The sequence below is a fragment of the Marmota marmota genome, unplaced genomic scaffold, assembly GCF_001458135.2.
Source record: "Marmota marmota marmota unplaced genomic scaffold, marMar, whole genome shotgun sequence".
Classification (NCBI taxonomy): domain Eukaryota; kingdom Metazoa; phylum Chordata; class Mammalia; order Rodentia; family Sciuridae; genus Marmota; species Marmota marmota.
Window position 1 is genome coordinate 5221539 of NW_026000068.1, and position 144179 is coordinate 5365717.

Consider the following 144179-nt stretch of genomic DNA (forward strand, 5'->3'; position numbering starts at 1 on the left):
TTGTTAAATTTCTCTCCTTTAAAATATCTAAGTCGGGAGAGGATCCATCTCAATAAAAATGTTAACACACCCTGAATCTCACTCAGATAACTACAGTTGTGTTTTTCATAATTATCGGTTTTTTTTCAGTTTTAAGTGGACACAATTTCTTTATTTCATTTTTATGTGTTATTGAGGATCCAACCCAGTGCCTCATGCATGCTAGGTGAGCACTCTACTGCTGAGCCACAACCCTAGCCCATAATTATAGTTTTAATAAATAAAAAATACTCAAAATCAGGAATCACATAATGTAGAAGTTGAAATACACAGGCAATTTCTCTTCCTAGGAGATCTTCTTCCCTCTACTTATTTTATTTAATCTATGATTGACACATAGTAATTATACAAATCCATGGGGTATAATGTAGTGTCTTGATATATGTGTCCACTGGGTAATGAGCAAACAAGGGCAATAACATATCCTAATTTAACTTACTACAGCCTTCTCGATACCAATAATGAAAGCAGTGATCCTGCTCTTTGGTACTTCCTTTTCTTCTATAGTTTTTGGTTTTTTCCTATAGCACCTGCAAAGCTTTCTCTTTTTTTTTTCTAATGCAGAATATTTGAATCTCTGCATTCATCATCATACATGACCTCTCTTCTATTGATGGATTCTTAAGTTCTTTTTCTTGCTATTATAAACAATGCTGCAAGGGACATCTTTAGACATAAATGCCTTTACAACGTACTTGTTTATTTATTTTTTTGTGGTGCTAGGGATCCAACCCAGGATGTCACACATAATAGGCAAGTACTCCCTTTGAGCTTTATCCCCTGCCCCCTTTCAGCATTTCTAAGGGTTATTTTAAAAAATAACACAAATGATCAAGAAGTATATGAAAAGATATTAAGCATCTCTAGCAATTAGGGAAATGCAAATCAAGACTACACTAAGATTTTATTGCACTGCAGTCAGAATGGCAATTAACAAGAACATAATTAACAATGAATGCTGGCAAGGATGTGGGGAGAAAGGTCCACTTGTACGTTGTTGGTGGGACTGCAAATTAGTACAACCATTCTGGAAAGCAGTGTGGAGATTCATCAAAAGTCTAGTGATGGACCCACCATATGACCCAGCTATTCCACCCCTTGATATTTATCCAAAAGTACTAAAATCATCATACTATAGTGATACAGCCACCACAATATTTATAGCAGCACAATTCATAGTAGCAAAATTATGGACCCAACCGAAATGCTCATCAATAGATGAATGGATTAAGAAAATGTGGGATATATACACATATATATTTGTATGTGTGTGTGTGTGTGTGTATGCAATAGAGTTTTACTCAGCCATAAAGAAGAATAAAATCACTATTTGATTTTATTTGCCAGTAAATTAATGGAAATGTAGAAAATCCTGGTAAATGAAATAAGGCAGACCCAGAAAATCATATGTTCTCTCATATGTTGAAGCTCGAGTAAGATAAGGGAAAGAAGGGAGTGGGGGAGGGATCGGATATGGATATAGGCAGATCAGGTAGATATAGGTATAGGGAGATAGGTAGATGTAGCAGAATGAGGAGGAGGGGGGAAGGGAACGGGGATGAAAAATAGAATGAATTTAATAAAATCATGTCATATTCATACATAAGGACACCAAAAGGAATTTCAGTTTTACATGTGTGTAGAAGAAAGGAAGCTTAATAAAGTCGAGGAGGGAGAATCAGGGGACGTGGGAGAGGAGGAAAGAGGGGCTTGAAATAAAATTCCTTGTATGTATGATTTTGTCAAAATTAGCCCAGTTACTATGTATATTATGATGCTCTAATAAAATAAATCATGAATAAATAAATAAATAGCCCTCTGGAAGGAGGTTTCTAGGGCAAAACTTACTTATATTTAATATTTTGATTGCTGTTTTCAAATTGACCTCTAGGAGTGTACAACTGCAGAGTCCCGTGAGCCCAGGATGATGGTGCCCGTTTACACACACACACACACACACACACACACACACACTATTACTTTTGGTTTGCATTTCTTTGGTTTTGAATGAAGTTAAGCAGTTCAAGGTTTGTGGTTATCAGCATTTACCACAATTGACCACCAGTGCTCTCTGGTCTTTCCTGCTGGCTGTGTCATATGTGCCTCATTGATTGGCATGACCTTTCCAAACTTTTAAATTGTCAAACCTATTAAAAGTGTATTAAAAGAATTCCCAGCTCCTCTTTATATATGGTATGTGAAATATCAGATCCCAGGAAAGGATAGCGAATGATTGGCAAGCAATTTTCTATACATTGTTAATAGAGAAGTTTTACATTCTTATAATGTCAAATGTTTTAGGAGAATTTGTGGATTTCATGTGCTATTTTTAAAAGACTTTTATTCTGATATTAAAAATGATTCATTACTTTTTAAAGAATTTTTGTGATGTCAATTTTTTTAAGCAGTTCTTTTTTAAATCTGGAATGTACTTTGAAGGAATGAAGAGAGCTTGTTTTCCCATTACTTAAACAGAAAATTCATTATTCTAGCACCACTTATTAGATAATTCCATATTTCACATAGATCTGAAAAGACTCCTTTATTGTAAACTAAATTCTCATGTATTCTGCGCCAATTTTCTGCTTGATTTATTTTTAATAATTCATTTTTTCTACAGTATAAATTATTTTTAATTAGCTTAAAGAAGGGCTTCTGTCTGTGGGAGGGCATCTATGGTTGAGTATAAATAGAATGGGACTGTGAGGGTAAGTTGGTGGGGTGAAGAGAATGTGGCTAAAATGGCAGAAAATTAAAAAAAAAATAAAATGCAAGCTTTGTAAATTTAGACTTCTAAGGGATTCAAAAGAAAGATGTATTTGTACATATTCTTCCCCTAGGGAAGTGCTGTGCTCTAAAGCATGCACACATGGGTACCTGGGCACATGCGTGCGTGTACACGTGCACACATGCACACACACACACACACATACACATATACTCACATTACGCTTTTACTTTAGAGAAAGAGAATCAGGTACAGTAACAAGGAAAACTTGAAGTTGTAGCCCACATATTTAGGAATTACTTGGGAACTTGCTCTCCATGAAAGTTACAGCTTTCTATAATATCAAGTTGAGAAATAAGGTCAAGTTCAGGCTGTTTCCTGTGTCCCACTAGAGAACGAGCTTTGGTGGCAGGGAGCTAAAAGAGGGAAAAGCTGAATCCTGCTTCACACCCCTCTTCCTCTTTGAAATGGAAGCCTGTGTCTTCCAGCTGTCTTTGCAGCCTGGTCCCATCATGGGATGAGCATGGTGTGACAGAGACCCCTGCAGACCTGGCCATGTGGCCATTGTACAACTCTCCATGCACCCTTTTCCCTTTTGGTGACAATCCTGGTCAGCTCATGTTGGTGATGGTGGCGTCAGAAGAAGGAAGGACCAGGGAAGGTTAGTGCATTCCTGAAAGGAAGCCCGCCAGTGCCTTTGGACTATGCATGTGAGAGAAATAGACGTGCACTGTTCAAATCCAAGATCTGAGGACTTTGTTTTAGTATCCAGCATCAATCACCCTGATAAGCCAACAGTGCTCTTGAGAAAGTTACACTTTTAAAATAGATATTTCAGCACAAGAAATATCCTCAAAATACATGTGGAGAATATAATATCTGAATGCTATAAAACTACCCATTGTCCTACATCATGGTTCAGGCTGCTACCGTTGCAGAGGTGCAGGGGGAAACTACGATTCAGTGCCCACAGTGTCAGAGATGAAGATTTGGACCAGAGATCAAAGACAATGTGTGGCTCAGCATCTCTGTAGGCTAGAGACACTAATTATTTTAAATCAAAATACACCTTTACCCTTCCTTCCATCTCTTCCTTCCTCATCTTCTCTAGGATACCACATAAAACTAATACTCACTTTCAGACATATGTATTCTTTCCACTCATTCTTGAACTTTCCTATGAACAATAATCTTTTCTTCCCAGCATTTAAGTGCATGTATATGTGTGTGTGTGTGCATGTGCGTGTGTGTGTGTGCATGTGTGTACGTGTGTGTGTGTGCATGCGTGTGTGAAGGATATAGGAGTGGTGCTGAGAGGTGTAAGGACTGTGCAGTGAATGGGAGGAGACTTCAGTTGTAAGCAGGCAAGCGTGGCTGTGTACCAGGTGGACAGCACTGACCTGAGAGGGGAGTGCTCACTGAATGTGCCTTCCAGGAAAGAGAGAGGAGCAGAGGGAAGGACTGCAGACCAAATGCCAGTGGCCCAGGGGAATCCGAGCCATGGAATCATGGAATTTGCAGTGTTAATGAATGAAACAGAAAGCTGGTAAGAAAAAAAATAACCTAGCTGGCCATGTTCTAGGGATACTTTAGAGGCAAATTCATTGTCCACTGGCCAGCGTGTAGTAGATGGAAGTCCATATGGACCTTGAGAGGTGGAAGACTCCCTCTCTACCAGAGCCTTCTGTAATTCCAATAAAAAAAAAGAATTGGCCACCTTTAAGAGTGGACACCTTCTATGGTGCAATGTTTGTGCCTCTCAAAAATGCATTTGTTGAGAGCTGATCCCCAATGCCTTGGTGTTAGGAGATGGGGCCTTTGCATTTCTCTAATTGTTAGACATGTTGAACACTTTTTCATATTTTTGTTGACCATTCATATTTCTTCTTCTGTGAAGTGCCTGTTCAGTTCCTTTGCCCATTTATTCAGTGGGTTATTTGTGGTTTTGGTGTTAATCTTTCCGAGTTCTTTTTATATCCTGGAGATTAATGCTCTATCTGAGGTGCAGGTGTCAAAGATTTTCTCCCATTCTATAGGCGCTCTCTTCATGCTCTTGATTGTTCCCTTTGCTGTGAAGAAACTTTGAGTGGGGTTTGTCTATTATCAATAAAAGTTTTATTTTGATTTAATATTGTATGATACTTTAAGTTCAAAAAAGAATAACCCAGATCAAACAGAAAGGAATAAATTAGTTATCACTAGAAAAGAAGTTGGCAGTCAACTCTCGATGTCCTAGATCCTCCTCTGCTCTGCTTTGAGTCTTGGGAGGGGCAGGAGGACGATGATGGGGCTCCAGTGGCGACGACAATGTTTCTGAAGTCTCATGGGCAGGCTGCTTTCCTTTGCTCACCATCTTTAACCGTCAGCTTTGACTACTGCCTTCGCTGTCTATCAGCGGTGACACAGAAATGCAGGTACAGAATGTCTGGCACTAGGCTGTGTTTCATAAGGTGGCATCCTCAAAAGTCATCATTTTTATCACAAGACTTGGAACACATCCCCTTCACAAAAAGCCCTAGGACACAGAATAATAAAAAATCTCTAATTAAAATATGTACAACAACAGTCGTTTCAACTGCTCAGGGAACAGAGAAGTGTCTCTTTATTGTGCACTGTGACAATATTGATCTGTTAGCTGAGACCACACTTGGAGAATGTGGGGCTCTTGGGGTCATTTTATCCCAAGAAAATGAGGTAAATTCAGACTTTAATTAGGTGTGTGAAGTTTGTAAATGATGCAGTGGGATCGTATTGTCTAAACATATGGAAATGTTTTGAGAGAACATCATTTTAAATTCTCAGGACTTGAAGTTCAAGGAACTGTAAAAGGAGTTATTTTGGTAACTTCAATGTGGGTCCTCTCATTTGAAATTCAGAGATATTTTAACCACAAAGGATTCTTAATAGGATCTCCACAGTGCAAATGGAGAGAAGGGGATGGTGAACCAGGGGCAGGGGAGAGGAGCTCTCCTGGCTTCCCCCCCGGCAGAGGATGGCAGAGCAGAGCTTGTTATTTTGAAGTTCCTTCTGGAGAGACTCCCAGGCTGGGAATTACTTAATTGCCCTGTTGTTCTGTGGTCAATGGGGTTGCAATAACTCGCTGTGCTCATCACCAGGTGTAGATATTAATTTTGTTACTGTAAAGTTTATTGTACAAACTTAAGCTATTATTGAAGATCTTGTTAAAATGTAGTTGCTGACGAAAAGGTTGGGGCAGGGCTTGAGATCCTGCATCCCGAACAAGTTCTTAGGTGATGTGACATGATTAGATAGCAGACACAAGTTTAGTCACTGAAGTTTAGTTGAGGAAGGTACCTAAGCCTTTAGTGGCTCCTGGAAATTCTGTCAATGACAGAGAAGTGCAGGGAAGAAGTGATACTTCTGCATTAAAAGCATATGGCCACTTATTAAACAGTCAAAGTGCTGCCTGCACTAGTGGTCACTGGGTCTGGCAACAGAGTGGACACATTCTCCACTATTCTTCTATTGCTCCTCATGGATCCCTGTGGAGCACGTCTATAGTGGGATTACCTTTCAAAGACCCTTGGCTGACCTTTCTACATAATCTGAGTGGAGGATTTAGGCAGTCCAGAGCAGCAGGTAAAGTTAAAAGCTGCACCTGAGACTAGAAAGACCATTACAAATTGATGGGTGTCAAACTCAGGACCACATGTCAGGCTACCATCGGGATGGCCTTCTGAGGGTTGGGGAGCCAAAGTGCATGCCTTGTGAAAGTATTGGTTTCAGTTGAGATATGGAATAATCCTGGTGCAGAATGAGGGTTCAGTGAGGCAGCACTTAACTTGGGAGAGACACACACCATTCTACAGAATCAGGGCTCATTTGTTGCTGCCTTCCAAGGCATGGAGAACCTTAGTGGGCTTTAAGAAGAGGTGGTAAGAGGGCTGGGGATATAGCTCAGTTGGTAGAGTGCTTGTCTTGCATGCACAAGGCCCTGGGTTCAATCCTCAGCACCACGCACACAAAAAGAAGAGGTGGTAAGAACTGGTGGTGAACCCACTCCCTCTTCCCAGAAGAATTAAGCCCCCAAATAACCCAGGATTGACTGAGTTCAGGTTTTCCTAGGCATCACAGAGTGGCCACTCAAGTGGCAGAAGTAGCTTGGTCATAGATGTTGGGGTCTCCCTCTGCAAAATCTTGTGCAGTGGTGTGCACATACGACCAAAGCCCCATGAAAGCCAGTAGCCACAGGAGGACACCGTGGCATGATGAGGAAGAGAAGCTGAGAAACCCCTGCCGTCCTGCTGCTGAGCTCCCGTGGAGCACACTAGTGAGCTGGGCGGGGGGGAGTCTTGGGAGGGAACACTCCTCGCAATCAATCAACGCTGCAGCTCTCCAGTTGTCATGATTTAGGTGGCATCAAAAATCACTGTGAGCTGGGCTCTCTGGAGAGAATAATGAATAAATGGGACTAAGACTTTGCCTGCATATTTGAAGTGAAGCGGCTTTACCTTAGGAAAACTTTTCAGGGATGAAAAGGGAGTCGCTTCTCCTAGGGGGTCAGCTTTAAGGGGGAGAAAAGAGCTAATATTTTGAGACCTAAGAAAGTCCTGCTGGGCATGGTAGTGCATTCTGTTATCCCAGAGACTGGGGAGGCTGAGGCAGGAGGATTCCAAGTTCAAGATCAGCCTCAGCAACTTAATAAGGCCCTCAGCAACTTAATGAGACTCTGTCCCAAAACAAAAGTAAAAAGGCTGGGTATATAGCTCAGTGATTGAATACTCCTGGGTTAAAAAGAAAAAGTCCTGAAACCCTTGCCTGTATCAAGGAGGCAAATACAGACAAGAGTGTCCACCCTTCCAGAGATGTCCCCCGTCTGCTCCAACAGGGTGAACAGAAGAAAAGAACTGGAAGGGACTTGCCCAGAGATGTCCTTGAGTGAGATCCTGTTTGCAAAGTGGCCAGGATTGCACTGTTGGCGAGGAATCTCAGGGGGAAAGGTGAGGGGTTGCTCTATGACTTGCACAGTATCAGAGGTACTCCCCAGGCTTTCTAGGGGACCCTAGAATTCTGAGTCTATCAGGCCTCTTCTGCATTAGCAGGATAAGAAATCTGAGCTGAGTGAACTTGTCCATTCTACATTCTTATTCTCTGCAAGCTGCTGCATTCAGCTGCAGAGTCCCGGGATCTGATGTCCTACATTGTACCCTCTTCACACTTGGAGACCCATCCTGTCCCCAGTCCTCCAGAGCTCCACTCTGTGCCCCGCTACCTCACCCTCACAAATCTTCAACATCCTCTTTCCACTGGTTGTCTCCCCTTGGTATTTAAATCTATTTATGGTCCAAATACCATTTTGAAGTGTGTCTGTTTCCAGAGTCTCCTGGAGGTGACAGGCCCCTTCCCCAGCAGAGCTCCTGAGAAGAGCAGTTTGAATCCACATGGCCATCACCTCTGCCCATGCTCTGTCCCACGCCCGCTTCCTGCTGACTCAGCCCTGCCCTTCATTGGCATTTCAGTCTTCAAGGTCACTGTAGCTTTCCTATAGTCGGATTCAGGGGCCTGTGGCCCCCATCCTTCCCAGTCCTCCAGCCAATCGCTTGTCCTTGACCCCTGGATGGCAGGCTGTCCTTCTGCTGGTTTTAGTCAGTGTTCTTGCTGTGTGACCAAAAGGCTTGATAAGAACAATTAAGGGGGGTTTATTTTGGGGCCTCAGGATTTCAAAGATCTCAGTCCATAAAAGGCCTACTCCGTTCCTTGGGACCTCAAGGAGACACAGCACGTCATGGCAGAAGGGTGTGGCAGAGGAACCGTCACATCAGGAAGCTGAGAAAGGAGCTCCACTCTTCAGAGGCAAAACATATACCCCCAATTTACACCCTCAAGGACCCACCTCCTCATCCACACCCTGCCTACCTGTGGTCACTACCAGTTAATCCTTTTCAGTGGGTCCACACACTGACCAAGCTGAGGCTCTCATAACCTGATCATTTCACCCCTGAGGTTTCTTGCATTGTCTCACACATGAGCTTTTGGGGACGCCTCACTTCCAAACCACAGCCCTGTTGGGCTCCTTCCCACCTCCTGAGAGTGTCTCTTTCATTCTGTTCACTGAGAGGCTTCTTATCTTCCTGGCCTCACGCACTCCCATTTCCAAGGACCACTCGTCCCTTTGTATCTCATCCATCTGTATCTTTATCGTGATTCCTCTCCTAAATTCCTGAGCTCATGTTCAGCCCTCGATTCTTCTTTCCTAGCCACACTCCTGATGATCTTTCATTACCAACCTGCCCAACATCAGCAGGATCGTCTTCATCCTTAACCCTACCCAGGGTGGGTCTGCTTCTCTTCTAGTATTCCTGGAGGGTTCCTGGCAAACTGTGCCTGGATTTCTCGCCCACCCTCCAAGCAAGAGCCAGATCCAATGGCATCTGTCTCTGTATTCCTCTGGCAAACTGTATGTTCCTTTATCAAGACAGATATCAATGTATGAAATCTGCCATTGGTTGTCTGAAGTTTGCTGTTGACGGTGAATCTGCTCCGTCTTGATCATACCTGGCTCCTCATTGTCTGCTTCAGCACCTGGAATATAGTGGACACTGAGGAAATTAAGAAAAAAAATCAGTTAATGCTCTTTTTGTTGTTTTCTATCAACTATCTCCAAAGAAAACAGCTAAATAAAAATGAAGACAGTAGGATCTTCAGGGGCATGGCCAGATATGAAACTCCATCAACATGGCATCCGGAAGACTGCTCAGCTTTCTGTCATGCTGAGCTGTGAATCAGGCCTTGCAGCAAATAGGTTCCTCATTAAAAGGTGTTGCTTACCTAACAGAGCCGCTCCTCTTAGAGCTGCTGAGCCATGCTAACAGGCTCCCCAAGGATAAGAAGACAGGCCCTGAACATTACAGGTTTGTGGCCGATGACTAATCAGAGTAATTGCTCTTGGCTCTTTTATGAAACTGTGGTCAACAACTACTCAAAGTGGTGGTCTTGCACTGACACTGTTGTAAAGGTGGACAGATATAACTCCTGTGTGGAGGGCTCTTTTTGAGGAGGCATTGGGTCTGGAGTGTGGCTTTAGGCACTGTGGTGGGGGTAGGGGAGGACCAAAGTGCTGGGAATAGAATTTGAACTCAAGAAGCTTCATTGCAACAGGGACTTCAGGAGTGTTAACACACATACAGACACTACTATGCACCTCTGGCAACTACCATGAGGTGCTCACACAGTGTTATGGCCACTCAGGGCAGGAGAGATGACACAGAATGGCCACCCATAGCAAGAAAAATGTTTTGTGGTTCTTGGAGTGGGGCTGATTCCCACAGGTACCACACTGGGAGGGAGGGAGTGGCATCACAGGGATAGGTAGCAAATTCACCGCAGAGCAAAGTGGAATGTCAAGATTGGAGAAGGAGTGCACCGTGCAGGGTGCAGTCAATGGGAATGAGCGACCTCCTTGTAGCCCAGAGTCAGATCCAGGAAGAAAGTTTTTTGAAAACTCATGTTTTATCTTAAAACATCTACTGTAAGATGCATCTGTCTTTATTTAAAAATAAAAAAAAAATATGTTTTCTATTACTTATCATTGAAAAATGTAGGAATACCAGGAAGAGGTCTGAAGTGCATCCAATGGTGCTGAGGATGGCCCTGACACATTGTCTCACCCACAGGGAGCGTGTTCCCCAATGTGAGAACCACAGAAGTATAGACTCTCTTAAAAATCATCTCTAATACATGTCATGGGCTACAGACTACACATTTACATAAATATATTAGCTCATTTGAACCTCAAAGCAAACATTAGGTAGCACTTTTGTTATTCTTATTTTTTAAAAAATGTTATATAGTGAACACTGAGGAAATTCAAAAAAAATCAGTTAATGCTCTTTTGTTGAGAAAGAACTTGCCTGAGATCATGCATCTGGAAGAAAGAGACTGGAACCCAAGCCTGGGTGGTAGAGCTCCAGGGACTAAGCTCTATTCGCTAACCAGAATGCCTCTAGTGAAATTATAGAGAACTTCAAGATTTATTTTGGAAACTAAAATGAGCCATATAGTTACATTAGTGCATATTTAATGAATCTAAATTTGTCCCTGGTATGCAAAAAATATTTTGCCTAAACTGTTTGCATATATTTGAGTGTGCATGTACTTAAATTACAGACTTAAATGATTTAACTTCATTGGTAATTATAAATCTCACCACAGATCTGTGATAGTAATTTCAAAGGTAAATTCCATCTTAATACCATAAATCTGGGCAAGCAGCTGGCATAAATGCAGGGAGTGCACAATGTAATCTGTTTCCCAAGTGCCCAAAGTCATGGCCTGGGATATTGTCTCCTGAAGCTCTGACCCTTTGTCCTATGCCTACTAGAAGTGATGCCTTCTCAGGTCACAGTCCCTGAGAGGAGACAAGGCATGCTCCAACTCTGACTTACCAGGGGAGGATATCAGGAGATGGAACATGGTCTTTATAGTCCAGTCTCTTTTAAACAAGGTATTTTGAGTCCCCTCAAATATTTTTAGATGTAGAGTCAGAGCAAGAAGCTGCTGATAGTTCATGGCAGCCCACCAGCCCACCATGGTTTCTGTCCAGAGAAAGAGACTTCAGATTTCAGGTTCTCAATCCTTGAGTCTCTCCCATGATACTAACCAGGTCACTCTGCTGGAAAAGAACTTGGACAACGAATAGCTCTAGCTCCTACATGTTGCCAACAAGCAGGAAGTATGTATGTGAAGATAGAACACGATTTAAGGATGGGGTCAGCCTGATTCATTTTGTTTAAATATTTCATCATGTGAATGTTACAAGACATGCCATCATGTTTGCCTACGAACACACTGGAACTGCTGTGTTGGTTCTGAGTCCTGTAGGCATTGAAGGTAAGATTCCATTGTTCCTTCATTCCACAGTGGTGCCTTAGTACTGCCTTGGTTGGGAGCTGTTCTAGGTGCTGAAATATGGGAGGCCAATAAGTGGACCTAGCAGAGCTTTAACTATAGTTCAGGGTGATGAACGCTACATATTCATAGTTATAGAATTAAAAATAAATATGAGATGTTACCCAGTTGATAAAGACATGAAGCACATATCCAAGAGGAGATGACAGACTTCAGGGCCACCTGTGGCTATTTGAGTGATGTCAACAGGAAAAGCTCTGCAGAAGTGAGATGAGAGGTGAGGTCTACAGGATAAGCCAATGTGAGGAGGGGGCAAGAATCCCAAACAGAGGTTGCAGCACATCCGAAGGTGCTGGGGTGGAAAGCACCAGGCTTATTTGACTAGCAGAAAGGACCAGGGGGCATCCATGGGAAGAAGGTAAAAGGGGAGGTTTGACAGGCTGCAGAGACCCAGGTTCAGTGCAATGTCAAGGACTTGGCTCATGGATATTCTTCTCAGACCTCCACTGATGACTTTGAAAATATCATTGGATCCATGTTATTTTTTGTTATTATTTTCAAATGTTTGAAGGCCATTTTCTAAACCATGTTGCTGAAATAATTTCTCAAAATGGGGAAAACTCCTTGATAACTTTCCTGTTTGATTTTTACCTGTAATTGTCTGTATATTGCCTGATTATGGCAAGGCTCCGTTTTTTACTATTTTTACAGCTACATTTGTTTTCTTTCTTTCTTGAAAATTAAGAATTATTGCCTTCAAATAAGTGGCAAAGGATTATTAATTTCACTCCAGTCAGTGTCACAAATTTGAGACGAGTGACGAGAACAATCCAATTCCCCTTAATTGAGACTGAAGAGGAGTAAAGTACAATTCAATATTAATTATCACCTTGAGAAGATGGGGGAGCTCAAATGCTGTGGAAATGGAGAGGATGGCCCCTGGAGTATCCACGACCAGCCCTGAGTTCTGCGCTCTTGAGAGAGGCTCCTCTTGGGAGGCAAACTGGGACGGCAGAGTAACAGACTTGGACCTTGGAGTGGCTAGGATGCTGACAGCCTCCCATGTTTCCACTAGTTGTTGTCTCTCACTGTCTCGTCACCTAGCATTTCCTAGATGTAGGACTCAGAGGGCCCTCAAGGTATCATGCAGAGTTTGCAGGAGGAGCCATGCTTTGAACTACCTCCTGCACGCACAGGCTCCTACAGACCAGACCAAACCAGGATGGAGCTACTTGGCTGAGTGCCACATAATCAAACTGAACTGCCAAGGACCCTAATTTCTGCAGATAGGACATTCACAGCAACCTATCAGAAGGGGTCCATTGTATCTGAGCTGGTATAGTAAGGATTTTTTCCCCTGTTCTAACCTGAGAAGTATTGAAATGAGCAGTATGTATTCTGTTTCCTGTTTCTGCTTTATTCAGCTGCTCATCAAACTTATACCCTTTCTATTTTACAGAATGAGGTGTGGGCCTGATTCTAGAATTTCAAATAAAAGCCAAATATACTTTTAAACTAAATTTGTTTTTTTAAACTAATTTTTAGTTTTTTAAACTAATTTTATTTTATTTTTTTCCTTTGGACAAAGGCAAAGGTATTCTTCATCACTGGCTTGGGCTTTCAACTGGAGAGCTAGTTTGGATTACCTGTTGTCTTTGAAGTCTCCATTTTATCCTCCCAAATTCAATATTATAGAAGAACATGTACCCATGCCCTCTCCACTTGGCCTTTTTTTGTCTTTCCTCAGGGAGATTTGAAGCTGGAAAGGGGCCATTGGCATCTCCCTACCTGGACTCTGGGAAGCACAGTGACTTGCTCTTCTTTGCTGGCACAGACAGAACCAGATCCCATGGGATTCCTGGGAGCTGTCAGTCCTCCATGTCATCTTCAAGGCACGGCCTAGAGTGCAAGGAAGACCAGAGTGGGGCTGGTGGGGTTAATTTCAGAGGAAGCAGCAGGGATTCCATATTTATTTAGACCCTACAGTGTGTCAGAGAGTGTACAGAACACATTGCATAGGTGATTTCCCTTCAGGATCACAAGCATCCATGGAATGAAACTGCTTCCATGATAGTTTTAGAGACAAGGATGTTGAGCAACCATCCAAGGTCTTACCTGAGCCTCTCAACTCTGGAACTCACAAGGAACTCACTCTGTTCTTCCTTCCTCTGGTCTCTGGTAATGGTAAAATCCAAAATGTTTAGAGAATTTTGAAATATATAGAAAAGCAAAATGCTCTTTTAATATGAAATCCACAAACCTAAGAACCTTGGGTATATAGTAGGTGTTATATGATTAAAAAAAAAAACTTTGGTTTGAGTGTATTTTAGTGTTTTTCATGCTTCTCAAAAACAAATGATTGACAGAGTAAAAGGGCTTGCTTTATTTGTTTATTATAAGAATATTTCACATGAGATTTACCATCTTAGCAATTTTTCTTTGCATTTTTTCAATTGTGCATTGAGCAGTTTTTTGAAGTGTACAATGAACATAAACTACAGGTATAATGTTACCCAGCAGACTATGAGAACTTACTCAACTTGTATAACTGAAACTTCAAACCCCTGTCAAAGCAGCTCCCTATTTCTCCCTTCTCCCACTCCTGGAAACCACAGTTCAACCCTCTGTTTCTGTGAGTTTGACTATTTTGGATACCACAGGACAGTAGAATCATATAGTATCTGTCCTGTGCCTGGCTTATCTCACTTAATCTAATGTCTTCCCAGGTAATCCATGCTGTTGAACTTCCTTCTTTTTAGGGCTAATATTCCATTGTATGTATGAACCAAAGTTTCTCTATCTATTTATCTATTAATAAACACTGAGGATGTTTCCAGTCTTGACTATTGTGAATAGTGCTACAATGAACATGGGGTGCATATATCTTTTTTATATTCTGATTTCAACTCTTTAGTATATACACCTGGAAGGGAGATTGCTGTACTCTATGCTAATTATGTTTTTAATTTTTACAGAAACCTCCATACCTATTTTCCATAATAACGTCACAATTTTACATCATTACTAGTAGTGTATGAGGATTTCAATTTCCCCATATTCTCACTGATAATTATGTATTTATTTGTTTTTAGTAAAACCCATCCTAAGAGGTGTGAGGTGATATATTACTGTGGTAGTGCTTGCATTTCTTTGGTGAGTGGTGATTTTGATGCACTTTCATACACCTGTTTGGCCAATTGTATGTCTTTGGAGAAATATTCATTCAAATTCTTTTTTGTTGAGTGTTTTGCTTCCATTATTGCTGTGTAGTTGTAGATGTACTTTATATATTTTGTATTTTAATACCTTATCAGACATATGGTTCACAAATATTTTCCCCAATCTGCAGGCTACCTGTATAATATCATTTTCTATAGAGAAGATTTTTAGTTTGATGTAGTCCCACTTGGTTAATTTTGCTTTTATTGTTTGTGCTTTTATTATCATGTAAAAAAAATCATTACACAGACCAATGTCTTGAAGATTTCACCCTGTATTTTCTACTAGGAATCCTGAAAGTTGTAGGTCTTACATTTAAATCCTTAATCTATTTTGAACTGGTTTTGGTCCACGATGTCAGATGATTTGCATCTCACGTCTAGTTTCCCAGGCCATGTGTTGAGTAGGTTGTCCTCTCCCTGCTGCATATTCTTGGCACCTTTGCTGGGGATCAATTGTCCCTGCATGTGTGGGTTTATTTCTGGGCGTCCTGATCTCTTCCATGGGTCTGTATTTCCTTTGTTAATTTGAAACTTTTAATACTAGTAACCACCAAGTGCACCTGTGTTACAAAATGGGAGTTTTTATGACTATAAAAACATGCCAATTGTAAAGAACATTATAAAGAATAAAATAAAAATGCCAACAAATGCACAACGTGAATGTCACCAGTGTTGTTGGCTGCTGTTAGGAGCACGTCATTCCGCCCACCATAAAGTGTCAGGAACAGCAATCACCAATTCTGCGCTTCACTCTGCCCCAACAAGGGTGGGAAGAGGGCATTATCATCCCCACTGCATGGACAGAGAAATAGGGCTCACCCACTCAGCCACCTCAGTGACCTCAGAGCATTAGAGAAAATGTTCCCTTGATCAGTCTTCAATTTTTCTTGCTTCTCATTTTTACAGTTGCTCATACTTTTTCGATTTAAGAAAAGACAATTGCTATAAGAAAAAAAAACTTGTTTTCTCTCATTATTAAGAAAATGGGGGAAGATGTAATGAATCACAAATAGTTGTATATTTAAAATTTTTATTATTTACAAGGATTTGAAGGCTTTTATTTTTGCAAATTTACCCTGCCTATCAAGTGCCAATCACATTGTGAAATTCCAAGTGAAGTGCTGATGGCATTGCTTTGTGTTTCTCCATTGTTTCTGTTATGAACATTATTATTGTTAATGCTCTCACTGTGAATAATGTCTTTTTTGGCAACATGATTAGAAAAATAATCTGGTTGGTGGCCCGGCATGCCTTATGTTAAAATATTCCTAAATTTATATGTAACAAATTTCCAGTAAGAGAAATTAGGATGCTAGAGAAAATGTTACACATATCCACTTGATATGTCCATGGAGGATTTTCCTTTAATGACTTTCTGTATTCCTATGGATCTGAGTAAACAGCTTTTCATCAGGAAGTGAAATTGAAGAATATGTGCTATAATAAATCCAGTGTATATGAAGAGTGTAATTTAGATTTGGAGAACATCAACACATTTATATCAAGCTTCATGTGACAAGGAAGTCTGAAAGGCAAATCAATCAATTCATAGGAATGAACATTTTAACATCTATTTGATGCATCTAAGAAACCTCTATAAGGTAGAAGAATTCCCAATAAATAACATCCTGACTATGATTTAATTACTAACAATACAATGATGTAGGACTCAACTCAGCCATCTCTTACAAAGAATTCTTGCAGTGCACAAAATTTGTAAAGAAAAGAATGGTTTGCTGTCACAATGTCAGGTGGTGTATGTGCACCCTCCAGAAGACAAGACACAGTACTTTTCTCTTTAGAGCTCCCAGAGGCCCTTTTTGTGGAAACACGTCCTTGGAAGGAAGGGCTATATAGAAGCATTCATTTGTTTTCCATTTTTTTATTTTTGTGATTTCTTCAAGAAATGAACAGTTACTAAGGCTCCCTTTTCCAATTTAATATTTTCTTGTTGATAAAGACAATGTTATCTATAGTTTTTTTTTTAAATTCAGAGCCACTACATATATTTCTGCTATTTTAAGAAACCAGTGTAACATTTGATATCATCTTAATTCAGAAGGAAATTCATAAACATTGTTAATCAACAGCCTAAATGGTTAAAATCTTTCTCATATCTGTATCTATATCCATATATATGCAGGGCCGGGGACCAAGCCCAGAGTGTCAGGAATGCTGGGAAAGTACTTTGTCATTGAACTGAATCCTCAGGTTTTAGCTCATGCTTTTCAATGCAAACCTATTTGAATAGCTTCTTTTTTTTCCCAAATGTTACAGGTATTTATTTTTTTATTAAATTAATTTTTATAATGACAGGTGCCAGGCTGCACGATCATGGGAAAAGGAATTCCAGCGCTTTCATAAGACAGCGTGATTTGTGATAGGGAAATGCATTTGCCACTTGGCCAATCACTCGGGACTCCTATAACTAAAAGGCAGACACTCCAAGGTGCCAACAGATGGTCCTCCAGGAGTCCAAATAGGAGTGTCTCTTTGATGCATAATGATTCCCTTGTCAAGCCGACATGAAGGAGTTCAACTAGCCTGTAGTTTTCTAGAAGTTGAGACCCCCACAGCCCTTGGTTGGGAGGAGCCAGGTGGGCAGAGCAGAGCTGGCTGTGGCTGGGTTGTGCTGAAGTGCCCGCTCCCTGCCAGTTACACTTTCGCCCTCCTCCTCATCAGCATCACCCAGTTTTGCTTGATTGCCTCCACGCAGTGTCTGCCAGTTTTTCTACTCTCCTTGGTTCCAGGAGCACCACCAGCCTCAGGTCCTATGACGAGAGAGGAAATGGGGATGGAAGGGAGCCTTCCAAGAAGGAGAGCCTGCGGCTGAGGCTGTCTCTTCTCCCCAGGTTTTGTGCCTTGAGCATGGCAGCGCTGGGAACAGGAGTTCAGCCGTGAAGGCATCCTGCTCTGTGGGTGTCCCTGACCTGGGAGCCCCTGACCTAACAGTAGCAGTGATTCCATCCCACTCCTCCCTAGATGAGAACAGGTATGGCCTGACTTGGCTAAATGTGTGTGTGAACCTGTGCACGTGCGTGTGCGTGAGCCTGATATGTGCATGTGTGTGAGCACACGCCGTGCCCCCGGCTGAGGATGTGCAGGAGGAGCAGCGGTACAGTCATGGGAGTATTCCGCCCCACGCCTCTTTCTCTTGTCTTCAACAACATTTCTTACTGTTGAGAAAAGGGAAAACAAACGGGATAGGAACACACTCTGGAAGTCTGCCGTGGTTGAGGGAGCCCAGTGGGAAAAAGGAGAACCCCAGTGTCCTCGGGGTGGGGGTTTACGTCACCTGCCAGGTAAGGGTAGCCATGCCTACAACACGGAAACCTCGCACTGGGCCTGCAGAGCTCAGTGGGATGCCTGATGTAAAGTTCTGTCACCCCAGGATATTAACTTCTTCACTCTTTTCCAAGGAATTTTGGAGTGTGAGTCCCAGAAGACAGGAGCCAGGCTGATGGCTGTTCCTCTCCTCCCAGATTGGAAAAGGCAGCACTCACGAGCAATGGAAACTCAGGGGAGCCCTGTGCTCCCCATGAGGACCTCAGAGCGCATCTGTGCAGGCATCTGCCAGGCATAGGGTTTCCACAGTGAGGTGGCTTGGTGTCCATGCCTCCCTTCAGCCAGCCCCATAGGAAAATGGCCCCAAGGAAGAAAAAACTCAGTAGGAATCACCTCTCCTCCCAGCTACTTCCTCAAGGACAGTGAGAGGATAAGTATTGAATATCTTTCACCAGAACAAAAAGAAAGTGGATGTGAATCATGTTCCTGAATTGCACTTGAGCATTTCATGGCTGGGAGTCTTAGTTGGCCACAGAATACTTTTCATCTGCCTTTTCCTGGGAATGTCTTCATGAAAAATGGAAAAACATGGACAGTTGCCTTAAAACATTGCAGGTAAGAAATCCTGTGTATGTTTTAATTTCCCAGCTTATGACACTGTGAGATAAGGAACCTCTACTCTGCCAGCTCTATTTTGAATTCAAGCCAGCAAAGCCGCCTGCGTTAGATGGACAAGCCCAGCAGGGATGGAGAATTGAAAAATTCCCTGAAAAATAGAGGCTGTGACCTAATTGTGCAGAATTACATCTTAGAGATTTAAAAGATATATTTCCAACTCTTTCCAAAAAACATCTACCTATGTCCTCATAAATCCTATCTATAACCCATGGATATTAAAATCAAGTTAATTGCTTTTCACATAAAATCTTGCTATTTTATTGTAGCTAGGCACAGAATAGTGAGGGAAGGAAAAGAAAATTGGATGACTGAGAATTTTTCTGAAAAGCTAAATGTGCCAAACTTGGTTTTCTATTTCGGCTCTATTAAGGGACGGGCATTGAGTTTGTCTTTCCTGTAAGTTAAAGGATGCAGCCCTGTGGGACTTCTGATCAACACCCAGCCAGTGTTTAGTCACCCCTCCACTTGCTCCCCACCCCCATGATCTCCCCACATCTCTCTGGAGTATTTCTGGGTGTTGCCACGCCAACCCCACCCAGCTCCCTGGAGCCAACAACATTTTGCCTCTCACTGTTCCCCGCTTTCCCTCCCAGAACACAGTGGCCTTGTTTTCAGTTCTACCAAGGCTGGTGTTGAGTGCTAAAATGCTTGCTCATTGCCTGACTAAGCTAGATATTAATTGGAACAGCATCTTTATCACTGATCACATTTCTGTGCACAAATTATACCAAATAATACAAATGCATGTGTGTGCGTGCATGCTTGGGTAGGTGTGTGCGTGTGTGAGTGTGTGGTGCTGGGGACAAACCCTGCATCTTGAGCTTGCTAGGCAGATTCTCAACCACATGCATTTTTATAAGAGCTGCTAACGTTGATACTGCAAAGGCAAATGTGGACTTCTGATGACCCTTGGATCATATGTATACACATAGTGCCTACTTGTGGAGGGGATAGCTAAGTAAGGCACAAACCTTACGGCGCCAATAAAGAGATGTGACCTGCCACTGGAGCTGTGAGAAATATCATGAAACTACGGCACATGAACTTGCTCTGCCAGAGCTGTTCTCAGAGGAGAGGGACCTGGGGATACCACGGGACGTGCTGGAGTGACATCTTCTGATGGTTCTGCCATGGGCAGCCTGCGGTTGGCAGGGGCTGCGAAGAAGTTAGAAGGCAGGTTCAGCCCTGCCCCAACATTCCCTTTCTCTTTTTCTCCACATGGTGCTTGGCTCCAAGTCAACATTCACAAAACGTTTTCCCAGCTTCATTGAACTGAAGTTGACAATTAAGATTTGTACACACACAAGCTGTGCATCATGATGTCTGATATGTGATGCTCTGTGAGAGAGGGCTATCACACCGCCATCCCCGCACGTTCTATTTTTTCTTTTCTTTTCTTTTTTTTTTTTTTTTTTGGAGAGAACATGGGAGATCAACTGTTTCAGCAAATTTCTCACATACAATAGAGTATTAACAACTATGGTCACTATGCTAGATGTCACATTGTTGGAAGATTTTCATCCCAAATGATGGAGCCCTCCTACCCTTTGACTAGCTCTCCTGTCACCCTCCCCAGTCTCTGGCAGCCACCATTCTGCTCTCTGCTTCAGGGAATTGGACTTGTAGATTCCACAGGCAAGTGACACCAAGCTGTGTCTGGCTTTCTAAGTCTGGCTTATTTCACATAATAACGCCCTGAAAGTTTACCCTTGTTGTGGCAAATGGCAGAACTTTCTTGTTTATTATGGCTAAATAATATTACATTGAATATATATGTGTGTGTGTGTGTGTGTGTGTGTGTACACACACACATATATATGCAAATATTTGTTTATTGGCTAATGTCAACATGACTTGGGGAAGCATCTTGTCTATGCCATGTGTATATGTGTATAGATGCATATACACAACATAAACACACCCCATGTTTTCCCTTATCCACTCATACACCAAGGGACACTTAGGTTGTTCCATGTCCTGGCCATTGTGAACAGTGCTGCAGCAAACATAGGGTGTAGATAGTTCTTCAACAGATACACTTAACTTCCTTGGATGTGCTGGTAGAAGTGGGATTGTTCAACCATATGATAACTCCATTTTTAATTCTTAAAGAAACTCTGCACTGTTTTCCATAATGACTGATGAATTTGCTCTCCCACCAAGAGTGTCAAGGATTTCCTTTCTTTACATTTTGCTGACACAACTTTCCTCCTTTTGATAGCAACCATCCCAACAAGTATGAGGTGGCATTTAGTTGTGGCTTTGATTTGGATCTCCTTATTTAATAATGTGGGATCTTTTCATATTTCTGTTGCCATTTCCACAATTCTTTGGAGAAAATTCTTTTTAGGTCCTTAACCCACTTTAGATCAAGTTTTTAAATATGTTTTGTTGTGACTGTTTGTTTGTTGGGTCGATTGCCTTTGGGTTGGGTTCTTTATGTATTCTGAATACTGATCCCTTATCAGGTAGCTGGTTTGCAAACACTTGCTGCTGTTCCACATTCTGCTTTTTCACTCTGGGAGTGTCACTGGTTGGGTGGGAGCTCTTGAGCTTGATGGAATCTCACTTGACTGTTTTTGCTTTTGCTGCCTGGGCTTTTGGATCAGATAAAAAAAAAAAAAAAAAAAAAAACCTTTTTCCAAGGGGCTATTTCTCCTGTGTTTTATGGTGTCATTCACAGCATTTTTGTTTGTCTTTAGGACTGTTAATTGGAAGGGGTCCAACTCATCCTGTTGCTAGGAGGCTTAGGTCTCAGCTGGGCCCTGTCAAGATGAGGGAGAAAAATGAGATGATGTGGAGTTTTACATCAGACTTGCTCTAAACCACTAGCATCATCTCATGACTGTGGTTGGGGGGGAATATTATTTGTAATTTATTAACTAGAAATTAAAATGATTACTTTTATTCCTTCTAATAAATTACCTTAATTCTTCACCTCTTGCAAAGTAGGTTGTGTTATATAGCAAAATCCCACATTCCAAATAACAAATCTGATATTTCTTTCTTCCTGTCTTCTGCTTCTCTCTTCTTTTTTTTGTCCATCAGCTTTGAAATTTCAAATTGAAATACTGCTCACCCCTACAAAGAGTTAGGCCATTTAGAAACAATAATTTAGGGGTAAATAGAGAGTATTGGGTTTTTGATTTCCAAGCTTTGAATTTGAGGCAGCCATTTATATGTCAAGTATACCAGATATTTTCACCCTGTAGTTAATAATATAATTGACATATATATATTTATATGCTTATCCCTGGCTGTTGTCTTCTGCCCCTTTTCCATCTTGAATCAATACTGCACTACGTGACTTTTCCTTGTCCCCTGTTCTGTGACAGACAAACTCTGTGATCTGCATGGGTAAATGAACATTGTCTTATAGGTTACTTCATATTCAGCATGTGGACAGGTCCTGTGTATCACGTCTACTCAGGGTTTGATGAATGAATGGAGGGGTTACTCTTTCTACCCCTTCATGTTCAGTTCTGCATCTATGAATAACTTTGCACAGACTTACATCTCAATAAATGATCACAAAGCCAACACCCACTGAATGACCTCCCAGTGATGAATCAGAATCTTACCAGCACCCAGACACCACGTGGACTGTCTTTCTCAGAGTGAATTAGAGGTTGAGTATTCCTTACACAAATGTTTGGAACCAGAAGGGTTTTGAAGTTTGGATTCTTTCCAAATTTTGGAATATTAGCCTGCACATAGTGGGGATGGTACCAAAATTTAAAAACAAAATCCATTTATATGTCAAGTATACCAGGAGATCATTCAGTTTAAATAATTTTGTGCATGAAATAATTTGAGTACATTGAGCCATCAAAGGGCATTGTTTGTGGTATGTTTTCATTTCTCTAAAAGCTTCAGATTATAGAACATTTTGGATTTCAGACTTGGGATTGGGATGAGCAGCAGCTTACTCATTTATTCCAGCACCGTTTACTGAAGGCCTCTCCTTCCTGTAATGCACGGTCTTTAACCTTGGTCCAATATCACTGTCCACGTGCACGTGGTCATTCCCTCGACTCCATTCTGTTCCATTTAGCCATCGATCTTTGTACAAAGTCGAAATTACATTTCTAATTGTGACTTTTAGTTGTCAACTAGTAAAAACAGGTCCTCCTGAATTGTGCGCTGGTTTTCTTCGAGAGCGTCTTTGGTATTCTTGGTCCTATGCTTTCTCATTAAAATTTACAAACCAGTTTCCTGGCTGATTAACACATGCACAAATCACATTGTTACCTTTACTGGGGTTGTGCTGAGCCTACAGATCCCCTTAGAAGAATTTTACTTTTTTCATAATCAACAAATAGGAATATTTTTTCATATTATTATATTCTATAATTTCTTTAAATAATGTTTTATAGCTTTCCGCAAAGAAGTCATATATACATTTTATTAGGTTGATTCTTAGGCATTAGATATTTTCACCCTATACTTAATAATATAATTAAGATATATATTTATATCTATATCCATATCATGTTTGGGTTCTGTTTCTTGCTAATATAGAAAAAGAATTATAAAGTCTAAACTGACCTATAATAAATAATGAGCTCTAATTGCTAATTTACAACTTCCTCCAAAGAAAGGTTTAGGTCTAGATGGCTTCATTGGTGAATTCAATGAAACATAAACATTATAATTAAATTTTCAGAATATATTCCAAAATATGTAGAAGTAACATCTACTGCCTTATTCTAAAATCAATGGTATCACCTTGACACTGAGACCAGAAAAAATCTTCATGAAAGAAGACCACAAACCAGTACCTCAAAGAAAAGACAGATGTGAAAATCCTGAGCACAGTACTATCAGATTGAATCCAGCAACACACAAAATGGACTACACACCATGACCAGTTGGAATTGATCCCAGGAATACAAAGTTAGGTTAGTATCTGAAAATCAATTAATATAATACATCGTATTAATGGAATCAATAAAAAGCATATGGTTATCTCAATAGGCACAAGAAAATATTTGTTTTTAAATTATAATACCCCTCCAAGATAAAATCACTAGGAATAAAAGAAAACTTCCTAAATATGCAAAAAAACATTATAAAAACACAAAACAAAACAATATCCATAGATAGCAAAATACTTAATAGTGGAGAACTGAAAACTTGCCCTGTGTTCAGGAACAAGACAAGAATGTGGGGTTCCAACACCTCTCTTCAACATTGTGGTGGAAATTCAAGCCCGAGCAATTAAATGAGAGAGAAGGAGGGAAGGAAGGAAGGAATGAGGGAGGGAAGAAAAGGAGGGATAGAGAGAAAGGAGAGAAGAGGGAGGGAAGGAAGGAAGAAGGAAGGGACACAGACTTAAAGCTGTTCGTAGATTACATGATCTTGTGAATAGAAAATCTCGAGGACTCCACCAACTGCTCTACAACTAGTGAGAACGTGCTGCGAGGTCACAGAGTATAAGGTACTCCATTTATGTATGCGGTGTCAAAACGCATTCTACCGTCATGAATAACTAATTAGAGCATATAAAAAATCAACTACATTTTTAATTACTAAAGATGAAGAATTAAAAATGAAATCAAGAAAATGATCCTCTTTACAATAATATAAAGAATGACAAAATACTTAAAGTTTAACAAAGGAAGTACCGGGCTTATACTCTGAAGACTACGTAACATTGTTGAAAGAAATTAAAGAAGTCCTATATGTACAAAAGCCATCCCAAATTTATGGATCACAATGTCCAGAACGGGCAAATCCATAGACACCTGAAATGAATGGTGGCTGCTGAGGCTGGGGTGCTGGGGACTGCTCGTGGCTAGGGGCTTGTATGGAGGGTGAGGAAGACATTCTGCCGCTGATCTTGGTGATGGTCCCAACATTGCGAATGCACCTCAGACCCCCATGGGCTTGCACATCCCGGTGGTGGAGTCTCTGGAATGTATATTCAATCTTGACCAATCTTCTGTCTGAAATCAACCAGCAGAACACAGGCTCTGGGATGTCAAAAATAAAATCATTTGTCAACAGAAGTGTCATGCATATGCTCTAGAGGTGGCCACAGCAGAAGTCGTGGTCCACCGTAGTAAATAATCAGAGGCAGGCAGGTGCCATTTATGGACATATGCTTCACTGTGTTGTGAATATATTTTAATGCATTGATCTGGGATTTGGGACAGATGTAATGCATTATAATTTTCCCATTAAAAATAATTGGGAGTAGGCTCAGGATGAGCATTTTGCCCACAGCCTCTAGTGATCAGGTCTACAAGTTGCTGCTAAACAAGGGACACTTGTGAATCATCCTAATTCCTCCTTCTCTTACCTCCACACTGTCACTTGCAAACCTTCCACGTGTCTCCTGCAGACCCTCTGCTTTCTCACACCACCTCTCTGCCTTGAGCTGACAGGATTATTGGGATAGCTTCTTAGCCTCTCACCCCTCCTTGATCTTCAAATGCATTCCCAGTCTGTCCCATCATGGCCAACAGTGGGACTGTCACCTCATAGTGACTCAGGTGCTGGGACGGGTCCATCTTGCAATGTGCTTGACATGGTCATAGGAACAGGGAAGGGAGCACCCAGCCACCCCCACCCTGGCTCCTGAAGTTTCTGGCCCAGTATGAAGTGTCCCCTCCATGTGCCTGTCATTGGCTGACAGATGACCATAGCTGACCCCAACAGGGAGGGTCTATAATCACTCATAAACAGATGCTGCAATCCACTGTATTTTCTCTGTCCCCTGCAGTCACATGGCTGTTGAAATGGCACTTCCCTGAAAAGCAGTCCCCTCCTCTCACGGTGGGCTGGTTGCCCTACAAAGTCTTCTCCCATCTCACCCAGCTTTCCTCCGTTTACACCTGCTGCCCTGCAGTGCTGTGAGATCCCCGAGGAAGCTGGGTCTGCCTCATGCACTCCGAGGTCAAGTCCAAGTTCTGGCCCTCGGAAGGTTTTGTCAAAATGTCTTCGAGCAGATAATGAATGCGTGGTTGCAGGTTGCCAAAGGCAGCGTTGCTCATAACCAGTCAACTCCATAACTGGGAAATAGAGCACCACTGGGAGACAGAAACCACTGGCTTTGACTGGACGGATTCTGCTTCTGCGGTCACTGTAAGACAGAGCTGGATTTTGACCATACTGGTTGGTTGTGAGCATACACAGGTTGGTTGACTGAAAATCTGCGTTCACCGGTGTGGTTTGGATGTGGGTTGAGTTCGTCCCCAAGAGTCTGTATGATGGGAGCTGGGTCTCCAGTGACAGTGTTGAGAATGGGTACCCTTAGTGAGTGGAGGCTGGTGGGCGGTGGTTACTGGCCCCTCCCTGCTCTCTGGCCCGGTCTTCCACGTGCTCTGCCCCTCTCCATATGAACCAGCCTGTCCTGACATGGCTGTGCCGTCTGCCATGAGGGCATGCAGCCAGCGCTGTGCTGTTTGGACTTACAGCTGCTGAGCTGTGAGGAAATTAGACCTTTTCTCTTTATAAGTAGCAGCCTCAGGTATTTCATTATACGGATGAAAAAAATGGACTAAATTTACCTATGAAGTGGAAATCCTGTGTTAGCTTACAGGTTGTGGTGAGGATCAAGACTAAGGCACCCTAACATTCTAGAAGTTCATTTTTAAGAATAACAGCTAAAACCAGGTGTGTCCATGGCATTCCTTGACCATCAGTCTCCTCTTTCCCTTCCTTTATCTTTTCCTGTATCTCTCTTTTCATCTCTGACACCTTCTTCCCATGGTCATTGCTGCCAGTCCTGAAGGCTAACTCTGAAACACTGAGTTGCCAATCACCCCTTAACTAGCTTCCCTCCATGAGCCCTGTGTCCACATCCCTGTCTTAAGCTGGTAAGTGGAAGTGGTTTTACCTAGAATCCACTTTTTTGGGGGTTCAGTTGCCACCATAAAATACTGGTGGGGATTCTAAAACCGAGGACACTTTCTTCTCTGTAAAACAATGAAAACATTTTGTGCTCTGGATGATAGACCTTCACATGAGAGTTTTGTTTCTTGTCACTATATCCTTTCATAGAGATGGCATTGGCTGAGTTCTGTCACCTGTCACATGATAGTTGACTACTATCTCACGTTAACAGTTACCTTGTATAATTTGAGTCTCAGTTAATTTCAGTTACTATCTACCTGCTGTTTTGTACATCCTTTAAACGTAAATGAAAATAACTGCCTGGTATGTTTATTTCTGTGAAGATTTAATAATATTTTATGAAAAGGTTTAGCATAAAGCATCCACATAGGATTGCTATAAATTATAATTTGTAATGCCAGAGATAGATTGGTTGGGTATAATTTATTAATGTGAGCCTCTATGTTCACTTGTTCAGGACATGACTAATTCCACCAACAGGTATCACTTTCATTTGAAGACGACTTGAGGAAAGATTCTTGGTAGTTGTGATAATACCATGGATATAAATCCATATATGGAAGAACAAAAATCAATGGAGCTGTTAAAAAAGATTATAAGTAATACCAAATAACATTAATTATGTATTAAGTATAATAGTTATTACACAAGCTAGATTTATTGACTCCCTACTATGTCCCTGGCACAGATCTAAATATACATATTAACTCATGCAACCCACACAACTACCAATGGCACATTTTTTTTCAGGTAGGAACCTGAGGCATAGAGAGTTTCAGTAACTTATCCTCCATCACATAATTATCAAAGCTTGATGGCTGGGACATTGTCTAAGCAGCCAGCCTCTGAAGTCTGTGATCTAGCCCAATGCTGCCCAACTATCCTTTCCATAAAGATGGGACTATTCTATGTCTATTTTTCTAGTAAGGTAACCACCAGCATCATGTGGTGGCTCTTGAGCATTTGAAATGTCACTAGTGCAACTGAGGCACTGTCCTTAATTTTGTCTAATTTGTATAAATTTTTAAGTTAAAATTTAAGTAGAAACACTTCATTAGCAGCTACCACATCCATGCAGCTGAACTCTCCTCTCACTCTTTTCCCCTAACAGTAAAATTACTACAAACTTCGATGATAAATTCAAGACACATAAAACTAAAAAAAGAAACTCAATTCCTTTAGGACTGCTCAGTTGATTTGTTTTGCATTTGTGCTTGGCACGGCATGCAACTGAGGACTTGTTTTTAAGAAATTCTACCTTTACTCAGAGATGAATTCAAGTCCATTTTGCTTTGAAAAATAAAATCCACACAAATACCAATGTAAATGCAGCATGAGTTGAGTACTCTTTCACTACATGGTCAAGAAAGAATTTAGAGTAAGACACGGCCTGGGCAGAGTTCAAGGCAGCTGTCAGACGACGGGGGGTTTTCATGGCATGTAGCAGATGGATCAACCTGAGCCGCACAAGAGCCAACAGGGGAAGGAGACCAGAGACCCAACAGAAGGTGGATGAAGCCACAAGCCAACAGGGATGGCAGACAAAAGGTACATCAGCCTCCAGGGGATGTCCTGTCCGCATGTCAACATACGACCCCCAACACCATCAGGAGCACTGACCTCCGTATTTAGGGCAGCATGGAAACCTGTGGTGGCCATGGCACTGGACACAGTGGAAGTCCATTTCTCTTCTGACTCTTAGGAATAGGCCTTGAAGTCTGTCCCTGGAGCCCTTGAGTGTGTCACAGGCGAGAGCCTGAACTTCCCTTCCCCTGGAAATGGGACTGTTGTAAATGGCACGTGGAATCTGTCCTTTATTTAACAAATGCTGCTGCCTGCTCAAGGCACTGGGCAGAGTATTGGAGGGGATTCCAAACAGAATCTGGGCTGGATCTAGCCAGGCTTGGACAAGGAGATTCAATGTGGGCAAACAGCATGAGCCACCTCGTAGGAAGAGCCAACTGCAAGCTGCTCAGAATCTGTGTTTCAGCCAACTCCCGATACACGAGGCTCCCAGTTTCCAAATGGTTTAATTATGTAGGAATAGGCATTCTTAGTGCTCATATTACCACCACAAATTGTGGTTAAAGTGATGTTTTTCCTAATTAAATCAAAATGCAGACTAAATTTTAAATATATTTTCAAACAGATTTTCTAGGTAAAATGAACTACATTTAGATGGAGAGGAGTTACCTCTCTTTTATTAATAAAAGATTAAGCTTATGGAATGGGAAAAATTCATATTTCCTTTATTTCTCATCAAGATGTGCCTATTGTCCTCGCAGATGGAAGACAACTATAAACTTATGGTCTGTGTGGGCTTGCTGCGCCTAAAAAGCTTTGTGTCCTTATTTATATCTTACCGTAAGAAAGACCTTGTCTGGGAAGGAGAAAAACAGCCCTAGGCTGTCACACTTAGTTGATACGATTATTAGCTAAAAGAGACTGGGTTTTCTTTCTGCTAAAACATAAATATGGGTCTGTTATTTCACACTTTCGGTATCTCATTGTCCCTGAACATTGTTTATGGTTTGTGGAAAAGTCAGGCATTTAGTTATCTTATGTCCCCAAGAGAAACTTGTCATTTCTCTGGACTCAAGGTCTAGCAGGGAGGAGGCAGGAAAAGCACAACAAGCTGTGTCTTGTCACACCTTCTCAAAGACAAATCTCTTTAGCCCTGGATGGAAAGTGATTTGTACACTGCGCAGTGGGTTTTCACACATTCGGGTTTTTGGGGGGAAGATTCTTTACACTTTTATACTTCATACTTTTATTAGTGGGGCTCTTTTTGACATAAACACACATCTGTGGAATTTACTTTGCTCTTTCGGTCCCCAGTGTTTCTTCTTTCCCTCCACTCCTCCCTTCCTACACTCTCCTGGTCTTCCTGCTATGCATTTACTGCATTTTTTTTTAGAAAATATACACAGGTTTAATTTTTTGCATTGCTCCCTGCCTTTCCCACTCCTGGAGGTCACCTGCTTCTCCTGCCCTCAGTGGCTTTCTTTCACTGAGCCGTAAACCATCACCACCACATCCCCCTTTGATCATGCCTGGGATGGATTCTCTGTGTTCAGTGATGATGTGATTGAATTGGTTTCATCTGGACCATCCGGGATGATCTCCCCACTTCAAGGTCTCCACCCGTGATCATATCTGCAAAGTCCCTTCCATGCAACATGACATACTCATGGGTCCCAGGGATCTGGGCTGTGCATGCTCTACTCTGCAGGTAACAGCTAGTCATCTACTACCTCACCTCAAATAGCACTTCTTTGAGCAGGTGACCATCACACCTAGGCCTCCTACTCTGACTGCTCTTGTCTTCTAGAATCTTCTTTCCGTCCAGAAACTCCCATTCTTTATTTCTACTCTTGCAGCTCCTCTAACCCAACTTTACATTTCCTCACTCGAGTCACTGTGTCTTCTGTTTGAGTCCTGAACCTGGATTTTATGCTTCCTCCTTCAGAAAGACCCACCTGATCAGCTTACAGTGGACACAGAGTGAGACAGGTAGACCAACAGGAAGCAAGGAAGATGAATGTGAACAGGTGGAAAAGTAAAGCAAGGGCTAGGTAAGTCCTGTACACAGAGCACTCTCTGAAGCGCTATTTAACCATCAGCATGAGCTCATAGATTCAGCTCTGATTTTCCTTGACACTAGAGCAAAGAGCAAAAACGATCATTCACAATAATGTCTTAAAACATTTTGGCAGCAAATTCTTTCTCCCCTTCAATGTTTTTTTTTTTTTTTCAAATAACCCAAACCATGAAAGAGATTAAAGCTGAAGTGCTCTCTGAAACCCGACCCCTCCTCTCTTGTTCTTTGAAAGTGCCAGGGGAGCTCACATCTTATGTCTCTGCATTTATCATCCCTTCTTTCCAGAGCACCCTTGTCCAGGCCTCCACACCACCTGCCCCTTGTGTTCCTTCAGGGATTGGCTCCTGTGTCACTTGTCACTCTACCTCCCTTGCAGAAAGTGGCTTCATCTACAACCTGCTCATTGGTAGATGCACTAGGTGTCCAGTGCAGCCACTCCCATTTGGTAGATTCACAGCCAGGGTCCACATGGAGTGCTAGTCCCTGTAAGTAGGCCAAGGTATAAATCAAGATAGCAAAGAATTGAATATGCACGTTCCACTACCCTTTCTGGGGAGGAATCTCATAGAAGGGAGAACAGTGGAGTAGAGGAAGTGGTGGAGGAGGGAGGAAGGACGAGAAAGGGGAGGAGCTAAATTGACGAACTGTGCTGTGTGAGTGTATGAATGCATCACATGAACCATGTTTTAATATGTAACCATAATTAAACAAACAAACAGAAGGAAACTAAGGATGAGAGGAAGGGGATCAATGGGAGAGAGGAGGGAAGGGGATGCGGAAGTACTGGGGATTGAAATGGAGCAAATTATCTTATAAGCTTTTGTGATGACGTCAAAGTGAACCCCACTATTTTGTGCGACTATAATTCATTAATGAAAACATTAAAATACACATTATCTTTAGTTGTAACAAAACTCTTATTTAAAGAAATTGTTTGAATTTGTTGATCGTCCCCACATTAGAGATGTTCCAACCCAGATAAGTTTTCCCAAAGTCTGGTTATCAAAGAGAGAAGGTAGGCTTGTAATTGGTATTTGTAAGTAACAGGAATAACGGTGAAGTCCTGGGACAAACTTGCAGCTAACTTCAATTTCAGGGAGACGCTGCTGCCTGAGGCCCAGGCTGAATGTGCATGGTCACATTTCTGAGTTCCCTGAATGGGGTATTCGGCCTTTGAAGAAGTCATTTGGCTGTGTCCTCCAGCACTGGTCACCGCTGTCAGCAAGACAGTCCTCCTGGGATCTTCTCTTTGACATTCTCTAGCTCTCTCCACCCAGAAGTTGGCCCAAAGGAAATGGATTTTTCTCATCATTAGAGGGACTGTCCTGCCTTGACATCTGCTGAATTGAAGATATACTTCATCTCCAAGGGAGAAAAAAGTTTCTGGCAAGTCTTTATATAAAAAGTTTCGATTTTTATATTGCCCGGGGCTTGTTAATCTTTCATAGTGTAAAATGCCACAACTTTCTTTCTCTATATGTATGTGTGTGCATCAATCTTTCCCTACTATCCACACCCTGAATTCCAATAGCAAAAGAAAAAAAAGTCCCATGTGCTTAAATGTTTCTCCTCTGGGAACTCCAAACCCTGGGAGGAAGGGGATGGCTCAGAACAGAGGTTCTCAGCCCTGGGAAAGAAGGTCAGGATGGGGAGGGGAAGAGCACAAGATTATAGCCTGACAACTCCTAGCAGTAGGCAGTTTCTAAATCTAAAAATAACTAACACATCTCCCCCAGGTAAGTATGTCATTTTAAACAAATGCAAGAAAGCTATTCCATTTGAGAGAAATGCAGGCTACGATAAAAGCAGTGGGAGATAGACGTTTAGAAATTCTTCCACTGTGGCAAAATTGGTGCCATTGTGGTGGGGTTGCTGAAGTCACGTGTCACCTTTAAAGTCACTTATGGTCACACGTTAAACTGGAAACAACTTTTTTCCTGCTTAACCATCTTTCAAATGATGACTTTCAATGAACTCCAAACCCATTTGTTATAAACAGTAAAAAGCCTACATATTCTGATCCCTGCAAGAACAATTGATTGACAACCCTAGGAAAGGATGTTTAATAAACTTTGGCATAACTGGCTGGTGGAATTGACAAATGACTATTCTACTTTAGAAAGTTCAGGCTTATTTTATGAAATATATAGTCTTACCAGGTGTCTTATTTCAATTAGACAGTCAAAAATCAACATAAACTGAAATGGGAAGTAAAATTTCATATCATTTAGTCACAAAGTTGAAAACCAAGTTTTCCTAACATTGCAAAGATATTTGGGAATATTTTAACAGATTTTTAAAATAAAAAATTTAACTCCTATACACTTTGACTCAGCACAAATACTTCAAGGGATCTATCCTAAAATAAAATTACATTAGTATCTATGTACTTATATTTGAGAGAATTAATTGCAACATTATTTAAAATAGAAAAAAATAAAGTCATAAAAATGATTAGGTATTCAACAAAAAGAGAGTAGGTAATTCGTTTTAGTAAATACATGCCTTAAATAATATAACTTTTTTAAATGACACAATTACAGATAAAGACATGCAAATGATTACAAGTGTATAAGAAAATGAAACAAACTATTAACCAAAAATATCAAGTTACATATCAGTATGAAGAGATTGAATTCTTGGTGCATTTGTGAGCATATGTGTATGAATGTTACAATCAAACTGTGAGCAAAGAGCAAAATATAAACAATAAAATGGATAAAGGCAAAGATAAAGTTAAAAACTTTAAAATCAATATGCTACCTTTGCTGGATATGGTAGCGCACGCCTGTAATTCCAGTGGCTTCGGAGGCTGAGGCAGAAGTATCGTGAGTTCGAAGCCAGCCTCAGCAACTTAGTGAGGTCCTAAGCAGCTCTGCAAGACCTTGTCTCTAATAAAATATCAAAAAGACTGGGGTTTAAACACAGACATGTTTAATATATAGAAATAGAATAAATGTGAAGAGGTGCACAGAGATAAAGACTCAAAGGTCTTTGCACTGTCTGGGAAGCTTTGATCAGCTTTAGAGTTTAATAAGTTGAGGACAATCCCTCAGGTCAGTGTATCAGTTAGCTACTGCTACATAACAAACAAGCCACACGCTGCGTGTCTTCAACAGCAGTCTTCTCTTGGCTGGGTATGGGTTTGGCTGACTGAGGCCAAGGTGCAGGGTCTTTGTATGCGAGGCAGCGGTTCCACAGGCTGCTTGTCTTCCTTGGTCCAGAAGACGGGTGACAGCTTGCTTGTCTCCTGAGGGCACGCAGAGATTTGCAAAGCCTTCTCAGGTCCAGGACTGCCTTGGGCACACCATCACCCCCTTCCACTCTTTTGGCTAAAACAGCTCACTTATCTGAACAGCCAAGGTCAAGACACAGGGAGTAAGTGTCAATGCTTGGCTGGAGGACTGGCAGAGCCAAAGGCAATGGCGAGAACACAGGAGGGGCTGTAGAACTAGACCCAACGGTCAGCCGGCCACAGGTGGCAAGAGTACACGACATCCAGCATTGGAAGGAAAACGGAAGGACAGACACAGTCACTAAGAAATTAATTCAGACTAGGAAGAGAGGAGGGGTGAGAGCAAGAAGCTCAATGTTTGCTGAGCAAATAGAAAGGTGCAGAGAAAAGGACGCACTTAATATCAGCTGCTCCAACATAGATCAATGGGCCAAATGTTCTAATGAAAGACAAAGGTAACGGGACTGAATAAAACAAACGTCACCTTCTACTGTTTATATGGAATGTGGAAAATACGAGAGAAACAGAATGATTAGCATTCGAGAGAGCAAAATATAGCTGATAAAGCTACACTAACATCTGGAAAGAGGATTTGAAGCAAAGTATTAGTGGAGATGTGTAGGGATGCCTTGTGACATCAGTGAGCTCATTGCCAGAAAAATTTAAAGCCCAGAATATTTATGCATCTAATACCATGACTTCAATGCAACGAGAAAATGTGGTCATGATTACATGAAGAAATGGACAAGCCAGTGTTCTCTGAAGCTATTTATCAGAGCTTTTCTTCAATCAGATCACTGATCATCAAAATTGTAAAACATTTAAATAGCATAGTCCACAAAAATGGCCTGATGGCCCAAAATCAAATGCTTTGCCCACCACATGTAGAGAGACATTTCTTTTTTCAGAATATGTCTAGATAGGGCAGAAGGGTTGAAGGGAAGGAAGGGGGCATGGGGTTAGAAATGATGGTGGAATGTGATGATCAATATTATTCAAAGCACATGTATGAAGACATGAATTGGTGTGAATATATTTTGTATACAACCAGAGATATGAAAAATTGTGCTCTATATGTGTAATAATAATTGTAATGCATTCTGCTGTCATATATAAATAAAAATATGTCAATAAATTTGAAACATCAAATGAAATGGATGATTTTCTAAAAAAATCACATTTTTTTCTAGAAAAAATTAGAGAAAACTGTGTAAGAAAAACCCACCCTTAAACAAAACTGAAGTCACAGACAGATTCATCACAGAACTATAACAAATGGTTAAGAAGAAATGACTTTACTCTTATACAAACTTTGTCACAGAATAGAAAAAAAGACAATTAATTTTGTGAAACCAGCATGATCTTAAAAAATAAAACATCCAAAAAGGCTATTAATCCTCAAAAGGAAAATTACAGATCAACTCACACACCACCCAAGATTCAATATTCATTTTATTTTCTTTGCTCCAGAGTTTGAACCCAAAGGCACTTAATCACTGAACCACTTCCCAGACAGTCTCAATTAAGTCTTCCTAAGTTGTTTAGGGCCTTATAAGTTGCTGAGACTGTCCTTGAACTTGAGATCCCCTGCCTCAGCCTCCTGAGCCGCTGGGGATTATAGGCATGTGCCACTGTTTCCAGCAATATTCATACTTTTTAAAAATTACTCATGAGTCATAGTGATATGAATAAAAATGTGGATTAACTTTAGATATTGGTAGGGAAATGTGCTAAAATCACTTGCATGAAAACAACAGACATGAGGTATGGTCCACACAAACCAAGAAAGAGAACGACAGAATGAAAAGAGAAAGGTAAAAAAGCAGAAGATTCTGGGAAAGAGAAAACGGTAAATAAGTTGGTGAAAACAGACCCAAAGATAACAGTAAAATTATAAAACAGGATCACAGTCTCCTTTCAGAAGAACTGAGATTGCAGACTGGATTAAAAAGCCAAATCCAAACTTAAAAAAAAAAAAAAATGATGGCCTAGCAAAGGATGCAGAGGTGGCCAGGGAACTGCAGTCCAATGCATGGCCAAAGTGGCTGGGTAATCTGCCAACAGAGAACTTCAACAGATAAGGCTCTGCTGGGCGTATAGAAGGTCACGGCAGCAATAAAATGATCCACAAGTTAAGAAAATATGGCAACTCTAAAAGCTCTGACGGTAGCCTGAGATTCTCTCTTAATTCCCAGCATCAGCCTCTTCTGAAGATGAAATCTAGGGCAGAGAGTTCTGAAGTGTGGAGAGACACTTTTGTTGTAAGTTCAGCACATGGACAAGTGAACTGTGAGACAGCCTGTCCTGGCCAAATGAGCCCCGTGGCTGGGCCCTGCGGGGGGCCCCTGCCCAGTACCTGGGTTCTGTCTTTGGCTAATGCATGGTGGGTATTACTTCAAGTTCTTTGGTCCATGCAACATTTTCTTTGATAGCTGTTTACAGCTCCATTGCAGGTCCAGGGGTACAGTGATGAGGAAATACAATTCCTTCCCTCATGGGCTTCCCTTCCCAAAGCAGGGTGGACAGCAACTAAAGTGCATAAGAAAATCTACAGTACGCTGATATTGGCTAAGTGTCAGGATGAAAACCAGGCAGGGAAGGGAAGGGTAGCTTCATAGGTCAGACGGGGCCAGAGAAGGTGGCCTCTGAATGGAGACCTACAGGAAGTAGGGAGTGAGAGTGACAGGTGGGAGGAGCCTCCTGCAGAGCCAAAGGCTTAGGTCCTGAGACTGAGGACACCCAGCCGTCCTAGGCCCCTAGAGGAGCCCAGCAGAGCGGTTGCACAGACAGTGGGCAGCAGTCAGTGATAAAAGGCTGGATCATGCAGGGACTGGTCTCTTTTGTCTGGGAGGGAAGGAGACCTCATAGGAGGTTTGAGAGAGGAAAGGCGTGCTCTGCCTCAGTCCAACAGGACTACACTGACTGCAGTGTGCAAAGGTGTCCATCAGGGTAGCCATGAAAATCAGCCTCTCAAGAGACTGTGGAAGCTTGGAACCTGTGGTCCCAAGGGAGGCAAGGAGAACTGACAGGCTCTGGGATATGTTTTCAATACAGAGCCAATGTGACTTGCTGGAAGATTCAAAAGTGGGTGTAGGAAAAGAAGAGGGCCCCATCTCTAGTCATTGGCTGCATCATCTGAAAAAGGACTGCCATTCTGTGGTCTGTGCGGTGGGACTTCTTGGGAGTGTTCTTGGCACACCACCAAGGCCAAGGGGAGCAGAATTCTGCAGGGGAACTGAGTGTGTTTTCAGCAGAGGCCCCAAAAGCAGATCTTGACAGGAGCTCAGGCACTGGGATTGTCGCAGCCCAGGAAGATGGTGGGATCTTTGTACCCTACCTCCGTGGGTTTGGCTACTAGAGGGTCTCTGGGTTAAGACAGCTCCCAAAGAGGGTCTCAGCAGAGGGTCAGCTGCCAGCACTCCCAGTAGCAGGCAGAGGGGGAGATGTGTGGTCAGTCCAGAAGGGGCCTGTGGACAGTCACCACAGCACCCACTACTCATGTGTTCCAGATTCCCACCCTCTATGAGGAGGGGTTGCTACCTGTTGAATGGGAAGGCTTCCAGGTGAGTTTGGTCTGGGAGTATTTTGGGGTGTTATCTCTCTTTCTCTTTCATGGAATTATTTGAGGAATACTGGCATTAATGAATTCTTCTTTAAAGGCCTGGTAGAACTCAGCTGAGAATCCATCTGGTCTCATCCTATTCCTTTCTCAGAAGCTCTTCATTATCGCTTCTATCTCATTGCTTGGAATTGGTCTGTTTAGGTTTTCTGTTTCCTCTTGGATCATCTTGGCTAAGTTATATGTGACTACAAATGGTCAATATTTTCTAGATCTTCTACTTTATTGAAATACAAGTTTTCAGGGATATCTGTTTGGTTCTTTGTCAGAATCTCTCTTTATTGAAATGATTTTTGCTTCCTGTATTTTCCTTCTTAGTTCATTTCTTATATTGTAGATCCTTGATCATTTTAACCATCAACTTTTTGAATTCTCTGCCATTTCCTCCACTTTGCTATCTGAGGATGCCGTTGTTGGGAGGTTGTAAATTTTTGAAGGCATTTTATTTACTTGCTTTCTGTTTTCTGTAATTTATGTTGAGACTTGCCACTCTGCTCTAATGGCTCTTTCTTCCACTGTGGACTGGAAGACTTGGTAGGCTGCCTTCGCTTCACTATGTGCTCTAAGCCAGGGCAAGATCTGTAAGAGGGTCCAGTCAGCACGTTCTTGAAGTTTTGATCAATCATTTGCACACCTTTATGGGGAGATATCACCCTGGTACCAAACCAGATAAAGGCACATCAAGGAAAGAGAACTTCAGACCAATGTCCCTGATGAACTTATATGCAAAAGTTCTTCATTAAATATTAGCAAACTTCATTCAGAAACTCATGAAGATAAAACAACCATGATCAGTTTGGCTTCATTCTAGGAATGCAATGTTGGTTCAACATACACAAATCAATACATGTAATTTATCACACAAACAGGATCAAAAACAAAAATCACATGATCATCTCAATAGATACAGAAAAATCCTTCAGTAAGATTCAGCATTCAATGATGTTAAAAACACTAGAAAAACTAAGGTTGAAAGGAGCATACCCTGAGCATCTAAAAGGTATGATATATGACAAACTCAAAGCCAATATCATACTGAATGAAGGAAAACTGAAAGCATTTTCTCAAAAATTAGAAGCAAGACAAGGATGTCCATTCTCACCACTCCTATTCAATACAGTTCTTGAGACTCAAGCTAGAGCAATCAGGCAAGAGAAGAAAATTAAATGGATACAGATAGGAAAGGAGAAAGACAATTTTTAAAATTTTGTACTTAACTTTTAAAATTTTCTATTAGCACATTTACTTTTTATAAGAAATCCATAGCATGTGTCCTGTTATGTCCCACAATAACCAACACAATACTGTGAACCCTAAGTCTATGTATATTTCATATTTAAGCATTTCTCATTTTTTAAATTTTCTACCGACACAAAAATGCCCTTAGAACATATAAAACTTAAAATATTCACTCTGGCATTATATTTTCTGATTTTTTTATCCCTATAATTTATATGAAACATAAATTTAAAAGTCTAATCACTTGCAATATGCTATCACCTCAAAACAAATAAATCTATTAGTTTCCTATGTCCATGTACATAAACTAAGCAGTATACATGTTCTGCTACTTGAACAACACTTGTTGAGTAATCTATCAAAAATATGATCTTAAATTTTAAATGTAAAACATGTTTTTAAATACAAGATAGACTTAATTTCATAATATCAATATATCATATTTGAAAGATAAAAAATAACAATATGGATATTTTCTAGCTTGAGAAAACATTTTGTACAAACTAGGTTTGATTAATAAAGATATTTTTGATACTTTAACCCACTTTTTAAATTTGTTCTTTTTAGTTATACATAACAGTAGAGTCAATTTTGACATATGTGTACAAGCATGGATTATATCTTATTCTAATTAGGATCCCAGTTTTGTGGAAGTACATGATGTGGAGATCCACTGTGGTGTATTCATGTATGTCCATAGGAAAGTTATATAAGATTCATTCCACTGTCTTAAGTAAGTCAAATTTGCTTAAGACATGACTCTATATTACCCCAAAATCTTCATGAGAAGACTTCTAGGTTGATAAATTAAACAAAGTAGCAGGATACAATATCAAAATACATAAATCAACAGCTCTGTTATGCTCCCATTATAAATTAACTGAGAAAGAAATCAGGAAAACAATTCTATTTACAATAACCTCAAAGCAACAACAACTACTTAGTAATAATCTTTCATTGTACAGATGGAAGACCTGTGCAATGAAAATAATGGAACACCGAGGAAAGAAATTGAAGAAGACGGTAGATAACGGGGAGAGTGTTCATATTGGGAAGGCAGATACAATGGTCAAACCACCAAAAGCAGTACACAGATTCAGTGTGATCTCCATGAAATACCAATGACATTTGTCACAAAACTAGAAAAAAAAATTTAAATTCATATGGAAGGATAAAAGACCCAGAATAGCTAAAGTAATTCCTAGCAAGAAGCACAACACAGGAGGCATCACAACACTGTTCAAATTATACCACAGAGCTGTGGTTCAAAAACAGACTGCTGTGGGCACATGGGCATAAAAACAGACACAAAGCCAGGCGCAGTGGCTCATGTCTGTAATCCCAGCAGCTTGGGAGGCTGAGGCAAGAGGATCAAGAGTTCAAAGCCAGCCTAAAGCAACTTAGCAAGGCATTGAGCAACTTAGTGAGACCCTGTCTCTAAATAAAATGCAAAAAAAAAAAAAAAAAATTAAAAATAAATAAAAATAAAAACAAAATAAAAATCCCCCAAACCCAGCCATGAGACCAATGGACTGGATTACAAAACACAGTGACAACCCACATGGACATAGTCATCTGATCCTTGATTAAGTTTCCAACAATATACATTGGAGAAAAGATAATATTTTTAGCAAATGGTGCTGGGAAAACTGGATATTTGTAGAAAGATGAAACTATATTTCTCTCACAATGCACAAAAGTTGACTCAAAATTGATCAAAGACCTAGGAATTAGAAACACTACAACTGTCAGAAGAAAACTTAGGCTTGAAACTCCAACATATTGGTGCAGAAACCCACTTTCTGAAGACTCTTAAAGCTCAAGAAATTAAAGCAAGAATCAATATGTGGGATGGCATCAAATTAATCAAATTAAAAATCTTCTGCACACCAAAGGAAATAATTAAAAGCATGAAGAGAGAGCCTAAAGAATTGGAATTTGTTCTGGGTGAATTTTCTTTCTCGTAAACGTTTTTGAAAATCTGTGTGTTTTATTATTGTTATATATTTTATTGGCAAATAGCATTTTACATATCTATAGTGTACAACATGACTTTTGCAATACCTATACATTATGTAATGGCTACATTAAACTAACATGTGCATGACCTCACACACTTGTTTTTGTGATAAGAACAGACTGTTCTAGAGATTTTCAATCATAAAATACATGTTATCAACTATATTCACCATGTTGCAAAGAACAGAAGATATGCATGCACACTGGAATACTCTTCAATCTTAAGCAGAAGGGAATCCTGTCATTTGTAAAACACAAAAGAGCTTAGAGGACCTTACAGCACATGACCTAAGCCAGGCACAGGGAGACAAATACTGCATGAGCTCACTCCTATGTGGAGTAGAGAAAGTTGAGCTCAGAAGCAGAGGGCAGGAGGTGGTTGCCAGGGGCTGGGGTGATCAGGAGGGTGGAAGGGACCAGGGAGTTATTGATCAAAGGGCATAAATTCAGTGGATATGATTAACCAGGTCATTGTCAACAGCTCCAAATGGGCCATGATTACATTTAGTGTCTAAAAAAGAAATAAATTGATCTAATTATTTTGATAAGTCTGACTTAAAAATGACAAAGGCTTATTTTTTTCTTAGACAGAATAATGATTGGGGACTGCCCTGCCAACTGGGAGCTCAAATTGTGCAGAGGAGTCAGGAGGTTGGTGTTCGGCCGGAGTCACCCATCCTCTGGGGGAAGATAGGGAACATTGTGGCTTATCTTCCTGTACTCAGATGAGTTGCTGGCAATTTTGTAGATGAAGAACCCAAACACTGTGCTGCCATAAGTCCTCCATTCCTGAAGGACTTCCCAGTGCCTGGCAATGTCTCATCCTGAGGGGTTTCTCTTTGTTTTGGGCTTTGGTTTCATCGATTCTCATTAGATCTCAGTTTTTACGCTTTGGAAAAATTCAAGTATTCTGTACTTTCAATTAGACTGTGGGGCTCAAATGCTTTCTGGAATTAATTTCTTAGTAATTTCCTCCTTGGGAGTTTCACTCACTATTTTTCCTATCAAGAGGTGTTCAAATTATTAAAAAAAAAATCCAAGACTCACAGGATTCTTTGCCATCTGGCAGAATTTTGAGGGATAGAAAAAATGTTCATCTTAAAACCCGTTTTTTGGTTAGTTTTTTATGATCCAAAGCAAACAAGAGGGCTGGTTTCAGTAAAAATCCTCTGTTCTTCACTCCAAGGGCTGTGGTAACACATGCCCGGTGGTCTGAGTGAAGTACTTAGATTTTCTGTCTCAGCAGAGTCTAATTTGAAATCGTTGCTCTCACATCTGCAGGGAATGATGAGCCAGTGAGCAAAGCATGACTCACATGAGGCCTTAAAGAAATTACAGGGAAGGAAACACGAAAATCCAAAACTCTCACGTTAACAGAGTGACTTTCCACGCCGTTATCAGATGAGATGTGTAGCTTTTCACCTTATGACAATGACTTCAAGCAAAGCTTTGTGCATGAAGCTTTCTGCTCATGGTGGCGCCCAAGGCAGCTTCAGGGGGGAGGATTCCACTCAGATGCATACACAGGTAAGTGGACCCCAGAAACTGGAGACACAAGGTGGGATGGAGAGCATAGAGCATGCTCCTGCCTGCAGAGACAGGTCGAGGGAGGCTAAACCATCCATGTTGCCAATTAATTGGCATTCTACAGAGAAGCAGAACCAAGAGGCTTTCATTCTCTTTCTGCTCCTTGGTCTACCATCTATTTATCATTTATCCATCCATCTATATTATCTACGTTTGTCTGACTCTATGCTATCTGTATATGTGTATGTATACACACATACAGTAGTTATGATACATCTAGCTGTATCATATAACATGATTCTATCTATCTTTATAGGGAGATTCCTTTTAAAGGATTGGTTCATGTGATTTTGGGGGTGCTAGCAGGTCTGAAATTCACACCCACGTTGGCAAGTCTGGGAATTCATCTAAGAGCGGATGCAATTTTGTATGTAGACTCCATGGGGTAGTGGGCTGGAAAGGGAAGACTGTCTCTGTTGCAGTCTTTAAGGCAAAGTATTTGATACTATGGGGAACCTCCTTCTTTACTCTTAAGGCTTTGACTGATTAGATGGGCTCACCCACATTTTGAAGGCATCTTCTTGACCTAAAGTCCACTGTTTAAATATTAATCATATCTAAGGAACATCTTCACTGAGAATACAGAGTGGTGTTTGAACAGATAGCTGGGAATGGTCTACCAAGTTGATACTTAAAATTAGTCTTCACACTTCTTAACTAATGACTCAAGTAAAAATATAGCATGTTGAGCTGATTTCATTGTTGTCCAACCAATTGTACTTAGAACAGAAGTTTTAGGACATGCTGAACCATGTGGCTTATAGGATAAGTGAAATTAATTCACTCTTTTGAGGACAGATTTTTTTTTCAGGGTTACGGATACTTATTTTGTCATTCCAAAAATCTGGGGGAAGCCAGAGTAGAGTCTATAGGAAGTACTGGAAAAGTGTTCCAAAGTCTGTCCTCAGGCTCCTGAGATGCATGGTACAGGTGTTCCGGGAGTCAGTCACCAGCCAAGGTGGACTGCTAGGAGAGGATGCAGTCCTTGCCTCCAGGGTGAGCTGTGGGCAGGGAGATGCAGCCAGGGCCCTCTGTGGCCTTGTGTCCTGTTGGATACAGTGAGGATGCTGCTCCCCACGGTCTCCAAAGCACTCCTCTTGGTGGAGGTTACTCACCCACCCAGACCCCCTTGAGCAGCTCAGAGCTCTCCAGAAATGACTACCCTGCATAGCGACCATCTCACCTTCATTTTGAGCTTTTACTATGAATCTCTAAGCTCTAGTTTCTTTGAAGACAAAAATGGAAGGAATAGTCGATATCATATTGCAGGGTTTCTGCTAAATTCAATGCAGTAAATACAGGCTGCGGGTTAAACTTATAATCAGCATAACTGGGCTGGGGATGCCCAGATAGTGGTAAGACATTGTTGTTAAGTGTGCTTGTGACTAACACCTGAGTCTGCAGCCTGAGTAAAAAGGACCCACCCTCACCAATTGTGAGCATCATCCAGTCTGTTGAGACCCAAATAGAACCCAGAGTTGGGTGAAGGGAAAGTTTCTGTCTTCCTGAGCTGAGACACCCATCTTTCTTGCCCTGGGCATCTGATCTCCTGCTCCTTGAGCCTCATGCCAGCTGTCTGTCCATGCTGCCTTAACCCTGCCACCTGGTTCTCAGGTCTCAGCCTCAGGCTGAATCATCCACCTGCCTTCCTGTGTCTCTAGTCTGCAGATGGCTGATCATGGGACCAGCCTCCATCAGCTCATGAAGCAGTCCCCATGATAAACCTCTGGAGGACTCGGATACAACCATTTATCTGACCTCCCACTACACAGAGGTGTGAGAGGAATGAAGAGGGGATGGAATTCCATTAATTAGAAATTACCTGGTGGTGGACTTTGAAACAGCTGGAGGCTTATAGGATAACTGTGGACCAGAGGAAAGAAAAACCCATGAGAGTGCACAGATGTCTTTGAGGATTCCATCCCATCCTGTTCCTGTTTCTCTATTTGGTTGGGTTTTCATAATTGTTTGTAGAAAACTGGCCATGTTGGAGCAGGATGGAAATGTGTCTAATTTAGAAAACTTGGACTTTTTCAAGGGTTTCACAATCAGTATGCATATGATGAAGTCATGCATCCATTCATTCTAGCATTTAAAACGATTATGATGGATACTATGTTCACTTATGTGAACAGAGTCTCAACAGGTGGGCCAACAGGAATGGACCCTGCCCTCCCTCCTAATTTAAGCTTAGTGTGGGGGATGTTGTGGTTTGGGTATGAGATAATGCAAGAACGTACAGAGGTGAAATGATTAGGTTATGAGAGGTATGACCTAATCGGGGTTTAATCCACAGATGCAGATTAACGGTATGGCAACTGGGCAGGTATGGTGTGGCTGTGGGAGGTGGTCACTGGGTGTGTGCCTTTGGGTTTATATTTTATCTCTGGTGAGCAAAGTGCTCTCTGATCCTGATGCCATGTCCTGCGCCACTTCTCTTTGCTGTGCCCTTCCACCATGATGCCCTTCACCTTGAGCCAGAGGTATGGAGCTGGCCGACCATGGACTAAACCTCTGAAACTCAGAGTTAAAATAAACTTTCCCCCCTCTACTTGTTCTGGTCAGGTCTTTTGTTCACAGGAGTGAAAAGCTGACTAACACGGGGGACTTACTGAACAATTCACACACACTCACACGCACACGCACGCACACACACACACATAAATTCACGATTATGAAAAGTGCTGTTTACAGAAAGCGTGAGGTGTTGGGAGAGATGGAGGGGCTGGTGCAGTCGGGGTGAGTCAGAAGCCTTTGCCAAGGATGTGACCTTTAAGCTCAGATGTGGTGAGGGAGTGAGAGGCCAAGGGTGTCCGGGGGTTAGAAGGAGCGGGCAGCAGTGCTGATGGGTGGTCAAGGTGAGACTTGACTCGACTTGAATTTTTTCAGAGAGTGCCTCAGCTGTTGTGTGAAGAAGAGAGGAAACTCTGAGAGGGGAGGACCTTCCAGACTGGAGGTCACTGCAGGGTCACAGCATGCAGTGACGACACCTGTCCCCAGGCTCAGGGAGGGGTCTCTGCTACCCCTCAACACCTGGATGGCGCCTGGGGCTCAGAGGTGCCTAGGCCCAGAGCTACTGTAGGAAGGCCTCACTGACTTTTCTCCTGACCTCTTATGCAGCCTTGGGGACACCTTGCAAACAGTTATGTCACTATTGACTCATGTTAAGTATTTGTTAATGTCCTAAAATTTTTTGTGGGGAGTAAAAAAGCAAATAATAATATGAAATAAAATGTCCAAATCTTGGCATGATGTGGAAGATTGATAAGATTGATTAAGGTTCTAAAACAAGAACCTGGGAGGAGTCAGGAACTGTTGACCCACAATGGAAGCTCCGAGCACTTGAACAGCTTTAATAGAGGGGAACTCAATGCCAGGTTCCATTAAATATTTTACATGCAGCTTCTTTTCTTTCTAAGGGAACTTTTAGCTTGATTTATGCTTAGTTGTTCTATGAAACTATAAATTTACTAATCTTCTTGCTAAATTGGCACTATGGCTACGAAAACAAAGTTCTTAAGAATTTTTATTGAGGCATATGCCTTATTTTAAACACTGATTTTAATGGGCTTTTAAAATAATGCTGATATATACTATTGTCAAATACGCTAATTTTATTCACTTCTAATTTTCTGAGGATGATTAATAATTCCATTGAATAAATGAGGAAATTAAGATTCAGGGAGTTAAAGCAACTTTCCCAAGGTCACACTAGTAATAAGTGGAAGGTCTTGGATTGAACTTGGTTTTGTGCATGGGAGCTTTGGGCAGCAGATGAGATGTGACCTGACTTACAGTTTTTACTTTTAATGCATAAATTTGGCAGCAGCCCCCTAGTGAAGACTAAGTACATGAACTGAAAGGATGAATCCCTGTCCCTACCCTCCCACCCCATAGAGACTTAGCCATCACATCAATGGTGAGCGATTTGCTATGTTGACCTCAGATTTCCTTTTAGAATATGGCTCTTGGTTTCACGAACAGTGCCCATTTTTAAATATTTGTGCTCTCTACTTGCTTTGTGTAAAGTATCCACGAGAGAAATACAAATGTGCATTTGGGCCATGTGAAGTGAATATTCTTTAATTATGAGCTGGTCTGTTGCATAACATTTGGAAATGGGTGTTCCAGATCACATAGTCTTGTTTATTTAAGTAAGCATTGCCCTCCAGGGTATAGTTACATTAAATTATTCAGAGAGGTAGGGACCTGAATCTTTGCTTGATTAAAAGCTCTCTGGAATCATCCATTGGATCAGAACTCATTTGAACGCAGTTAGAGACCCACAAAGCGAAAGGAATTTATAAAGCAAATGGGAGCTGTGTGGCTCAGGGACTGCTCCCCGCTGGCTCCTTCCTCATCTGGAACAAACACCCAGTCCTGGAATCTCAGACAGTCAAAGACACCAGGAGAAGATTAGGCGCCTCCCATCAGCCATGGTGTACATCCCTCCCCTTAGTAGCTGGTGCTTTAGGTTTCAATAACGAGGACTTGCAGTGGCATTTCCAAAGCATTGTGGTGTGGGTTCCCATTAGCGGCATGCTCAGAGCATGTGTACTTACGCTGGGAGCCTAACGATCCCCAAGCCAGCAAGAAAGTTTTCAAGAAGTTTCCTGGAAATAAACTGTGAATGGGTGTGAAATTGTGTTTCAATTCATCATTGTGTTTTTTATACTCCCAGTGAGCATGAATGATATTTTCTTTTATATGAAGGTTAGGAACTCCTTAGTCATCTAGCATAAGTGGGCAAAAAAGTACAGGTAATAGGGTTTTCAGAACAGCTGCCTCCTTCTTGTAAAGGTACCCCTCTTTTTACAGAAATCTTTATGAATCATGTTTCCTGACTTCTTGAACTGATTATTCTGTACTTCATAAAATTATTTTTGCTGTCACACCACTCTGAGCAAAAACTGCTGGGTTGTTCTATGTGTAGTATGGAAAATATTTGGCTGAATCTTTATTTGAACTTGGGACACACTCCAAAATGTGAATTTATTGCTACTTATTTTCTTGCAATTTTTAGTTTTCCAGAAAGTTTTCATAAAGACACTTGCAGTTGCATAATCCACTGGCCAGCTGTCCTGGTTGTCCTGTACAATTATATTACTAAATCACAAAACCAAGAGTTCTTCCTCTTCTCCTCCTCCTCCTCCTCTTTAATATACCAAAGGTGCTTGCCAATGGTTGACAGCTGAGAAGGAATGAGCATTGCTACGTTCATCGTGCTGCTTCTCTTCAGCCCTCAGGTTTCCTTCTCTCTCACATCCTGTGTGGTTGATGGGTTGTATCCCTCAGCAACAGGACAGTTTCTATAGGATGTATTTTCATTTATGCTTTACTAAAAACCATCATTATTAAGTGAAGACCATTTTATAGACATTATAGTCTACAGTTTCTTTTTCTTTAAATCTTTTCATGTGGTTTTCTTTCAACAGACTTTGAAGCTGAAACAACATGACAAACCTGCCTTTTAAAAGTGACAGCAAGTCAGAATTTTCAGAAAGAAACTTAACATAATTAACCCAAATCTCATTCATCCCTTTGTCAATGATTTCAATTCAATACTGGTCAGTTCTTACACGTGCTGCCTGATTTTTTACCCAGTAGGAGACAGAAGAAGACATAAGTGCCCCAGAGAGGATCCCTGCTTCTTGAGATCAATTCTGTTGTGATGTAACAATAGCAAGCTTCTCTTCTCAGGTAAATCTTGGTGCTGAGAAGCTTCTTCACTGCAGGTAAACGTGGTAAAACTGTAGGGGACTGTGAGCCCCATTCATCAATGCTTTAGAATGTTCTGATCCCCAAAATTCGATTGATGGAGTATTTGCTAATGAAAATACAGCCAACATGTTCTCAGTTTGCTTAAACCTATAGATATCACTTGCTTGGGGGAGATTTTATGAGTTTATTGATAATGCTCAGTCCTTGCATAGAGATAAGAGCACACAAAGCAAAATTGTTACTTCTGGTTTCATATTAGATAATTTTGCCTGTCCGAGGCTAATGTGTGTCTGAGCAGGTGGAAGGCAGGCGATGCCAGGCTGGTGTTAGGGAGGCCAGGCATGTTCAGCGAATCTTTGGACTCATAATACTGCCGTCTTCTGATGAGTTTCCAGATGTGACCCCTAGGCTGAGGAGCTTCTGACTTCCTGGGACAGCCATAACTGATCTCCACAAACTGGGCAGCCCAAGGCCATAGAAGTGCTTTCTTCCACGCTTCTGGACACCAGAAGTCTAAAACCAAGGTCTGAGCAGGCCATGGACCCTCCAGAGATTACAGGGAAGCCCGCTTCCTTTCCCCATCTAGCCCTGGGGGCTCCAGGGCTCCAGGGCAGGTGGCACCGCTCCCACCTCTGCCTGAGTTCTCCTCCGGGCCTCTTTTTCCTTCTTTTCTGTTTTTATAAGGATAATCATCACCTGATTCAGTGTCAACCTGGTTAATCCAGGATGATCTCATCTAAAGATCTTTAATGGAATTACATTTCCAAAACTCATTCCCAGTTAAGGTCACATGCAAAGCTCCTGGAGGCTCAGAAATGAATGTGAGCTTTTGGGTCCACCTGACCCCACAAGGGCAGATTCTGCTGAATGATGAATAAAAGTTCTGCCCCACAACAGAACATTGGTGCTGTTCTGTGAATTCAGAGGCTAGCCGGTGGCTGCACAGTGACCGTTCTTGCAGTCCACAGTGGGCAGTAGCTCACCCTCAGGGGATGCTCTGCTCCCCAGGCACGGCTGCTTTGTCCAGCTCTGTAAGAGCTGCCACACCACTTCCGTCATGCAGATGCAGTGGCAGGGCTCTGACCCGGTCAGTGCTTCCTGCAGTTCCGTTCATTCACACAAACCTGTGAGGGGCAGCATCGTCACCCTCACCTCCTGTTTCAGATGGGAAACCTCACTGAGGTCTCCTCTCGGTCTCAGCACCTACCTGTCTGCCGCTGCCCCTCTCCTCTGCCCCAGCCTGGCTGTCCCGACTCCTGTCTCCTGTCCCTGTCTATGTTTCCTCTGTCCTAGGAAGATGGCCTTCTTGTCTGGTTTGAGGTATCCCAAGGGCCTAGAACCCATCAGGCACCCAGGACACATTTGTGCTGATGTTTTAAGGTGTATAAGTAACCTAAATGGTTTTGTTTAGAAGGGGAAATCTGAAAATTTGATCTTAGTCCCCCAGAGCGAATCTGTGAGGGGGATTTGAGACACTGAGGTGGGTGTGGGTAGAGCCAGGAGAGGGGTCCAGCAATGGAGCTGGATTGGATTCTGCAGGTGTGTCGCAATGCCCACCATGGTCATGAGACAGTGGCCAGCTCATCCTGCTCAGGAGCAAAGAATTACATCGTAAAAGGATTGGTCTCCCCTCATTTCCTTTTCTCTAAGCTCTGAAGAACTTTGAATATTTCAGATTAGCCCATGCCATCTTTCTGAGAGAGGAAATACCTCAATTTCTGTGGAAATTGTTAGTGAAAATATACCCAAGAAATTCCAAGAGATGTGTACTGACTCAGTAGCCCAGGGCCAAGAATGCTGGTTCTGAAGCATGTGAGCATGGAATCCAGACACATATTCATGTTATCATGAGGGAGAACAGTGGTTCTGAGTAATAAGGCCTGATCAAAGATGAGCTATGGGTCTAGTTCTCCAAGCCCCCAGGGATGTTGCAGTACATTAAAAAGTAGTTACTGAATGCAGCAAAATGAGGGGAAAAACAACATATTTTTATTTAGGTAAATATTATTTTTCATATAGAAACACTGATACTAAAATGTAAGGAGACCCAAGCATTCGGTTAGAATATTTTAGAAATTTCTACATTTCTCTCCTCTTTGTTCCCTGGGTTCCTCAGGGCAGAACATTTCTGACTGGGAAAGGCCCATGTAAAATGGCAGTCTCATCAGTCTTTCCTGGTCTCTTATTGCAAAGTTCATTAGTTTAGGATATCAATAATCCTTCCACTGGTGCTGGCACCTGCCAGTGAAGGACCCAGCCCTGCTGAAAAGCCCTGCCTTTAGTCCTGAAGTTGTGGTCTGAATCTGCAAATCTGTGGGCAAACGGGAAGCACCAGGAACGTTTGCCGCTCACAGGGGGCTGTGGGACTGGGATGGGGGGGGCGTGAGTGTGGTACAGTAGTTGGGTTCCCACGGCAATCGAGGTCTTTCCTGGAGCCTGGCTGTGCATGTGTTCTGCCGGATCCCATGCTTGGGTCTATCAGGTCTCCAATGAGTCTCTTTTTTGCAGCAGAGACATTGTTACCCTTCCGAAACCCACCATCCTCTCACATGCTCCACGATGGCTCTGATGCTTTATGTGCAAAGACTCATTTAAATACTCCCAATAACCAAGGCCACTTAATATAAGAAGAACAGGTCTAGTGATTCGTGAGTCAAAATTGCTCCAAAGATATGCACAGTTTTCTGAATGAGGATTGTTTTCCCCCTTTGTGGCACACAGGCAGAGGGACCGTCAGCCTGTGGGTTTATGCCATCACGTACACATTCTGTGAGTCAGTCACCTCTGGAGAGACGCCTTCTGATGCTCTAATGATTGTTTACATTCAATGGGAAAAACTGACAGACAGAAATGTAAATGTTTCTTTCTAGGCAGGCCGTTTTCAGAAATAGAATTAGCAGTTTATCAGCTTGCCAATATCAATCTTTGGAATAAAAGATTCTGCTTCTCCATGGAGATATTTCAATGATTGAGCTAGAGGTGGTAGTAGGATCAGAATGATGAAGACCATCATGACACCTGCAGGCTCGAGGACCAGCTGGAAATAAAAGCCAGGAGGAGAATATCGATCTTCTATGTGAGGCTTGTCACTGAAGTGGGGTCACAGTCAGGTTGTCAGGCCTGGTCTCCTGCCAAGCGCCCTCCTTCTTTCTTAGTCTAATGAGGGAAAACATGTTGGTTACTGGCCCATGAGGTGATGGAGTCTTCTTAGACAAAAAGCAGGGGTGGGAAGATGGTGCATTAAGCCAAGACCTGGCATAGACCACAGTCTGTACAGTCTGGAAGGTTAAAATGTTGGCTCTTAGAAGTGGATGGAAGAAGTTTGCTGCAAATGTTTGTCCCTGTTTAACAGAGTGAGTGAGACACTGTGAACCAGAGCTCCTCTTAACATAGGACCCAGGATCAAAATAGAGAAACAAGCATTTGCCTCCTAAAACCTTCATTATTGAAACATGGAGACAACCCGAGTGTGGACTGAAGAAGTTTGAATGCAGAGGGTGCATCCCAGGCGGTCATTGGTTGTCACCTCTGGAAGGTGAGCTGGCTTCACTCACTGGAAGAAGCTCTGCAGCCAATCGAAGGCAGAGTCCCCTTCTGTCCATTCGATCAAGAGGGGGCTGCGTATCTGGTGAACAGGGAGGGAAACTGGGTCTTTTTATTTAGAGGGAAAACAGAAAGACTTCAATGTGGGGACGGGGTGGCCAAGGACTCCTCGTTGTTGCTCCCTGGGAGCAGTGGCGACTCGTCCACTTCTGAGGGAGGGCCACTTGCTTCAACATGCAGTAGTCTAGGATCCTGATTCTGCTGCTGAGGAGAGTCAGAAACTACCTTCAGAACACGGTGAACTTTACCTCCTAAGACTCCGTCCTTATTAATCTACTTATTTTGCTGGTAGGCTCCTCCACTCTCCGTGTTTTTCTGCTGTTATAGTCTTTATCCTGCTCCCACTTTCTACTTGGTTGACTTCTTCGTCTTCTTTAAACGTGGGGAGGACATGGTCTGGTTAGGTTTTCCTGTGAGCTGTGCTTCGTGAATCACTCGTGTGTTGGTTTTTTCACGAGAGGTTTTAGAACACTCTCTGGTCTGGGAGTGAGGATGGAGGTACAGGGCAGCTCTTAGTGGTGGACATAAGACAAAAGCCCAGTGCAGGGTGAGGATGCTGCAGGAGGGTCATGGGCACAGCCTTGGGGGTTGCGAAGGGCAGCTTCCTCAGCACAGGGAGGTTGGAAATGCTGCCCCGGGGCCACTTCGGTGGAACCACAGAGGAAAGAAACTGACCCCGCTGGGTGGCGTGTCTGGGAAGAGCCCTTCAGGCCCACAGCACAGGGCTGTCCTGGCCAGGTCAGCAAGGCAGGAGAGGGTGTGCCTCACTCAGGGGCATTGCTGAGCCAGGTCTGCCTTCCAGGGATGGAAACAGAGTGAGGAGGGGCCAGGAAAGACCCTGGGCAGCTGGAAGGCTGCACCACAGCACGGGAACAAGGGAGTCTCACTGATTTGGTAAAATCAATCAACTGGAAGATCAGCCAAAGTTCAGGTGGGTCGAGGTTAGAGGGGTTCTGAGGGGACCAATGAAGATGCTGGAGCAACTGGACAGAGATGGATTAGCGCTGAGATATGCGGGATGCCCCGGGCAGCAGAAAAGACATGGGTTGGAGAGGGAGAGCTGGTAGCCAGGAGAGAATTGGCAGAGGGGTGATGAGAGAGAAAGAGAGAATAGGCTGTGTCTCTAGAACCCCCAGGAAATGCCCAGTGTGAGGCTCTTCATGCCAAGATAATTCCTTGCAGGTGGCCATTCAGGACAAGGACACATTCTACTGGGTAGGAAGACTTGGGGTTAGTAAAGAGGCTCAAAGGGCTGGCCCAGAGGGCAGGTCCAGGTGCAGGCAGCAGTCTGGGCCTGGCGAGCTCTGTGGGTGGCAGAGGACGGCTCCTGAGACCAAGTGAGCAGGGGCAGGAAGCAGAGGCCTCAGCCTGAGAACTCGAGGGAGTGTTTCTGGGTCAGATGTCTTGAACAGGGCTGAAGAGGTTGAGGCTTTCACATACAAGGGCTTCCGGAGAACAGAGGTGTGTAGTGCACCTAACTGCAGACAGCTTCTGAGGACAGTCTGGACAGAGAATATGCCAGGGCTGTGAGGAGGCCGGGACCTCACGGAGAAGCTCAGCCAAGCAAGATCCCCAGAGAACAGTACGTGGGGCTGCAAATGTGCGCGGGTCATACTGAGTTACCTTGAACTAAATATAGTTTCAGAAATCATAATTTCAGTATCTAGTAAATGTATGTGCAGTTCTTTATATTATTATTTTTTTTCTTTCCTTGTCTTCCTCCTCCTCCTCCATCTTTTTCTTCTTCTTTTTTCGGTACAAGGGATTGAACCCAGGGCTACTTAAGCACTGAGCCTCATCTCAAGCCCTTTCTGTTTTATTTTGAGACAGGGTCTTGCTAAGTTGCTTAGGGTCTTGCTAAGCTGCTGAGGCTAACTTTGAACTTGTGCTCCTCCTGTCTCAGCCTCCTGAGCTGCTGGGATTACCTCCATGCCTGGCTTCTTTGTATTGCTCTACTGAAATAATCCCATTTTGTTAAAATGCATGTAGCACTTGACAAGCATGCACTCCTGCCCTGTGTCACACAAAGTCCTTGGAGGTTGGCTGAGGGCAGAGGCTGAACGGTTGAGTGCAGAGTAAGTGCTGGTTTTGGAGGCAGACAAACCTTGCTTAAACTTCTATGCCAGTGTCAACAGCTATGTGATCTCAGATTCATTACTTAATTTGAGACTCAGTTTCTTCCTACACTAAGTGGGGACAATGGTAATATTGTTAAGATACTGTGTGAAAAATAGCTTCTTTAGTATCTGATAGACAGCTGGTATTTGCTAGTGTCTGTACATTATCAATTTTCTGCAGCAAGAAATGAGGACATCCACAATATCTTTCTCTTCCTTGCTTTTCTATATTTGATAGACAGAAGGATCTCACTCATAGTGTAACTCCAGCTTCCCTCTGCATGCCATCATAGGATCTGGCCTGGGGGTTCACCAAATCACAATTTTCTTGTGAATTTTATTTTCAAGGACAGGGAATCCTGCTGTTATCAAATCCTAGATCTGGGTTTGATTGTTGTTAGGCCAGATATTCCACTGTGATCTTATAAAAATAATTTTTAAAATGTGTCTTAAATAATGACAAAGGATTAGTAGAAGATGATTATACCCACACTTCAGTGGGCAGTTTTAACTAACTCCAAATATTAAGGAATGTAGCTGCAAAGATGAATTTGTTTCTTATGGCTATTATAACAAATTGCCACAAATTTCATGGCTTAAAATAACTGAAAGTTGTTCTCTCACAGCTTTGGAAGTCAGAGGTCTGAAACTAGTATCACTGGGGGAAATCACACCCTTGGCAGACACGGCTCCCTCCAGGGGCTCCAGGGAGGCATCTGCTCCCTGTCCCGTCCAGCTCCTGGTGGCTACCAGCACTCCCTGGCTTGTAATCACATCATTCCAATCTCTGCCTCAAGGGCAACTTCGCTCTTCCTCTTCTCTGTGAGTGAACGTTCCATTGATCTCCCTATTATAAGAAAACACAAAGTTGCTTTGAGGACCAATTAAGAAATTCAGTTATTCTTCCTCTCCCAAGATCTCAACTTAACCACATCTGCAGTGTCCTTTACCACCATAGGTGGGATTTGCAGGGTCCAAGCATTAGGCTGTTCCTGTGTTTAGGAAGACCTTCCCAGCCCACCATGATGACCTCTGGTTGTGTCTCAAGAGACCTGCAGCCCTGCCCAAGCTTTTCTGCATGCTCAGACCCCTTCTCCCACTGACGAGGGTTCATGCTTTCTGACAATTTTCTGCATGCTCCCCTCCATTCTTTGGGTCAGAGATGCTCTCGCGTTTGCAGAGGACTTGTCACAGACCTCTCTCTGAAGTTCAGGCTTTCAGCAAAGCTTCCACGCCAGTTTCTCTTGCTCTGCCTGTTTTCTTTGTTACCTCATAACCCCATGATTGTTTCTTCCCTCTCTGAAGGCCCTTCGTCCATGTCCCTTCCCCTTTCTGGTGGCCTGGTGGACACGAGCTACAACTGAATTGGTGATGTACACATTGCAGTGTCTAGAATGTGACTCCCCAAAGAGCAAGTTTGGTTGGTCATTTTGTTGTTCTCACTTTTCATTTTTATTAGATTGAGGATATGAAAAATGTAGATCCATTAATGTAGCAATTTGAGGAAAAAAACAAGGAGTTCCATGTTGTCTCTTTGTTTCTGAGCTAAAATTATTGAATCTCTTATAGCCCCGAGCTAAGATTAACTTTCTGACAGCCTTCTGTTTAAGAAGAATTTTTCTTCCAGCATAGTAACCTCAGTTGAGTGTTAAATTTGTCCGTATGTATACATTTGTAAAACTATTGATACAATATTTCTGCTTAACATTCTTTCACCACATGGCAAGGCATGCTAAGCAGCTTGAAATCCGGGTTCTGTGCATTTTAACCATTTGCAAATGAAAGCATGAGATTTACACATAGAAACACAATTGGTTTTGTAAATGTATTTTGATATCTCAAGGAAAGCCTTTCCTCCTCGTTGAGGTCCAATCTCTCCTATTCTTGAGCCTAGGAGTAGTTCTGAGCCCCACTCTGCATTTCCTAACCTCAGGTTCACCCAATTTGCTGCCTACCTGTGCCTTTCCTGAGACTTGTCTTCCTTGACTCCTGCTGCTTCGAGGACCCCTCCTCCCACCTCCTTTGTTTCAGGTCAGAGCACGTCTGAGGAAGGGGCATCAGTGTATGCACCCCTATAGGTGGGCCTCCTACCTGGGCATCTCTGGAAAAGGGGCTGCTTTAATTTGCATTTCTGAAGTGGTTGTGGAACGTTCAACAGAGACTTTCAACAGGAGAAATCTGCACCTTCAAATGCTGTGTGTGAGTGTGGGTACTCCAAGTTAGACTGGCATTGTGGGCTCTGAAGGCTGATGGGCACAAGAGTGAAAATAGCCTCTGAACCTGATATGGCAGCCCACGCCTGTAATCCCAGCAGCTTGAGGGAGGTTGAAGCAAGAGGATCACAAGTTCAAAGTCAGCCTTAGCAATTTGGCAAGACCCTGAGCAACTTTGAGACCCTGTCTCAAAATAAGATATAAAAAAGGGCTGGGATGTGGCTCAGTGGTTATGTGGCCTTGGGTTTAATCCTCAGTACTAGAAACAAACAACAACAACAAAAAATTGCCTTTGAGATGGCTGGTCCTGCTGCTTCCAGAAGTGCACCTCCTCTCTGGGCATGCCAACTGCACCATGAGTGGGTTGTTGGGCTATATGGTGCCACACAGAAATAGTGCCAGCTCTTCACGAAGATGTTATTTCTGATTTATGTGCTGCACATAGTCCTTGGTAGTGAATTGCAGAGATTAGGTGTGGTTTCTGAAATTTACTCTATTCTTTCAAAAATGGAATTTGATCGTTAGATATCATTGAGTCCATAGTTTGGTTAATGTATTCTATATGGGTTTTCCATCCATCAGTAGTTATATTACATTTTCTGACTTTTTAGACAATGAAAGGAGTAAATAACCTTTTAAAAAAATAACATTTGGTTTTAAGCAGTGAAGATTTCTTAGATATTAACAAGAAGGAAGGAAAGAAAAAGAAAAAAATGAAAGGAAAAACTTATGAGAAAAATACAGATTTTTACTTCTTTTATAGGAAAACAGAGTGCTACAGAGAAAGACAGAAGTCATAGGGTCCATAGAAATTAATCAGCTTTTATGAGGCTTTGATCCTTTCTGAATATGGAAATAGAACTAAAAATTAAGTAGAGTTTTAGTGCTCTATACATAAGAATTAGGGTCCTTAAGATACTTTGTTAGGTTTTCTCATGGCATTTTAATATTTATTTATTTACTATTTGATCTTTTTAGATATAATAATAATAGAGTGTATTGGGGCATGTTGGACACACATGGAGAAGAACTTACTCTAATCAGGATCGTATTCTTGTGGTTGTACCTGATGTGGAGTTTCCCTGGCTGGGTATTCATATATGAGGATAGGAAAGTTGTGTCTGATTAATTCCACTCTTTCCTATCTCCGCTCCCTTCCCTTCATTCCCCTTTGTCTATTATAAATAAACCATATCCGTTGGATAAAAGTGGAAATTCATAGGAATATGAAGTCAAAACAAAATGACCCGTTTTCTCAGTCTTGCCTTCCGTGTCAGCTGCGAAGCACGTGCGGGTCTTCAACCCTTCAGCATCAACTGATCTAGAGGAGCTCCACGGCCTGTTTCATGTCCCTCTTTTCACGTCGCGTGTTTCCTTTGCCATTGGAAAGCATGACACTTTTGCTGCATCTATGTGGTCAGGAGCTGTTGGCCACCACATGGCCCCTCCTGTGTCCAGCAAGTCCACTGTGGATCTCCTCAGCTCACACCAGCAACACCCAAAAACATTCCTGGGCACACACTTTTCAATAAAATTTTAAAATTATTTCCTTAGGATACTTAAGTATAATTAAAGAAATACTCTGAATCTTCCAATTTAATTATAGAATCCAAGATAGTTGTAATTAATTTTACTTCCAGCCATGAGGAAAGACAATCCCAGGAGCTTCTTTTGTGACCTATTAGAAAATTCAAAAGTATCTGACACTTTCAGAAGTCATAGATGTCAACTGATAACCAAGAATGCATGCCAGGTAAGACAGAGTTGCAGCTTTGGGGGATTGGTTCTGTTTCCCAGGATGCAGAAAAATGTCTAAGGTTTTTTATAGCTTCCCTAATTCACAAAATATTTTTGAGGACAACTTTCACATCAGAAACAAACAGGATTATACATTATAGCTTATGGCATCTTATTGGACAAGAGAATGAGAACTGAATATCTCAGTCTGCTCCCTTAAAATATATAAAGGAAAAGGGAGAACTGAGTAATTCTCAGGGCCTCTTGACAACATTTCTAGAACAGAGTATGTGAAATTCACTTAAAGGTTTTTTTTTTTTTTTGGCTTGGAAAGGCCAAATTATCTTCTTTTTTTTAATTTAATTTTATTTTTTTATTAGCTACACATGACATTACAATGATCTTGGCAATTCATACATTTGAATCATTGGGATATAATTTCTCGTTTTTCTGATTGTACAGATTGCAGAATCACACTGGTAATAGAGTCACCTATATACATACAGCAATCATAATGTCTATTCTATTCTGCTGCCCTTCCTATCCCCCATACTCCTCCCCTCCCCTCCCATCACTTCTCTCTATCCAATCTAATGTGACATACTTTTTTTTTCTTTTTCTCATCACAACATCATACATGTATTCTGTATAACAATGAGGGTCTCCTTCCATCTTCCATGCAACACCCCTTCTCTCTCTCTTTTCCCTCCCACCTCTCTTCCCTATTTAGTGGTAGTCTTCTTCTCATGCTCTTCCTCCCTATCCCATTTTGAGTCACCCCCCTTATATCAGAGAAGACATTTGGCATTTGATTTTTAGGGATTGGCTAATTTCACTTAGCATAATCTGCTCTAATGCCATCCATTTCCCTACAAATGCCATGATCTTGTTGTTTTTTAGTGCTGAGTAATATTCCATTGTGTATAAATGCCACATTTTTTTAATCCATTCATCTATTAAAGGACATCTACGTTGGCTCCACAGTCTATCTATTGTGAATTGTGCTGCTATAAACATTGATGTGGCTGTGTCCCTGTAGTATGCTCTTTTTAGGTCTTTTGGGTATAGTCCAAGAAGGGGAATAGCTGGGTCAAATGATGGTTCCATTCCCAGCTTTCCAAGGAATCTCCATACTGCTTTCCAAATTGGCTGCACCAATTTGCAGTCCCACCAGCAATGTATGAGTGTACCTTTTTCCCTGCATCCTCACCAGCACTTACTGTTGTTTGACTTCATAATGGCTGCCATTCTTATTGGAGTGAGATAGTATCTTAGAGTAGTTTTAATTTGCATTTCTCTGATTGCTAGAGAAGGTGAGCATTTTTTCATGTATTTGTTGATTGATTGTATATCCTCTTCTGAGAAGTGTCTGTTCAGGTCCTTGGCCCATTTGTTGATTGGGTTATTTGTTTTTTTGTTGTTTAACTCTTTGAGTTCTTTGTATACTCTAGAGATTAGAGCTCTATCTGATATTTGAGGGGTAAAAATTTGTTCCCAGGATGTAGGCTCCCTATTCACCTCACATATTATTTATCTTGCTGAGAAAAAACTTTTTAGTCTTAATTCGTCCCATTTGTTGATTCTTGGTTTGAACTCTTGTGCTATAGGTGTCTTATTAAGGAATTTTGGGCCTGCCCCACGTGATGAATATTAGGGCCAACTTTATCTTCTATTAGATGCAGAGTCTCTGGATTGATTCCTAGCTCCTTGATCCATTTTGAGTCAACTTTTGTGCATGGTGAGAGAAAGGGATTCAATTTCATTTTGTTGCATATGGATTTCCAGTTCTCCCAGCACCATTTGTTGAAGATGCTATCCTTTCTCCATTGCATGTTTTTAGCACCTTTGTCTAATATAAGGTAGTTGTAATTTTGTGGATTTGTCTCTGTGTCCTCTATTCTGTACCATTGGTCTACCAGCCTGTTTTGGTGCCAGTACCATGCTGTTTTTGTTACTATTGCGCTATAGTATAGTTTAAAATCTGGAATCGCGATACCACCTGTTTCACTCTTCCTGCTTAGAATTGCTTTAGCTATTCTGGGTCTCTTATTTTTCCAAATGAATTTCGTGATTGCTTTTTTTATTTCTGTAAGGAATGTCATTGGGATTTTGTTGGGAATTGCATTGAATCTGTAAAGTGCTTTTGGTAATATGGCCATTTTAATAATATTAATTCTACCAATCCATGAGCAAGGTAAATCCTTCCATCTTCTAAGGTATTCTTCTATTTCTTTCTTCAGGGCTCTGTAGTTTTCATTGTATAGATCTTTCACCTCTTTTGTTAGGTTAATTCCCAGGTATTTTATTTTTTTTGAGGATATTGTAAATGGAGTAGTTGTCCTCATTTCCATTTCAGAGAATTTGTCACTGATATACAGGAATGGCTTTGATTTATTGGTATTGATTTTATATCCTGCCACTTTGCTGAATTCATTTACTAGTTCTAGAAGTTTCTTGGTTGAACTTTTTGGGTCTGCTAGGTATAGGATCATGTCATCGGCAAATAATGCTAATTTAAGTTCTTCTTTTCCTATATTTATGCCTTTAATTTCTTTCGTCTGTCTAATTGCTCTGGCTAGTGTTTCAAGAACTATGTTGACTAGAAGAGGTGAGAGAGGTTATCCCTGTCTTGTTCCAGATTTTAAGGGAATACCTTCAATTTTTCTCCATTTAGAATGATGCCAATTTATCTTCTATACCACTATGTCAACCTACAGTCCACCAGGAATGCACATGAGCTCCCATTTAGGTGAATCTTTTTTTTTTTAAAAAAGTATTTTAAAATGAATCCTATATTATATATAACTAAGAAGCACAATAAATAAATAAATAAAGGAAGAAAGAAAGAAAGAAATTAAAAAGACTCTATAGTACAAAAGAAAAAAAACAACTTAGCATTTGTTTCTAGCATGATAAAGTCCTGCCTTTCTGAACATATATCAGTTCTATCTGGCTGACATAAAGAAGCAGAGAAATACACCTTAGTTGAAACAGCAAGTTCTATTTGACGTTGAAAGACATTGAGCAATGGCTTCCTGATTAGATTTGGGTCAGATCATTCTGAGCATTGGTCTCTGTTGAGCAAAAATAAGATGGGAAAGTCGGTTGAGTTATTGCAGAAAAAAAAAAAAAAAGCAATACAACTTGGTATTATAAATTGGCCTGGGAAGAAGCCCCAAGGACATCACTCCTATATCTGATGCCCTTGGCAGCAGGATCACTGCAGAACCCTCCCACACTACCACCCCCCCCCCCCCCCCCTACCCCCTCGGCCATCATTACCAGGCACATACCCGCCAGAATGTGGCACATCATTCATGCCTAGCACAATTGCAGAAGTCAGCCTGATCTACTTAACAGGGCAGATGCTGCAACTCTGCCTTCACTGGAAGATGCAGAATGGCACAGCTGCCAAGCCGCCCAGTGGTCTTGGCAGCTTCTGACATCCTGCCAAGATTAATGTTTGACAATGTTGAAACCGGATGTGGAAACAGTGGCGCTGGCTCCCAAGAGGAATTATAAATCCCCAACTCTTTGGCCACTGGGATCTACTTTACTGCTAACAGAAGTCAACAGGAGAAATGCATGTTTTGGAGGAGAGCCAGATACTTCATTTGAATAAATTTAAATGAAAAATGACAACATAATTCAGGAGAATTGAATACCAATTTCTCCCACTGTATGGTGCTTCTTTGTTTAGCTTTTCTGTCTTGGACGGGGAATTTACAGCACCAAAACTCATTTTTTTTTTTTTTTGGTAGCAAAAGAAGCATTTTGGCAGAAAATGTGCTATATTAAAAAAAAAAAATCACACGATTTTCTCTCTTTGTAGTGTTATTCTTCCCAGGTCTGTAAGGAAAAAAGAGCAAGACAATAACAGAAAAAATGAAGCACACTTTTGAAAAAAAAAAAATTTACGTGTTAATAGGAACTGCAGTATCACGGTCATTTACCTGAAGAGATTTCAAAAACCACATGGTAGAAGTATTGTTGGGAGTGAGTTTGAATGCGTTGACTTTAAGATGAAAACTCATCGAACAATGAAATTGGTGACAAAAAAATTTAATAATAGTGCTAAATGTGCATTTGACTTCCCCACGTGTGTGTGTAAAGCCAGATAATTGCAAGGCAGAAAGAAAATGCTGTATTATTACTTCTGTTGATGGGATGATACTTTAGATCGCCAAAAGACTTGGAATTGGAGAATCACAAAAGGCTAGAAATCTGAGAGGAGGGGCTGGATTGTGGCTCAGTGGTAGAGCACTCGCCGAGCGTGGGTGGGACCTGGGTTCGATTCTCAGCACCACATAAAAATAAAGGCATTGTGTTGTGTCCATCTACACCTAAAAAATAAATATTAAAAAAAAAAAAGAAATCTGAGAGGAGGGAAAGGTTCTGTTTACCCTCTACCAACAACTCCATCCAGAGCCCTCCCTGCGGGGGTGAGCAGGTACTCAGGAAAGACTTAGTGGAGGGAGAGGGGAAGTGAAAGAGTGATTGACTGAATGATTTGATACTAGCTGGGGGGCTGAGGAGAGGGGAGGACTACGGCAAGGACTGGGTTCTCAAAATCCATATGGAAAGCCTGGTACTTATGAGCCACATAGTCAGACCCAGCAGGCTCTGTGAAGGGCTTGAAGAGGTGTTAAAATTATCCTTGAAAACTCCTTGGTCTCCATGTAATGTGTCTGTTGTAGTAAAACCAAAACCAAAACAAAACAGAAACATGACAATATGCATACACCCAAAAGATATCCCAGCTTTGTAAGACAAAAATAAATAAATAAATAAATAAATAAACACATGTCAAATAATTTAGAATTTATAAATTACATTAAGAATAGAAATATAGAGATTTGCTGATTCAGTAACCACTACTAAATATAAGTATGTAGGCTACTTGAAACACAGAAACTGCCAGGCAGGGTGGTTTATGCCTTCAATCCCAGTGGCTTGGACTGGAGGATCGCAAGTTCAAAGCCAGCCTCAGCGAAAACCAAGGAGCTAAGCAAGTCAGTGAGACCCTATTTCTAAATACAATGCACAAAAGGGCTGGGGATGTGGCTCAGTGGTCAAGTGCCCCTGAGTTCAATCCCCAGTAGCCCCCTCTAAAAAAAAAAAAAAAAAAAATTCACAGAAAACTTTTGATTTTCTTGCATCAATCCAACTCCTAGTCACAAACATGAAATACTCAATTTAGTATTGCTTTTAACAACTTAACTGTCAGAATATTGACCAATACAAATATTCCATAAAATGCCATGTTCTTGGAGAGCTAAACTATGGAAGCAAGAAGAACCACCTTGCCCCTTTCAGTGACAAGCAGCCTGGGCTGTCTGTGTTTGCTTTTATTAACTTTCAATTCAAGCTGAATGAGAATCTCCTTGTAGAAATAACATGGTTTAGAGATGTGCTGTTGTATTATTCTCCTCTCTGCACACAAGGAGCGCACGTTTCAATGGACAGCCTCCAAGTGGAGTTTCGGGTCTCTTTCCCCTGGAATCGCTTGAAGCCAAGGGCACACCTCAGAGCTGACCTCCCTGTGGTGTCCCTTCCCTGAGTAACATTTCTCTCTGGATACGGCAGCCAGGGCATATAAGCATGAATGTCTTCAAAAATCACAATATTGTGTGCCTCCAAAGGAAATTTATGTGCACATTTCCAAAGGCTTCTGACCTTTTTTACTTTGGACATTCAACTGTCATCATTGTCATAAAAATGTAACTGAGCTTCTGTGACTATTTAATAGGAACCAATTTTATTTCTAACTTGAATTTTCTGCCTGAAAAGCAGACCTGATGTGCTTTCATGTTTTCATCTTTTCCACCCCAGTGCCCACTCCTTGTGCCCATGTGGGGGTCAACTTCATGTATCCTCTGTGACTGACAGCTCAGATGATTATTTCTAGAAACCTGAATGTTTAGGCTAAAAATTGGGGTTATCAGAACTTTATCTAGTGTGACCTTTGGCTATTTAGGGGAGAACTGTGATGCACATAAAACTAACAGTGCTTCAAGAAATACCCCTGTAAGAATTTTAATCCTAAAAAACAAGTTCACATTCAATTAGAACATCCTGTGATCATAGCGAAACGTGTAAGACCATTATAAGTCATTCCTAAATAAATAAAAACAAACACGACCACCTTGTGCCACCTCTACAGTATGGTCACACACAATTTGGCAGACTTGATGGAAATGAGGCTGGGTTTACAAGGTTCAATTCGATTTTAAAACCAAAATGGAAAGTAAGGTTTTAAAGAAAAGAGCAAATGTCCCTTCAGCACAGACAGTAACTTTCCACATCTTGCTAATCAGAATTGATGACTGAATCACAACCGCCTCAAGGTACAAAACCCCTCCAACATTAAAGGAGGAAGTTCAAAGCTAACCCTTGTTTCTGAGTTTGGGAGTTGCAGAACTCAGAGTCCCTAGATGTTAATATTTAAGGTTTTGGTGACTGCAAATGCTTGCAATCTCCCTGGAGAAGGAAGCCTGGGGATCACTGGGGTCAACCTCAAAGGCTGCAGGAACCTACCATGGCTGCTTTCACCGGGAAGGCCGTAGCAGAGGGCACAGGACTACGTGCATGAAGCTCCAGAACAGGAATGAAACGTGAGTTGCATCCCCAAAGGTTCCTGTTTGGAAACTGATCAGCAAAAGTTTCCATACCCTGTTCAAAGCTTAAGAAGTGTAATATTCCATTGTGTATACATACCACAGTTTCTTTATCCATTTGTCTATTGAAGGGCATCTAGGTTGTTTCCATAGTTCAGCTATTGTGAATAGAGCTGCGATAAACATCAACGTGGCCTTAGTATAGTTTGCCTTACTCTAGTGTGCTGATTTTAAGTCCTCTGGTATAGACCAAGGAGTGGGATAGCTGGGTCAAATGGTGGTTCCATTTCAAGTTTTCTAAGGAATCTCCGTACCACTTTCCAGATTATTTGCACCAATTTGCAGTCCCACCAGCAATGTATGAGTGTGCCTTTTCCCCCACATCCTCACCAACACTTACTGTTGTCTGTTCTTGATAACTGCACAATGGAATATTACTCAGCATTAAAAGAGAATAAAATTATGGCATTTTCAGGTAAATGGATGGAATTGGAGAATATTATGCTAAGCAAAGTAAGCCAATCCCCAAAAAAAAACAAAGGCGGAGTGTTCTCTCTGATAAGTGTACACTGATCCATAATGGAGGGGGGCACGGGAAAAATGGAGGAACTTTGATGGGGAAAAGGGGAGGGAGAGGTGGGGAGGGGGCACAGGGGCAGAAAAGATGGTGGAATGAGATGGACATCATTAGCCTAGGTACATGTATGCTGCACATATGGTGTGATGCTACATTGTGTGCATCCAGAGAAATGAAAAGTTGTGTTGCAATTGTGTATAATGAGTCAAAATGCATTCTGCTGTCATATATATCTAATTAAAATTAATTAATTAATAAAACTATTAAGAGATGGAAAAATAATTAATATATTCATGTAGTGTTGGGTAGCACTGAAAATAGATGCAAAACAAGGATGAGCTGGGTTTGGTAAGACAAATCTTCCCTAGTGAGAAGCCAGTCTCATTAGAGACAATGCAGAACTCACAAAATGCCTCCTGCACAGAGGAACATTGGTCCATAGTCATTTATTGGACAGGAAACAACATTTCCTGCTGGCTTGCATCTTTAACACAGCTTTGACAAGAGTTCTGTGTTATCATCCTGGTTATAGAAGGGACACATGAATGAATAAACTAAGCAGCACAGGATTTTCTCCAATTCCAAGTCTTCATTGTAGCTGAAGGAAGTGTGTGGGGGGTGATGATAAGTGGAGACTGAGAGGCAGTGACACTGTGACAGGTGTCATTGACTAGGACATGGGGCCCAGGTGTTGGCCAAACACCAAATCATTTGTATTTTAATCTGAATGCATCGGGTTTTTTTCCCCCTAATTATGAGTGATAGATGCCTATTGTAAGAGAATAACATTGGAAAAGTAACAATATCTAGATGACGGAGCAGGAGGGCAGAGACTAGCTATCACGTTTGTAATTACAAACTCTCTCATCATCACAAAGGAGAGTGGCTTGTTTGAGAACAGCTCTGCCACTTAAGCTGCGGTTATCATTATATTATTTTATCCTGAATTGTCTGTTGTTCATTCACTTGTTTATTGGAAATTAGATTTGATAATCACATAGTTGTGACAGGAAGTTGAATTTGACAATATTTAGCCCATTGAATTTTCACTGATATTACTACTAAGTGGAACCAACTGGAATAAGACCTGTGCAGCCATTGGTTTCTCCTGTCCCCTCCAGGTGGGGATGAATGGAAGTAGAGTAGACATTCCCAGAACCTGGACTTCTGCAATAAGCGCCATGCTTTCTCGTGCCCGGGAGTTTAGGCAGAAGGAAGAGCGTGTGTGACCCCTGGCCCTGCTCTCCCATGTCACCCAATGACCATATGATGAGTGGACACGCATGCATATTCTGGCCATTCATCGGCTACATTTCCTAGTTTCCAATGCAGCTGTTTCTCTCTTTGGTCTCGGTTTGAAATCAATGGGATTTTTCAGAGAGGTTTATAGAAACCTAGTGAGATGCCACTTTAAGTCAGCATTTTAATAGCTTAAGCACTTAATTTCATTTAAGTCTATGCTTACTGAATTCCTATGCTGTGACAGGCATGGCCATGAGGACTAAGTTCAAGCTTCTGGATCACATGTGACTTTCCAGGAGTCCATGTGGTGGTGTGAATGGATGAACCTTCCCAGTAGCTTCCCCTGCAGATCAGCTGATGGCCACTCTGGGTTCCATTCCTAACTCAGGGGATTCCTGCAATTTGGTCACCTTAAGAGCCAGTCTGAGGAGACTTTTAAACAAAGGGATGGACGGCAGAGGGGTAGCACATGGCACCCATGTGGAGGAGATATTTCCTGGCATTAGCCTCAGATGTGTCCCTTCTAGGGCCAGAGTCAGAGCCACTGACCAGCTCCACATCAAACACAAGGAAATCCAGATTAATTTATCCTTACCCAGAGAATGAAAGAGAGATAAGTCAAAGCACTAAATTGAGCCAATTTCTAATATCTTAGAGGTCTCATTTAAATTTAATTATCTGGATAGTGATGGATGAAGGAGGTTTAGTTTACACATTTTAAAAAATTCTACATTTTGAGTTGAGATACTGATGTAAACAATTAATTTACAGTTTATCAGCTCAGTTTTTCTCTGGGGGTGGTGGGGCGGTGGTAGAGTCTACGTGATATTTAAAAATAATGAATGGCATATAAGTAATGATATATGTAACTCATTTAAATGTAAATGAGTTTGCAATATGAAAATGAAGAGAGCAGGCTTTGAAACAATGCACAGGGCATTCCTGCTTAGTCACTTGATTGATGTGGGGCATCCATCATAATACACTGCAACTTTGGGCGAGGCCGTGTTTGCAGGGACTCTTCCCTCAGGCAAAGTGCCCAGGAGAGGCACCCTGTGTGTGGCTACAGCTCCCATGTTGCAAAGGTGTCACAGTGGCCTCACAGTGTCACGTGTGTGAGGGGCTCGGCCGTGAGGGCTCCACCATGCGCGTGGAGAGCACTAATGAGCAGGTTCTCCATTGTAACTGTCAAGTACTCGAGAGTGGTTAGGCTTTAGGTCGGCCGATGGTTTTGGCCGATTCCTTAAATGACTCCACACTTGCTGGCAACGCTAGGGAATCTCAAGATGCACTGCAGTTTGGGGCTTGTCTCCCCAGCTGGCAGCCTGGCTGGCATGGCAGGTCACCATGGCAGGAGCCGGTTTTTTGTCAAAGTGATTTAGCATTATGTCTCTTGCTAACAAGCACATTTTCAGAGGCATGTCATACTTTAACTTCTCATAGCACCAACCACATGCTAATTATAATCTTTCTGGCTGCATTTTAACATCGATAGAATTGGGAAAATGGCCTGTGGAAAAAATATTATGGAAGCCATCATTGAAAGTTCTTGAAACATTACACCCATAGTCCATTTCCGATTTCTCCTACTGGAGATTTTAAGTAAGCATATTTCTCATCATACCAAGGATTCTTAATCCTGGATATTTGCAACACAACGTTAATTCAACATTCCAGCATCATGAGAGTAGTGAAGATGGCCTCGATGCTGAAGAAGGAGAGCTGAGATCTCAGTTCCCAGGCTTTGCTGGGGTGAATCATATGTGAATTGTCCCCTCAGGGAATTCCTTCTTCCTGAAAATTTTCTACATCCTAGAGTCCAGAGCCTGGGTGCCAACACATCTCTATAGACACACAGGGCTGGGAGGTCTGCTGTGATCTACAAATTCCTCAACCTTCCAGTCATTTAGTTCTGTAAGTGCCTTTATGTTCTCCAGCAGCAGCAGCAGCTTGCTGGGAACTGCTGGTTTCCCATCTATGGATCACTCCAGCCATGTCAACGGCAGAGACTCCCCTCAAGCCACAGTTCACACCTCCAGGAGCCACCTGTGGATTTCTTGGTCATGCACTTAGCCTCCAAGGTAATTCTGCATGAATTCATTATAAAGACCTCAGTTTTCAAAACGGAAGTGTCATTCAGGATGGGCTAGATCATATAGCAGTGACAATGACCTAGTAAGAGTTTCTCTATGGCTGGGACAGGTCTCACTGCCTGTCTGGCTGCCTGTCCTCCATGCAGGGGCTGGGGTGTCCACCCTCTCGCTAGGATCTTGGGCACCTGTGTTTCTGCACAAGCTCCCTCTCAACACTGCAGGGGAGGGCAGTGGAGGGAGAACCCACAGAGGCAGGCTGCCCTCCATTCACCCTTTACCACCAAAAATGTGCTCCGGATGCAGCTCTCTGTGTGGGCAGGGGATCGTCTTCTTCATGCAGCTGGAAGTGAAGAAGAAAGGAATTCCATCCCATGTGGGAACCTCTTCATTCCAAGGAATGGGACACCTCTTGAAAGACACAGCAATGGCTCTGATACATTCCAGCGGCACAGAGTGTCCTTTGATGTCTACGTAAATCTCCTTTAGATAAGCTGTTTCACCAAAATCACTTTCCTTCAAGAATAAGTAAACTTCAATTAAGAATCTTATGTCTTCTGTTTGAAAATATCTATATTTTGTTTTTATGTATCAATTAGATATAAACTTAAATTCAAAACATCTAATGTTCTTAGATGTGATAGTTATCTGTGAAGGTATGAAAGCTAAACCAGAATGCATATTCTTTGCAAACACACATTTGGTCAGAACAGTACCATACACTATTAACTTCATAATGTATTAGAATATACTCTAATATAAACTATATTACTTATGTACGATCCCATGGGCAACTTGCACTCTACCGAATGCAGTGTGGCTGAGTCAGCATAAATCACAATGACATTTCATAAGGCTGAAAATTTAAACAGCAGGCAACTCAAGGCAAAGAGGAAATTGCATGTAGGCCTTTAGCCTTGCATGTCTCAGAGAGTACCACATTCCAGAATGTTCAGATGCAGCCAAAGTGACAGAGGGGATAAACTGTACTCTAAACCATAGTTACAGAAAAAAGAAAGATAGCAAAGAAATAACTCCTATTTCCTTCTCACAAAAAAAGACCCCTGCTGTGAGCATTAAAGAATAACCAGTCTTGTTTTTTAAAGGAGAAGGAATAAAGGAAGAATGATCAGATATCCTCTGCATGGTGTAGTTGTATTAACTACGGTGGGTCGGTCCCTGGGTCAGACCACTCCAGTCTCAGTGGTTTACGGCAATAAAAGCTTACTTCTCAAAAAATAAAACAAAGGCTCTCTGCATACAAACACCAGCAAGCAGGCTCATAACATGAATTCTTTAATGGGCTCTCTGCCCAGAGCCATCCTGTTCTGTCCACACTGAGCCTGTAGTTGGAAGAATGCCAAAACATTGTATTCACTCTATTTTAGGCTTTTTGTTTCTTTTAAGCTTTTCCGGTTATGAAATTGCAAATGTTTTTAATAAAGAACATTTATCCTGAAATAAAGGCTCATGAAAAATAAAGTAAGAAGCACCCCCAGTTCTGTATCTCAGAAATAACCCAGGCTGCCTTGGCCATTCCTGCACAGATGGAGAGGTACGGATGGAGACCCACCGTGGTCTCTGCCACGTAGCCCCCATAGTGACCTAAGAACAACTTCCTTTCAGAATCACCAGAGAAATATGCTGAAGACAGACTCCTGGGCCTCTCACCAGGACTAATTTTATCAGTTTCCAGTTGGGAGACTCATATTTCACTTTTAACAAGCTCCCTAGACATTTCTTATGAAACCAACTTAGTCCAATTCTAAAAATAGGTGTCTGGGAGCCACTGGAATAAGTCACAATACTGACTTCTGATTATTGGTTCCCCTCTTTCCTTCACACGGAGTTTTTAGCCCATCATCGAGCTCAGCAGCATCTACCAACATCAGATTTGACCAGTAACCCTGCTACTGGGCCAAGCACAGTGGCTGTCATCTGCTGACGGACACCAGGAACCAGGTCCTGGATGACGTCACTGGCTTCTGTCCTGCCTAGCACCACAGCACTGGAGTGTAGATCAGGTGGCACTATCATACAGCTTGTCATCCTGGCCTTCCCCTGCAGGGACGTAGGCCTAGAAGTCATGTCCCGTGCGTGGGGCTCTACACTAGTGGCTCCCACACAAGAGGATGCTCTACTCCCTGGGGACACTGGTGACTTCTGAAGACACTTTGGATTGTCCTCACAGGAAGGAGTGGTGCTCTGGTGTTGGTGGGTGCAGGCCAAGGGCACTGCCAGCATCCCACAGTGCACAGCCGGAACCTTGTGGCCCACTGCCTCCACATCTCAACCATACTGGTGGTGGAAGCCTGCACCACAGGCCTGCACTGCTGCCAGGCTTGCCCTCATGCGCCAGGAGAGGCACCTTCTCAATTCTCTCATCTGTAGGACTTGCCAAACTCAATTCCACATCAGGCATTTTCTGACTGCGTGGAGGAGAGCCAGGCTGGAGAGTTCCCAAGCTGCAGCAGCTCATCTGCTCTGAGCGGGAGATAAGCTCTGGGCACCAGCAAACCCGTCTTACCCTGACTTGAGCGTGAATCTCCCCAAGCCATGGGCTTTACCAATTTGTGTTTTTAAAGATGGTCACCTTTTGCACTTGGGCTACACCATGACTGTTTGCTTTGTCATGAAGAGAGCTGGCTATGGTTAAAGGTAAATTCCAATGAAAAAGTCACACTTTCCACTTACATCTCCATGGTGCCAACTCCCATCTTGTTTGTCTCCCAAGATTGACAGGGAGCTTTCCAAAGGTGGTCCTCTGTGAGTTTGTTCTTCCTCACAAGTTTCATTCCCTTTACAAGGTTTGCTATGAATGGCCCTGAGCTGCCTGTAGCAATGTTCTTTGATATTTCTGATCTAAATTTGTAAGAAGGTGCTGACACTGGCTTTCGTTGAGCTTAAAGGCATCCAAATGGCCAGAGGTGCAGACCGTGGAGCAGAGGCTGGGTTTGCTGTGGTCTTTGGGCCTGAGTGGCACAACCAGATTTCCCAGTGTTGAGCAATTGATGGGAATTGGGAAGGTGAGCCTCCTCCACTGAGATGTGGTTAGTGAAGGAAGGAGATGGGCCTATAGTCAGACAAAGGGGAGGGTAAGGAGTAATGTTCTTTAAATTTTTTATTAGGGAGATTTCAGTTTAGTTTTGGTATCTCTGAGAGTGATTTAGTCTCTGAACTTTGAGGATGATCCAGGTGGTGAAGATTTGAGTATTTTGGCTACTATCCAGGTGCAAGTTTGGTGCTTGGATCCCAGGGAACCAGCAGTAGCACCGACCTCTCCTGTAGTGTTTTGCTATCTTTGTGATCAGAATATGGCAGCGGGGAGGCCTCAGGGGTCAGATCCTCAGCAGGGCCTTGCAGCTTCTGTCTGTTGCTCATCCCTCTGGCCATGACTCTTCTGTGATACTGCCCAAGGTGGACATGCTCATAAAAGGCCAAACTTAAATCTTCAGTAAAACAGATATTTTAAAACCATTTGATACCTGAAAATTAGACCTTGATCTGTCTGAGATGCCATGGAAATGAGAAGAAAATCTGCAGATTGTATTATGCTTTCCAGCAAAACAGGTGAACTTAGGTGGCAGTGCTGCTCTTAGAGGAAACATGGAGAAACCCAGAGATTTCAATGGTGTCAAGCTTAAAAGTTTGGCAGAAATAAAGGTATGAGGTACAGCAACTCTGATTGCTCAGAAACCTAGCTTTGACAGATTTTCAAAATTTCCCCAGGAGGGTTGTACAAGTGACTTGGGCCTCTAATTCTGTCATTCCTACTGCCAGGGGCAATACATCTGAGAGTTCTGATTCAGTGACTCAATGGAAGAAAGCAAGTAGATCAGAGCAATGTGGAGTTCCTGAATGCTCCATGGCCACATTAGGTGGGCCTGCTCTCCTTTTGTAAAGAGGCAGAATCCTAATGAGATAGGAAAGGCAGAAGCCTGGAAGCAAGTGGACGTTTGTCTTGGAGTCTACAGAGAAATGTCATCTAAAAGGACACAAGATGGGCTGGGAGCCAAACTGGAGTTTTTCTTGACCCAGAATTTTCAAATGTCCTTATTTCATAGCATCCGATTGCAGACCATTCTAATGCTGGCATGGAACATTTTCTAAAACGGAGCAGGGAACATGATAGGTGAGCTACTAATGTAAAGAAACTTAATTAACTTCCATCAAAATGTATTTTATTTTGTTTGATGGTTTCATATGTTTGGAAGGAAAAGGATTCAATAATTCAGGGAGACATTTTATAAAACAATCTTTGGCATATTGGCTCCAAAAGGCAAAACAAGAAAAATAGGCTAGGGTTTTATTGAAGAAGAAAAGAAAGCAAATTCTCATTTATAGAAAGCTTGTAAAATCTACAGTATCAGAGATAAATAGTGGTGCTTATATGTTACTAATTATTTGGTCTCTTCTCTGCTTGGAGAAAGAATAGTCCACAGTCTTTCATTTTGTATACTTGGAGGCATTTATTTCTCAGTGAGGTCTCCTCCACATCTTGGAATATCCGTGGAATCTAGGGTCAAGTTCAGGGTCAGGATTGGTCAAGAACATGCTGGATCTTGCCAGTCCCTGGGGTGGCATCGGCTCCCCTGAATCCCTCTTCTTTCTTGTCAGGTGGGGGTTGAGGGACTGGTGGTACCTGCTCCTACTGATGGGCTGGGACCAGTGCACAGGTGCCAATGCAGCCTCCAGATACAGGCTGGGGTCAGCCTGGTGCTCACAAAGCAGTTTCTAAACCCTGTTAATCTAAAAAAAAAATCCCCTTTTAGAAACAGAGTCTCCCCATACATAGGCTGAAGGTGAAAGGTTGGGAAAAATCATATCACTCATATGGACTTCGGAAACAAGCAGGAGTGTCCATACTCATATCAAATAAAATAGATTTCAAGCCAAAGTTAATCAAAAGGGATAAAGAGGGACACTACATACTGCTTAAGGGAACCATACACCAACAAGACATAACAATCATAAATATTTATGCCCCAAACAATGGTGCAGCTATGTTCGTCAAACAAACTCTTCTCAAGTTCAAGAGTCTAATAGACCACCATACCATAATCATGGGAGACTTCAACACACCTCTCTCGCCACTGGACAGATCTTCCAAACAAAAGTTGAATAAGGAAACTATAGAACTCAATAACACTATTAATAACCTAGACCTAATTGACATATATAGAGTATACCACCCAACATCAAGCAGTTACACTTTTTTCTCAGCAGCACATGGATCCTTCTCAAAAATAGATCATATATTATGTCACAGGGCAACTCTTAGACAATATAAAGGAGTAGAGATAATACCATGCATCTTATCTGATCATAATGGAATGAAACTGAAAATCAACGATAAAAGAAGGAAGGAAAAAGCATACATCACTTGGAGAATGAACAATAGGTTACTGAATGATCAATGGGTTATAGAAGACATCAAGGAGGAAATTAAAAAATTCTTAGAGATAAATGAAAACACAGACACAACATATCGGAATCTATGGGACACATTGAAAGCAGTTCTAAGAGGAAAATTCATTGCTTGGAGTTCATTCCTTAAAAAAAGAAAAAACCAACAAATAAATGATCTCATACTTCATCTCAAAATCCTTGAAAAAGAAGAGCAAAACAACAGCAAAAGAAGTAGAAGGCAAGAAATAATGAAAATCAGAGCTGAAATTAATGAAATCGAAACAAAAGAAACAATTGAAAAAATTGACAAAACTAAAAGTTGGTTCTTTGAAAAAATAAACAAAATCGACAGACCCTTAGCGATGCTAGCGAAGAGAAGAAGAGAGAGAACTCAAATTACTAGCATACGGGATGAAAAAGGCAATATCACAACAGACACTTCAGAAATACAGAAGATAATCAAAAACTATTTTGAATCCTTATACTCCAATAAATTAGAAGATAGTGAAGGCATAGATAAATTTCTTAAGTCATATGATCTGCCCAGATTGAGTCAGGAGGATATAGACAACCTAAACAGACCAATATCAATTGAGGAAATAGAAGAAACCATCAAAAGACTACCAACTAAGAAAAGCCCAGGACCGGATGGGTATACAGCAGAGTTTTACAAAACCTTTAAAGAGGAACTAATACCAATACTTTTCAAGCTACTTCAGGAAATAGAAAAAGAGGGAGAACTTCCAAATTCATTCTACGAGGCCAACATCACCCTGATACCTAAACCAGACAAAGACACTTCAAAGAAAGAAAACTACAGACCAATATCTCTAATGAACCTAGATGCAAAAATCCTCAATAAAATTCTGGCGAATCGGATACAAAAACATATCAAAAAAATTGTACACCATGATCAAGTAGGATTCATCCCTGGGATGCAAGGCTGGTTCAATATACGGAAATCAATAAATGTTATTCACCACATCAATAGACTTAAAAATAAGAACCATATGATCATCTCGATAGATGCGGAAAAAGCATTCGACAAAGTACAGCATCCCTTTATGTTCAAAACTCTAGAAAAACTAGGGATAACAGGAACATACCTCAATATTGTAAAAGCAATCTATGCTAAGCCTCAGGCTAGCATCATTCTGAATGGAGAAAAACTGAAGGCATTCCCTCTAAAATCTGGAACAAGACAGGGATGCCCTCTCTCTCCACTTCTGTTCAACATAGTTCTCGAAACACTGGCCAGAGCAATTAGACAGACGAAAGAAATTAAAGGCATCAAAATAGGAAAAGAAGAACTTAAATTATCACTATTTGCAGATGATATGATTCTATACCTAGCAGACCCAAAAGGCTCTACAAAGAAACTATTAGAGCTAATAAATGAATTCAGCAAAGTGGCAGGATATAAAATCAACACGCATAAATCAAAGGCATTCCTGTATATCAGCGACAAATCCTCTGAAATGGAAATGAGGACAACCACTCCATTCACAATATCTTCAAAAAAAATAAAATACTTGGGAATCAACCTAACAAAAGAGGTGAAAGACTTATACAATGAAAACTACAGAACCCTAAAGAGAGAAATAGAAGAAGATCTTAGAAGATGGAAAAATATACCCTGTTCATGGATAGGCAGAACTAACATCATCAAAATGGCGATATTACCAAAAGTTCTCTATAGGTTTAATGCAATGCCAATCAAAATCCCAACGGCATTTCTTGTAGAAATAGAGAAAGCAATCATGAAATTCATATGGAAAAATAAAAGACCCAGAATAGCAAAAACAATGCTAAGCAGGAAGTGTGAATCAGGCGGTATAGCGATACCAGACTTCAAACTATACTACAGAGCAATAGTAACAAAAACAGCATGGTACTGGTACCAAAACAGGCGGGTGGACCAATGGTACAGAATAGAGGACACAGAAACCAATCCACAAAACTACAACTATCTTATATTTGATAAAGGGGCTAAAAGCATGCAATGGAGGAAGGATAGCATCTTCAACAAATGGTGCTGGGAAAACTGGAAATCCATATGCAACAAAATGAAACTGAATCCCTTTCTCTCGCCATGCACAAAAGTTAATTCAAAATGGATCAAGGAGCTTGATATCAAATCAGAGACACGCCGTCTGATAGAAGAAAAAGTTGGCTACGATCTACATACTGTGGGGTCGGGCTCCAAATTCCTCAATAGGACACCCATAGCACAAAAGTTAATAACTAGAATCAACAAATGGGACTTACTCAAACTAAAAAGTTTTTTCTCAGCAAAAGAAACAATAAGAGAGGTAAATAGGGAGCCTACACCCTGGGAACAAATCTTTACTCCTCACACTTCAGATAGAGCCCTAATATCCAGAGTATACAAAGAACTCAAAAAATTAGACAATAAGAGAACAAACAACCCAATCAACAAATGGGCCAAGGACCTGAACAGACACTTCTCAGAGGAGGACATACAGTCAATCAACAAGTACATGAAAAAATGCTCACCATCTCTAGCTGTCAGAGAAATGCAAATCAAAACCACCCTAAGATACCATCTCACTCCAGTAAGATTGGCAGCCATTATGAAGTCAAACAACAACAAGTGCTGGCGAGGATGTGGGGAAAAGGGTACACTTGTACATTGCTGGTGGGACTGCAAATTGGTGCAGCCAATTTGGAAAGCAGTATGGAGATTTCTTGGAAAGCTGGGAATGGAGCCACCATTTGACCCAGCTATTCCCCTTCTTGGTCTATTCCCTAAAGACCTAAAAAGAGCATGCTACAGGGACACTGCTACATCGATGTTCATAGCAGCACAATTCACAATAGCAAGACTGTGGAACCAACCTAGATGCCCTTCAATATATGAATGGATAAAAAAAAATGTGGCATTTATACACAATGGAGTATTACTCTGCATTAAAAAATGACAAAATCATAGAATTTACAGGGAAATGGATGGCATTAGAGCAGATTATGCTAAGTGAAGCTAGCCAATCCCTAAAAAATAAATGCCAAATGTCTTCTTTGATATAAGGAGAGTAACTAAGAACAGAGTATGGTCGAAGAGCATGAGAAGAAGATTAACATTAAATAGGGATGAGAGATGGGAGGGAAAGGGAGAGAGAAGGGAAATTGCATGGAAATGGAAGGAGACCCTCAGAGTTATACAAAAGTACATACAAGAGGAAGTGAGGGGAAAGGGAAAAATAATACAAGGGGGACAAATGAATGCCAGTAGAGGGGGCAGAGAGAGAAGAGGGGAGGGGAGGGGAGGGGAGGGGGGATAGTAGAGGATAGGAAAGGCAGCAGAACACAACAGACACTAGTATGGCAATATGTAAATCAATGGATGTGTAACTGATGTGATTCTGCAATCTGTATTTGGGGTAAACATGGGAGCTCATAACCCACTTGAATCAAAGTGTGAAATATGATATATCAAGAATTATGTAATGTTTTGAACAGCCAACAATAAAAAATTAAAAAAAAAAAAAGAGAAAAGAAATAGAGTCTCCCACACATTATCTTCTACATGATCTGGTTTCATAGTTCAGCATTGACCTCCAGGAAGCCTGTGTCTTAGTCTCGATGGGCTAAGAATGCCATACATCAGAAGGCTTGTCAATGAAGAGATTTACTTCTCATTGTTCTATAGGCCAGGAGATCAGGGTAACAGCATGGTTTTCCTGTGTCTTCAAATGGTGAAGAGGGCAAGGGGCTCTGGGGTCTCTTTGATAATGGCACTATAAATTTGAAGGGGCATGCACATTTGGTCTATAGCAGCTATTGCATTCTGGTAAAGAGCAGCTACTCATAGACATATTTGCTAGTTGGTTAAGTTAGCAGAGGAGAGCAGGAAATGTCTGGGCTCTGTTGCCTTTAATGACTGTGACCTGCATCTGGCGATTGTGCCAATGGCTGTCCTGGCTATCTCTTCCCCCTTCTTCTTTATCTTGGTATTCCTCTGCCCACAAATAGGAAAAGCCAAGAGATTATAAAAGTCATAAAGTTCATACAACTCTTGACTAAAAATGCCACTTTTAATATTTTATTCAAATAATAACTTGGAGGAGGAAGGGGAAGGCGCTGGTGATGGGTTGAAGTTCACCCTCTATAGCTCCAGTTTGGCATTTTCTTTTGCCCTTTATCGACACTATTCAAGATTTGCTTAAGAATCCGTTTCACTCATCAGGCATCATCAGAGTTGGTTTTCACCTGCAAAGAAGTGGAAGCAACCACAAAAACCCTCTCTCCCCAGGCAGACAGACCCCGGGAATGAGTTCCCAGATGAACAGGAAGGCTGCTTTCCGCTGCTCAGAGGAGGCTGGGAATGACCCTGCTCTTCTCCTGGAGGAACAAGTCTCATACAATTTAGTACGAGACCCAAATAGTTCTGCATTGCTAGTTCTTTGAAAACTGCATTTTGTGGACTACCATCACAAGCACATGACATGTGGACCTCCAACTAGGCCTCGCACAACTGGGGCTGAAGTTTCAAGGCCTTTGAAATATGCGTTTGAAGAAATCAGCAGAAATTTGTCACACCTCCCATGGTCTGTGTGAATTCACAGGAAATGCGTTTTATGATACCCTGTGGTCACTGAAAATCACTTACCATTAACCTTTCTTACCAATAAATCACTAGAATTGCTGAGGGTAATTTCAGAGACATGTGGGCAGGTAATAAAGTTGGAATGAAATGCAGCACTTTCCCCAGAGGTCTGCACACGGTGCCGGTTTCCCCAGGACTCTCGAGAGCCCTGCTCTTTCAGACCTGAACACTCTGCTACCTGACCTGCAGGAGTGCTATCTGCCGCACTGCACACAGGTGGAGCAAGGCCCTTGCACCAATACCAGCTGTTGATCTTTCTATATGGATCTCAGGTTATCTCATGAAAATGGGGCTTGGGGGACACAGGAACCCAGAGCACCAGTAACTCCTCCAAGAGCCCCAGTGACTCCTCCAAGGGCACCAGTGACTCCTCCAAGGGCACCAGTAATACCTGATGAAGCTGAAATGGAAATCTGGATTTCTCCAGCCCAGTGATATTCCCTTTAGAATCTTTGCATCACTGAAAACTCTTGTTAGATTGCTCTGAGAGCATTGGTAAGATAGATTTACTGGGTCCTTCTGGAACGTTCTATGGATTGTTTCTATAGAACACTGCTGTCTCATTATTGTCAGGAAGGACAACAGAACAGCCCTTCAATTAAACATGCCCTCTCTGGTATTTGCTTTTCTATCTTTAATCCTACATGGATAATAGAGCAAAGTGCTCCTTCTGCTCATCATGGGGGAGCCCCCCAGGAAGATGAGCCCAGAGCTTCCCAGGGCAGGGCAGGGCTGCTCCTCTGAGTTTGTCTCTTCATGGCAAAGCTGGATGGGCCTGCCGTCACGGGCTTCAGCCATCACCAGTGAGTGCAGCTGAGAAGATCCAGAACTAACTTCTAAAGACAGCCCTCACCCTGCCGCTAGGACCCCTTGGCCCACGTCGTGCAGAGGAGGACGGTCTCCCATCCAGGTGCTGTATCCAGGGCTAGACTCGGCTGAAGGGGAAGACACCTTTTCTCTGGCATGTTAGAAGTTTTCACATTTGGTCTACAGCAGCTGTTGAATTCTGGTAAAGAGAATTGAACTTTTATCCAAGACTCCACAGAAGAAAGCAGCATTCAAGACAGTTAGTTAAATGATACACAGATGCAGACCCAGACAGAGCCCCAGCCAAGGCAGGCACAGCAGCCAAGAGCTGGATGACACCATTAGATCCATTTCCCATTCCACCTAAGTGTGAGGCTCACACCCCCACACCATGTCCACACTTGTACAGTCCACACTCATCCCCACACACATTCACCCACACTCATGCACACATTCACCCACACTCATGCACACATTCACCCACACTCATGCACACATTCACACCCCACAGGTACTAACACACATACTCAAACTCACTCATGCCCTATCTACACTCATTAATACACTTACATGCATATTCGCACAGATGCACACCCCCCTTTTATATGCAACCTTGTTTACATGCTCACATCACATATAATACACATGTGCATACTCCCTAATGTATACTCACACCACCACCCCCACTGACTGACACCCGGCCAGCTTGCCATCATGTCTTGAGACCTTCCTAGGAACCAGCCAACCCCCTACAGCACCCACCAGGGGCTCCTGAGGCACTTGTGAAGGGCAGTGGGCCCACCCGTGACAACTGCTAGAATAATCTCTTTTAGTAGAACAACTACAGTTGACAACAAATGATCTGTATGTCAAATTAGCCAGTAGAGAAGATTCTGAATGTTCCAACACAAAGAAACCCGTGAGTGTGTAGTGGTGGATATTCCAGAACCCTGGCCTGCCCACTTACACATTGTTTGCATGTATGCAGCATCACAGTGTTCCCCACCAGTACACATGACTTTTAGGCATCAACTTAAAAATGGTGGCCACGGCTATGTGGCAGCCATGGCTAAATGGCCCACTGTGAGCATTTTATCCAGGACCAATGGCTTCCTCCTCTCTTTCTCCCTGTTTCTCCCTAGCTCAGCTGCACACCAGATCCACACTCATGCATGTGCTTCTTAGAGGTATTAAGCTTTTCAACAGCTGTGCCCTAGATTTTGCTTGGGACACCCCTGGCAGGCATTGGACATTCATAGGTCCCTCACTTGAGCACTGGTGCCCGATCCAAGCTACCACACTCTGGTCTCCTCCTCCCAAGATCCAGACCAACATTTTCATTGATCTTCAATCTATATCATTTACACGTTCATTGAATGAGATGTTTGTGAAACTGAGCTCGGTCTCCTCCCTCCACACTGCCTCCTCCTGGATTTTCTCCCATGAGCAACCGCAGTGCTCTCTCCAGACTTGCCAGGGTGAAGTGGGTTGGTGTCTGGAATGCATCTTCCCACTGCTAGTGACAGCCAGGGGTGCCTCTTTACCATGGACCCAGCTCAAGCACAAGGCCTTACACACAGTAGGTGCTCAATGAATGATTGTTGAAACAGTTCACTTGAGAAGAAGTTGGACACTGGCCACAGCTTTTCAGAGATGATACCAGTGATAGTGAAGTGACCACGCTTAGGAGCAGTGCTTGTCCCCACCCGATGAAAAATGGAAAGCACAGGTCTGCTCTTGGATTCCATTTCCAAGGCTCTGGGCGGGTTTCTCAGATGGCCATGGGTCTCGGGAGTGCTTTCTGTATCAATCAAACAGGATTCGGACAGCAGGAGCACAGCAGGGTCCATCCTGTCAGGCAGCACAAAACGCTGAACTCTTGTTTTGTCGAGCGGTGGAGTTTGCACAGAACGTGCCCACTGCTCCTGGCCTGGCTCACGTCTGGGGAGCTGTTCACGTCCCTGTGGTGCCAACACGATTGCCGGGTGGGCTGCTTTCAAAACCTCCGTCAGCCCAGTGTTTCCTGCTGGGCATTGCAAGAGGTCCACGCTCAGAAACGCTCCAGTTCATCTGAAATGCAAACCGAGGGAAAGGTCAGCATCTGCTTGCCGTGCTCAGACTTTGCCCAGAGCCAATCTCTGGAAAATGTTTACAAGATACACTGAGAAATTGGCTAGAGAGAAACAAACTATGTCATCACTATTATTTATTGGGAACTGAATCACCCAGAGAAAAAAATCAGTTTAAAAGAAAGAAGATGCAGGAAAAATCCCTTGAAAAAGATTTCAAGTGAAATCTTATGTCAATTAATATATTAATTATGTTGTTATATAGTTCATAAGTTTAAAATATATTTTTGTAATGTATTTTAGCATATAACATATAATACATTACATTAATTATATAGTACATGTTTATACTTATAAATATTACCTATATTTATTTTGTTAATCACTATATATACTATGATTAGTAATTAATAACATGCATTATTAATATACAAATATGTTAAATACATAATGTGTTGCATATTATATGTTTATAACATATAATGACATATATTTGTAATATTCACATTTATATATTTGTAATATTATACATTTAAAGTATATAATACATTTAACTAAAATTATATATTATTTTCTTAATTATATATTCACCGATTTATAATACGAATACATGTAATATATAAATACATATAATATTAACTCAAAGTGGATACGATGGGGTTCTCTGTTCTTTCATGTGGTCAGCATTGATTACCAGTGCCAGGCTGTATTTCCAGAATGAATTCTCTTAAAGGAGAAGTATTGAGAAGGATGCCTGCACAAGTATCCTCTCAATTAAAAGATCCAGCAGCTTGGGAGGCTGAGACAGGAGGATTGCAAATTCGAGGCCAGCCTTGGCAATTTAGTGGGGCTTTAAGCAAGTTAGTGAAGCCCTGTCTCAAAATAAAGAATAAAAGGGCTGGAGATGCAGTTCAGTGGTAAATCACCCCTGGGTTCAACTTTCAGAAAAAGAAAAAAACCTCCAGAGAATGCCACAGCTGGGCCCTCTGGTTCCGCTCCTTTGCATTCCGAGCATGAGGCAACTGGCTTCACGGGGCCCAGACGTCCTCTTCAGGGGCTCCTGCTGTCTCGCTCCTCTCTTCCTCCCAGAATGCTCCTTAGTTCCTGGCTTGCCCTGGCCCCATCAGGAGGAGGCTGTGGGGTAGAACCCAGCAGTGAGAGTCACCTCACAGTGTCTCCCTCTTCTCAGACGTCAGGCACCAGAGCATTTGGGGCGCTGGTCCTGCCCCTGCACCACGGCTCCTCTGCACAGGGACAGGTGTGCCAGCTCCTGGCTCCTCAGAGAGCAGCTCTGTGGAGCCGCCTGCAGAGCCCTGTTCCCGTAGTAGTGCCCTGTGAGATGAGCCTGGTGCACAGAGCTACATTTTGACATTTTGAGAAGAAACTTCCTCTGGTTGTGCTGTGGCGACAGATGGCAGGTGGAATCCAGCAGCAGTTATTAGTAAAGAGATCAGCAACGTTTTCAGGGCCTTCCCAGCCATACGTTACCATGACATAAGCGTTTCTAGTTAGGTGACTCCCCTTGTGCTTGGAGAAGGAGCCGGTGGTGGATCCCTGAGGCTCTCCCTCGCCACACTACCCATCGCCTCCGGAGCCAGGCTCCTCCAGCCTGATCTTGGTCAGCCTGGATTGTCCTCTTCAGTGCCTTTGAGTTTTTTCCACCTTGATTTTCTTTTTGATGATCTTATGAACACCCAGAAAACCTAGCAGCAAGTGCTAATTGAGTGTGCTGTTATGGATGTTCTCGGGACTTCTGAGCGTGGACTGGACTCGCTGCTAAAGTACATTGAACCCCTGTTTGTTTGGTGCGTGGCTTTGTGTGCTATTGGGGGGGGGAGCTGTGGTGAAGGTTATGGTCTCCTCCAGGGACTCTTGCACTACATTTCAGAGAAAAAACTAAACCCAATTGGGACTTTTTGTTTTTGTATAACCAAACAGAGGGTAGAACAGAGGTGAGCCAGGAGGGTGAGTTCCCCGGAGACAGTCTTGACTTTCAGAAACCAGGTCCTGGAGATGGATGTGGGACGTGAGGTGTCCACTGGCAGGCAGATTTAGATGGGGAACTAGCAGTGGTGACCTGGGGTCCCCTGACACACTGCTGTAAGCACAGCACACCGTGTCCAGAGACAGGGCTCTGCTCACCCCAGTCCCTCCCCCTCACATGGGTGTGCTCTACGCAATCACGTGTCTTTGAGGGAGTGGTGTTGTACCTCCAGGACGCATCAATGTAGCCACTCCCCCTGCATTGTGTATCCGCACCTCGGAAAGCCCGGGTCACCTGGCCTGTCCTTTTCCTACCTGAAGACCCTGCCTGTGGCTGATCTAGAAGGGAAAGGAAGAACCTCGTGGTGTCTGAAAACTCACTCCCCCTTGTGATGAGGGAATGCAGGGTCCTCATAGACAATCACCTAGGGTAGAAATAGCACAAAGATGGACTATAATCTGACAATCCCGATACCAGGGATCAGTGTCCACATGCCTGGTGAGTCTTGCTTTTTCTTTCTCTGTCAATGTCTATTTTCAGCCTTGCTGTCCTGCTGCAGGGCCATCCCAGGGTTCCTTTTCCACTCGCCATGATGTTCCTCTAAATTGCTTATAACAGAGTTAAAATTTAGTTTAAGGTTGACCCATCAGTGCAACTATTGTTTCCATTTTTCTAGGGCTTTCAAAGAAGCTTAACAGCTGTGGGTGTGTCCCAAGGCCATTCCCTCTTAAGGTCTGCTCCCCAACCTTCTTCCAACTTCAGTATCTTGTGGGAGCCAGCCTGGCCAGCCTCGAAGAGCCAAGGGACTCCTCCAACTGAGGTGCACAGTGCTCAGCCAGAAAAATATGAAGTCTCTTCTTAGCTACTTCTCTGAAGAAGTGAATGTCATCATTTTCCCTCCAAACAGTTGGCGCATGGGAGAAGCCACGTTCTCTAGGACGCGTTCCTGGTTGGTTCCCGACACAGCCACTGAGAGGGGAATCTGAGAGTCCTTGGGAAGTTTACAGGGAGGACCTTCGACACACCCCCCTTGCCCACCATCCACCAGCCTGGTTTTAAACCTTATAACCTGTATTTATGACAACAGCCACTCCCCCTTCATTGTGTACATCCCAGAATCACCCAGCACTAGACAACCTTGGGGGTCCCCTTGGTGTGTTTTCTGTATACTTAGAAAAAGGATCCTGGCCAAGTAATTTCACTTACAGAAAAGGATCTTTGTCCAAGTAGGATGCAATTTCTTGAATAAATAGGGCTGACAAGTTTGGTCTCATTTTCCTCTGCTTTTTTTGCGTTCTTTAAAGAAAAACACGGTGCGCTTCTCTTCTTATGTTGCCGTCTTCTCTAACTTCCGTTTTAGAAAATAATGCAGTCATTCAATAGCTAAGGATAATTATCATAGGGGAAACACCACAAGGAAAGCAGAGGAGGGAAAACGAGCAGGGGCAATTGGGGGTTGTTGAGGTGGATGTGAAGCTGAAGCAATACATCATTTAAAATAGAGAAAAACGTGCTAAAGTGTATCCGCCTGTAAATGTGGGCTGAATCAGGTAGGAAACCAGGCAAAGCTGAGCCAGAGCCAGAAACTCAGGGACATCTGCACACGGCCAGGCTCTCCATCCTGGGCGCCTGGACAGGACGGCTCCTGGCCTGCTGAGCTTTCTCCTCTCACCTCCCCGTGGGCAGAGGCGCTGTCCAGTGTCCAACACGGGTGCTTCTGCGTGTCTCCCTAAATCTCACACCTCCCATTTCTCCCTTCCCCTCCATTCTTCCCCACAGACACAAAGAGAGGGAAAGCACAGGCAAGACTCCATCTGTAAAAGGCCTAACGTTTCATTTATTTATTTTTTAAATTTTTTGCCTTTCATTTTGTGTCCATGTCAAGGATCCAAGTGCAGGACAGTGGCATGGCTGAGGAGTTCACAGTACTGACGTGTAAGGAAGGAGTCCCTGCTGGATGGTGACACTGCTGATTCCAGAGCGCAGAGGTGGTGACTTCCCACACACTGGTTCTGCATTTGGAAGCAGATCATCGCTACTTCTGGGTGGAGGGCAGGACTCTTCGGCCTCTCTACCAGCCCTGGCTATTTACACTGCCCTCTCCCCTGCTCTCCTGCACCACTGAAGCTGCTTCCTTCCCAAAGTGCACTCTTATTATCCACTCATCTGCCTAAAACTGTCAAGAGCCCTGAAGCCTGTAGCCCCAAGGCTGCACTCCAATTTGCCATTTCGGCCTCATCCCCCGGAAGTTCCCAGTCAGTCTCAGGCAAGAGTGTGGGTGCCTCAGTGGTCTTCCAGCTAGAGCAGGGGGAGGAAGAGAGCAGGCGTCAAGGATACAGGAAGAAAGGCCCAACACCCCCGCCGGCCATGATGGAGGAGGCCACGGGCGGTGGCCTGCCAGCTGGGGTGTTTCCACCTAGCTGAGAGCAACCTCCAAGGATCTGAAGGCCAGCTCCACCACTGTCCACCCAGAGAGGAAAGTAGAAGGAAGAAGCAACAAGGAGCCGTGTCTGGACCATCCAGGCTCCTGTGCGACGGCGACTCTGAATCTGGGTCCTATTTTACAACTTACTGCTCACCCCGGAAGTCCTGGAGATGCTTTTAGTGATGTGTGTGCTGGCCTCTCAACCCAACAGCCTGTCGACACAGACATCCAGGTGTAGGGGGTTCGAGCCAAGCAACTCACATTCCCTCAATTTTGAAAGTGGCATCATGAATATGAAAAAATGCATTCAACAAACCAATGATTTACAATGAATTAAGATTCTTTACATACAAAATCAATGGAATTAAAAACATTTTATTTAGTATTTGAAATAAACACATCTGTTGTTCTTGAATTTTAAAGTAATGTAGTCAACATTCCAATGATATACGCCCAACAAAAAGTAATATAAGTGTGGAGCACAGTGAAAAGATACAAAATTGTGAGGCAAGGTGTCATATAAACTTTAGAGTTAACAGATGCATCCAAATCTGGCTCAAGGTGAAGATCAATTGATCGATAAAGATCAATGACTCAATATGAAGATCATGAAGATCAATGACAAATCAATGACTAAGGGAGGAATCAAATGAGCAGTAAAAGTTACCTCCAAAAATGCCTTGGAGGAACTGAGGCAGGAACAATGGGAGCACTTCCCTGTAAGTCCTAAAGAGGAAGGAAAGTCTTTCATCATGCACATTATTCATCAGATCCCTGAAGCTCCCACCAGTGCAAATCAAGGAGAATAAGAAACAGAAGAACTGAACATGAAAAGGCAACTTGTATGTAGATGACGGACTCACAGCTGAGAATCGGTTTTAATTTCATACAATTTTAGTAAAGCAGTTAATACAAAAAAAAAATAGGTAAAAGGCAGTAGCCATTTGGAAGCATATGATGCAGTATCATAGAATGTACTCACAATGTCACGGGAACATCACAGTTATCTAGTCCCCAAACGCTTTCATCAAAGATAACTCTCTGTACTGTGTAACCTTCCTGAAAACCTGAAATTGTTCAGAAATGTCAATTTATACAATAGTGAAAAAATAACTTATAAGCAAACACAAAGGTCAATGGCAGAAGAAGAGTCCTGGTGTGTTCCAGGATAAGGAGCAGAGTGCTCAGAAATCTACACCCAGCTATCACCTGATGAAGTCAGAAGTGCCGCAGTCTGGCTGGGCACAATCAGGAGCCACTTGTCAAAAGAAACTAACTTTATTTTTAGAACCACACAAGCCAAACAAAACAGCCTCTCAGGAAAAACCCTCAGAGCCCCAACTGCCACCACTGGCTTTCCACAAGCCTCTCTCCCCCTCCCACAATCCTCCTGCTCTTGAGGCCGATTGGCTGGGTCTCGTGGGCAGAGCCAAAAAAGTACCCCAATGAGCAGCTCCATGGTCTGAAAGGGCAGGGAAACAGCCCAATGAGCATCACCGCAGAGGAGCCAATCAGCTAGATGTTGCTGGGGCCGCTGTGAGCCAATCATCAGCTGGAAGTTTTCTGGCAGCTGGAAGTTTGCTGGGGCCCCATCCGCTGTGGCTCTCAACATCTCCCCCTCTCTGTTTAAACAACAAGCATGTGGCTTAGGGACCGTGCCTGCCTTAGGTTGTCCAATAGTACATATGGTCCTTACCCGTTAGGTTGGTACCATTGCAATTGGATCTTACCCGTCACTGACTACCGGTCCAGTATACAGCCACACCTGTGGAGAGGTCTTTGTACCAGCGGGGGGGGTGAGGTTCTTTGCCTCACCTCTGTTGGCCCCCAAATTTTAGCTGGACGATCATGACAAGCAGAAGGGAGGAAGATACACCAAGCCAATTGACGGCTCCTTTTGGAAAAATTGTACCACCGATGACATCATCAGCAAAAATACCCCAACACTACCACAAGTCGCTGCACCAACAGATAGTTCACAATGCATACAGGTGAGCTCACAATGTGTCCAGGCAAGTTCTGCAAGCAGTTCAGTGATGGCTATTGTAGAAGCTGTAGATTGGTTTTATCTTTGACTTCACCAGCACTGGGATGAAGATAGGAATTCTGGCAATAATGGCTAAAGAAAAAATTATGTAACATTACAGAAGGCACTAAAAGAAAACAATTTTCTTAACAATTTACATTGTCTTCACCGGCACTGGGATGAAGATAGGAATTCTGGCAATAATGGCTAAAGAAAAAATTATGTAACATTACAGAAGGCACTAAAAGAAAACAATTTTCTTAACAATTTACATTGTCTTCACCGGCACTGGGATGAAGATAGGAATTCTGGCAATAATGGCTAAAGAAAAAATTATGTAACATTACAGAAGGCACTAAAAGAAAACAATTTTCTTAACAATTTACATTGTCTTCACCGGCACTGGGATGAAGATAGGAATTCTGGCAATAATGGCTAAAGAAAAAATTATGTAACATTACAGAAGGCACTAAAAGAAAACAATTTTCTTAACAATTTACATTGTCTTCACCGGCACTGGGATGAAGATAGGAATTCTGGCAATAATGGCTAAAGAAAAAATTATGTAACATTACAGAAGGCACTAAAAGAAAACAATTTTCTTAACAATTTACATTGTCTTCACCGGCACTGGGATGAAGATAGGAATTCTGGCAATAATGGCTAAAGAAAAAATTATGTAACATTACAGAAGGCACTAAAAGAAAACAATTTTCTTAACAATTTACATTGTCTTCACCGGCACTGGGATGAAGATAGGAATTCTGGCAATAATGGCTAAAGAAAAAATTATGTAACATTACAGAAGGCACTAAAAGAAAACAATTTTCTTAACAATTTACATTGTCTTCACCGGCACTGGGATGAAGATAGGAATTCTGGCAATAATGGCTAAAGAAAAAATTATGTAACATTACAGAAGGCACTAAAAGAAAACAATTTTCTTAACAATTTACATTGTCTTCACCGGCACTGGGATGAAGATAGGAATTCTGGCAATAATGGCTAAAGAAAAAATTATGTAACATTACAGAAGGCACTAAAAGAAAACAATTTTCTTAACAATTTACATTGTCTTTAAGAGAATTATTAAATATAATGAAAAGGAAAGGTGAAAGTAAACAAACAGATCTGTTAACCTTCTTTTTTGTTTACATATTAAAACAATCCTCAACAGTTGTTTACCCAATTTAAATTAAACCATATAAATCACGTGAAAAAAAAAATTTTGGATCCATTTTATCATGAGCGCTCATCATATATGATATATGGACATACATACATTCAAACATATAACACAAAACACAAGTGTGCACACATAATATAATACATACAACACATAACATTATAGTAAAGGCCTTATAACTTTTTACAGGTGAAATCTCCATTGCAATGTTTAAAAACTCTATAGTCAAAAAATAGAACTGATCAGCAAAACATTAACCTAGGTCTGTATGAGCTCAAAAAACAAAATAGAACTTCATGATATGGCAAAGGGCAATAATAAAATAGATATTGAAAAAAGCATCCTGGTTCTGTTGCAGATGTAAGAATAGCCAAACTGGAGTTTTGGATATCAGTTGTTATGGATTTGAGCCAAATCATCTTCTTTTTGGTCTGTAGAAATCGCTTTAGTTAATCTTTCTGGAATCCAAATCGGCTGCTGTTCTCCCTGTGGAAACACATAAACAGACCCCCGACTCCAGACAATCACTGGGTCAGGACCTTGGTTAATCTCTCTGGAATCCAAATCGGCTGCTGTTCTCCCTGTGGAAACACACAAACAGACCCCCGACTCCAGACAATTACTGGGTCAGGACCTTTCCATTGTCCTGTTAGAATATCCTTCCAAAGTACCTTGGGCTTATGTACATTTTTTGGACACATATGCCTTTCCGCAGCACTAAGTCCTGATGAATCCAAATTTAAAAAGTTTAGAGTAAAAAGGGTTATTTTAAGTTTATCTTTGGGGAATATATACCCCTTCCCAATTCCTTCTTTTTGCTTTAATAAGTACATTTTAATAGTTTGATGAGCTCTTTCAACTATGCCTTGTCCCTGTGGATTGTATGGGATTCCTGTTATATGAGTAATGCCAAATGTTGAGCAAAATTGTTTAAAAGAGGTAGAAGTATAACCAGGGGCATTATCTGTTTTTAACTGTTTTGGAACACCCACAGTGGCAAAATTTTGTAAGCAATGAGCTATAACATCTTTAGTTTTTTCTCCGGCATGAAGGGAGCCCATCAAAAATCCAGAAGAAGTATCAACTGTAACATGCAAATATTTTAATTTTCCAAATTCTGGCAAGTGTGTGACGTCCATCTGCCAAATATGGTTAGGTATCAATCCTCTAGGATTGACTCCAAGATTAACTTGTGGTAAAAAGGTCACACAATTTTGACATTGTTTTATTATTTGTCTAGCTTGTTCCTTAGTTATTTTAAAACGCTTTTGTAAAGTATTAGCATTGACATGGAACTTTTTATGAAAATTTATAGCTTCTTCTAGTGTAGAGAAAATATGTATGTCATGTGTAGTTTTATCTGCTAAATCATTGCCCAAACTAAGGGCTCCAGGCAATCCTGTATGTGCCCTGATATGTCCTATAAAGAATGGATCTTTTCTGTCCCAGATTAGACTTTGTATAGTGGAAAGCAAAGAGAAAACAGTAGAAGAAGGGGAAATCCTACCAGCATCTTCAAGAGATACTATAGCATTAACTACATACTGACTATCAGAAAATAAATTAAATACAGAATCTTTAAACATCACAAAAGCTTGTAAAACTGCATTAAGCTCTACCTTTTGAGCTGATTGTTTGGGTACTAAAAATGTAAAAGTTTGATCAGGGGTAACTACTGCTGCTGTACCATTATTTGACCCATCAGTGAATATATTTGGAGCATTCATGATAGGTGTTTTTCTTGTCATTTTTGGAAAAATTACAGGATGCAATGACCAAAAAGACAATAAAGGATTAGATGGTAAGTGGTTATCAAATGAAACATTAGATTTGCACATGATTATTGCCCAAGTATTTAACTCATTAGCTAACTCATCAATTTGATTCATAGTATATGGAGTAATAATTTTATTGGGAGAAATTCCAAACACTCCCTTTGCTGCTTTTATTCCTTTGAGTATTAATTGTCCTACAGCCTCAGGATACCTAGTAAGAATAGTGTTAGGAGAATAAGATAAATGTATCCATAATAATGGACCTTCTTGCCAAAATACTCCTGTAGGAATATTTTTTGTTGGTAGTACAATAAATAATAAAGGCAAACTTATATCAATTCTATCCAAATGCATATTTTCCATATATGTTTCAATGATTTTTAATGCCTTTCTTGCTTCAGGCGTTAACATTCGGGGTGAATTTGGATCTGATGGACCTTTTAGGATATCAAATAAAGGTCCCAACTCTCCTGTTGGTATACCTAAATAAGGCCTTATCCAATTTATGTCTCCTAATAACTTTTGAAAGTCATTAAGTGATTTGAGTTGATCTACTCGTATTTGAATTTTTGGTGGACGGACCATGGTTGAGGATAATAGAACTCCTAAATAATTAATTGGAAAATTTAATTGTACTTTATCTATTGCTATCTCTAGATTATAATTTTTTAATAAGTTTGTAAGTGTGGCATAACATTCTAGCAATGTGTTTTTATCTTTGTGTGCTAATAATACATCATCCATATAGTGAAATATTTGTAGTTCAGGATTTTGATTTCTAAGTGGCTGGATTACTTTGTTAACATAAATTTGACACATAGTTGGGCTGTTAGCCATCCCTTGAGGGAGTACTTTCCATTCATATCTCTGATCAGGACCTTCATGATTCAGTGCAGGGATAGTAAATGCAAAACGTGGACTATCCTCAGGATGAATTGGAATTGAAAAAAAACAATCTTTAATATCTATAACTAAAACATACCAGGTTTTTGGCAAAGCAGACAATTGAGGAATCCCTGATTGAGCAGGTCCCATAATAACCATCTCATTATTAATGGCTCTTAAATCTTGCAATAATCTCCATTTACCAGATTTCTTTTTGATGACAAAAATGGGAGTATTATGGGGAGATACAGAAGGTTGTATATGTCCTTCTGCTAATTGTTGTTTGACCAGGTCATGGGCTGCTTGTATCTTTTCTTTAGTCAGGGGCCACTGAGGAACCCATACTGGTCTTTCTGATTTCCAAGTAATTTTTATTGTCTCAGTGGCCCTTTCTGAAAATCCAACCCATGTCTGTCTGTTCCTTGATCTATTTGTATTGGTGCTGCTATACCTTGTTCTTGTTTTTCTAATCTTTTTCCTTTCCTAAAACCTTGTCTAGTCATAATAGTGGGTGCATTTTGGTTGATGTTATTTGTTAATGTCAAACCTAATTGATCTAGGACATCTCGTCCCCATAAATTTACGGGAAGATGATCCAATACATATGGCTGTATAGTTCCTTCACATCCTTCAGGATCCTTCCAATCTAATACCATTGCACTTCTATGGGGATTAGTCGCCACTCCTAGGCCTCGAAGCGTTTGAGTGGCTTGTTGTAATGGCCAATGTTTTGGCCATTCTTGACGAGAGATGATGCTAAGGTCTGCACCTGTATCCAGTAGCCCATTAAATTCATGTCCTTGAATATTTAGTTTTAGCATGGGGCGAGAATCTAAATTTAAAGAAAGCATAGCCCAATCTACACCTGTGGAGCCTAATCCCTTGGAACCTCTTTCTACAGTACGACTGGAAAATTTATCATGTAGGCTGGGTATTATTAGTAACTGTGCTATTCTATCTCCTGGTGAAATTACTGATATACCCTTTGGAGAACTGGCTATAATTTTTATTTCACCTTCATAATCGGGATCAATTACCCCAGGACTTATCATAAGTCCTTTTAGAGTAGAAGAGCTGCGTCCCAATAATAAGCCTACTGTTCCTTTGGGAAGAGGTCCTTTCACCCCTGTGGGAATGATTTGAACTCCCATCTCTGGAGTTAGTACTGCTCTGGCGGAGGCGCAGATGTCCAACCCTGCGCTCCCTCTGGTTTGTCTGATGAGGGATCTGATGGACAATGTGTCCTGGGCACTACCCTGATGGGGTTGCTGGGTTCCTCCAGTGCTCCGTATATTTGTGGTTTTGGGCCCCGGAGCATTGGGCCCCCCTGTCCATTTTTTGGCAATGGAGCCCGATGCCTTTCTCCACGATATCGTGGATAAACACCTGGTCCTTGTTCGTTTTTTGATAATGGAGTACCCTCTATGGTGGTTTGAGAACGGCATTCATTAGCCCAATGTCTCCCTCTACGGCATCGTGGGCAAATACCTGGTATTCTACTCCTTTGATACCTAGTTTTGTTAAACCCTCCTCCAATGGGGCAATTCCTTTTAAAATGTCCTGTTTGTTCACAATTGTAGCATGTTCTTGGCCTGGCATCTAAAGCCTGTTTTACTGCAGCTGCCACAATTTGCCCTTGTTCATTAATGTCTCTGGCATCTAAAGCCTGTTTTACTGCAGCTGCCACGACTTGCTCTTGTTCATTAATGTCTCTACATAATTTAATATATGTGTTTAAATCTTCATGTTTCCATGGTCTAATGATATCTCTGCACCAACGATTCGCTTGCTCATAAGCCAGGTGTTTTAGTAATGGCATTGCTTGTTCTGTATTCCCAAAAACTCTGGTAGCTGTTTGAATAAGCCTATCTACAAATTCAGCATAAGGTTCATTAGCTCCTTGTATTACCTTAGATAATTGACCTTGTAAACCTCCATGTCCTTGTAAAGTCTTCCATGCCTTAATTGCATCTACAGCAATTTGTGCATATACACCAGGATCATATGCAATTTGTTGCTGCTGATCCTCATAAGGTCCCTTTCCTAACAACATATCTAGATTTCTCTGAGGATAACCAGCTGCTGCATTTCGCCTAGCCGTCTCCTTGCAAAATTCCTCATTGGCAACCTTCCATAACAGGTATTGTCCTCCATTTAGCACAGCTTTACACATATTAGCCCAATCTGCTGGCGTCATGTTCAAGTTGTTAATGGATTCGACCATGCTTACAGTGAAGGGTGCTTGAGGACCATAGGTTGTTACAGCCTCTTTTAGCTGCTTCACTGTTTTGAAATTTAAAACTTGGTAAAATCGCTGCCCTCCTGCCTCAAATACAGGGCATGTTAATATTTGAGATCTTGTCTCAGGATCCCAACTATCAACTGCGGGGGTTGGGGACCTCCCAGCATATGGAGGTGGCCTTGTTAGTTGGACACTTACGTCCTCTGGTGATAGAAAGGTGTTAGTAGCAGTCTCCTGTAGAGGTGGTGCTGTTGGTTGGACACTTACACCCTCTGGTGATAGAAAGGTGTTAGTAGCAGTCTCCTGTTGTAACTTTCCCCCTGATGGCTTTTTCTGTTTTACACTTTCTTTCTCTGTCTGACTAGCTTGAGAGGCCTTCTCTTTTACTTGAATCTTTTCCTCTGTCTGACTAACTTGAGAGACCTTCTCTTTTACTTGAATCATTATGTCTTCTTCTTCCTCTACCATTGTCTGAACTGAAGGCTTTGGACTAAGCAAACAAGATATGAACGTCCACAATGGCAATGTGCCAACTGGCAGAGTCCCTGGGCTTTTCTTTTCTATTCTTTTTAAATCTTCACCATGATGGTTCCATTGTGATATATTTAACAACTCCTCCTTAAAAAGCCATGGGCTACATTTTTGTATTGTATCAACGTATGCCCTGATTGTTCTTGATTTTACTGAGATGCCTCCTTCCTCTAACAATTTACTTAACACTCTTTCAGTTTGTTTTTTACTAATTTCTGATCCCGTATTTCTACTATAATACAACCCAACAAGATAACGCCTAACAAAACTGAAACAGAGTGAAACAAAATTGGAACAACACAAAATCATTATAATAGCCTCCTGAAATGTCCATCCGTCCTTTCTCCCTATCTGTTCCTCAGATGTGAGCGGTTTTTCTTCCATCTTACACATCTCCAGGGACAGGCAACTTAAAACGAAAGTGAAACAAAATAACAAAAGAAGAATCTTAAAATGGCTACCCATCCTCTCGCCCTGCCCTCAGGGGCGAGCAGTTTACCTTATCACTTACCCTCAGTCGCTCCCATCACAGTTATCTAGTCCCCAAAGGCTTTCATCAAAGATGACTCTCTGTACTATGTAACCTTCCTGAAAACCTGAAATTGTTCAGAAATGTCAATTTATACAATAGTGAAAAAATAACTTATAAGCAAACACAAAGGTCAATGGCAGAAGAAGAGTCCTGGTGTGTCCCAGGATAAGGAGCAGAGTGCTCAGAAATCTACACCCAGCTATCACCTGATGAAGTCAGAAGGAAGAAGGAGAATTGCTTTTCCTTTCTGTCTCAGGTTTTCCAACATCTACAGCAAGCCCTTGTTTATGAGATTGTGAAGAAATTATCCAAGGAAGGAAAAGGAAGGAGTTTACCAATATGGCAACCTAGAGACACCAGGATTCAGGAAGATCTCCCATGAATTCCATTACCTTGAGGGCAGTGGAAAGCGGTTCCCCGTGGTAGGAGCTCGTCTGTCTACTTTTGCTGTTGCTCGTGTTCATCTGTTGAAGAGAACTGGAAAAACGAGTCAGTTTTCATGGATTCTGCTGGCTCCCCTCCCTAATGGTTGGTTCTGGAAATTGAAATTGATCTTGAAGCAAAGAAGTATTTTTAGACATTCTTCCAAGGACTCATCACTCAGGAACAGATATTGTGTGATTAATTTTGTTTCAATGTTTTCATTTTAAGATTTCTTTAAAGGGTAAAACAAAGGGAAAATGGAGTCTGAGGAGGTCCTTAAGTCCCTTGGTCACTCTCCCTTGAGCTGAACTCTGTGGGGCACCTCACATGCATAAGGAGGGTTTCAAAAGTGGACCCTAAACTATTCTGAGGACCTCAAAGTCTACTGTGTTTGCTTGTTGTGAGATCAAGCCTCCTTATCATCGGCTTTCCCCAGACACAAGCAGGAACGGGCAGCCATACTGGTGAGTGCAGACGGATGCTTGGTCTCATCCGGGAGTTTCTCTGGAGACAGGAGGACATGGAGCCACAGCATCTCTTTCCCCATCTTCCCCAAACCCCTGTGGAGCATGCCAGGCACTCTGGGCCTGCTAGGAGCAGGGTCTTTGGGGGAAGGTAGGAGACAGGGTGTTACTCTCAGAGAGGAATGGGCGCTCTGAAGAAATTCCAGCATAGTGACTGGATGTGTGAGCGGGTGGGGAGCATTTTATTTGGAGAAACCAGGAAGAGTCTCAAAGTAGATGACAAGAGAAGTCTGCCCTGGACTCTGAGAAAGAGGTAGCTGTATAAAGAACCTATGCAAGCACAAGGGACCAGAAAGCACAAAGGCCTGAATTTGGAAAAGCACATGAAAGGACGTGGCCTGGGTGCTTGGAGGCAGTAATGTCTTCTGCAGGCCAAGTGTAACTGTGCCAGGGCTTAATTTAAAAGGTCAGCTATCACGTTCATTAGACCAAACAAAATGAACAAACACACACCAAAAGCAAAATGAAGGGAACTGCTTCCTCCTGAGAATCTATCAGCTTCCAGATGGAAACAGTGAGCACTGACCAAACAAAGTAGGTGAGACAGCACTTGCTAAGACGGTTTAGCTGAGATGCTCTGCGGTGCTGCCCATCGTCTCTGCGAGGTAGCCCTCCATAGAGCACGTTCTCGTACCACTGCCCCTTCATCTCAGCTGTTAGGATGGCTCTGCCATTTGAATTTCATGTGACCCATCTGTTAACACACACAGCACTGGAGCATTTAGACTGTTTCCCATGAACACAGACGCACAGCCTGCAAAGAGCCATGTAGTGGAGATTAACCAGCGTGAGCGCAGTGTGGGTGGTGGGTGCTCTCAGATGCCCATGAGGGTGAAGAGCAATGTCTGATAATGATGTGGATAGAGATGGGGTTTCACATTACATTCTGAGCAGGGCTGAAGGGGGCACTCGCCTACGGCTATGTTTTATAACTGATGAGCTCTCACTGAAAGCTACAGCCTCCCCCACCCACTCACAACTACGAGGCCTATGTCAGGATCAATGGCTTGGTGATTTGCTGTATTGTCCTTGGCAGGACTTTGGAGATCACAGCCCTGAGAAGGCAGCCTCTGCAGTACTGCTCCCTGGCCTTTGTGAAAAATCCAATACTCCATCCGAATTAGTCGTCCTAACGTTTCCTTAGCACTCAGGACTGTGCTTGAGAGGAGCACCCTGAGAAGCCCATTTGATGACCTTCCTGCAGTCCATCCCACTGCCTAGAAGGATATTATAGGATATGTTTGGTCAGGAGAGGGTTGTTCCAGGGGCAGCAAGAGGCCAGTCTCAAAGCCCCAGAGCAGTCCTAGAGGTAGAGACTTCATCATCCCCTGAGTGTCCATCCCACTTACTAGCATGGGGGAGGCTCCAAATGCAATTGAGAATTTTGGGTTCTTCAAATGACCCTTTGGATTTTCGCTTCTCCTGTAGCTTTGTCCAGGTAGCCCACACATACTACCTCGGAGTAGCACCTTGTTCACATTCACTGATTCAGCTGAGAATCCCGAATGCCGAGCTCTGTGTTTAGGGGTAGGAATCACTGTGGCTCCTCACCTGCCTCTGTGGACCTCCAGGGTGGAGGGGGACAATACACAAAGCACAGCAGGGTGACTGTGCAGGAGCAGGGACAAACTGCCATGGGACCCAGCAAGGGCAGTCTTGTCTGACTCGGATCCCCAAATCCTCAAAGGAAAGTGGGCCTCCTCTTACTTGGTTTCCGTGACTACAGCCAGTGTGAGGACCATGACTCGGGGGAGGATCCAGCTTGATCCTCTGAGGCCACAGCTCCGAGCACAGCCCACTCTTGTAGCCCCTGTGTTTGGAAGAGCACTGCTGTTGGTCCGTCTTGCCAATGCCCACTCACGGCCAGCTCCCCAGGCTGGGGAACAGGGTCGGGAAGCACAGAAGGCACAGACCTGGATCCCACCATCTTGGCAGTCAGCTTCCCTGCTGTCACACAGCACCTAATTGACCTAGGGAGGGACGAGGGCCACCTGTGCAGCAAGGCTGCTCACCTCAGGGCAGACAACAAGGACAGAAGAGAGAGAGAGAGAGAGCAAAGGGGAGGCAGGAGGGGCAGGGACCAAGTGCTCCCCACAAGGGCTTGTCCCGAGTCACCTCTTTCCTCCAATCAGGTCCACTTCCCCAAGTGTCCATTACCTCCCCAAACCCAGCAATCTCCACCATGGAATTAATCCATTCATGAAGGAAACCATCCCCCATGATCCAGGCACCTCTCCAAGCCCCACTTCTGACTGTTGCTGGTTTGGGAACCAGACCTTCAACACGTGAGCTCCTAGGGGACATTTCAGATCCAAACTGCAATGACACTGACCATGGCTTGAGGCTCACCCAGCTGGCTCTAGGTTTTATTCCAAATCATCATGTTTGTCTTCACATTACCAGCCTCCATTTCATACCCCAAGGCTCTATAACTTGGGTTTATGTTTAATTTAGGGAATCTCATAGACAAACCAAACGAAACAGACTTAAACACGTTTTACTTGCAGCAAAGTCTTGCATGTGGCACATGGAGATCCTGACCCAGGCCTGGAATTTTCCATTTCATTCTGCAGATTTTCCTAATAAGAGGAGTTATGTAACATGTTTACTGGAAGTAGGAGAAGGGCCTGTGGTCATTTTTAAAATAGTTCTCTTGTTGTTGCTAAAACAAAATCCTATTTAACTCTGATTTCATGTTGTCATTCAGGTGATACCACAGCAGGGCTTTGTCTGCCAGGGTTGCCCGGGCTATTGGCGAAGTGCTTCGATTCTTCTCCGAGACACCATGGGACATAAGAGCACAATGCTCTTTCCTGAGTCTGGAACATGGCATTTTCTGGAGCAAGGAGCTGTGTTCTCTCTCCTAACTCAGAAAATGACTGATGTGCTCCCAACACTTCCCAAGGTGGTACCCTTCAGATGCTCAGCCACCCCTGTGCATTGGACTCAGTGAGCAGCTGGTGACAGACTACTCCAAATAGTGCTAAATGACCACCACCTGAAACTCTAGGAGCACCATCTCACCAGCGTGAGTACAGGACTTGGCTGGGCATGACATCCCTGAAGATGTCTCAGAATGGAAAAGAGGAATGTAGCCAAGGGTTTAAAATTCCATCAGTTCTGGAATTCTAGGTTATTTTCCTTTGGAAGATGGGACTTCAGGGTTTTTTAGGAACACACTAATCGGCCTCCCTAACCATACCCAATTCTCAGTTATTGATTTTCAGTTACTTTTTTATGCTCCTATTTGTTTTCAGCTATACTGATGAGTCTTGCTTAAATTTGCAAAATTCTAATCTCTTTTTCCCACAAATGCTAACAGGATCTGAGACAGCAGACATATGGCTTGTTGTGCACATCTCTGTCCTGCCTGTCTTATTAACGTTTCCTTGGCAGGGCTTGATAGTGTTTTAATTGGCATTGCTTATCATCCAGTTGCAGCAATCACAGAAAGCCCATGGCTACTGTTAGCAGGCCCACCTGCATTTCCATTTCAAAGGCCTGCACCCACTTGGACAAAGGATGTCTTCAAGGCAAACCAAGCAAGCAGGTGGAGCCCAGATAATGATCACTGATGCCACCAGGCTTGTGACAGCTGTCTTAAAGACAAACTCCCTTCTAAGTCAGTCCAGGCAAGGAGACAATTGCGTTACCCAGGTGGACATTTTCCCTCAATCCCAGCACCTTTAAATAGACATGGTTCAAATAGATCTGACATTCAGATGGATTATTTTGGTTAGCTTTTGTTGTTTCACTGAGAAATTATTGTTCTAGTAAACATTGGACCATTGTTCTATCAAATAAAAGCAAATCACCAACTCTTTCATGCATTCGCTCAAACATTACTTCAAGGAGAATATTCCATACCCCTGTTCTGTCTCAGGCCTTGTTTCAGGTTGTGGGCTGCGTCTGTGAGTGATTCAGACATGGTGCTCACAGGTGGCACATGGAGAGAAACTGGGTAACAAATGCAGAATCCAAAAGGAAAATAGGCAGCAATACAGCAAGATGCGGGGCTACCTCTGGTTGTAAGCAGAGGGTAGCTTTCTCTGAGGGAGTGACATTAAAGATGAGAGGGAGTCAGTCAGGCAAATACAGACATAGAAGAGGAGAATTCCAGGCAGATAAAATGGCCTGAAGGGAGGGATCTGACTTCTTAGTGTGAAATACTCTAATGTGTAACTTTGAAATGCATCCAAGGAAAAGAATGGAGAGATGCACTGATGGAATGTTAAAAGGATGGAGGGTTGGCTCCATCTGCGTTGAAACAAAGACAGCAAGACTCTGAACGTAGTATCATACTGGTGATCATTACAAATCATTAACTTCTCTGGGTGTTTACAAGTTTTTGTAATGCCATTTTGGAAAAAGATCAACATGTGCCAAGATCTTAGACTTGTTATTTTATGTTAAGTGGCATTAAGAAAGTTTACTTTACTTTGTAAAAGGTAAACTAATATTTAGAACAATTTGATTTTTTATGCATAACATTTCAATACTAGAGCAAGAGTGGACAAATTCTTCTGTAAAAGTTAATACAGTAAATACATGCTTTGTGGGTTATATGGTTTATGTTACAACTACTCAGATCTCCATTGCAACACAAAAGCAGCCTTAGATAACACATAAATAAGTATGTGTGCTAGTGTTCCAATAAAACTTTATTTATAATTACAGGCAGCATGGGGGTGGCTGTGGACTATACTTTCCACTGCTGTCAGTATGAGGCACATGAAGGTAAGATCTTGAATAATTTTACTTATTATGGTAAGTAAAACTTGTCTAGTTAGCTACTGGAAATATTTAAAGTGAATGCAGACCATTAATTTTATAAATGTAATTAACATATCTAAGGAAATTCAACTAAATAAATCTGCAAATTATATAAATAATTTAAGTAAGTTCAGTTCAGTCAAGATTTAGCCTAGTCTAATATTAATAATGACAATAACAGTGGTTATCAGATGTGCTTGTTTATTTTGTTAGATTCTGTAACAGAATAATCAGATGTACAATTAGGGCTTAAAGGCTTAAGGGAACCTAATTTTTAAAGTTCATCATCCTTAGTCATTTGAATGTTGCATTTATAAACCAATTAGCTATAATTAGTCTTCTCCTCATATGCTTCTAGCATATAAAAATTCACACACAAATATAAACTAGGGTAAGTTATTTGGATTCATTTAGAGTAAAATACTAAACTATCAGAGAGGCTTATACAAGGGGTGACAATTGAATTTGGATTTCTAAGAAAGATTTCTCTGACAGCCAAGTGGAAAATGGATTTGGGTTGTGAGGCTACCTGCAAGAATGAAGAGATCAGTTAGGAGACTATGAAGCTTTTAAGGCACGAGATAAAGGTGACGTGTGTCCGACATGTAGTTTAACCAAATATGTGAAGAGAAGTCCCCAAATGTGGCTTGAACCACCAAGTGGTTGCAGTTGCTATTTATGGGGTGGAAAGCCCAAAAGACTAGCATCTTTGGATGATTCCTGCCACTGGACCCCACTAGTGCAGAGTAGCCTGGGTGGTGGAGGTAGCACAGGGTCCATGAGGTAGTTCAGAGACCAGGTGCTGCTCCTTCATCTCGTGGGTTGTCCTGTGCATTAACCATGAGAAAGGGAAAGGGACATGGAGAGCAAGCTCTGTCATGCCTGCTTGAATCCATCAGACACAGGAAGTCCCATGGTCACAACTACCTGCAAGAGAAGCTGGGTCATGTTCTCTGATGAGTGACCATGTGTCCAGCTACAACCTTGAGCTTCTCTAACTGGGTTTTTGAAGGACAATAACAACATTTACTTCCAAATTAAGCACAGAGCAGGTGGTCACCCCAGGCTGCAGTGCTGGGGGGTTCAAGCTGGAGAGATCTCACTGCTATTGAATTATATGGAAGATAAAGGAATTATGGGATTAGCGATCACCCATGACACATTTCTTGCAATATGCTTTAGAAACTGTCACTTTCTATACGTTACAGAGTCTTTTAGCATAAAGAAATTGCAGGTGTTCTACACTTATAAGCCCCTGGCTTGTGAGCTTTGGCCTTCTGGTGATCAGGGCATTCACATGGGTCAAGGCAAGATGTGTTTGCTCACTAGCCCTCACATCTACACCAGGGGTATGAAGGCAATCTGCAGATGAAAACACAATAAGGAGGTTGAAGAATTTATGGTACATAGGGTTTGAAACAATATAGTCATAAAAGGCAACTTGGAGAAAATTATAATGAGGAGCAATCTGGGGAGAGTAAAATTTTATGTCCTTATGTTCATCATCTTAATTCTTTTCTTACATAATTATAAGAGATATGAGAATAATAAAGACCTAAAAATTTGCCAGCCAAGTTTCTTGACATGTTTTGGGGATATTCCACAGAGTTGAAATGATATCCCACCTAAAATTTGGCTTGAGGGTTGGCACTCATGATGCCACATAGTGATTTAATTTGAAAGAATGCTTCTTGTCCACACAGGGTTTTCTGGGCATGTGTGGGCAGCACAGACAGGTCTAGACTGGCAGAGTACTACTGTCACTTTTAGGCATCAATTTGATGGGATTAAGGAATTCCTGGAGAAGTGCTACTTTCGGATGTACCTTGAAGGTATCTTCAGAGGAGCTGGCCTGCAGCTCAGTGGACTGGGAAGGGAAGGCTGTTCTCAGTGTGGGCTGCACCATCTAAATCAGCTGGGGTCCTGGATAGAACAGAAAATTGAAGGAAAGGCAGTTTTGCCTTCTTTCTCTTGGATCTGGGACTCTATTCTGCTTTTGGACATCACAACTCCAGGTTTCCCAGCTGTGGGCTCATACCAGAGATCCTGTAGTTCTCAGCCTTTCACCCTGAGAGGCACACAGTGGGCTTCTCTGACTCTCAAGCCTTTAGATTTTGACTAGCTACCAGCACCCAGGGCTCCAGTGTCTAATGGCTTGTGCTAAGACTGTTCACCTCCATGATGGCATGAACCAAATCCCCTGGTAAACCCCCTCTCCTCAGTCTGCCTGTCTCCCTGTCTATCTGTCTATCTATCTACCTACCTACCTACCTATCTCCTATTGGTCCTGTCTCAATGGAGAACCCTGGCTAATGCAGTGGGCAGACCAAAGACCTGGGTCAGGTTGGGCCTGAGTTAAAAGTCCCATTAGGGCTGGGGATGTGGCTCAAGAGGTAACGCGTTTGCCTGGCATGCGCAGGGCACTGGGTTCGATCCTCAGCACCACATAAAAATAAAATAAGATGTTGTGTCCACCAAAAACTAAAAAATAAATATTAAAAAAAATTCTCTCTCTCTCTCTCTCTCTCTCTCAAAAAAAAAAAAAAAAAAGGTCCCATTTGCAGGAGGTTTCCATCTTCCTCAGTGGGGTGGGAGGAAGCAGGCCTTCTTATCAAGCTCTGCAGACATGAGGCCAAAGAGACGACGACGGAAGGCAAAGCTTAGAGACAGGTCAGTGGCCAAAGACTGAGTCAAACTCCATTACAGCTGGTTGAGAAAGAGGATTAGTGGGTCATTCTGAAAACTTATAAAATCGTCCACTGTATGAGAATACACTTGAAGATCCTTATCTTACAAAAGTGTCCTCCATATGACTTATTTCAGAAGAAGCATCTTGTGTTAAGCACAAGATGAGTCAGCCCACTCTAATCCCCAGCTTGGCCTTGCCCTGGCTCTGGATCAATAAATCACCCCATTATCTTGACCCCGGCTTCCTCAGCAGTGGAATGTTCATGATAAGAGCTCCCAGTTCCTGGGCTGCCAGGAGGATTGAGTCAGTTGATACACAAGGGCACTTAGTGCTTGGCACACATAAGCACTTAATGGGCATGACACAGTATTCCCGCTATTAAAATAATCCTTTTATACAAAGTAATCCTTGTGCTCTTTTTGAGATGTCCCATAAAAATTAGTAGTTCAGAGTCAATATATAAAGGTATTGGCCAAGAGCTTTATTAAATGGTTGATTTTATTTCCTGGTTAAAAAAAATTAGAGAAAGCTGTGGAGCTCAGTGAATTTCCATATCAACTCTAGAAAGATTCTAAAGTCCCTTCGGGGGACCTGCATCTTGGCGAGATGGGCCTCTTCTGGCATTCAGTGTGAGGCTTCCCAGGGGCCTGCATCTGCTGTAGACCACCAGGAATCAGCACTTTTCATCAAATTAGAAAAACACCACTTTTAAGGGAAGTTGTCTGGGAACCTACATAAAAATAATAACATGGAAACTTCCAGTGTATACACCAGAGGGGGATTCAAAAGAAACTACATCTGTTATACCAACATAAAAATGTGGACTCTGCGTAAGATGGACAGCACTTCTGTTCAGAACCTTTTGCTCACTGGGGGAGAGGAAGGACAGGGCCATGGAGCAGGTGTGGAGTTACTCATAAAGTCCCTGGGGTCTATTGGGACCCCTCTTCCTTCATTCAGGTGGAGAGAAGAAGTGTGGCCCTTTGCAAGCCCAGGCCAGTTTCACACTGGGCTCAATTCATCAGGAGCATTGCAGACTTCCTGCTTGGCATGGTGAAGAATATGGCCACCACTTGTTCTTGGCATCCAGGGTGACTTCAGCCCAGGGTGACCTCAGCCAACTCTCTGGAATTGCAACCAGACATCTCACGGAGAAACATACTTTCACAACAGTGGTGTTAGGTGGGTTTCTCTGTAATATTCATAGCAGAGTGTAAAATCAGGGATAAAATTTTTAAAAGTAAGCTCTTTTATTATAAATAGCTAGAAAGAAATATTGAACATCATAGGAGGATATGCATAGGAAAGAGCTTACAAGTGTTGACGCCTTCATTTGTAACGCATACACTCAGGGTGGATCCATAGATGGATTGACAGGTAGTGAGGCATATATAGCAAAAAATAGCAAAAGGCTCAATTTAGGTGTTGGTTGTATGGGTATTTCTATCTATGTCTTTCAATTTGTCTTTATATTTGAATATTTCCAAAATAAATTGTTGGAAAAAATTAAGAAGGCACTTTATAGGCTGAAGCAGATGTTCAATCTCAATGAAGTAAGTAGCTCACAATTTAAAGCCCAGGGCAATTGCAAAGGACAACAGATTCTATAAGAAAATGTGTGCAAATATGACATTTTTGCTAGGCATTATTAGTTTTTGAAGCAGCAGACTGAGCTGTTTTCAGCACCAAGGACAGCAACAAACTACAGAGATGAATTGTCATTACCCATTAATGTTGCCCTGAAAGACTTGCTGACTGAGCAGACGAAAGCATTCTGGCAATCTTTTTCTTTTCTCCCCTGTGGTGGTAACTGAACCCTGGACTTTGTTCATGCTTGGCAATTGTTTTACTACTAAGCTGCATACCCAGTCTTAATGCAACAATCTAGATTGAAATTTGTTTTCTGTTTTAGTAGAAATATTTTTTAAAACAATTTTTCCATCTTGCTCATTCACCTAATAGGCACTGTTATTGGACATTACTTGGACCCAAAGAGAAATAAGACAACCCTACAGGAACTTAAGACCAAAACTCAGAAGAAGAGCATATTCATCAAATACACCTGAGTGCTCAAGACCAGGTCTTGAGCAAGGTGTGGTCTGACCATGCAAGATCTGGTCTCACGTGAAGGATTATCCAGGAGCCATGGCAAAGCTGATACTCTGAGCATCCCTTAACAGGTTGCAAAATACAAACGCAGGGTAAAGTCCTCATGTCCATGCATGGTGAAATGACTTGTGTTTACACACACACACTCACACACACACACATATACATATATGTTTATATATAATACATATATACACATGTATAATATATGATAAATAGAGATGGATAATGAATACCAGACATAACAATAAAATATACTTCATATAATAATGACTTATATACTCTGATATAGATCATATAATCATTATATATCATATACAGAGCTATGTACACTACACAATAATTTAATTATATTTAACAGTAGCTATATAGTATAGTTTTAGCATCAATATATTTATATTCTAATAAGCAAATACATTATATGTTGTATATGTACGCAATGAATATTATGACTACATTTTAGAAATGCAAACATGTTAAATGGTGGAGTGAGTTCACTTTACAAACTATTGAATTCCAAGTATCCAAGTGTCTGATGTCATTTCTGTTCTTTCATCTATGCATAAAACTTCCCTTGGGAACTTGTCATGTAATTATTTAAAAATTACATAAACTGACCAAATGAAAAAGAAATGCAGGACAGACCAGATTTAAAGGTACTGCTAACAACTAGCAGAGTCACGACATTATGAAAACCTCCTTAGAACTGATTTTTTTTTCCCAATCATCTGTAAGAGGAGTTTGGCTAAACTTTGGAAGAACAGATTTATTTGTAATTTAAATGAAGTTGTCATGCTATTTTTCTATAAATTGACCTTTACCCTTCACATTGTGTTTCAGGAGCTTTTCTACATTCTGAACTCACAGAGAGGATCAAACAAAATTTATCCCATTAAAAAAAAAAAAAAAAACAAGAAAAGAGCAGCAAAGTAAATGATTTATCTTCTTCAGTTTTCTGGAAGGTCACTGTGTCTTACTTTGACTTTTCCTTATTGTTTAATTTATCTTGAAGCAGAGCAAAATCTGTCTGAGACTGTCCATTGACAAAGTCCAAGCCAGGGTTGTGAGCCAAAGAGAAGGTTAAGATTAAATCTGAGTGGAATATCCAGTGGCTGCCAAGGGTCAGAGCCAGGAGGGGTGGGTGCAATGCTGGGGTAGCACAGGAGACTGCTTTTGTGGTGGTAAATGGTTCTGTACCTTGATTGGGTGGTGGCACACATGGGACCAGGATGCAAAAACGTGCACACAGAGAGACAACACATGTAAACACAAAGGCAAAAGCATTAATGCACATCAGCCCACACAAATGCACACAAAGCCCACATATACATACAAAATACATATATAAACACACACATAGACGAATACAGACACACATATGTACACACACACACACACACACATGAGTGCCTGTGAAAACTTGGCGGGGTTGTATTCAATCTAGTTAGCAGAATTTCGCCAAAGTAAATTTCCTGGATTTAACATTGTCTCCATTCAGTTGACTCTTCAGTATTTGGAGAAAAAGGAAGAAAGACTCATGAGATTCTATGTATTATTTTTGTAACTTTCTGTGAATATCTAGTTATTTTTTAAATTATAAAATAAAGTCGATATTCAAATGCAGTTATGGCATTTTACCCTTAGAATTATCCTTTTAAAATCATTATTGTTAACACATATTAATTGTGCAGATTAGTGGGACTGGCTGAGGTATTTCCATGTACCTGATCATGTCCATTCACCCTTCTCTTGCCCTTGCCCCACCTCACCCTTCCCATTCACTAGTAATCCCTCTTCCACTTTCAGGTTGCCTTTGTTTGTTTTGCTTTGTTTGTTGCTTCCACACCTGAGAAAGAACATGGGAAACTTGTCTTTCTGTCTCTGGCTTATTTCACCTGACCTGATATACATGAGTCACATTCATTTTTCTGCAGATGACAGGATTTCATCCTTCTTTATTGATGAATAATATTCTACTGTGCACATGTGCCATATTTTCTTTATCCATTCATCTGTTGATGAGCAGCTAGTCTCATGTCTCATTCTGTAACTTAGCTATTGTGAATACTGGCACAATAAACATGGGCATATGGGTACCTTTTTGGATGCTGATTTCATTTCTTTGGATATATACACAGAAGTGGATGCCTGGAAGCTAAATCATATGGTAGATCTATTTTTTTTTTTTGAGGAATCTCTACATCATTTTCAATTACGACTGTTGGGTAAGGGTTACCTTTTCCCTGAATCCTCACCAGTACTTGTTATTTATTTATTTATTGAAAAAGAGCCATTTTGACTGGGTCAAGACAGAATCTCATTGTAGTATTAATTAGCATTTCCTTGATAGCTAATGATATCGAGCATTTTTCACATATTTATTTGCCATTTGTATTTTTTCTTTTGAGAAGTTTCAGATACTTTGTCCTTTTTTAAAATTGGATTAATTTTGTTGTTAAGGTTTTTGAGTTTTTTATATATTGTGGCTATTAATCCTCTGTCAGATGAATACTTGACAAATGTTTTCTCCCATTCTATAGTTTGTCTCTTTGCTTTGTTTCATTTCCTTCGTTGTGCAGAAACTTTGTAGCCTAATTTAATCCTAATTGTCATTTTGTTTGTTTGTTTTCTGTTGTTTTAGAAGAAAATCACTGCCTGTGCCAATATCTCAGTATTTTCTCGTTTTTACTTTGGTAGTTTTGGAATTTCGGGTCATACATTAAGGCCACTGATCCATTTGGAGTTGATTCTCAGGCAGGATGAGAGATAGGGGTCTGATCTCAGTCTCATACATGTGGATGTCTAGTTTTACTGCCACCCTTTGTTGAGGACGCTGTCCTTTCTCTAAGATACGTTTTCAGCACCTCTGTTGAGAATCAGTTGGCCATGGGTGTATGGAGTTGCTCCTGGGTTCTCTGCTCTCTTTCTGTTTCCTTGGTCTGGGTGTCTACTCCTGTGGCCCTAGCTTGCGCATTTTGTTCCTGAGGCTCTGTACTGTGTCTTGGCATCAAGTGTGTGATGCCCCAGCCTTCTTCCTTTCGCTCAGGGTTGCTTTAGCTATTCAGGGTCCTTTGTGCTTCTTCATCAATTTTAGAATTATTTGTAGGTTCAACAGAATTCCCATCAAAGTCCCAATGAAATTCTTCATAGAATTACCAATTTTACTTTCAACAAAAGAATGACGTCCTTCCATCCAGATTAAAAAAAATCTGACCCTAGAAATTGCAGTAATCCTCAAGGGACACATCCCAAGACCCCCAGCTGATGCCTCAACTGTGGAGAGTACCAAACCCTGTGCCAACTATGCTCTTTCCTACATGTACATACCTATGATAAAGCTTAATTATACATCAGACATAGTAAGAAATTTATAATAACTAATAAAATAGAGTAGAAAAATATGCCATAGGAGATTAACAATAACTAATAATAAATAGAACCATATACAGTGATGCAAGTCACATAGATATGTTCTCTCTCTCTCTCTCTCTCTCTCTCTCTCTCTCTCTCTCTCTCTCTCNNNNGTGTATAAGAGACAGGATATGCTCTCTCTCTCTCTCTCTCTCTCTCTCTCTCTCTCTCTCTCTCTCTCTCTTTCTCTTTCTCTCAAAATTTTGTACTCTTTTTTCACCTCTTCATTATAGAAGCACTTTGAGGCTTCTCCTTGGCATATTCAAATTTCCAGCACTGCGGCTCCTCTGCTTTGGACCATTACTGAGTAAAGTGAGAGCGACTTGTACGCGGGCTCTGAGCTACCATGACAGTGGAGGTGATGTTCGAGGTGGTCACAGCAGGCAGCAGGGAGCACTGAGGCAGAGGACAGGGTGATCCACACCCTGGTGGAGCGGGGTGGGGCCTCTTAAGTTTACACCTTGCTACTCAGAAGGGCATGCATTTTAAACAGGGACTATTTGGGGAATTCTCCATTTGATACCTGAGGACTGTGGCTGCCCTTGGGGAACTGGAACCTTGGCTGAGTGGGGACACTCTTGTCTGGCGAAAACCATGATGGATGGGGAGTGCTTTTGAGCCTGTGTGCAGCTTGTTTATTTCCTTCTTTATTGCTTAGATCTGGCTTATTTCTTTGAGCTTTCTTATTGCTCAGGTTATCAGCAGCTAAAAGCCCTTTTATTTATGATGCAATAACCACAAAAATTGTTTTAAACAGAGTTGACAAGGTCAAGAGGTCACATAGAATCTTCTCGGGTTTTAGGCGTATAAAATAACAGTGAAAGTAGTGTGTGTGTGTGTGTGTGTGTGTGCGTGTGTGTGTGCGTGTGTGTGTGGGGGGGTGGATTTCCTGGTGACAGTAAATTATTCTCAGCCTGCATCATGGAAGCTCTACACCCTCAGTTCTCCTCTGAGGCAGGCAGAACTTCTCAGATGAGTTCCATGTTGCCTGCTCCCAGCCACCTTGGACGCCTTCCCTGGGAGCAGGTGCACTCCCTTGGGGAAGGATGTGCAGCTGTACTCCTCTTTGGATTCCCAGCCCTGGCCTGGGACATCACAGACTTGCCCACACAGACCCTGGCCTGACATCCTGGTGGCCTGACAAAGCCATGCTTCCTGTTGTGGTGAGAACACATCCTCACCTGAATGGCAGGCATAGAAACGAGGCTTCCCTGGTTGCTTGGAGAGGGAATAGTATTCAAAGTGGCTTTCCCTAGAAGTGCAGTTCATGAACAGCACAGTGAGGGCACTTGGGCTCCCCAGCCACAACAAGCCGGGACTCTCACTATTTCTGTGCCTGATCCTGCATTTTCCACCCAAATCCTCCCTCTGAAGCTCATTTTCTGCTGGCAAGTGAACATAGGCCGCCAGACTGAAACACGTGAGCATGAAGTCATTTCATCGGATCCCTTGGCAACAGCAGAGAACGGACCCCCCCACCCCACTGCAGTCCTGTGAAGACAAGGTAAACCCTCTGGCAGTGTTTGCTGGGATGCTGCTCTGCTGCAGTGGAGGAAAGGGAAGGAGAAGGAATTTCCTGTGGGGATTGCTGTTCAGCTGCAGATTAGCTCCAGATTCCCAAGTCCATCAGGATGGTAGCTCACTCTCCCAAGCAGGACCGACCAATGATTGTCCTAGGACACCATAGCTCTCCTGTTACCCTGGAGAATGGGTCTGAGTGGCGGAAGGTCAATCCTAGGCCTGAAGAGAAAAGGAATAATTAATGTCCCCCAAACACTTGCAACAAAGCAATCACTAATTTTTCTTTTCATATAGCACAAATTCTCCTGCAAGGACAAGCTGCAGGTTCTGTGTAGACACCATTTACACTTTGCTCCCAAGGCTTTTTTTAAAAGAGTGAATACCTATGGAACATGATTGAGGAGGAGGGTCACCTCTTATTCCTTAGCACTGGGGATGTAGGAGGGAGAAGAGGGGAGGCATAATAGACAGCGTTGAGCTGCAGGTCAGAACCTTCTCCTCTGTGGCCATAGAAACTTCGAGAAGTCAAACTTGGACCTTCTGTGTTATTCCAATGAAGACTTTCAGAAGTCAGCCAGAATCAGTGCTACAGGCCACCCCGTCCCACCCTTTGTCACCTTCTTCTCATTATCTTGATCTGTTCACTGAGTCCGATGAGACCTGGCCAGTTCAGGGGATTGGAAGATCATTGTGGGGCAGGCACAGCACACAGATGTGTGTAGCTGGGGGCCCTCAGAGTCCTGCACTCCACGAGGCCAACTGCTTGCTGGAGGAGTGCAGGGCTGAGCAGGATCCTGGGAAGACAGAGAAGGTCCCCAGCACGGGGCAGGGCTAGAGGAAGAGCGGATGCTGGAGGAAATGTGAATGCCAAGCAGGAAGCGGGGGACCAGTCCTGCACACTTGGTGAGGCTTCAGAAATTCACTGCATGTTAAAAACATGGTGCTGGACAAGCCAGGCCAGGTATCCCACAGCCCAGAGCTTAGGTTCTTGTGGAGATGACCCATACATCAACGGGGCAGCAACTGTGGGTGTTGACAGGAGTGGTTGAAGGAATGACAGCTGGACCACTCAGATGATCTGGAGGGGTGTGGCTCAGTGCCGGGGAGATAGGGTTGAGGGGCTGACACGGGAGGGTGAAGAAGCTGCTTCTGGGAGACCTGGGATAGCACCTGTAGGAAGGGGGAGAGGCGGGAAAGGGTGTGGTAGACCTGGGAAGCAGAGGGGACGCCTGTGTGCCTGGATGTTAAAGGCCAGCTACGACACAGGGATATCAGGACGCAAGGCTCAGGTCTGCACCATGAATCCCAGGCTGTGCTTGCTGCACATGCAGCTCTTAAACTCTCTAGTATGGTCAGGGCTGAAGAGGGCACAGAGGGACGGCTGTGCACCAGGAGCCATGAGGGCTGGGGAAGCAGCATTGCCCGGCTGCCCTCTCCTGTGCTAGTCCACCCAAGCTGGGCGGAGCGTGTCCCTGAGCCATGCCCAGGTTCATCAGGTAGGCCAGGCATCACTGACCTTCTGTTTCCTCTTGGTTATTTCTGTAATATAAGACATTCACAAAATAAACATTTGCATTTAAGTCATTTGCCTTTTCTTTCCAACTCCAGTGAGGATTTATCGTATTTATACTAACAAAAGAAAGGTAAAGATAGAGTTATTTACAAAAGTCAGTCAACTGTATTATCGAATAGCATCTCAAGAAGTAAAGTAATCATCTGATTAAGATGAGAGAGAGAGAGAGAGAGAGAGAGAGAGAGATCCAAGATAGACTGAAAAGGATTTTTGAATAAAAATACTAGAGGTTGATTATAAACTTGCAAGTTAAGGTAGAAAATTGAAATTTTTTAATAAAATTTATTTCTCTTTGTACCTAAAGAATAAAAAAGGTAGAAGAAACCAGGTGCCCAACCCCAAAGTACCTTCAGCAAACAAGTGCCGAGATGGACATAACCCAACTCCGTAACAGTCCAAACTTGAATCCAAGGTACGAAGCCGCTGTGTGATTTAGCAAGCTGTGAGATGTTTTCCTCAATCTCTGCAGAGATCTCAGCTGAGCGGCCTCTTTGTCCACCTCATCCTACTTAGGAGTGCTGAAAGGTTGCTGGGTAGAAGTTGTCTAGGGGTTAGAGGGCAAGGGTAGTGAGGACGCCGAGGTTCACCACCCAGCCTGAGGCCTGAAGATCTGAGGCATCTCCCTGTTAGAACTTAGGTCTCTGTTGGGAACAAGACTCTTAAGTCAATGAGCAACATGAGTGGTGAGACACCAGCATATTGGCAAAGCCTCTTCCCTCCTGCCATGTTCTTGGGCCACCAGTAAAGCAAACAGTGCCTGTATCACACAGATCTCAGACTGCAGCTCAGAGGGATAAACAAATCTGTCCTGGACCTGATATTCGGCATCACATCAGAGCAGAGATTGTGGGTCCCGCCTTGCAATCCTGAGCAGGAATCATGCGGGGACTCTTCCACAAAATGCATGAGGAAGGAACATGCCAGGTAAGAGGGAGACAAGGAAGGGAAGGAAACAAATCTCAAGGAGCCCTGGAGAACATACCACAATCCTGTTGCGCTGTGTCTCAGATTAGAGACACACCTCTTCACAGAAGTAACAGCTCGAAGTTGAGACAAATGATCAGAGACATGGAAAGGGAGATGGCATCCTAAGAAAACATGTCTGAAGAATAAAATCTTCTTACTGAAACAGCAAATCAAACAAACAGGATGAGAATGGAAGGCACACCAAAGTTGGATCACTCCCGAGAAGATTTGAGGTGATCAGAGGTGACCAAAGTGAAGAAAACCAAAACAAATGTTTCCTATAATGGACTTAAAGCTACCCAAGAAATCTGCACTGGAAACACAGAATCCACAGGATCAAGAATACACTGGTACCAAGTCATTCTGGGATAAACTCGGGGGCACAGCGCAAAAAGCAAGTGACCCCCGGGGGAGCGGGGACTGGGTGGGGCCCTGAGACCCCAGAGTAAGGTTCAGTTTCTGTGATGTTCCCTGCAATCGAAAGAATGAAAGGATGTGTGAGTGGAATCGTCACTGAGGAATAATGACATTTCCCCATAAAGAGCTGAGACTATACAAGTCCTACAGGTTCCTGAATAAAAAGAAGATGGTGGAATTACCTATTAATCAAGAATCAAAGCAAGCAACTCATGAAGTCCACACAGGTCAGAGAAAAGTGTCTCACTGGGTTGGAGCCATGGCAAGGTGTGTCTTCATTTCTAAAAATAAACAACAACAAGAAAAAAAAAAGGAAAGAAAGAAAGAACAACAGAAAACATAACATGATGAAATTTCCCCCCAGCACACATTTTGGAAGTGAGAGGAGAGCTTCACGGGTGTCAGTCTCTATCTGCACTGCGAGACTGAGGCTTCCTGCCCATCTCCAGAACCACACCCTCCTCCAGAGCTGGCTCCTCTGCTGGGCTCCACTGAAGCTGACATGTGGCTCCAATTGGTCAACCTTGCCTCACCTTGGACATAATGCCTGCCCAGAATGATTTATCTGAAATATCTATAAATCTTCTATCATGTATTTGAGAGAGAAAAAATTCCTGGTGGAATATTATTGTTGTAATACCATTTGGAGGTCACCCTTTCTATGGATGCAAGTGGTCTATTGCCTAAAAAGACACATAGGATTTCTGAGAGAATTACAGAATTCAAGTCAATGCTACCTTTAAAATTGCAAAATGTATAGGTTTTCACCAAGTTTTAATTATCCCAATCCCATGTTTAGACTAACACAGCCTCAGCCAGGGCACTTTTCAAAGAATCTGTTCACCCAGGGAGTGGTTGCTTGTGAATTCTACAATGTCATGAATGGTGACTACCTCACTCTCTATACGGAGATGGAGAATGTCATTTCTCTGAATCATGTTTCTTTTATTTTAACAGGGTGTACAGTAACAACCTAATAATTCGCACAGGAGTTGGGAGAGGACCATGAGGCAGATACCTCTGTGATAGTCACTTGGATTCTTGGTCACTGAGGAGCAGCAGTGCACATCTCATGAACTCCAAGTATTTAATTTGGACTTTAACTTGGTGTTTAACTTCATCCTGTCTTTAAATGCATGAGTGTGAGCTAAAGCTATTTCCACACCTTGTAATGGGCCTATTCATTCATTCATTCATTTAACCAATAAGCTCTTACTGATGATTTGCTATAGTTTGGCCATGAGGGACACAGGGACTTACCTGGAATTTCTCCTGTCTTAAGAATAATATGAATTCAGCATGAGGATACCAGCTGACCATACCAAAGGTCAAGACTTCAAACAAGTCTGAGCTTTCATAACCATGAAAGGTCAGTTAATCTCTAGTTCTAGTCTGGGACCCACCACCCTCTGTGCAACCTAGGAAGGATATGGAACTCCTGGAGATAGCAGATTTCACATTTATAAAATCAGGACAATACCAGCTACCTCACAGGGCTTTCTACCACCTCTACAAGCTTAAGGATTAAGTTTTATTTCAGATTTACTGACTCCTATTTCCCCATCCTGTATTATTTCTTGTCAATGCCTCAAAATTATTGCATTCTAAACAACTTTAAAAACTACAAACATAGCTTCTGTTTTAATATGCATATTTTATCAATTAGGCTATAATATTTTTAAAACAGCCTATATCAATTAATATCACATTCTTTTATGATAAAATCCATCTAAGAATCAGACTTTTTTCCTATTGGAGTATATTTTATTTAAGATCAATATTCCAAATTTTATGGAGATCTATCAGCAGATTTTTTAAAATAAAGTACCACAAAGTAATCCATATTTTTGGTTAATAGGATAACATGATACTTCAACTGTTCCCTTTATATGTATACTTTATTTTTTTTTCCTGTTTCGTAAACAGTTACTTTAGTAACTACTTTTAGAAAGTAAACATTAGTCATAGTTAAATTGCTACATCTATGGTTCAGTGAAACAGATGGTCACAGTATGTTATTTAAAGTACTAAAAGAGTTTGGAAAATAATTTGTAGCAAATCCAATAAGTTGCATCCTTTGTTGAAAGGTTTTGCCACAGTAACATATGGAAAGTAAACATGTCACATCCTTTGGTCTCTAGAGAGAGAAGACCTAAATTATGGAAATCTTATATCTTACTGATTCATCTATTCCAGAGATTTTGGAATTAGACACACAGTTCAGATCAGGATACTGATATACTTGCTTCACAAACCAATTTGCCTGAATCATTACAATTACAATTTTTCCCCACTTTTAAAAAAATTCAGATGTGTTGTTTTCCATGGGTACCATTTAGTAAATCACCATTTAGCATGGATTAAGAAAGTTTACCTGCAATCTCAAATTAAGTCCAGTAGACTTGTATTACAGATGTTATAGAGGCAGACAGTTTAGCAGAGTACAAATGATTCTATGCTCAGGAGAAACAAGAACCAAAAATAAAGTGATTTGTGGTTTCGTCTGACACATTCTTTTATCTCAGCTTCTGTCTTTGACCTTCACTTGTCACAAACAGCTCAGGTGGTGAAAGATAAAGATGTTTTCAGTGCTTATGGAGGAGCTAAACTGGCCTTCACTGCAGAAGCCGTGAACACCTGAGAGCAAATTTTTGAAAAATGAAAAGAAGTGGCAGACTGATCATGCACACTGTTTTTTTTTTTTTAATGAAAAACAGATTGCCTATATTCTTGACTAACATTTTATTTCCTCACACAGAATTTCATTTCTAGTTTATGCTCATCCTATAAATCTGTGTTGATCAGCATCTTAATTCTCCCTTATAATTTGGAATACCAATCCTATCGTTTTGTTTGCTTCTTGTTAATGTTTTTATAGCTGTATTTTAAACTGCTCTTCTCCATTACTATACCCAAACTACCTTTTTCCTCATTTCTCTTACCCAGGAATATTGAATTTGAAAATAATAATTTGAATTCAAGCTTTTTTATTTTTCCCATTATTCTACTTTAAAAATGTTTTGATGTAAAATATAGCACATTTACATCTGTACTAGGGATTTTGCATGTTCAGTCTTTGTACCATTTTTCACCTCTCCCAGAACATTTGTTCAATTTAAATTTTATCTGATTGTACAATGCAATATGTATGGAGCTGTCCTGTTTTAAATTTCACAGCCGGCTGAAAGACTATTGATTTTCAGTTTTTGAACTAAAGGACATTATTTTTTTTCACTGAACTTCATTATCACTCCAAATGAAAGCGAGCATTTTTATATATAGATACAAAGAGTGAACAGATTGATAGGTATAAGGATGGATGGATGGATGAATGGATAGATATAGAGAGAGATGATAGATAGACTTCTCTTCTTCATCCCTAACAATAGGACCTGGTATTTTAATAATTTCTTTGAAAACAATAATTTTCATTTTGAAGTAATAAAACATTTGATAATTGCGATTAGGTCTGTAAAGAATGCTGGCGTTATTTTCCTAGGATGTTAATATGGCCAGTCTGTCATCAAGCACATTTGAATTCCCCACACTCTGTGTTTCCACTCAGCAAAATTTAGTTTACATTTTTTAAAATGCGTTTGTTCTCAGGCTGTCCTCTTTGGTTTCCAGTGCAGGCTTCATTTCTTTTTTTTTTTTTTTAATTGGTTGTTCAAAACATTATAAAGCTCTTGACATATCATATTTCATACATTAGATTCAAGTTGGTTATGAACTCCCAATTTTACCCCAAATACAGATTGCAGAATCACATCGGTTACAGGCTTCATTTCTTCATGAACATCTAAATGCTGTTTCCTGTCTGCTTTTTCATAACTGGAGGCAAAACTTAAAAGGGGGCAAATCTGAGCTCTTGCTTCTAATGGACGATGATGGTTATCATCCTAACTTATGGTGTCCTTTTTTAAGCACTATGACTTCCATGGTAGTTAGAGTAACAGGGTGCTGCAGTCTGGGAGCAATGTGGACATTATATATATAATATATATAATATATGAATATATATATATATATATATATATATATATTCCCTATATTAATTCCATATATATATATATTCCCTATATATATAAATTCCCTATATATATATTCCCTATATTAATTCCATATATATATTTTCCCTATATATATAAATTCCCTATATATATATTCTATATATATATATATATATATATATTCCATATACATATATATAAATTCCCTATATGTATATTAATTCCCAACTCCACTCAGGCCCTGGTGACTGCAGATCTGCTCTTCACTTCTGTAAGTTCAACTTTCCTGGATTCCACATATTAAGTGATGGTATATAGTATTTTTCCCATGCCTGGTTTACTCCTTTAGAGAATGCCTTCCAGGTTTACCCATGTTGTCTCCAGTGAGTGGCTTTCTTTCTTTTTAAGGCTGCATAATGTTCCACCGTGTGTGTGCCATAGTCTCTGTATCCATTCACCTGCTGATAGACATGTTCCACTCAATATCTTACCCACCGTGAATGATTCTGTAGTGAACGTGGAAGTGCAGGTATCCTTGGAACTTACTGGTTTCATTTTCTTTTGATTCATGCTCGGTGCTGAGGTTGCTGGAGCATATGAGTGTTTTATTTTGCTTTTGTGGAGGAAACTCCATGCTGCCTGACCTGGTGTGTTGGTTTACATTTCCCTAGACAGTGTACGAGGCTGGCCTTTTCTCCAGATCCTCAACAACACTGATGACCTTTCATCTTTTTGATAATTCTGGCGGGTGTGGGGAAACCTTCATTGTGGTTTAATCTGCATCTGATAATTAGGGACATTAAGCCCATTTTCTGTACCCATGCACCACTGACATATGTCTTCTTAGACGAAATGTCTTTCCCTACTTTTTAATCAGGCGGTTGGTTTTCTTTCTATTGAGGTTTTTGAGTTCCTTGTGTGTTTTGATGTTACTACTTACACCTGTACAGTTTGAAAATGTGGCTCCCACTCTGTCGATACCTCCTTACTCTGATGGCTGCTCCCTTGGCAGGGTGGAAGCTATTTTATTTGAAGTAATCATTTTTTCCCCATTTGAAGTACTCTTATTTATCTGTTTCTACTTTTGTTGCCTGTACTTTGGGGTTTATTAAAAAAAAAAGTCATTGTCACCCAGGACCCTGTCATGTGCTTTCCCCTTCTCCTAGGGGATTTCCAGTTCCAGGTTAGGACCTTTATGCATTTTGTGCTGACTTTGTATGTGGTATGAGATGAGGACCTGATTTCTGTCCTTGGCACATGGGTGTGGGGCAGGCGGGCCTGTCCCCAGGTGTTGGTACACCCTCGCATGTCCCCTCCCTGGATGGCCTGCTCTGAGCATGATGCCACCCAGATTTAGGGCTGCCTGATGAGGCCACCAGTCTCTCACACACTCCTTAGTGGATCCCCACGTCCTTGGCGCCATGTGAGTGCAGGGCTTTTGTGGAAGAAGAGTGGAAAGGATGGAGGGGAACAGTTGCTGGGGGCCTGGCCTGAGGGCCCACTTCTAAGAGGGTCCCCTCTGCAGCTGTGGGCGAGCAGCAGCCCCCGTGTGTGGCACTGCTCCTTCCCCTGTCCCAGCCCTGTAGCCTCGCGAGAGGACAGCACCTTTCCCTCCACCCCAATAGGTTTGCTGTTCATGCTCTCAGTGGCCCTTGGGCAAGAAGCTTCTGAATACAGCTGCTTCTTAGCAATGCTGTCACTTTAGAGATGTTTCTACTGTAAGGAAATTCCAGGAACACTTTGTTCAAGATTGTCATGTATGATATTTTCAATTGTCTACTTTAGAGTTTTTCCCATCTTGCCTTCCTTGCCCTCTTCTCAACCCTTAGGTTAGCTTTAGGGAGATTCTGAAGTCAGAGATCATTGTATTTTAACTCTCTGTGTGTTTTATATGTGTAGGGTGAATACTCCTCAAATGATCTATTCCTTAGATTAAGTAGAACTAGGGTACAAATAAAGAAGAATGAGGATGTTTTGTTATAATCTGGGCATTTCATACTCTGGAAAAATCTTGGTTGACATGGAAATAATACAAAATGGAAAACTTTCATATCTCAGGCTAGAAAATCTGTCCACAGGTCCCATCTCTTTAAACAACAGCCTTGAATCATGTGGCTTATTTTTGACAAAGGGTTTTGAAATAGGTCTGTTCAGATTAAATGCTGTGAACTTGATCTTTAGAACATCAATAAAAATGATGGAATAATGGAAAAATAGCTTTCGAACATTATGAATTTGAACTACTCACAATTTTCCCTACTGAATTCATTGCTCTGAGGAACTGGTTTGCTGTGAAGAACTGAATTAGCTGATTCCTGGGAAATAACCACAGGCATAGAGAAAAAGACAAGAGACCTTCCCATCTTAGAATTTGTTAAATACCAAGGACAACCCAGATTCAAGAGAAAAGGGCCTGAAACTGACTTCTGGGAGTAGTTGATAGGTGGCCGCAATTGTTGTCATCATTCCCCCTGGAGAGGAAGTCCAGCCCCAGTTCACTGGATCTGAGGTCCTATGACTTGATCCGCCCAGCCACTGCAGGCTGGCCAAAGTGAGCTGCGTGACCTCCAAGGTTGGGTCCCCAAAGTCTGCAGCATCCCCATGGTCTCTGGGGACTTTTACTCAGGGGAAGTGACCCTTTAGAGCCCATCTGCTCTGTTGCAAGGAATCTCAAGAGAGAGGCCCTGGGAGAAGCCACCCAGGGAATGAGAAATGTCCAGCCATCCCCAGTGTCTCCAGCCAAAGTAGCTGATAGGCCAGGCAGGGGAGTGACAAGGCCCAGTTGAGCCATCAATCTGTGACTCCTGACCCAGCCAACATCTGACTTTCTGGACAAGAGAGACCCTGACTCCAAGAGACAACCAACCCACCAAGTCCAGTTCACCCACAAATTCAGGAAAGATGATGATAATGTGTTATTTCAAGCTTCCAAATTGTATGCTGATGTTTTCACACAGCAATAGGTAAACAAAACTGATCTCAGTCATCCACTGGTTCATGACATTCTGTAGACAGAATGCATTTCAAATAATGATCCCTGAAATTTTCTCTTGAATTCGCCCTCCAGTTTTGCAAAGATATAGATTGATCAAAGGACCATGAATGGCCAAGATGACTCAGAAAAAATAAAAACAAGGTGGGAGCAGAACAAGAACTATTTGAAAACACTATGATAAACTGGTATTTGTGCCATGGTAAAAGCACAAACCAATAACATAGAGTCAAAATAAATGGACTTGATATAAGACAGACCCCCAAATATATGAACATTCATAATCACAAATAGCCAACAAGATTACGATGGGTAAATAAGTCATGGAGGAATCATTACAACGACAGGCTAAGGAGCGATACAAACAAATTCTGCACCACCGCATTCAACTGAGAAGTAAATTCAGGGCCTCTGTACCTTTGGGAGGAGGGACGAAGATGGTCATGCTGCCTCCTAGCAGTGACCCTTGGGGCATGGAGGTGAAAGCTGATTTCTTGGTGGGTTGGCAGTTACTTGGATGTGTATGCTTTCCCTTGAGTTATTACGCTGTGCATTTGTGCTCGGTGCACTTTTATACATGTGCTGTACTCGGCTCACAGTGTCCTGATGTGTGGACAGAGTAGGAGGTACACTTTCTGCAGTGTCCATGAGTCGATCCTCAGGTAGACACCTGCCCTTGAGGTGAGAGCTACACCGCAGCCCAGGAGGAGGGAGCCTTGGGGAATGCTTGCTGCTGCTGAGCTGACCTGCCACCAACCTCCTCCTGCCTCCTGTGACCCTCTGCTTCTCATTTGGTCTCTGAAAGTTGAACTGAACCGGTTCCCAGCTTTATGTAATGATATATACTGAACTATTTTCCAGCTTTATGTCCTGATATATAGAGAACCAGTTCCCAGCCTTATTTATTGATTTGGATGGCTCAGCATAAAGGCCATACTTAGTGACTAATCTTGTTTGAAATTATTTTCCAAAACTCCGTTGCCACAGTCTGGCTGGGCACAAAATAACCGAGCCTCCACGAGGCACTTGTAGGTTCAAACAGGAACTCCTTTATTGCCCAAACTCTCACTCAGTACATAGATTCAGGCCTGGGAGTGATTTCTTGCTAGGTTTTATGCTTCCTAGAGGTTTCTACTGCTATGTGCAACTGACCCAGGCAAGGAAATTCCACCAGCAGTCTTCTTTATATCACTCATCACTTGACCTCCGGTGGCTCATGTACAGAATGGACAAAGGGTGTCTACCTCATGGGGTGCCCTATGAAGTCATCTCCACTATCTTTGCACAATTCTTGAGCTTAGGACAATTCTTGGATTACAATAAGCAGGCAAGAAAGGACGGCTTCCTTACTCATAACAGCAAGCAGCAGAAAGCTGCGTCCAGAGAAGTTAACATCCACATCAGTATCAAAACGTCTCTGCTGCTGCAGGAGGAGGACCCTCTTTTGCACAGACTGAGGTGAGGGTTTAGTCTTCCTGCCTGAAGTCATGTGACACAAGACAAGCCATTGCAGCATGAGGGGGCTGCGGCCTCAGGGGAGGGACTGAGGAGAGTCCTGTGGTGCTGTGTTTGTTCATCTCCTGACTCACCCACTCGCTCACTCAACAGGCTGAAGTAGGTGCTTCACTCCCAGCAGTGTGACAGCAGGAGGGCAGGATGGGAGGACAAGATGGGATGGCCCTGGGTGCTCAGAGTCTGAACCGGCCTCCGAGTGGAGGAGAGCGACAACTGTGGCTCAGAATGCTGACCGTCCACTGGAACCAACACAGGGGCCTGTGCTGTGACTCTCTGCCAGCCAGCGACACAGAGGGATCCATTGTTACTGCAGGAAAAATGTGTTGTCTTTGTAAAAATTTTTATTTTCCCAAGGTAAATCTACATGCAATCTACACTCTTAAGAGACTTTTAAGTGTACAGTACAGTGTTATCAACTGTCAGCCCAGCAAATCTGCGGACCCTACTCATCCTGCGGACCCTGACTCATCCTGCATGTCTGAAACTTTATGCCCATGGGAGTACAACTCCATGTCCTCCCTTCCCCCAGACCCTGGCAACCACCATGCTGCCCTCTGACTTGGGGGTTGGTGTCCTTTAGATCCCTCACTGAAGCATAATCATGTGGAACTGACCTCCGAGAGCAGCTTACTTCACCTAGAACAATGCCCTCAAGATTGGTTTGTGCTGTCCATGTGTCAGGACTTCCTCCTTTAGAGAAAAGTGATATTCCACTGAATATATATAACATGTTTTGTTTTTATATCATTTGTACATATCTGATTATGCATTTCTAAAACATAGGGCCTTTTTATTTAGCATAAATACAATATTACTGGTGTACTAAAAACATTAGCAGCGGGGCTGGGATTGTGGCTCAGTGGTAGAGCAGTCGCCTAGCACATGCAAGGCCCTGGGTTTGATTCTCAGCACCACATAAAAATAAATAAATAAAGATATTGTGTCTGACTACAACTAAAAAATAAACATTAAAAAAAAATTAGCAGCAACTCCTTATACTATCCAATACCTAGTAATAATCAAATTTCCAATTATAAATTTTTTCAAATTTAATTCTTTATGAAATTTTTGGATTTTAATTTTAAATTGGTAAAGTTGTATGTATGGGGTACAAAGTGATGTTTTGATTTATGATTACAATATAAAATAATTAAATCAAGCTAATTAACATATCTATTACCTCAAATACTTACTTTTGGTGGTGAGAACATATAATCTTTACTCTCTTCACAATCGGAAATGCAATGTATTATTAGTTTCTATACTTGCTACATTGCAGTAGATCTCAAAAGAAAAATCCCTTCTTCTTCCTATGGCTTCGTACCAGTTTGGTTTGAGAATGTAGTGCCCCCTAAAAGCTCATGTGTGAGACAATTCAGGAATGTTCAGACTGAGTGATTAGATTATGAGAGCAAGCACTAATCAATGGATTGATTCATTTGATGGATTATCAATTTCATTGGACTACTGGGGGTAACTGTAGGCAGGCAGAGTATGACTGGAGGAAGTAGGTCCCTATGGACAGCCCTTGGGGACTGCATCTTGTCCCTGCTCCTTGCCCTGCCCTCCCTCTGTTTCCCAGCTGCCCTGAGCTCAGAGCTTTCCTCTGCCATGCCCATCCGCCATGATGTTCTGCCTAGTTTCAGGCGGGAGCAATGGTGTTGGCTGACCATTGACTGAACCTCTGAAATTATGAGCTCAAAATAAACTTTTCCTCCTCTTGGCTGTTCTTGGGTATTTTAATCCCAGTGATGAAGAGTTGACCAAGACAGAACCCTTTGGCCAGCCCCACCCTGTTCCCACCTCTGCAGCTTCTGGTAACCACTATTCTACCCTCTGCTTCTTCACGTTCTTTATCCACTCATCCTCTAGTGGACATTTAGGTCCCAGAAGCCCAACATAACATTTTTGTTATGAGTTGGATATGAAATGGCCCCCAAAAGCTCATGGGTGAGAAAATGCAGGACGATTCAGAGGAGAAATGATCGGATTGTGAGAGTCCTAACCCCATCAGTGAAGCGATCCCTGGTGGGATTAACTGAGTGGTGTCTAGAGGCAGGTAGGGTGTGGCTGGGGGAAGTGGTTAATCAGGGGCATGGCTTTGGGGTATATATTTTGAATCTGAAGCTGGAGTCTTTCTCTGCCACATGCTCAGTCTCACCTGGAGCCCTGGGGAACGTAGCCGGCCTTCTCTGGACTAAGATCTCTGAAACCAGGAACTCTTAAATAAACTCTTCCTCCCCTCCAGTTGTGCTGGTCAAATCCTTTAGTCACCGCAGTGGAAAAGCCAAAGCACCCCGGACCCTAGCAGCAGGGTCAGGTTAGGTCCTGTCCTGTCTTTGCATGTACCTGGTACCCAGACTCAGAAAACTGCCCTGAGTGTCTCTCTTGTAGACAGTGGGCTTGAACTCCAGGGCCAAATAAGATTTAAACTTAATTCAGATTGTACCAGATCTCAGCTTTTACTTATGAAGTGAGAGCCAGAAAAGCACTTCTCATTTTTTCCTTGCATGTCTGAAAGTGCATTTGCTTGTTAATTTAAACACCTTAACAATTAAGCCAAGGACTTATAAAAGATTTGTCTTTCTTGTGGAAGCAACACAGTCTTAATTGAAATAGATAAGAAACAATAAAGCATATTTGAAAGCAGTGCCTTATTTCTGAATCTGTTTTGAAGTGTTCGGGTCACACACACACACACACACACACACACACGGCCACATCCCTAGATTCTCTGTGAGTTGCATCTCTGCCCAGACTCCATCCTCTTCTTCTACCTCTGGTTTGAATCTTTGGTGGGGCCTGTTTTCTGAGTGTCCCTATTCACCGCCCACTGCCACCGTCTCAGCAAAGGATCAGGATGCCGGGGCTTCTGACACAGGGCCTGTGTTTTCCAGAAGGCTTTAACTGAAGGCAGCAGGATAGGAAAGGGAGCAGTAAAACCAGGAGGTCCTAGAGGGCCCTGCATGCCTCAGGTTCTGGGCCTGGCTTGTTGAGGGGGCAGTTGGGGAGCAGGGAGAGAGCAGGCAGCTGGAAGAGAGTCAGGGGTGTTCAGCCCCGACCAGGCCTGGCCGTTCAGCATTGCTCCTCCCAGGAGTCCCCTCTGAGACCAAGAGGTGGTCAGAGCATCCTCAGGTGTTGGTCATCCTCAGTGGGCACCCGGGGCTCCCACCAGCTGAAGGCCTCCTCCTGACCCTCCCAGAAAGGCCACCATGCAGGCAGTGCCTCAGGCCCAAGCCCTGGGACTCAGTCGGCGGGGGTTCTTCTGTGTGCTGGTAAGATAACTAGTGACTTATCCCCCACCGTGTGTGCGGGTGATTTCTCCAAGGTTGCTGGTGAAACCCGGATCGCCACATGTTAGGTCATCCAGATGTTCCAGCTGCCGCGCCTTAAAGCCTTCCAGACACTCCTTTGCAGACACTGTCCTCACCCAAACATGACAGAGACATTTCATGTTTCCCCATTTCTGTTTGAAGAAACACACATATTTTTACAAGCTTTTATTTATGTTTCGAGTTTATTTTTGTGCCTTTTGCGAGATGGAGCTCTAAGTTTATTTTTTCCTGAGTGGGGAGCCGACCGCACACTGCTGTTCATTGACTAACCCGCTTCTTTCCTCTGCTGGCTTCCGGACACTGCCCTTGTCATGGACTGACTCGTTCTCTGTGCAGGGGCTGCTCTTGACTACTCTCATTTCCTGCCCATTCCTGACTACTAGTCCTCACTTTTTATGACGATGACTTTGTAGTTTGCTTGGTCATTTAGAAGGATCAATCTCTCTTCATTGTTTTTCCCAATAAACATTCTTTGCTCCTGGGTGTCTTGGCTCTGGTCTGATGGGAGGACATTCTAGAACATTCTCTCTCCTATTCAGTGCCCACTGCCCTCTTCACTCCTCTCAACACAAGCCAACTTCCATTCAGTGTCTCCCCTTGGTCACACATGTGTCACTCAGGGCAGGCTGGTGGAAAACGCTCCGGGATCTGATGGTTTCAAGCCCCCACACCTGAGAGCCACAAGGAGCATTGGTCATTCTCCAGAGCATGGCTAAGGCCCAGGATGACACCTGTTCTGGCCTACAATGGGTGAGAGGAGGCCTCTGGGGGAGTACCAGTGACCGAGGTGCCCTGTGTTAGAGAGAGACACTCCCAGGAGAGGAATTCTCTTCTCCTCTGGACCATGTTCATGTTCTGCAAGGAACTTGGGGCAGGAACATCAGTTCTGTGCTCAGGAAAACCGGCCTGAGGGCAAAGACCATATCTAGAAGAAATTATGACCCAGAAACGCAAAGGGGAAGAACCTTGATCTGACGACATACCCCATCTGAAGCAGTTCCTTTGCTGGACTTCCAGGAAAATGACCTTGAAGGTGCCCTTCCCCCAGGCTGCTTTGGGTCATCTACTCTGTGGAGCCACAGACATCTTGACATGGTAAGTGCACTTCTCAGTGCTCAGCCTCTGTAGACACTCTTTGGGAGTTTGGATGATAAGTTTGGAAAGAAGTTGCAGGTTTATCACAGTGGTTTTCTCTCCATAAGCAAAATCTATCTCCATCTTATTCAAGATTTGTTTTCTGTAAACAAACATCTCCTCATTATGTGGTCTCATTCAATCCCATTTATATTCTGATGATCCTGAAAATTTTATCTCTAGCCTCCTTTTTGCCTTCTGAACTTTGTACTCTGCTTGCAGATTCAACAGCTGACTTGTGGTCTCAGTCTGGATATCTCCTGGGCATCCCAAATGCAACAGGCTTTTGATCAAGAGTTTGAGTTTCTCCTAGGAAGTGATTATTATTTGTCTCAATAAATGTTGACTCCATCCAGTTGTTTTGGCCAAAAACTTTGACTCCTTTTGAAGCTAAGTGAGTTGGCTGTCTTCACAATATATTCTGTTATGGACTGAATGTCTGTTCCCTCCCTGGAATCCCATGTCGAAATCCCAAGTCTCAAGGTGATGCTACTAGGAGTGGGGCATGGGACGGTGATTAGTTCATGGTGATGGAGTCTTCGTGGGTTTAGTGTTCTTATAAGGAGGTCCCAGGGAGACAGACCCTTTGCTCCCCCTGCCTTGTGGGACACAGATAGAAAGCAAAGGCTTGGAAACTGGTGATGACTTCTTGCTGGACGTCTGGCTTTTCTTTTTGCACTTTCTTTGGGACTGATTGGAGGCCTCCTCCTCCTCTGACAATTTGTCTTTGTCACCCAGGGTCTCTGCCAGTGATTGAGGCTTTACAGCTTGCAGGAGCACCCCACAGCTCCTTATAGTACTAACTCCTGCTCTCTGCTCTCATATTGACTCATTACAAGGCTGGGGGCCTTGGGCTCTCATCTGTGGCTCTGTTCCCTGAGCAGGAGCTCAGCCACACAAGCATTTAGCACACCAAGTTCACTAGAGAAGCATTAGTGGGCATTTGCATGAAGCCCCTGCTGTTCTCCATTTTCTTCTTTACATTTTCATTACATTTACTCTTTTAATGATGCTTATAACTTTCAAAAATGTCTTGTGACACCCTATATGAGAGCATTTAAGTCAATTTATTGATTTTTCCTTCCCTATCAGGAGAAATCTATGTTTCTAAATAGCCAGAGGCTACCCTGTACTTGAAATATTCACACCCCCCCATGCGTCCTCTGCCACAGAATATGTACTCACCCATTTAGAGTGCAAGCCAATGCATTCTCTGTGTGTATACACAGGCTACATATGCACAAATGTTCTCATATTAGGGCTTTCACGGTACAAAACCAAAGGAAATATCTTCTATGCCCCTACCTCTGAAATACCATCATTGTTAACTTTCAGGTGTATTATTTTGCCTATTTATATCAGCACTTGATTTTTAATACACTTTCCATCATGTTGTATTGTTGAGGGCCACAGCCGAGTCGGGATAACGCATGGCATTTTTGCCAGAAGTAGTGGTTGAGAGGTGACGCCAGCGAGCCATTAAGATGATGACTTTTGAGTTCGTGTGGAGTTCCCGTTGAGTTCCGGTTGAGCTCTCCTGGGGATTCCTGAAGAGTTTGCATTGGTTGGGGAAGTGCCAGAGGAGGGATTTTCCGGTTGGTGGTTCCTGGAGAGTGTGTGGCGTTCTGGGGAGTGCGGAGAATAAAGGAGTTCCTGTTTTGAACCTACAAGGCTGTGTGGCGGCTGGTTATTTTGTGCCCAGCCAGACTGCGGCATTGTATATTCAAATTTGCATCCTGCTTTTATCTTTTTTTTTAAATTTTTGTTGTTGGTTGTTCAAAACATTACATAGTTCTTGACAAATCATATTTCACACTTTGATTCAAGTGGGTTATGAACTCCCATTTTTACCCCGTATACAGATTGCAGCATCACATCGGTTACACATCCATTGATTTACATGTTGCCATACTAGTGTCTGTTGTATTCTGCTGCCTTTCCTATCCTCTACTATCCCACCTCCCCTCCCCTCCCCTCCCCTCTTCTCTCTCTACCCCATCTACTGTAATTCATTTCTCCCCCTTGTTTTTTTTTCCCCTTTCCCCGCATCCTGCTTTTAAAAAAACATCTTTTTATTTTTAGTTAACAATATCTACATATGTTTAGGGCACCATGTGGTGTTTTGCAATAGGTGCCTGTTGTAGGGTGATCAAGTCAAGCCACTCAGTCTGTTGTCACCTCCTCTGTGCTCCTTAGACAATCACCAGTGGATCTTTCACTGTGTGACAACACAGATGTGCTTTCTCACAGCTTTAGACTTAGCAACTGGGATCCAGAGCCAGGCAGGAGACTCTCCTAATGGTAAGAGACAACTGTGGGAATTTCTCATGAGAGGGACGAGTCTGTCCCTTTAGTCCTGAATCTGATCTGGCTTCTGACTTGCTCCGGTTCACAGCACAGGGTTGGAGTGACATTTTGTGAGCTTGAGGTTGGGCTTCCAGGCTTTTACACAGTTCTACTCTCCCTCTTGATGTCCAAGCTGACCTGTTGGAGGATGAGGATCTAGTGGAAAGAAGCCCCAGCCTCCCTGGTCTTCCCAGCTGAGGGACCCTACAGAGAAGATGAAAAAAAAAAAAAAAAAAAACAGCCAGAAGATCTGTTCCTAGAGCATGGGGAAGAGCTGTCAAGCTGAGACCCAGTTATGAACCTGTGAGTGATCCACTATGTTTTGACATGGTTTGCTCTGCAGCAAAAGCCACAATACATCACCTCTGTAACAGCCTGAAGTAACCAAATCTTTCAGATATTTACATCATTTCTATCCTTTTGTGCATATGTAAGATAATTTAATGAACATGACTGAACACAAGGGTTAGTGTGCAGCTCTAACTGATTATTTCCTTAATAAAAATGCTAATGACAATCCAGGCATGGTGGCACACCCCTTGATCCCAGCAGCTCTGGAGGCTGAGGCAGGAGTATCATGGGTTCAAAGCCAGCCCCATCAACTTAGCGAGGCACTAAGCAACTCGGTGAGACCCTGTCTCTGAATAAATACAAAAAAGGACTCAGTAGTTGAGTGCCCCTGAGTTCAAACACCAGTACCAAAAAGAAAAAGAAAAAAGAAAAAAAATGCCCATGACAAGTATCAATGGCAAAACAGGGGTAAAATTTTAAAGGATTTTGTACAATGATGTTTAAGTGTTTCCCAAAACAATTATGCTATTTTCTATATCCACAATCATGGTAAGATATTGCCTATTTCATTCCAGGATGCTGAACCAACCTGGAATATTTGTTAAAAATGAAAACAATGGATAAAATATGCATATACTTTTTTGTTTATATTAGAAATTTATTTTTTGGAGGCTTTGCTATTCTCATATATGTGTTTGTAGAAAGTTGATTGACAGCTGATGGAGACCACCATTAAGACGCAGGTATGGTATGGGTACCACTCTTTGGACTTTGGAAAAGTGTCCTGGCCCTTGGAAAATGGAGACAACCTTCTCAGAGGAACTCAGCAGCTCTGAGCCAGGGGAACTAGGAATTCAACTAGATTGCTCTCCAGTCTTCATGCCGCACTTCTGTGGGGGGATCTGTGCTCTGTTCACTCGCCGGTGGTGGCCACCCTCACCATCCTCTCCACTGCGGCTCATTTTTCTCATGTCCGTTCTCCCTCAGTCTCACTGTGTGGTCCTCAGAATCATTATCACCATTTTTTTTTCTTATTTTCCTCTTCAGAGGATTCTTCATACACCATCCAGGATGATCTTTAAATTTGGGGGGAGATTACTATAACTTATGTCCTGAGAAAGATGTACCTTCCTTGGAGATGAGAGGACTTCCGAGGATTTCTGACTTCTCCATGTGTTCATTTCAGCAAGACAGATGTGTAAGAAGTGGGGGGGGGGGGACATGCAACCTCCTTGTAAGCTCCTATCAGAATGAGTCAAAGCAAGAGGAGCCTCTTCCACGGTCCTCCTTCTTCTCTCCATATTCCTAGCTGGATGTAACATATATCACATCCTAACACGATTGCTAAAGAACAAACAACAATGAAAACCAGCATTGCTTTCTAAACTGGGTATGCAAGTGTGTTCATGGATGCCAGGCTCTCCTCTGTGTTTCCATATTACTGTTTCCAGACACTTCCCAGGTGACCCTCTTTAATCCCTGGTTTGCTCTGGTTGTTACATGGGAAGTTTGCTTAGTGTTGATCACTGGTGTCCTCGACTTTGTTATGATGGTTTCTACTTCCAGTGCTTGAAGATTAGAAATATGTCTGACTGTCCAAGGACCCGCTCAACAGAGGACAGAAACCAGTGGCCGTGTACATGCAACAATGACGCTCTGTTTGAGCAGAAAGCTTTGATAGATTTCCAGTCTTCCCTGGATGTTGGTACTTGTTTTGAAGTATTTTCGAAGTTCCCACTTTACATGTGTTCAAACAAAATGAACTTGATCTCTGAAAAAGATCAACTCTGTAGGTAGGAGTTCTTGCTTTTTGTTTGTTTTAGATATAATCAGGTCAGTCAATCAGCCTTGGCAACTGTGAAAGACAGTGTGTGTTCTCATTGCTTTCCACCAAGTTCCTACAAGGAAATGACTGAGAGGTACTGCTTCTTAAGATACCAAGGCCTGCAGTTCTCCAGGGGCTGCCCTGGCTTCCTTTGGGAGCCTCGTGGCCATGAACTTGGATAATGAAACCAGTTCCCCAGGCCCTAGAAAGAGGCTGCAGATGTCTGTCTTAAGGTCCCGGGCTTGCTCATCTGGTTTCTGAGGTCTCTCTCCCCACCTGGTCCAACACCCAGGGAACTGACACTATTTCCTTTCACACCTTACTTTAGAGGCCTAATTTCTATAAAACACTTTCTTTTCCAAGTATTTTTCTTTCATGTTTATCATCTCAACAGTTCTATAATTACAAAGAAGATTTTCCACTATTTCTGTTTTGAAGTGTTTATGTTTGGGAAAATAAAACTGACTGTCTATAAAATATGCTAATTATGATATCATCTTTTTTGATCTTAGCCAGAAAAATTTTTCAGAAATGTCAACTGGGTCATTTCACCTACCTGTTTAGCTTAGGCAGCTTCTCATAGCACTCACAGAAGAGGAAAGGTGAAGTGAACAGCACTGACCTGTGCTCTCGTCTCTATGTGTTGCACAGGTACCTGCCAAAGTGACCAAAGATACTAGAAGAAAGAAAGAGCAGAGAGAAAACCAGAAATGACTGAGATACAAAATACCTACACAGCAATCATCAAAGTCAGAAGTTGCTTCCTGAAAAGGACTGATGACATGGATAGAGCCCAAGCAGGAAGGAAAGAAGGGAGAGAAGTCCAGACCCTCAGATCCAGAATCGGAAATGAAAAGGGCTGTGTGCTGCAGACTGACAAGCACTTGATAATATCGTGGGAGGATGGTCCAAACAGCTTTATTAAATCTAAAAATAGGACAAAGGAGACCCATCCGTAAAAGACAGAAACGATCAAATCACACAAATAAAATATCAGGCCCAAATGGCATTACCAGAAAATTCTATCGAATGTTCAAGGAAGAAATAACACCAATTTTATAAACCTTCCCCTCAAAATTGAAAAAGGGCGTGTTTATAGCATACATACCATTTTCAGACTTTTTGTTTTATATATAGACATAGAACTATAAGTAGTCATAGTTTTAAAACAGGGCTTTAAAAATCCTGAGCATATAGAAATATTGTCAAAATATACTATTGCTACATCATTTATACTAGAGGTTTTGGGCTACACAGTGAGGAAAAAATGTGTGGTATTTTAAAAGGAAGAAATAAAAGTACATAATGTTATGTAATATACACAAGAGATGTTACAGGATCTATAGTCACATTATTAGAGTTAATAAGTATGTTCAACAAGTTTGATGGGTACAAAGTCAATAATAAAAATGAACAGAACATAAAATTAAAATGGCATAAGATGGCAAGTACTTAAAAAAATCTAATAAAGTGTGCACAGTAATTCCATCCAGGAAACTGTGAGATGTGTTCAAGAGGGAATTAAGCAGTCAATAGCGGGGAGAGGCACATGCTCACGTATTAGGATATTTGGTACTGAGAAGATCTCAGTTTTCCTCAATATCATTTACAGACTTAATGAAATGGAATATAGATCTCAACAAATGTCTTTAACTGGAAATTAACCAGCTAAATCAGAAATGTCGTGGAAGGGAAAGAGCACATCACAGCTGGGTGCCCCCTGGGACAAGGAAATGGGAGCAGCCCACCGGAATCTCCGTGCCACGCTGGAAGGCCTCGTGGACTTACTGACAAGAGAAGGAAGCCACGTGCCAGACTCCAAGCTCCAGGGCCCCTTCGACAGGGTACAAGTCAGGCAAAACCCACAGAGGCCTGTTGAGGCAAAAGGAAAAGCCGCAAGTGACCACCATGGAACTCAGCAGAGCTTTATCTTCACAGGGAGCTCCTGGGATTCCAGGATCCTGGGAATTTTTGGATTTTTGAACCTGAGTGGAAATTACTTGCTTCATGACTCAGATGTCCATGATTTTCTGAATATCACATTTCAAGATAAAAATCTAAGCAAAAACAGGAAAAATATGAGGTCATTTCTGGAGATTCACTAGGTTTCTGTGTTTATCTCCTTGACCCTCTGTGACAAAGTACCATCAACTCAGAGGCTTGAAACTGGGTTTGGATTTATGGCCTCACAGTTCTGGAGGCCAGAAGTCTAAACCCAAGGCACTGGCCGGGCCCCAGTCCCTCCAAAGCCTCTTGTGCAGGGTCCTTCTCACCCATTCCAGCTGCTGGCAGAGACTGGGGTTGCTTGGTGTGTGACAGGTCCTCTAGTCTCTGCCTCACTTCCACACTGGCATCTTTACTCTGTGTCTGTGTGTTCATGTGACTTTGTCCTCGGTGCATGTCTTCACGTCCTAATCTTCTCTTCTTATAGAGACACCTGTCATATTGGATCAAGGCCCAATCAAATGACCTCATCTTAACTTGATGACACTGAAGAGACCCTGTTTCTAAATAAGAACACCTTTATAGGTCCTGGGAGTGAGGACTTCAAACTCTCTTTGAGGGACAGAGAGCACCCCATAAGAGTCTCCATCTGTGGGTGCAGGCTGTGTCATGAGACCAAGTCTCTGCTGTTTACTAGCAAAATGTCTCTTGGAGCAAGTCACTTCCAATTTTCAGTCTCCTTATCTGCAAAATGAAGATAGTGACTGTGCTGTTTCAGACCATTCTTGTGAGCATGTGTCATTAAAAAGAATATAAACTACTTAGAACTGTTCTCCAACATAGCAAGTGCAACATTACTGCTTGCTACTCTTGCAGTTAATGCTGTCATTGACATATTCATTTCTCTTACGATTCAGGCAGGCACCAGGGAAAAGCTGAGGCCAGAGGATGGTCAGGGCAGAGGGACAGTGGGGTAGACTGCTCTGTATAATATCACAAGGTGAAGCTTTCATTTTGGGAAAAGTGTATGGGGAACATGTGCATTTAGGGAGAATTTTCTATTTCTAATGCAGAAGTAGACTACAGTCTCCTTAAAACTGTGTTCTTGGCTTAGGGATTTGTGGCAGGTCTTTGATTCGGTTAAGCTTGATTGGGTCCAATGAATGGTGTTTCATGCGTGGCACCAAAGTACTTGCACAAGATCAAATTGTCATATATGGTCTGTCCTCTGGTGTCCCTGCATCTTCAATCTCTCCAACCCCTTTCCTCCTGCTCTTCCCACCCCACCTGGTGTCACCTAGCCTTGATTTAGAATATTCATGCTTCCTAGGTTTGCCAAAACAGATGGTCATAAAATTGGTGGCTTAAACAGCTGGTGTCTGTTCTCTCAGAGTTCATAGAAATCTGAAATCCAGAGAGGCCGGGCTTCTGCAAAGGCTCTGGGAGGACTCCTTCCTGCCTCTCCAGCTGCCAGTGTTCCTGCTGTCACAGGACTTGGACGTATCCTCTGAGGGCCACCACTGACTGACCACATTGGGTGGGTCTTGTGGAGAACTTCTGTGTCCCTGGATCACCTGGCTGGGAGGTTAAGTGGCTCCTGCAGATCTGATGTGAAATGGTGAATGTGCTCAGCTGGGGGCAGATGAAGCAGCAGCAAGGAAGCCTGAGGCCAGGCCAGGCACCAGGGTCCTTCAGACAAGTTTAACGTCTATTTGGGATTTTTAATTGAATAAAGGGAACAATCATTTGGTACCCATGATTTATAATGTCCTCATCCCATGTTATAAATCTCTTTCCATAGCCCCTGGCTCTCATTCAACTCAAGAACACTTGGAGGAGTTGTAGTCCTGCCAAGGTAGCAATAGGTAAAGTCGGTTGTGGCTCCCCAATATTTTATCCTCTACAGTCTTTTAGGAGGTTTGTGACCTGGGGTCCCTGGAGTGAAATAGCTTTGTCGCACCTGGGACCTCTGGCCAGGAGCTGTTGGAGGGCAGTGTGAGCTGCTTGGAGAATCAGCACCTGGGAATACTCTTGATATATAATTGTTGAGAGCCACAACCAAGTCAGGATGGCGCCTGGCATTTTGCCAGAAGGAGTGGTTGAGAAGTAACGCCACCAAGCCATTAAGATGATGATAATTAAGTTAAGCTGTGTATAATTATTAAGATAATGACTGATTGCTATAACTGGATGATGCTAAATTGAAACAAGCTGTGTATTCAGTTGTGTATAAAATCTCTGCTGTCCAGCAATAAGGCGGCTCCTGCTACCTCGGGTGCCCGCTACTTTTGAGTTCCTGTTGAATTCTCGCAGAGTTCCCTTTGAGTTCCCGTTGGTTCTCATGGAGATTCCGTGGAGTTCTGGAGTGTTCCTGTGGGGTTCGGGGAATAAAGTAGTTCTTGTTTGAACCTACAAGTGGCTCATGACCTCCTGGTTATTTTTGTGCCCAGCCAGACTGCGGCATATAATTAAGCACTCCCACTAGTTAGAGAAAGATGGTCCTCAGAGTGGGTAGGTCTGGTGTTTGAACTCTAAGCACATCTACAAGGAGGCACTGCCCATACCGTCTCAAGTTTGTTTGGTCCTATGCTGTGGCGAGCATGGCTCATGCACTTGCTAGAACACTGGAGAATCCAAGGTACAAAACCAAACATCATTAGGGCATCGCTGGATCTGTGTGTACTGAGGATAATATTAATGAATGTTTCAACACTTGTATCAGGATAAGGATCGATACAACTGATGGCAATAAGACAACTCTATATACTGCACAAATGACTTGTTGTAATTGATATTAACTTATTTCCTATTGTTTGGATTCTCGTAGTGCTTTCAATTATATTTTAAAAAATTGTTAGTTGATACCATTGGCCTGTTCAGCAATCTAAAGGCTCATGATCTGATGGCCTCAATCCATCTTTATCTTGATCTCTCCTTTGCTCCCTCAGCTCTGTGAGTCCTCGGTCCAGAGCTCTGGGTTTTCAAGTAGACTGGCTTTTTCTGAAAGCGTGATGATCTTGTCACACTAATGAGCATTTTTGCATCCTCTCTTCTCTGTGACATCCCCATCCTTGCACCTCCTGTCCAGGGATGTGGGGTGGTAGAGTGTGGGTGGGACCATGAACTTGAGTTCCACGCCTTGCAACATCACAGTGCTGGATGGTCTGCACCTAACCATGCTCCACGGTGCCTGATCCACCTTTAAGCATTCCAGCTCCACCCAGACCTTCATTTACTGGGTGATAAATATAGAACAGAGCCACACAGCCAGGCTGAATTGGCCTTTTCTAAGAAAGTAATGACTTTGGTCTGCTGGGAAATATTCTGAAGGTTAATATCCAGGAGTGCGAGAGAGGAATGAACAAAGGATTGCCTCCAGTCAGCTCAAATAGATAATGATTTTTGTAATGTTTCCTAATTACATTTTTTATTGAAAAAATGTATCTAGATTTCACATCTCTGAGGGCACATCCACAAAGAACTACATGATCTGGAATGTTCCAGGTTGATAATTTAGTTATTTTTTAAGAAATGCTTTTGTTCTCAATTCTTTTTAGAATTTAACTTTTTTTTTTATGAAAATAGTGGGATAATAATGCAACTTACAATAAATATTGATGAAATCTTTTTATAAATTATTTTTTCAATGAATAATCTAGAGTTTCTCTAATTTAATAGGGATACACATTAATAGAATAGGCATTTTCACACTAAAAGCAGATTAGTCAAGCAGAAAAGGGCAGTAGAGACTTTCCCTCACATGAATTTTGTTCCAAGAAATAGAGAATAAATACTCTGTACTTCAAAAAATTGCAGTATTACGCAGGGTTTTTTTTTTTTTTTTTGAACAGCAAGAACTTGCTTTCAACAAATTTTATGGCTAAGTGGCTAAAAATGATTTTCATCTTGACCTAGTTGTTCTTAGCTGCTTTTTCCAGAAAAAAAAAGAAGAAAAAAAACAAAAGGACAAAGAGATAAAACAAGAAGCCCATCTAAACCTTAGAAAATTAATTTAAGCAAATACTTTCCTCTAAAGCAAAATTCAGTACTCTGTTTTAATTTTTCATGACTTGCAACTCTTTATAATTATTATGGCATTAGATAAATTACTGTTTGAACTATTGAAATAGTAATATTATATTATTAAAAGTATTCTTGTTTTAGTTATTAAATTATTATCATTATTTGCAGTACTGGAGATGGAACCCAGGGCCTCATGCTCGCTAGGCAAGGGCTCTATTTCTGGGCTACAACCCCAGACCTAATTATTAAAATTATTTTTGCAGTATTGTCTCCAGTTTTGGAAATGGACATGTGCAAAATTATTTCCCCAAGGAAGTCCTATTCACTGACTAATTATGGAAAACTTTTTGTCCAATTTGAGGAAATGCTGCCAATTGAATTTTCATATGTCCTCCAGTTTTTTAACTTTAAGTTTAGTGTTATGTATCTAGCAAAGGTGGGCATTCAGTGTGTTCTCAGCAAATGTGGAATTTTGTGGAAGATACAGAATAAAGGATACAAAATATGCCCATGAAAGTAGTGAATATATATCTTCCAATCATTCAACAATACACCAAGTGTCATCCCTGGACTAATGAGAAATAAGCAAGCATTAATTAAGGAAAATAGCAGTCACAGTTCTGAGGCATGCTTAATTGGAAATGATGGGTACAAGATGTTTCTAATGGTTACCTTGTCGGATGGAAAATTTCTCCCCAAAATATCATCAGGTTAGTTATTACCACAGACATTTTTATTGTAATGCATGCATATTATGAGTAATTAAAGCAAGAGAGCCTTCTTCATTCATTATGAGATTACATGGTATTTTATTTAATAAATATAATGTGTGTAACCCAGGTAGGCACTGATGGATGTGGGTCAATTTCATCCCTTTTACATTCCAAACTGCCTTCCAATGTATATCCTTAGGCATGTATATCCTGTCCTGTAAGTGAAAAATCTGTCCATGAGATAACCATCCCATAAGGAAATCACAGATCAAAGAACATGTGCTTTCTAAATTGTAATATTTCCATATCACTCTTCAGTGATGGGGTATTAAATGGTGTTCCCACTAGTAATATTTAAGAAGGAATTTCTCCACACTTTGTCAATATTTATCAAACTTTAAAATAATTTTGACCATCTAATAATTGAAAATGTCTGTTATGGCTTGGATCTGGAGTGTCCCCCAAAGCCTCCTGTGTTCAAAGGTGGGCTTTGGAGAAGTGACTGATTATGAGGGCTCTGACCTCATCGGGATTAGTCCACTGGGGCTGAATGGACCACTGGGAAGTGGGATCCAGCTGGAGAGAGTAGATCATGGGGCCATGCCCTGGAAGGTTTCTCATCCCTCTGCCCTCGTTTCCCTCTGCTTCCCATCAGCTATAAGCTGGACAGCTTTTCTCTGCTGTGCCCTTCTGCCACAATGTCCTACGACCTCAGACCCAGAGCAATGGAGCCAGCTGACCATGGACCGAACCTCTGAAGCCACAAGCCAAAACAAACGTTTCCTGGTCTAAGTTGCTCTTGTCTGGTATTTTGGTCACATTGATAAAAAACTGACTAACACAGTCTCCTTTTAGTTTTTATAGTATATTTTTTTAATAAGCAATGTTGAGTTTCTTTTTATATATGTAAAAATGTCTCTTCACATATTTTGCCCATTTTTTCCTTTGGGTTGTTTTTATTTTTTGCTCATTTGCAAACCCCATCACACTGTCCATGATATATATTATAATAATAGTTTATTATTTTGTGTTGTTTACTTTGTTGCTGCTATTTTTTTTTTGCCATGTGGTAAGTTTTAAATTTTTTATGAAATCTAATATAACATTGTGAGTATTATTGGGTTTTGGGTTTTGCTCAAGAAATCTTCCCTACTCTGAGGTTAATAAAATTTTCACATCCTCTTTAAGTATTTTTAAATTTCCTTCTCAGATTCATCTGGGGGTTAATTCAATGTAAGCGATAAAATGTGAATCCAAATTCATTATGTTTCTCAGGTGCTAGATAGGCATTACACATACATACAGATGCTTTTGAATATTTGTGTGTTGATTATAGTTGTTCAGCATCGCATGTTAAAAATCACCAAGAGTCATCAATGATAGTTTTAAAAGAATGTAAAGTAAGTCTTTGAAAAATTTAGAATTTTAGAATTATTAAATCCAAACAGAAAATGATGAGATAAGATGATGTTATAGACTGAATGCTTGTTTCTCCCCAAAATTCATTTGTTGAAGCTCCAACATGCAATGTGATTGTGTTTGTCTGTGGGGTCTTTAGGAGATGACTAGGGTTAGATGAGCCACAAGAGTGAGGCCTGGTCTGATTATGATCAGTGCCCTTGTAACTAGAGACCAGAGAGCTTGATCTCCTGATCTTCTCATGCTCATTGGAGATGCCATGTGACCACTCATATGGGGAACCCCAATTTTGGATTTCCAGCCTTTGAGCTTCCATTGCATAAGTCATTCCATCTGTGGTATTTTGTTATGGCAGGTTGAGCAAACTAAGATAGGTGTTTTACTTATTTACCAACTAAAACAATTCAAATAATGCTTGCATTAAAATAGAAGAATTATGCATTAGACTTAGAGAAGAACTTCCTGACAATTAGATTGAGAAAAGTACTGAAATGAGCCACTGAGAGTCTCCTGAAGATCGTAGGGTAAAAGAGTGGTGGAGAAAGACGCAACAGACAAATTCTTTTAATCCTGGAAAGTTAAAACATGCACCCATTTGCATGCAAGAAATTTGATGCTCTGATTCATCAAGTTTATTTTAAAGTTACAGAGATGAATACCAGCTGCTGCCCACTCCATGTTGATGGGTGGTGCTTCTACATGAAGCCATTGACCTACCAATCTGTGACTACTTTTTACTTCAGGGGTTATTGATATCTGAGAAAAAAATTATGGATACGATATCTAGGTGGCAAGGTGGACTCTTCTTCATGGTGTTTAATTCCACTCAATGAAACAACTTATGTTTGAGTTTGCCAAGAGGTACAGCTGATTTCCGCTGACATTGAATATTGAGAAGTCAAGCTGGACCCAGTGTGAAACCTTCACACACAGTCACAGCCCAGGTGACTCAGCTTTGATCATGCAATTGAGTGGCCTTCACACGCCATGTTCCTGAGCTCCCAGCCTTTCTTTGTGTTGGAGAAGAGATGTTCAAAAGTTCCAAAAGGAGTCGGGGGACCCATGTAGCCCCTCTGACCAGAGGTCCTGCCTCCATACACTCATGGCATAGGAGAATTTTTGTTCCTTGTGTGTGTGCCTCCACAACTTTGAAATGGGACAATAACCTTTGATTTATAGTTGGTGAATGTGGAAAATCATTTTGCAGAGAGTCGTAAAGGGACAGGAACAGTGAGACCCTCATCATGAGGAGTGTGAGCTGAGGAAAGGAAACAGAGCGGGACTTACTGAGATGTCTTTCCTTCAGTGTCCCACCTGAAAAAGGAAAAAGAAATGCAAATGCTGCCGGGAAGGAGAGCTGCCTGCGGTCCCAGCGCCTCTCACTTCACGTGCCTGGGGTGATCTTTCACATACCCACACCCAGATAGAACCCTGCGAGACAGGGAAACCACAGGTGCACAGCAATCAGCAGATGCAGCCAGCAAGGGCCAGTGGTCTTCACTGTCCCATGGAGCATGTGTTCTTCAAGGAAGCTTGTCAAGTAACTCAGTTTGGGTCACACAGTTCCCACAGTGTCACCCAGGAACACCATGCTAGCTGGCTTTCCCTTTGGCCTAGTTAGGTAATCCCCCATTAGAGCACATCAGTGACTTGGAATCTCGAGTCATTGGAAAGTTCAGGCTGACCAGGGCCATCCATCAACAGGTCAACTAAGTTAACTGCTGCTAAGCACCAGAGGTGTGCACAAGAAATCAATTGAGATGGAATGCTTGGCTCCTTCACTGAGGGGCACCACAGCAGGCGATTGATGAGACCAACACAGGATTTTTCCCCTGTGACGTGCCACTCTAGTCAGCCCTCTCATTTTATTACTGCTCTCTCCACCCCACTGAGGCTTCTAAACCAGGTAGACCCCACAATAGCCTTAATTCATTACTCTGCAAATGCAAAAGCACTTTCCTCCAAGCCAGTGAAAACTGCCTCCTTTGGATAGGTTTTCTTCTCTAGCCCTCTGAATCATGTCCTGACAAGTATATGGCTACATATTTCAGAGGACTAGTTTATGGTGAGTAGTCCAGCAAGCAAGGCATTCTCTACCTGTAGGGCTATCTCTTAGCAAGACAGATAACAGCTGAACAACCTGGCCACCCCAGCAGCCCAGAGAGCACAGACCTGGAATTTGGAGCTACATGCAGGTCAGCACCTGAACATCTCCAGAAATCACAGTTCACCCATCTGCATGTCAGTCCTCCAGTCATCTCTCTGTCCTCAATGCTCTGTGTATGTCTTAGAAAAATTTTCCTGGACCAGTTAAAAAGACAAGTGAGTCGATTTAAGACTCGTTACTTCAAATTGCACAGACGAAGTACCAACATCTGGGAAAGACTGGGAAGACTATTGCAATAGAAGAGGAAGCTTAAACTCGACTCCATGGAAACAAAAGGAGAGATTTTCGGTTCTGGATTGGACTATGGACAAGTACTCAGGGCACTGAGGATAGGTTGACCAATGGAGGAATGAGGCCATCTCTGTGTGCTTATTGGCACCTGTCAGAGGTAATCTCTGGCCTTTCCACAGACTGGGAGTTTGGGGAATGCTATCTTCCTTGATGACTGTATTTCAAAGGGGTAGCTCCCAGATCCTCCCAGTACAACTGGATTGTAAAACTGGCAAGAGGCTGGAAGAAGATTATTTGCACATCAAAGGGACAAAGAATTTATAGTTGCAAGTTTTCTAAAATATGTGCACTGAGAAAAGGGAGACCAGAGGGTTAGAGTCAGGAAGATGCCTGTCTGGTGTTTAGTCCAGCTTGAGAGCACACCTGGGTATCCTGTCCTTGTCCCCATGGACTTCCCTTTATTTCCCCCATAACTTCTGATCACTGGTCATGGGCCAAACAGCCTCCGCTCATTTCCCAACACTTCAGCATCAACTGCTGCTGTTGGGCAGGGCAGGAGGCTGCTTTGCTAGAGCAGACAGAGCCTCAGAATTCACAGGCTCCCCCATTTTCTATTTTTTTTTCATTTGATCTCAATTTTTCTGCTCACCCTTCTGGCTATTTGGGAAAGCCAATCATCTAAGTTTATCCACTGTAAACATCAATCTTCCTTTCCTTTTGAGCATGTTAGTCAATGTTCATGAACTACAGATTGAGTTATTAGCTACCTCTTTACTTCTGTGCAGTTACATAGACAGTTACAAATCACTGTATATGAATTGATGAGATACATTTTTGCAAGAATATGTTTTCAGTAAAAGCATTTTATTTTCTTACTAATTTCTCTATACAAAACACCATCATTCCTTAACATTTAACTTTAAAGCTTGCAAAGATCCCATATCCTTCCTGAAGTCTCCTAGAAGAAATAAGCAATAAAAATAAAATGCAATGTGTGTATATATATATCCTTATAGGATTCATGTGCTTGCAGGTTCCCAAGCAATAGAACTATATCTGTATCTGTGTCTGTTTCTTTATCTATATCTGTATCTATATCTGTGCTTGCATTGATCCCAAGCAATAGAACTGTATCTATATCTGTATCTGTTTCTTTATCTATATCTGTATCTGTATCTATATCTATATCTGTATCTGTATTCATATTTTTAACTGTTTCTATATTTGTGTCTTTATTGGTATCTATATCTGTGTCTATATTGATATCTATATCTATATATCTCTGTCCACTGGTTAGACTTTCTTTACCAAGTAGTATATAACTGCAGAGATGCAAGCAAGTTACTCAGGCAAGGTGAAAATGAAATGTTTCATTACATTTTTGCAATAACAGTGTCTTCTAGGAGGGTTAGATTCAGCTGCAAATTTTTAAAGTTAAGCCACATAAAATTGTAGGTTCAATAACACATTTAAACTGAATTATTTTTCTTTAACACAAAGGAAAATCTGAATAAGCAGGCATGGGCTGGTGGGCACCTGCACACTCCTGGGCCCAGGCCTCCTCTCTGCTGGCAGGTGGCACTGCCTGGATCCTTCTGCAGGAAGGAGAGACAAGGTGTGGAAGGAGGAGCCTTTTTAAGAGCATTTCTGGAAGTTGCATAGAACAATCTTCTTGCTTCTCTAGGCCCCAAACTGAGCCATACAGTGCTGTTAGCCTAGGAAAGGCTGCAGATGTGGCATCTTAAATTAGCAGCCATACCCAGCTAGAAACCACAGCACCTATCACCCACAGTCAAGATCTGGTGCTGGGGAGACTCAGCAAAGCTCGCCACACTGTTTCTCTAGGAAGACACATGTTTTGTTATTTAAATATTCCTATGAACAATTTCCGGTGTCCATGCCTACACTTTTCTGGGTGTAGAGCAGAGAGCGAGTGCAGGAAACAAGCCCATATCAGGTCTTTGAAAGTTAACAAAAAATAGTGTCATTGCTCAGATTGATTGAACACTTACTATGCACTTGGCATGGTCCTAAAGCACCACTTTAAGAACACGTGATGGATCTCACAAAACACAGCTGAGATGGGAACTAACATCTGCCTTTCACAGATGAGGCCTCTGTGCACGTTGAGGCTTCCCTGGCCCCTCTTTCTTCCCAAGCTGGTTGTCTTCTGCTGACACCTACCTGACACAATTGAATATTGTGATACAGAAGTCATTCTGTTTAATTATTTCTGGGTTGAAATTTTTTTTAATGGGATGATGTCAATAAAATATTCTGCCATATTTTCATTTAGTACCTTCCATGCCTAATCCAAATTGATATCCTAGAAATACCATTAAAAGTAGCATTAAATTTGAATTTCTGTGTGATCTATAACTAAATTCACAATCAGCATAAGTCCTTAGAGATAGCCATTAGAACTGTATACACAGATGGAACATTTTAATTTCCATTGCTACCATTCTATCTAGTAATTTGAATTAGCAAGTTGTTTGGCAAGACAAAACTTGTGTGGGTCAAACCACAGAAGATGTCTGAGTTACTTAAAAATTCCCCAGTATGCTTGTAAATACAGTTTAGAACTTTCTAGGAAGTTCTACTAAATTACCAAAACTCCATTTCTCAGCAAGTCTTCCCATTTTTTTCCTTTTCTTGATATACACCCACACTTTTAGAGCCTTCTTCAAAATTGGAATGTTTGGTATAAAACATGTGGATCCCTGATTCCCATCTTTCATTTTTTGACCAAAAAATTAATGATATGCCACCCAGAGGATTCTGAATTAACCTCAGTGCACACTTGCAAATGTCATGCACATTGGACCCTTTTTGTGGACAGCAACTAGATTCTGAGAGCCCTCACTGAGCCCACCCTGTCCACCCTCTCTCTTCTTCTTGCAGCAAACAGGGTCTCAGCACCAAAGCTCCTTCCTTGGGAAGTCGTCCTGGGTCCCATTCTGCCTCCAGGCCGTGCTGGGACCAGTCTAGCCATGTTATACTTGGTCTCTTGTGACTACCCTGTCCACCAGATCCAGGGGTCCAGAGTTCAAGCACTTTGCTGCCTTTCCTGAATACCCAGGGTCCAGCCTGGGACTGGACACATAGCAGGAACTGCACCAGTACTTACTGGTGGGTAAACCGGTGGATGAATATGGCTCCACTGAACTCTCTGGAGAAAATGCTTCACTATGGCACACTTTCCAGAGCAGGAAACTCATTTGCATGTAAAAATTTTCAGAGAATGTGGTTTATAATTCTTTACTAACCATAAGGTGATCATATGGTATTCCTCATGAGTTCAGAAACTTCCCCTAAAAGATATTAGATTGTCCCATCACAATGCAGCTTATAGAAACATTCTGTAATATCTCACTGGATTTTCACACCCAGATATGGGGACAAAATATAAGACTTTACCCCATTTTAATGGC